At 38.2% G+C, this 144,179-nt stretch overlaps 1 protein-coding gene and 1 long non-coding RNA gene across 11 annotated transcripts; one reads left to right on the plus strand and one right to left on the minus strand.

Annotated features, from left to right (window-relative positions):
* Nucleotides 1-5,828: 5,828 nt before the first annotated feature.
* LOC127493127 (uncharacterized) lies at nt 5,829-20,922 on the minus strand. Its single transcript, XR_011388946.1, has 4 exons — nt 20,749-20,922; nt 19,435-19,592; nt 14,533-14,648; nt 5,829-6,025 (listed from the first exon to the last, which is right to left on the minus strand). It is a non-coding gene; the product is annotated as an uncharacterized lncRNA (long non-coding RNA).
* SHPRH (SNF2 histone linker PHD RING helicase) lies at nt 20,920-119,057 on the plus strand. 10 transcript variants are annotated; one of them, XR_007923169.2, is made up of 30 exons: nt 20,920-21,160; nt 31,221-31,883; nt 37,236-37,365; nt 39,399-39,621; nt 41,315-41,389; nt 42,054-42,204; nt 43,285-43,393; nt 44,290-44,546; nt 46,279-46,947; nt 48,175-48,426; nt 49,253-49,331; nt 55,372-55,535; nt 55,647-55,903; nt 57,020-57,141; nt 69,139-69,227; nt 72,503-72,595; nt 73,497-73,604; nt 74,103-74,245; nt 82,060-82,233; nt 82,886-82,948; nt 84,619-84,844; nt 88,484-88,627; nt 89,701-89,802; nt 90,620-90,691; nt 92,979-93,172; nt 106,504-106,596; nt 108,161-108,247; nt 108,965-109,143; nt 114,037-114,117; nt 115,254-119,057. XR_007923169.2 is itself a non-coding variant. In XM_051855282.2 (30 exons), the coding sequence occupies exons 2-30, from the start codon at nt 31,245-31,247 to the stop codon at nt 115,348-115,350; spliced, it is 5,067 nt and encodes a 1,688-aa protein (XP_051711242.1). In that variant the 5' UTR covers nt 20,920-21,160; nt 31,221-31,244; the 3' UTR covers nt 115,351-119,057. The 10 variants fall into 10 exon arrangements, 8 of the variants coding, with proteins under 8 accessions (XP_051711242.1, XP_069930711.1, XP_051711244.1 ...); XR_011388945.1 differs by having other exon boundaries at nt 39,399-39,617; nt 41,311-41,389; XM_051855282.2 differs by having other exon boundaries at nt 92,979-93,167.
* Nucleotides 119,058-144,179: the final 25,122 nt, after the last annotated feature.

Here is a 144,179-nt window from a genome sequence, read left to right on the forward strand (position 1 = left end):
ACATTAATTTTCCCTTACTAGAAAGTTATAAAACTGATAAAGATGCTACCAAAATCAGTTTTATACTCTCAGCAACTTGTAGTGCTTGATATACAATCTGAAAAAATTAACTGAGCAGAATTCATCCTATCACATGAAATACAGGATTTTTGAAATGCAAAGAAATTAATATCTAATGATATCCTTTCAGACACCAAGGCAACTATAAAAAATACTTTTGGAAAGGAAGAGAGGGTGAGGCTTCCCTGTATCCCTTCAACTATTCATTCCATCATTGATAGTGCTCCTACTATACTACCTATGGTGTTTCTGCCTTGCAGATTTAATAAAGAGACCTCAACTAGTGCAGAAATTGGTCATATATACTTTGACCTCTCCTGTACATTATTTAAAATTGTGTCGCTCCCCCTCTTCGTGGAGGAACGACACAGGACCCTGCGCTGTTCTTTTGTCTGCTCTGCCCTTCCTGGGTTTGCTGCTGGTTCTTCCCGGGTTGGCTACCGTCCCTTCCACCTCCGTGGAAGGGCGGTTCCCCCTGCCACATTCCCCACTTCCGCGGGGGAGCGGCACACCGCCGGCCGGCTCTCTCGGGGGCTGTCAGGTGTTCCTCAGGTGGATGTTCCCCTTAGATGTTCCTGGTGCATGTTGTCTCTCTCCTCCTTTATAGTCCTCTTCCACCAATCCCAACTCGGCTGCCCACACGCCGAGTACGCTGCTCTCCTCCAATCAGGAGCAGCTCCTGCAGCTTGTCAAGTTGGTGAGAGGCAGCTGGGTAGAAGCTGTTGCCTCCTCTCCCAGCGCCATATTGTGGGAGAGCAGATGCATAGAATAAGTCTTAATTCCAGTAACTTAGTCCAGTCCGAGTTGCTCCCCACAGAATTGTATACCAATTAGCAATTAACTAATATAACTTTCAGGTAATATCTCTACCAAGCCACATAATTTTTCTTCAAAACATGGATGATGACCATTTTCCTGAGATTTGATCCCATAATAACCAGATATCAATGTTTTCCCTAAGAAACTGAAGGATATTACATTGTAAGGATGGGCTCAGACTAAGGAAGGGAACTTGTCAAGATGGATATTTTCATACCTGTTATAAATAATTTTAATGCATCAAGTTTTTAAAAAATCACTATGAAATAACAAAAAGATCTATAAGACAGACATAATAATAATGAAACCATCTTTGTTGATTTCATGTACTTATCTCTAATTAGAAAATTGAGTGTATGTTACAAGGAATATGAAAGCAAGATTTGGGGCCAACCCTGCAGCGGGTTAAGCCTCCACCTATGGCACCAGCATCCTATATGGCCCCATATGGACACCACTTCCAGTCTCAGCTGCTCCTCTTCTGATCTAGCTCTTTGCTATGGCTTGGGAAAGCAGTAGAATATGACCCAAGTGCCTGGCCCATTCCCATGCGGAAAAAACTCCTGGTTCTTGGCTTCAGATCAGTCCAGGTCCAGCCATTGTGGCCATTTGGGGAGTGAACTAGCAGATGGATGACCTTTCTCTCTCTCCCTCTCTCTGTAACCCTACTTCTCAAATAAATATTTTTTTTAAAAAGCAAGATTTATTTTACCCTGCAAACATAAGGGTTTTTCCATCTTTCACTTCAAAATTTTAAATTTTCTAATGACTTTGCATACCTAGAAGTTAATATAAAAATACATCTCCTTTAATCTTGCACTATAAAAGGAATGAAGATGATGAGAAACTTCATAACTAAAATTGATCCTTCAGGACACAGAAACTTGAATTAATGAGAAGTGTTTCTAAATGTGTATCTGTATTCAAAATAACTCAAAACATACATTTATAAATATTCTATTCTACACACAAAAATGCTTCTTTTACAATCAATGTAATATTCACAATAATTTGGATATATTTTAAATAATTTACTAAATAGTTCATTTTTGTCAACATATCCATTATGAGTTACCCTCCTCAATGAAACAAATTTATGTTTTTCAGGTTGATTTTAATAGATCACATTCAACTGGAAAGAAATTGAATAATAATGCCACATAAGAGAAAGTTGGCATTAAAAAACAGGATTTACTCCTTCATTGTTTTTTTTTAAAGATTTATCTATTTATTTATTTGAAAGAGTTACACAGGTAAGGCCAAGAGAGAGAGAGAGAGAGAGAGAGGGGTCTTCCATCCACTGGTTCACTCCCCAAATTGGCCTCAACAGCCAGAGTTGTGCCTATCCGAAGCCAGAAGCCAAGAGTTTCTTCCAAGTCTCCCAACGGGTGCAGGGGCCCAAGGACTTGGGTGATCTTCTACTGCTTTCCCAGGCCATAGCAGAGAGCTAGATGGAAAGTGGAGCAGCCTGGACTCAAACTGGCACCCATATGGGATGCAGGCACTGCAGGTGGCGGCTTTACCCGCTACGGCACAGCGCTGGCTCCTCACTGGTTCCTAACAAGACAGGGGAAATATTAACCTTACCTCTCACCCCTTGGTAAGACAAAATATAGAACACCTGTATTTGTTCAGAATGTTTCAGGCAGGCAAGGCATACTGGCTTATTTGCAATTTGTTTAGCTAAGAAATCCTCCTATAGAGACAATTTCTTTCCTAAGTACCAAAATACAATGAAATGGGATGGGCATTTGGTCAAGTGATTAAGACACCAGTTGGGTTCACATCCATATTGGAGTACAAAGATTACAGTCCTGGCTCCACTTTAGATTCCAGCTTCCTGCTAATGCACACCTAGTAGGCAGCAAGATATGGGTCAGGTAGTTGGGTCCCTGCCACCCACATAGGAGACCTGGTTTAAGTTCCCAGCTCCTGGCTTCAGCCCAGCCCAGGCCAGGCCTCTCTACTGTGGGCACTGAGAGAGTAAATCAGCGGATGGGATTTCTTTCTCTTTCTTCCTCTTCCCTCTCATCTAAATAAATAAATAGTTACACTACAATGAAATATACACTATGATACCCATTTTACCGTAAATGAATAGTTTCTGATGAGAGCTATTCAAACTGTTATAATTCTTCACTTATCACTTTAAACTTCTGGGGTTTTAGCTGCTGGGAACCATGAGGAGTAAGATTGTCTGTGGTTTAGAAAAGAACTTCCTTCTAGTATACCTTCAGCAATCAGACAGTTCTCTGTCCTGGTGTCTGAAATCTCCAGAATCTCAGGCTTGATCCTGTATCCTGTTTGTTTCCTCATCCATGCTCTGTTGTTTGTGATTGCACCCATTACCCTATTAATGCAGTGATTCAGGGAAACAGTCACAGTATCACCTGAAAACCTGGCAGAAATTCACATTTTCTAGAGCTCCCACCACAGATCTTCTAAATTAGAAAGCTTTGGGGGCAAGGGGCTAGTGGTGGAGAACCAGTGATACACATTTTAACAAAACACAAGGTATGAACTTTATCCTCTAAATCTTTAGTTCAGCAAATAGAACCACCATTTGCTCAACTTGTTCAAGTTCAAAACTTCATTAATCCTTTACTTCCCCTTTTTCCTCATCTCCCACCATCTATTCCATTACAAAATCTTGTCAATCTTACCTTCAAACAAGTGCTATATCCACATAATTCTCTCTACCTTTCCTGCAAAGATGCCTTCTAACTGGCCTTTCTCTACCCTTTAAAATCCCTCTTGATTCATCATTCATGTGATAGCCAGAATGATTGTCAAATTCAAATCATATAATTCTCCCTACTTAAAAAGTGTTATTGTTTTTAAATTGTGCACAGAATAAATTTTAAATGAGGAGTAGGTGTTTGGTACAGCCACTAAGATATCACATGGGCTTCCCACATCCCATTTGGAAGTGCCTCAGTTTGAGTCCAAGCTTGACTTAAAATTCCGGCTTCCTGCTAATGAGTAACATGAGAGGCAGCAGGTGCTGGTTTAAGTACTTCCTGTTACCCAGGTAGGAGACCCAGATTGAGTTTCCCACTCCTCGCTTCAGACTTGCCCAACCTTGGCTGCTATGAGTGCTATAAGTGAACCAAAGAATGGAGTAGTTCTTTATGTCTCTCTGTTCTCCTTGTCATTCTGTGTGCACTTATTCCTCATGTAGGATCTTTGGCCTCAGTGTGCTGTACATTGAGATTTAATGCTATAACTAGTACTCAAACAGTATTTTTCACTTTATGTTTCTGTGTGGGAGCAAACTGTTGAAATCTTTACTTAATGTATGCTAAACTGATCTTCTGTATATAAAGAGAATCGAAAATGAATCTTGATGTGAATGGAAGGGGAGAGGGAGTGGGAAAGGGGAGGGTTGCGGGTGGTAGGGACGTTATGGGGGGGAAGCCATTGTAACCCATAAGCTGTACTTTGGAAATTTATATTCATTAAATAAAAGTTTAAAAAAAAAATAACAATTTTGATGTCCTAAATGAAATACAGAATATCAAAAAAAATTTGATATGCTTCACTGTGATCTGTAAATTCTTACATGATCTAGCTTCCTTCTGTTCCTTTCTAATTTCTTTTATTTTTTAAAGATTTATGTATTTATTTGAAAGTCAGTTACTGAGAGAGAGAGAGGGAGAGACATAGAGAGAGAGAAAGAGAGTGATCCTTTCTTATTTCACAAGACAATACCAAATGCCCACTATGAGATAAACATGTCTTCTTTCTGTACCTAGAACATATTCCACATGGAGCCCTTGATCTTTAATTTTTTTATTTTTATTTTTATTTTTTTTAACCTAAAATGCTCATTCCCAAAGTCCAAGGGTGGCTTCCTCATTCTCATCCTACCATATGCAGCTAAAATAATTCCTCACAAAAGCCTGTCTTAATCATCCTACTTGAGATAGGACCATTTCAATCTATTACATAGATTTTTTATGATTCCTAGGAGTAAATTTCATACTCTGTAATCATTTTCCTTCTGCATTTATTTGTTTATCATCTGTCTATGCCACTAAACTATAAGTTTTTTTATTTTTTTATTTTTTTTTTTTACTTTTTTTTTTTTTGACAATCAGAGTTAGTGAGAGACAGAGAGAAAGGTCTTCCTTCCATTGGTTCACCCACAAATGGCCACTACGGCCAGCGCGCTGCACCAATCCGAAGCCAGGAGCCAGGTGCTTCCTCCTGGTCTCCCTTGCAGGTGCAGGGGCCCAAGCACTTGGGCTGTCCTCCACTGCCTTCCCAGGCCACAGCAGAGAGCTGGACTGGAAGAGAAACAATCAGGACAGAATCTGGCGACCCGACCGGGACTAGAACCTGGGGTACTGGTTCCGCAGGCGGAGGATTAGCCTAGTGAACCATGGCGCCAGCATTAAACTATAAGTTTTACAAGGAAAAAAAATTGTCTATTTTACCACTTTAAACCTGGTTCCTAGCACAGTTCCCCACAATTAATACATGCTCAAAAGTAATTTTTAAATGAATGAGGCAGCACCGTTTCTTGCTGAGCTCCTCGTGTAGCACAAATAACAAGTTTCTTTGAAACTATAGGATTAAGAAGTCATGCTTCTTTTTTTTTTTTTTAAAGTATATTTATTTTGAAAGTCATTGTTACAGGGAGAAAGAGGGAGAGAGTGAGACAGAGAGAGAGAGAGTGAGAGAGAGATCTTCCATCTGTTGTTTCATCCCCAGATGGCCTCAATGTCCAGGGGTGGGCCAGACCAAATCCAGGAGCCAGGAGCTTCATCTGGGTCTCCCACATGGGTGGCAGGGGCCCAAATTCTTAGGCAATGTTCTGCTGCTTTTCCAAGGCCATTAACAGGGAACTGGATCAGAAATGGAGCAGCTAGGACAAGAACCGGCACCCACATGGGATGTTGGCATTGCAGGTCCCTTGGCGTGTCTCCTTTATTTTTTAAAATGTATTTATTTGAGAGGTAGAGTTACAGACAGAGAGAGGGAGAGACAGAGAGAAAGGTCTTCATCTGCTGGTTCATTCCCCAAATGGCTGCAACAGCTGGAACTAAGCCAATCCGAAGTCAGGAACTGAGCCAGGAGCTTCCTTCAGGTTTCTCACACGGATGCAGCGGCCCAGGCATGTGGTCCATCTTCCACTGCTTTCCTAGGCCATAAGCAGAGAGCTGTATCAGAAGAGGAGTAGCTGAGACTCGAATCCGTGCCCATATGAGATGTCAGCGAGGGATGGAAGCTTAGCCTACTATGCCATAAAACAGGCCTGGCATGACTTCTTAATCATAAATTTTGCCCAAAGACTGAGAGCTAAAATAATAACTTTTATTTGATAATCAAAAACATTTGATAGTCAAATAAATATTAAAAAAATGACTGATTTTGACATAATATCTATGTTTTTAAAGGAAAAAGTACATTTCATAAGTCGTGTTGGGCAGCTTCAAAGACTATACCTTCTGGACTTCATGGCATTCCCAATATTTCTGTGCCCTTAGGGGAAACTTTGTAGAAAAGCTTAAGAGTAACAAAAGAAACTTCTTAAAATCCAGGAGCTCGGCTGGCGCTGCGGCTCAATAGGCTAATCCTCCACCTGCGGCGCTGGCACCCCGGGTTCTAGTCCCAGTTGGGGCGCCGGATTCTGTCCCAGTTGGGGCGCCGGATTCTGTCCCAGCTGCTCCTCTTCCAGTCCAGCTCTCTGCTGTGGCCCGGGAAGGCAGTGGAGGATGGCCCAAGTGCTTGGGCCCTGTACCCACATGGGAGACCAGGAGAAGCACCTGGCTCCTGGCTTAGGATTAGCGCGGTGCGCTGGCCGCAGCAGCCATTGGGGAGTGAACCAATGAAAAAGGAAGAACCTTTCTCTCTGTCTCTCTCTCTCACTGTCCACTCTGCCTGTCAAAAAAAAAAAAAAAAGTAATTAAAGGATTCTGCCTTTAAAAAAAAAAGTTAAAAAAAATCCAGGAGCTCTAACTCTTCCTGTAATTCTGCCTTTCAAATAAACAAATAAATCATTCTTCTAAAAAATTCAGTTAGAACATATCCTCCCCTTCCTCCCCATTTTAGCTTCCACCTTCTGTGTTTCTACTGTGAGCCAGACACTATCATAGGTGCCTTTAATCCTGTCAAGAATCTTGAAAAATAATTATTAATGCCATGAAGGTGAAGTTCAGAAAAGTGAAGTAATTGACCAAGACCACACAGCAATCAAGTGAATGGCTCCAAAGACTGTTCTAATCAGTAGATCAATATTTCCCAAAATATATTCTGTAAACAAAATGTTACTAGAATTGTAGTAGAATTATAATATAGGAGAAAAACAATTTCCAAAGTCAAATAACTCTAGAATCTTTGATCTCAAATATCTGCAACTCAATGGGAACACAGGTACTTTCCCATACTAACAGTTGGAGAATAAATGGTATAGCAACTTTAGAAGACAATGATGAGAGCTACCTATTAAAATTCATAGTGTACAGTCTTTGAGAAATGCAATTTCAATTATTTGTGTCTACCCTAGAGAAACATTCATGTTTATAAAAGAGGCATACAGTAATGTCCATTGTAGCAGTGTTTATGAAAATGGAACTTAGAAGCAATTTAAATACCCATTAGAAGTAAAATTAATACATACCATGTGGTAAAGTCCATCATAGAAGTACTTTTAATAAAAACTAGAAGTAACTGCTGGTGCAGTGGTACAGGGGGTCAAAGCCCCGGCCAGCAGAGCTGGCATCCCAAATTGGGCCGGTTCAAGTCCCGGCTGCACCACTTCAAATCCAGCTCCTTGCTGATATGCCTGGGAAAGCAGCAGATGATGGCCCAAGTCCTTGGACCCTTGCACCCACATAGGAGACCTGGAAGAAACTCCTGGCTCCTGGCTTCAGATCGACTCAGCTCCAGCTGTTGCGGCCATTTGGGGAGTGAACCAGCGAATGGAAGGCTTCTCTTTTCCTACCTCACTCTGTAGAATTCTTTCAAATAAATAAAATAAATCTTAAAAATAAATAAGTAACCTAAATAGCCATTAAGAGTAAAATTACTCTTGGATAAATTATGGCATATGTGTACACAAAAGGTTATATAGTAATAAAACAAATGAAGTAAGAATTCTGGTTGCCATTCATTTCTTCTCCACCCCAGAGATATTCTATGCCTTTCTTTGCCCTTCACTGTTCCCTGAAGATTGAACCTTGTAAACTACCTCACCTGGCCCCCTTGGCAAACTGGCTTTCCCTGTTATTTAGCCAAGTGTAAGTGCAAGTAGAAGATAGGAGAGAGACTCTGTCTCAGGTAACACTACATCTTTCCCTCTTTCCTTCAAGCTAAGACTTTTAGCAGTCTCTCTTGTTGCCAGTCTCTAAATGGTTCACTCATCCATTTTAGCTCCCTCAAACCTGCCCATCCGTCTATGGAAGATCCTTCACTAAAGTCTTTGAATCATTTGAATTACATTGTATTTCCTGCCTAAACCCTGTGTGCATGTATGTGTATGTGTGTGTGTAATTAATATGAAATCCAAGATATATTGCTAAGTATAAAAAATTAGCAGCACAATTAGATATGAGCCAACAAAAAATTCTAATTGTATAAGTATTCCTAAGTGCATAAATGCATTTATAAGTGTATATTTGGAAAGATCTTTTCCAATACAGTAATAGGGTTTGGAATGATTCACATCTCTCAGCGCATAGGATAGGGTTGGCATTCGGGAGAGATTTTATCCTAAATTTTTTAAAGATTTATTTACTTATTTGAAAGGCAGAGTTACAGAGAGGCAGAGGCAGAGAGAGAGGGAGAGAGGTGTCTTCCATCTGCTGGTTCACTCCCCAAATGGTGGCAATGGCCAGAGCTGGGCCAATCCAAAGCCAGGAGCCAGGAGCTTCTTCCAGTTCTCCCACTTCAGTGTAGGGGCCTGAGCACTTAGGCCATCTTTCACTGATTTCCAAAGCCACAGAAGAGAGCTGGATGAGAAGTGGAGCAGCTGGGACTCAAACCGGCAGCGCCCTTTAAGGATGCTGGCACTGCAGGAGGCAGCTTTACCTGCTACACCACAGCACTGGCCCCACAATACCATAATTTTTAAAAAAATGAGCACATTCATGGCCTCAAGGAGGGAGAAGGAAATACGTTCAATCCTCCTGTGTTCCCACTGCACTTGTCTAAGGTTCCTCTGCCGGCCCCATCAGTGTCCCCTCCCTGGGGTGAGTCTGTTCTCCCAGGAACCCGCTGCACTTGCTTTATGTGTACTTTATTTAAACAAGAGATGGGAAGGAGGAAGGAACTGAAAGCTGGGGGAAATAGGGTTAGTTTGAACCAAGCTTCTCCTAGCTCTGCATGGAGGCTAGGTGGGCTCTGTCATGTCAAGGTTAAGTGGGGTGCACAGAGGAGGGAGAGGTAAGCCACTGGAAAGGGTGAGAGCTTGCTGCATCCCACCTCAGAGGAAGAAAATGAGGGGTGGAGGGTGTGTGGCAGTGGTGTCTGGAGAACACTAAGGATCTCTGGTGTCCCCTTGCCATCTGCATACCTGTTGCCTCCGCAGTCAATACACTAGTTGTTTAAAAAACAAAAACAAAAACAAAACAACATTCATGACCTATTTGTATAACTTTCAAAATGTATTTCTTTTTTCTAAGTATCATACATTATGCAGAAAGAAAAATCTGCTCCACTTGTTCAATTCATTATTTGTCAGATATATTTAACTACTTAATCATTCTCCCTGGAATCTCTGTTATCATCTCACACAGTCTAGAAAGCACTATGCCTGGCCATCTGGCCCTCAGATTTTCTGTGTGGATTTTGCTTCCTTAGATCTTCTACATCTGTCAGACCATTCATACATATATCTTCATTCTTATTATTGTTCTATATTGAGTCTTTCTGGTCATTAGTGGGCCCTTTTATGGAAAGAGACATTCTACCAGGGCATCACCAAGAATCCTAAAGGAAAATCCAATAAATATTGGCATTCCTATTTTAAGTAAGCATTGCCTACTCAAGCTCCTAAACCTACACTGTCCAATATGGTAGCTACTAACCCTCTGTGTCTCTTGAGATCTTGAAGTGTGACAAACTAAGGTGTACTCTAAGTACAAACAGATGTTATATTTCAAAGATCAAGTTATAAAAAACAAGAGTATATGGCATCAGTAATCACCCTAGGGTGATAAACAAGAGTGTCAATTTGTTAAGTCAACAACAGGAGTCACTGTGCACTTACTCCTCATGTAGGATCTCTGTTCTTAATGTGTTGTTCAATGTGAATTAATACTATAACTAGTACTCAAACAGTATTTTATACTTTATGTTCTGTGTGGGTGCAAACTGATGAAATCTATACTTAATATACACTAAATGGACCTTCTGTATATAAAGAGAATTGAAAATGAATCTTGATGTGAATGGAAGGGGAGAGGGAGTGGGAAAGGGGGAGGGTTGCGGGTGGGAGGGAAGTGGGGGGGAGCCATTGTAATCCATTTGCTGTACTTTGGAAATTTATATTCATTAAATGAAAGTTAAAAAAAAAAAAAAAAGAAGGAGGTACCTTTCTCTGAAGGGAGGAGAGAACTTCCACTTTGACTATGACCCTGTCGGAATAAGATCAAAGTCGGCGAACTCAAAAGGCTTTTTTTTTTTTTTTTTTTTTTGACGGGCAGAGTGGACAGTGAGAGAGAGAGACAGAGAGAAAGGTCTTCCTTTTTGCCATTGGTTCACCCTCCAATGGCCACCGCAGCCGGTGCGCTGCAGCCGGCGCACCATGCTGATCTAAAGGCAGGAACCAGGTGCTTCTCCTTGGTCTCCCATGGGGTGCAGGGCCCAAGCACTTGGGCCATCCTCCACTGAACTCCCTGGCCACAGCAGAGAGCTGGCCTGGAAGAGGGACAACCTGGACAGAATCCGGCGCCCCGACCAGGACTAGAACCCGGTGTGCTGGCGCCGCAAGGCGGAGGATTAGCCTAGTGAGCCGCGGCGCCGGCCTCAAAAGGCTTCCATAGCCTTGGCAACTCATGACTAGAGCCTAGGGAGATTACTGACACCATAAACAAGAGTGTCAAATTGTTAAGTCAACAACAGGAGTCACTGTGTACTTCCTTATCATGTGGGATCTGTCCTTAATGTGTTGTCCAATGTGAATTAATGCTATAACTAGTACTGAAACAGTATTTTACACTTTGTGTTTCTGTGTGGGTGCAAAGTGATGAAATCTTTACTTAATATATACTAAATAGATCTTCTGTATATAAAGATAATTAAAAATTAATCTTGATGTGAATGGAATGGGATAGGGAGCGGGTGATGGGAGGGGTTCAAGGAGGAGGGAAATTATGGGGAGGGGGAAGCCATTGTAATCCATAAACTGTACTTTGGAAATTTATATTTACTAAAGAAAAAGAAAAAGAAAAAAAAACAAGAGTATAAAATATTTCATTAAGTATTTTTATATTAGTTATATGTCACAATGACAAATTTTTAAAAATATTTATTTATTTGAAAGGCAGAGTTATAGAGAGAGGGAGAGACAGAGAGACAGGGAGATCTTCCATCTGCTGGTTACTCCTCGAGAGGCCCCAGTGGCCAGGGCTGAGCTAGGGCAAAGCCAGGGGCCAGGAGTTTCATCCGGGTCTCCCACATCGGTGGTTGGGGCCCAAGGACTTGGGCCGTCCTCTGCTGCTTTTCTCAGGCCATTAGCAGGGAGCTGGTTTGGAAGCCATGCAGCCAGTACATGAATCGGCACCCATATGGGATGCTGGTGCTGCAGGCTGCAGATTTTCCTGCCATGCCATAAGGCCAGCCCCACAATGAAAATATTCTGACTATAATGAGCTAGTTAAAGTGCATTAGAAAAATCAATTTCACCTGCATTTTTTTTACTCTTTAATGTGGTTATGAGAAATTCTAAATGACAAATGTAGGTCAGGTTATATTTCTATTGGATAGTGCTGTCTTTGAGAATGCTCATATTTCTACTTTGAGATGAATAATGTCTTTGCAGAGGGCAGTCAGCTAGACCTGTAGCATAATTTTGGCAGATCCACACAGCAAGCACCTCTAACAGGCAATTCTTATACACAAAGGTGAAATCACCCAATACAATAAGAATCATTTTTACCATCCTTGACATCAACCTCCGGAATCCAGAAAATCAAGTGGAACATCTTGAGCTAAGGATAAATATTTACTCTGATGCTAACCAAGAACAAAGAAAAAATAATTTGCTGACTGAGTTGGCTCTCTAGTAATCAGTGCTCAGTGAGAAATAAGAAATACTTCCGGCTCTCAGGAGCTCATAATCTAGTAAGGAAGAGATGTATAAGAAAATAGCCAATTATAGGATAGTGCCAAAAATGTCATTATAAGCACACAGATAGGAGACTGTGAGAAAGCAAAAGAGGACCAGAAAAGTCAAAGCAAGACAGACCAAAATAATAGCTAGTTGAGTTTGGAAGGACTGAACAGAAATGAGCTGGCCAGAATCAGGGTGGAATTCTACAAAGACGGAGAAGTATGTGCATGTACCTGGAGGGGAGAGACAATGGTGCTGGAATGATCTGTATGACTTCTGCTGGCAATTCAAGAATGTGGTGTGAGACAAGGAAGCTAGAGGCCAGACCAGGCAATGCATGACTGATTATGCTAGAATTTAGATTTTCTTTTGAAGGAAAATAAGGAACCACTGAATACTATTAAGCCAAAGAAATAATTTAAACAACTATGCTTTCAAAAGAGAACACTGATGTGGGAAGCAACTTGAGGCAGAGGGATCACTGAAGAACACGTAGTACTCTAGGGGGATATGAACGAAGATGATATGAACTAGGGTTACGGCAGTAAGGATGGAGGTCCAAAGGTCAAAATTTGGTGCCCAGTAGGACACTGGGAATGAGGGATCAATAACAGAGAGTAGAAGAGTACAAGAAACAAATATACTGTGCGCCCCTGCTTGCCAGGAACTCTATCTCCTCCTTTGAGAAACCCCCAAAGCAAACTATTCTAGAATCAAGTCAGAGACTGAAGCAAAATTTAAATTTTAGGAAAGATCATTTCTATAGCTTTTGACAATTCTACTAAATTTACTGTCACAGAAGTAAAAGTTCTGTTAGTAGTTATTGGTCAGTTATATTTTTCATAGCATTTGTTTGAATAAATTGTAACAATTTTTCAATGTATTTTTTCAAATTCAGGACAACATGGTATTTTATCATTTCCAATATATGCAAATCCTTCATATGGTTTCCCTAATTTTTAAATACTGAATCAATCATGTCTCTCCCAGCCAACATAAATTAATTCAATCAAAAGCATATAATGATTTAGGGCCATTTTTAAAACCTACCAGCTTCACAGAAACTTTACATTCAGTAATTAAAATAGCATATGAAAAGGAAATATATAAATAATGTCATGTCATAGAAATCCAACATACTGTACGGACTGGCATTGGTACTGGCTGATACAAAGAAAATTAATCATCCCAATATCTGTAATTCAATAAAGTCAGTAATATGAAACTTTAGGATACACACAACAAAAATACATAAAAAGAGTAAATAAACTCATTTCATTTTTCAAGTTAGTCACTTGGCTGGGGTCCATCTGTTTAGAAAAGGTAAGTGCAATTTAGACAAATTTTATTTAAATTAATAGTAAGCATTATGCCAAAGCATCTGAATGCAATATTCTACCCAAAGATGAAACTTTGAAAGTCCATGGCTTTCAATGGTATTGACTTGCCAACAAAACCCATTTGCAAATACTTACATTAACACAAACATTTATTAAACATCTACTGTCTTCAAGGTAAATGAGTAGACTCTGAGGGCACAGAGAGACAACATTAGTGTCCATTTCACTGATTCTGAACCAGAGGTGATTTTGTTCCTCCAAGAATATCCAGCAACGTCTGGGGGCATTTGGGTGCTGTGACTATGGCAGGGGATTGGTAGCAGAATTAATGAGGGGACATTAAGGATGTTCCTAAACATCCTACAGTGCACAAGCTGACTCCCAGTAACAAATTATCTGACCCTCAATATCATTAGTCCTAAGGATGAAAAATGCAGAACATGAAGTATGCCTTCTTTTTAAAATGCTTTGCCTTCAATTTTGTCCTCTGTAAATTGCAGAAAATAATTCCCACCTTATAAGAGAATGTATGTACAGTCCATAATGCCCTTAAAGAAGGTGTTTGTATTCCTGTTATACTTTTTAAGTTGATGCTCAAAAAAAATAAATAAATAAATAAATGAGTTGCCCAAGAATACACAACTGGAAGTGTTGGATCAATGATTTTAAACCTGTCTTAAAAGTCTTATTACTTCCACCAGAAAATTGAGAAACACACCCTTAGCTAGGAGTATTGTCATGTATCTATCTATCTATCTATCCATCTATCTATATAGATAGATAGATACACACTGTGATGAAATTTCTTGTCTTCGGCAAGATTCTCACTCTGCATTTTTTCTTCAGTTCTAAGAGAATGAAGAGCCCCAAGTGATGTTACTCCTAAAGAAGTTGCTTTAACCTTCACTTCTTCAGTTAACTCACCTTTACTTCAAATCACATCTGGTTGTTATAGTTGTAGTAGCCACAGGGAAGAAGAACAATTCAGGTACCAAAGCCTCTATATTATTATTTGGGAAAAATAGAAAGTGTTACCTTGCCTGTATCACCTGGAAATCTGGACCCCATCAGTAAAACATAATTTGTTAATAGCCTTCTCACTGGACTTTGTTTTATCATCTCTGATTTGTGTTCTTGATTATATTCTTCTCCTGTAGAGCAAGACAAAAATACCACTTCAAAAAATCAGTATTAAGGTCAGTGTTTTTGTGTGGCAGGATAAGCCACCACTCAAGATGCCAACATCCCATATGGGTGCTGGTTCCAATCCCAGCTGCTCTACTTCTGATCCAACTCCTTGTTAACTGAAAAAGCAGCAGAGGATCGTCCAAGTGCTTGGGCCCCTACCATCTATTTGGGAAACTGGGAGAATCTCCTGGTTCCTGGCTTTGGCATGGCCTGGTTCCAGGCCCTTGCAGCCATCTGGGGAGTGAACCAGCAAATGAAAGATCTCTCTCACTGTCTCCCCCTCTCTTCATAACTCTTTTAAATAAATAAATAAATCTAAAAAAGATCAGTATTGTTCCCATAAAATAGTCATCTTCTGAAAGTCAATGAAAATTAATAAGAATAATTCCTTTGTAATGTTAATTGGAGGAAGAGTGAGAAATTCTTTAATAATTCCATTTCCAAATCCAGAGACATTAAGAAGTAGCATGTTCCCAGTAGGATTCCACTATTACACATATATGTGGGTACATTAAAAATAACTTTGTATCCTGAGGTTATATCATGTCAATACAACCTGACTTCTCTAAGGTAGATGGAGAGGTTATTATTATTCTCATTATACAAATAAGAAAAGTGACTGTTGCAAGTAAAAAATTTGCCCAAAATTCTATTCCACACTTAGTAAAAGGGAAGAGCAAAGCCTTAAACAGATTTCTTCTTGGCATGGCTTTGAATGAAAGAAACTGAAGAAATGTTTGTGGTACCTATTTTTTCCCTTAATATTCTGTTGTGTAAGGTTTGCCTATATAGGACCCTCAAGTTGCATGGATATTGAAAAAGCCAATATAGTGATATAATTAATTTTATTCTATTATACCCTTCTTCATAATAAAGGAGAACCCCTTCCCCCTCGCTGAAGACATATTACAAATAAAATGCTGACTGATTTACAGTTATAATCAATGAGAATACTTAGAGGCATGGGCATCCAATGAAGTTTCAGCAAACTCAGCCTAGAACTGCATTTTTTAAAATATTTATTTAATTTGAGGGACAGAGAGATCTCCTATCTGCTGGTTCACTCCCCAAAGGGCTGCAATAGCAAGGGTTGGGCCGGGCCAAAGCCAGGAGCTGGGCACCCAAACCAGGTTCTCCATGTGGATTATAAGGACCAAATACTTGAATCATTTTATGTTGCTTCCCAGGGTGCACACTGACAAGAAGTTAAAATGGGAAAAAGAGCTAGGATGCAAACCCAGGCACTCTGATATGAGATGTCTTAAGTGGCATCTCAACCAAATGCTTGCCCCATAACTGCATTTAGATTAAGGAATCATTTGAATTTTATGACACGAAGAAACAGCCGCAAGATTTACCACTTGTTGCCTACAGAAATTTTAACAGTAACATTTCTTAGACAGATATCACTAAACGACTATAGAAAAATGAAGAATGTCTAAAAATACTCAGTTCTGAAGGACTTATCAAAAAGATTTTCAGTGAAAACTTCTTTAAACTCTTGAGGTATTTGAGACATTTTAGTCAACAATGAAAATGTTATCAAAATATCATTCACAATTTAACTAATTAAGAGTTTTATTATGCATTTGTATTTTATTTTCTATTTTCATGGTAATGTTTATATGTTAAAGTTATTAGGCTGGCGCCGCAGCTCAGTAGGCTAATCCTCCGCCTGTGGCGCCAGCACCCCGGGTTCTAGTCCCGGTTGGGGTGCCGGATTCTGTCCTGGTTGCTCCTCTTCCAGTCCAGCTCTCCACTGTGGCCTGGGAGTGCAGTGGAGGATGGCCCAAGTGCTTGGGCGCCGCACCCCATGGGAGACCAGGAGGAAGCACCTGGCTCCTGGCTTCGGATCAGCACAATGCGAAGGCCACAACGCGCAGGCCATAGCAGCTACTTGGGGGGTGAACCAATGGAAAAAGGAAGACCTTTCTCTCTGTCTCTCTCACTGTCTAACTCTGCCTATCAAAAAAAAAAAAAAGTTATGAAATGGACTTGGATTGGTGAAGTTCCCAGTTATAACCTTATATTTACTGGAAATGAGAATTTGATTTATGAGATAGCTTTTTAACTATCTAAGAATCAATTAGGGCATAAGTCAGAGGTCATCTTCTCTAGTGTCGCCAAACATCTGTCTTTGAGTTAGTCTCAACAGATTTCTTTGAGATATGAGATGGTTTGTTTTTACTTTTCTAAAACAAACTCCCAGGAGCTCATTGATAAGATAAGGGGCATTATGGAATATGGATATAACTGTTAATCAAAATATACTACTCTTGTGTAGTATTTAAGTTATTTATGAATTTAAGTTTATTTCAGGCTTCAGTGGAGAGTTCAGATATTTAAGAGGGTTTTAAAGGAGCTCAGATCTAACTTTGTCATTGTCTCAAGAACAAATCTAAGCAACACACTAATGCTTAAATGTGAGCATGGTGTTTCCCTGCCAGTGGATAGAAGGTTTGGAAAGTGCTTCCTTCTCCAGTAAGCATCATTTTATGCTAACAATGCCATTATAAAACTTCTTTGAGGCTTTAGCTTAATTCTGGAAGTGTCATGCAACTATTCTATATTAAAATGACACTGGATAGTTATTCCTTCAATATTCAAAGGCCATTTTACTTATAGGTCTCCAAACTGCATAATCAATATTATTGAGTCATGAGCATCAATGGATTCATCTACAATATTCTTATTCCTTAATGCCTGAGGCCACACTAATAAAATTGGAAAAAAATATGCCTTGTGGGGGGAGTGATGGTTACAGGAGTGGGAGTAAGGGGTAAGAGGGCAACATACAGACATTTATCTCCACTGATAAGCACTGAATATAATCTCACATCTTTTCTTATCCAGAAGACTCACCTTCAACCTTTCCCTTTTTTATTTAACTTAAAGATTAAGTATTAAACTTAAATTATTACTTTGTCCATGGTCAAAATTAACAATAAGAAATAATGAATCACTTTCCGCTTGTGTCATAAATCCAAGTCCAGTGTAACATTTTCTGTTCTGATTACAAATTTTGCAATAGAAAGTAGGAGAGGCAGAAGGGGCACAGCTTGAGATTTCAGTCTGCAGGTTGAGCTTCCAGCAGGGGAGATAGAACAAACTTTGGACTTTGAAATAAGTCCAACCTGTAAATCACCATGGAAAAATAAATTTGAAAGTTAACAATTAAAATGATTTAGGGCAAGCCTGAGGAAAAGCTGTGAAGTTACAAACGTGAAGATTTGTATTCAGTTCACATACCTCCTGCCTCCTGATGTATCGTGCTCATGCTCCTGCAAAGGATGTATATTTCCTGTCACCACTGGTTGTTTGTAGACCTTATACCACTCCTGCTAGCACCAATTTTCCTGAGCCACGTTTCCTCTCTATTTTCTGTTATTACAACACACATTTTAACAAAGGCTTTGAATACTGAAATTCAATCTGCAACAGTGACCTTGGTCCTATTATTTTCAATTTGTCAGAAAGAGGGAAAGAATCCCAAAAGTATAGGAAGTAGCAACAGAGAGTTGTCTTTGGCAATACTCTCCCAGACTAGGTGGCCACCTACTTAATTTCTTGAAAGCAGGAAAAAGTAGGTAGAATATGGAATAAATTCTCATACAATTTTTGTAATGATTTTTCTTAGTGGGAAAACAGTATTAACCCTGAATGATCTCTATTGCTGATATAAACTGTATCCTATAGGGTTAAGAAACAGAGAACTATCTTAAACTTGGAGCTTATCCTACAGAGCAGCAAATTGCCTTGTTGGGACTCTCAGATAAAACTGGCCAAAACCAGCCAGAACCATGGTATGGTAAATGGCACACAGGCCACTGAACACTGGATGAACTGCTGAAACTTGTGCTAAAATCCCTCCCCTATCACCTGCTGGATATGATAAAGCCATCATTTTTAACATGCAATGCATGAAGAGGCATGTAGCTAAACCACACTTGGCATAGAAGAACCAAGAACACATCTGTTTTAGTCAGTCAGTGAACTCCCATGTTCCATCTCCATCTCTTGCTTCCTTCCCAATAAATACCTTGCTCAAGCCACCCTGGGAGTCAGATTTGATCATTACTCCTGACTCCTTGCTTAGCCACCTTGTGACAAACTTTTTCTTCTCAAAGGACACTGATCCCAGTGTTTGGCTTTCTCATGTGTGGGCAAAAGGACTCATCATGGTTCTGTACTCATCATGGTTCTGTAACAGATACACAACAATCCTGTGTAATCAAACAAGTATAGCTGTCTGGATTTCATTTTGCCCATGCTAGCCTAGTGAGTTTCATGACTAACTTGTTCATTTTATTTGCTAGATTACATGATTTAGAAAAACAGGGCAACAGCTTTGACAGAGGGATTTTAGGTACTCCTGTTCTCTTGGAGCTCAACTGTTGCAAATCACTGAATATCTGAGAATCTCAGCTTGTTTTTCATAAAAAGGAAATGAAAAAAATCTCACTCCATTATTGTTCTAGAAATCAAATGAAAATCAAAAATGTAAGAGTTTTTTGCAAAACATGAAATTCTACATTGGTAAATCATGTTATCCTGTTTACGTCCCCAAAGCAGGTTAAATTTGCATTAATTCACCTACTTACTCTTAAGAACAACTTCATTTGTAAAATAAATGACCAGGCCCAAGATAAGGGCATGGCTAGAATAAAGATACTGTCTTCAAAAGGAAATAGACCTGGAGATCTTATAAGTGAGACCTTGTAAGGGATCAAGTGGTGTGACTGCCCTCACCTTTATACTTTCAAGAAGAAGCAGTCGACCTGTATGGACAGTGATCTACTTAGGTCCAATCAGTTGATCTCATTTGCAGAATGTCATCAGATTTCTAGTATCTAACAGGTGGATGAATTCAATGTTGCTGAGGTGAACAGGTGTTTCACAGTTGGGAGCTGCCATAGAGCCAAAATGCAAAAGTGAACCATGATTTCTGAAATGAGCTCTGGTAATTCTAAACCTGAAAAACATTCTTCCATAGGGAAATTTCTCAATGGATGTACAGGGTAGTTGGCAAATACCAGATTGAACATAAGGGAGAATTTTGTTTCATTGTAACCACTGGAAGGTAGAGCCTAGAATTCTATGTCTATAATGCAATCACATCACAGAATTTGCAATTTGATCTGCAGTTTAATATCCTGCACAGTGTTAACGAAATTATGTCTGTAAGTAACCCCAAGCCAGGTGAATAAAGATGCTGTGCTATTTTTTTTTAACTATTTCTGCCTGTCATCAGAAGCCAAATATTTCAGACAATCCATGAGCCCACTTCACTCCTCCAATGGTGAGAAGTGATAAAGCTATCAAGGATAACATTTTTTAGCATAATATTTGTTTAAATACCCAGTTCCTTATCACACCGTGGAACAAAGGTTTCATTGCATCATGTATTTGGGGAAATGATCAATTCCTTAATGAAGAAGAATCCTGCTTGTCCACTGTCACAGCGTTAGCAGTTTTCCAAACTTGTCTCATGAAACTTTGGATAGTGCAATTGATTTGTCTAGTTTGACAGGTTTTAGATTATGTAAATAGAGTCTTTCAGGCTGTTGGGGTCTGTGATAAGCAGGAAAAGGGCTCCTCTAGATTGTTTCCACAGCACAGGAGGTCGTGTTAGGCAAGCAGTTACTTTAGCTCTTCTGGAATCACACACATCTGAGACGCCCCGCGCCAAAGTATAAATGTTGAGTCCTTATTAGGTACACACTCACTGACTGACTGCCTAATATTTCCCGGAAGTTAATTTACAGGCTTTTGTAAAACCTTCCAGAGTTATACCAAAGTTAACTAAGCGAAAGTTTCCTTCTGTAAGAGGTGGGAGGAGAAAACAGAAACTTTAAAACTAAGATGATGGAAGGCTAGCTTCAGCAGAATTCTTATTTAAAAATATTTCCTCACATTTCCTTCGTAAATCTTAACAAATGTTTTTTAAGAGAGGCATGCTTCATTCGCACCTAATAAGTCACTTCTTTCTTGAAGTAATTAAGTAGATAAGTTCTGGAGAATTCTTTTCTGCTTTCTTACTAAATATACAAATGATTTAACTACCTCTTGCTTCCGGCGGCAAGCAGAACCCCGCCCCTGCGATGCTGCCTATATTTGCTTACTGTCCCGCCTCTTTCTTCTGGACGTCAGCCAATCCTGTCTTCATTAATGTGCGGCATAGCTATCGCGAGACTCCAACTGTACTTGCGCAAAAGAGGCTCTAGAAGCCGAGAAGGGAGGAAAGGGGCGGGGCGCCCGACGTGCGCGTTCACCTTGACCTCACGCTCCTGCGCGCGCCCGGCAGCTAAGCGCTGTGGCTTCTGGGCCCCCGGAGGCCACAACACAACACACAACGCGCGTGCCCACATAGGGCGGATGCTCCGTGCGTAGCGAATGAATGCCTGGACTCTGAGGGAGCATTAGCGGGTTCCGGACCCGGTGCACACCCACTCAAGTATTTGGAGAAGCAGCTTGGGTGAGCGCTTGGGTGATGGAGGGTCAGAGGTCAGAGGTCGGGGGAGGAAGACGTCTCCGGCCTCTCCGGGCCCCGGAGGGAGGACGGGGGCTGTCCTGGAGCCGGGGAAGCTTTTGGATGGAGAGGAAGCCGCTGCGCGAGTCTCCTGGCGTCCCCGTCCCCGGCTCGCGGGCCTCGGGCCTCCGCGGCTTTCCTAAAAGCGGGGGCGGTGGGGAGGGAGGTTCTGCTGCTCCGGATAGACTGGGGCCTGCGGTGTGTTGTGCGGGAGCCCCGCTGCAGTGTCCATGGTCGCGCCCCTCGGCCTCGCCGGGGTCTGCCCGGCCTGCTGGGAGCGGTCGGCCGCTGACAGCGCGGCTCCGACTCTCGCATCCGCTTTTGCATCTTAGGGGAGATAACCGAGCGGGTATCCCTGGAGTCGAGCAGATAAGCCTCTGAGGCAGAGCTGGGCAGCCGCCTAGCTTTTGGGTGCACCGGATTGCACATAGTGAAAGGCGAGGCTTGTAAGTTACTCCCACTGGAAAGTTCTCGTGGAAATCAGACGGGTGACACTGGCTTCCAGAACCACCCTGGGCATTGCACGTTTCGACGCCGTGAAAGATGTTGGGTTTATGAACGAAGACGGTTGTCACTGTCTGTCTTAAATGATGATCATTCAGCTTCTGTCTTTTCCCAGGAAGCTTAGTACAAGGTAGAAATCTTCGTTTGGCGTTTTCCTAGTTGTACTTAAATTGATTTGGGGCTGTAACGGAACAAAATGAAATAGTTTTAAAGTCGTTACTGCTATTTTAAACGATTCCAGTGGGCAGTAAGCAGGGACGGTGGAACTCCCCTGAATAGAAACAATACACAATATCTGTGCCATCACAGAAAGCGGTGCTTGGCTTGGGATCAGGGACCCTGCGGGAAGCTGAGCAGTATTGGGATAACCCGCACTTCCTAGAGGTTTCAAGGCCCGGTTAACAAAACAAGCCCGACATTGAGAGTCCAGTGGTTTGCTCTTGAAAGATACTCTTATCTTTTGCCCAGCTCAAAATGAGTGCACTTACACTACTATTAAACCAAATCTTTTATTAAGAGTTTCAGTTAGAATTTGGGGGAAGCAATCTGCTGGTGACAAAGCTTGTTAGTAAGACATTTTTCAAACTTATATCTAATATTAATTTAGAGTTCAGTAGATGAGAATACTCTCAATTAGCCCGAGTAATCAACACAGAAAAGAAACAGATTGTGATAATGCGAGGGCATTAAGAGCTTTTCAGGTTTCAGAAATAATTGGACTTCTCTTGCATAAAGTAATGCTGTGCACCTCAGTGTGGCAAATGTAGACTTCTTGGTGCCTTGATAGCCCAAACCCAGGTCTACCATGGATTTGTTATAATTCAGGATTTGTATGTGTCTTAATGAAGAGGTAATTTGGAGGGAAAGGAATCAAAATTTAAGTTTAATTGAGATTCACTTGTTGTCTTAGCAATGTAAACATTTGCGTTTATTTTTCTGGCACTCTGTTTTGCTGGAGATACTTCACTCAATATTCTCTGCCTCATTTTGGGCCATAAACAATAAAGCAAAGTATCATAATACTTGTGGTCTTCTAGAACGTGAATAAGAGATTTCGCCTGAAAACAATATAAGGACCTTTAGGTCCTTAAAATGGGGAAGATATTCAGGAAGTTAGAGATCTTTGTCTCGCCTTATATTTTGTATCATTTACATCCTGACTGACCAGGCATTGAAAGTACAACACTGAATAGGATACTGTTAGTGCCCAGATTTCAGGTAGTTCAAAAGGAACACTACAGCCTTTGGGATCAAGTAGCAGAGACCTTTAACACAACTTCTGTGGTAATAAAAGGCTCTCAGGGAAGACTGGGTCCATACCAGTAACTTTGCATAATTACATTTTACACAAACGCTGATATTTGCAGAAGAGGAAGAAGTAGAACCTTAAGATATGTGATCCTTGAGCTCTGAAGAAAACCTGAAGGATATGGGATATGGTTAAAATACAGAATCTCACCAGTACTTGACTTATTTTGCCAATTTTCATTTTGGGTATAAGTATCTTTGACTAAATAATATTTCCTTTGATTCAAGAAATTATCCCTGGATATTGATCAAAAACCAGATTGGGGAGTGAGGGCAAATATCACAGATATTTGTTGAGAACTGGACAAAGGGAGGGCTTTGCTGGAAACGCTGGTATTTACTTTTCCCAACTTAATATCAATGATAATTACCCTAAGGCTCTAATGATAGAAGAATCAGGTTGAAAGCAAACATTATTGCAAATAATAGCACTGTACATAATTTCAGTGATACTGGATGAGCCTTACCAGTGGACATAAAAAAAATGAAGGAGTATGTTCTGGTTCAATCATACCTGTTAAAAGATTGTTTTAAGAAATATGGCACATATTATTTCTACTCACATTCCTTTGGCTAGAACTCGTAATGGGACCATAACTAAGCCAGGCAGCCATTTTTTCTAATATTGTATCTTTTGGGAGGAAAAACAATGATTTTAGTAGGCATCTGGTTATCCATAACAAGGCTTCTCAAACTTGGCTGAGTGCTGGAAATGATGGGATTAGTTTCTGTGCCCTACTCCCAGATATTCTGACTTTGAGCACTACATGGACATTGAGATTTTAAAAATTCTTTAGGTGATTCTAACATTCAGCCAAATTTGAGAAGCAGTGATCCTGCCAAATACGTTTGGTTCTCATGAAATGCAGTTTAATGCATTCTCAGGATAGTCAATGAGAGCAGCAACCACTTAGTGAATACATGCTAAATTTCTAGTACTGTGCTGTTCTACCCAAGTTATTTTTTATGCTATTTTAAAAAAAATTATTTAAAGTATACAAATTTCATGTATTTCTACCCAAGCTATCTTGAACACAGTCTTACTATCACCCCCATTTTTAAGATCTAGAAACTGGCACAGAGAGGTAGATAATATTCTAGTGCTACACAGTTCGTAAAGGCTAAAGCTGGGATTGGCGGCTTAGACTTCAGAGCTTCTTTCTTTAAGACTCACTGCTTTGCAGATATGGGACTATAGCTGGTTGCTTTTTGGGCTTTCAGTTAATGAGTCCATAGCTACCATGTTATTAATATTATTATAATTGGTGTGATGCATTTTCTAAGTAGCCAGTTTACTTCCTACTCCCTCCAACACTCTATCCATGCTCTTTGGTATGTGCAGTTCCACCCAATAAAGAAGTAAACTGTTATTTCCCACCTCTTGACATTGGGTTCATTGATATGAGTTGCTATGGCTTTTGAAACCTGACTGGTTTTGATGTACCAAGCATTTTGAAATGTACTTGTGTAATTGGATTTGCACTCTTACACCTAAAACTGCATTTCCTTATGAACTCTCTTCCATTACTTTGCTAGTCTCAAAAAGAGAACACATCAAGCAAAGGCAAACTGCTCCTCTAGAAACTTGACCTAGATGAACTGACATGTAGTTCTGTGAGTCTCAAAGCAATGAGCTTTGGGGTGCTGTGTTATACTGTAGGTCTGTGGCAGTTAACTGGTAAACTTGTACAGACTAACTCAGAGTTTAAGCAAAGTGGCCCAACACAAGTATTCCAACCTGTGTTCTGAGAACTGTATAACAATAAACACTTAGGAAGTTAAAGGCTTTCTATATTATTCTTCCAAAATAAGAAAGAGGAAATTCTTAAAAAGTAGTTAACCGTAGCCAGAGATTGGTTATAAGCTGTTACCTGTACAATCATAAATCAAGTGCTGACATTGGAATTCCCATAGTTGACCTAGACTAGCGCTATTTGGTAAATTTTTGCTATTATGTGAATGTTCAGTATTTGTGCTGTCTAATATGGTAGCCCCTATTTGCAAATGATTATTGAGTGCTTGAAGTAGAACCACTGAGACTGAGGAACCAAGTCTATAAGACTTAGTTTTGTTTAAAGCTAAATAGTCGCAGGTAGCTTAGTGGATACCTAATTATACTTCAGCTAATAGTAGATAGAAGCTACTTCTTCGGGACTGCTGAGGAAACCATCCTCCTTTGAGTCACAGGCCTACCATATTCCTAAATAAAAGAAAGTTTCTGTCAGCAAGGAAGGGGTATAGATCTTGGATAAGTAATATTATGGCAATTTCTTTTGTGGTTGCAGGCTTATTCAGTGTTTCTATTTCTTGGGTTTTGGTCATTTATTTGTTGTTAGGAAATTACTCATTTTATCTAGGTTTGTCAGCTATTCTTAATATTCTTTGTTAAGGTATAATTTACATATAATGAAATTTGACAATAGTAAGTGTGCAATGGTGAGTTTTGGAGAAGTATGCAATCATATAGAACATTGCTTACACTTCAGAGCTTTCCCCTCTGGCTCCTTTGTGTCAGTCTCCTCTTCCCACTTCCTGACTTTGGTAACCATTAATTAACTTTCTAGGTTTTTTCCTTTTCCAGAATTTCATGTAAATGGGAACACACAGTAGTCTCTCATATCTACTTTCCTTTACGTACAATAATGCTTTGAAAATTTACCCACGTAGTTTTCTGTATCAGTACTTGTTTTTAAATGATAGGATAGTATTCAGTAGTGTGAATATGCCACAATTTGTTTATCCATGCATCAGCTGGTGAACATTTGTGATGTGTCCACTTTGGGGCTTTTATTAATAAAGCTGTTAATACTCAAGTTTAAATCTTTCTGTGGCTTTTTTGTGTTTTTATTTCTCTTGGATAAATATCTAGGAGTGGGATTACTAGGCAGTATAGTAGGTGCATATTTAATTTTTTTAGAATCTGACAGACTTCCAGAATTAGTATGTTACATTGACATGTTTGAGAGTTTATATCTGGCTGCACTATTCCCTCGGTTTTTACCATTCTCATTATGACTTGTGAGTCAGATTTGCCTTGTGTTACTGACTGATGATGGTAAGGATATTTTTCGTGTTCTTATTTGCCATGTGCAGCTCATCCTTGGTGAAGTGTCTTATCAAAACTTTTGTCCATTTTTCTTTTTTCTTTTTTGACAGGCAGAGTAGACAGTGAGAGAGAGAGAGAGACAAAGAGAAAGGTCTTCCTTTGCCATTGGTTCACCCTCCAATGGCCGCCGCAGCTGGCGCGCGCTGATCCGATGGCAGGAGCCAGGTACTTATCCTGGTCTCCCATGGGGTGCAGGGCCCAAGCACTTGGGCCATCCTCCACTGCACTCCTGGGCCACAGCAGAGAGCTGGCCTGGAAGAGGGGCAACCGGGACAGAATCCGGTGCCCCGACCGGGACTAGAATCCGGTATGCTGGCGCTGCAAGGCGGAGGATTAGCCTAGTGAGCCGCGGCGCCGGCTATAGGTTCATTTTTTTGCATATGGGTATACATTTATTGAAAGTGATACATTCATGTTTTCTCCTTTGGCTGCCTTTTTTCAAAAATAAATTGACCATGTATATGGGAATCTATTACAGAGCACTTTTGTTGTTGTTCTGTTGATGTCTATGTCTATAGCATTGTTACACTTTTGATTACTGTTGACCTAAGTCTTGGAGTCAGTGCTAGCCATTTGACTTTATACTTTTTTTTTCCAAAATTATTTTGAGTCTTCTAGGAAACATGTTAGGATTTTCAATGGGGTTACTTTGACTCTACTGGTTGGTATTGAGGAGTTGACATCTTGAGATTTTTAGTCTTCAGCTCATGAGCATAGTATATAGCATAGCTCTATGATTGTACGTTATATTGTTTTCTCTGTTTTTGAAAGTTTTCAGAGCAAAATGTGTTAAAATTTCAGAAAAGGTAGTCAGTTATCTTTTAAAGAAATTAAAAGCAAATATTATATTTACATGTGTATTTTTCATTTATGTTTTTTAGTCCTATGTTTAGAACCAGATTTCCATCTAATACAGTCCTTCTACCTGAGAATTTTTTCTTGATTTTCAGGTAACAGTTCTTGGCTTTTGTCTTCCTTTTTGAAAGATTAATAAATCTGTGGCCAGTGCTGTGGTGTAGCAGCTACAGATGCTGCCTGCAGTTCAGGTATCCCATATGGGCGCCAGTTCAAGTCGTGGCTACTCCACTTTCAATCCAGCTCCCTGGTAATGCTCCTGGGAAAGCAGCAGCAGATGGTCCAAGTCCTTAGGCCCCTGCACCTGCATGGGAAACCTGGAAGAAGCTCCTGGCTTTGGATCAGCCCAGCTCTAGCCACTAAGGCTATTTGGGGAGTGGGCCAACTGATGGAAGATTCTCTCTCTCTCTCTCTGTCTGGCTCTCTGCCTCTCTGTAACTCTGCCTTTCAAATAAATAAATAAATCTTAAAAAAAAAGTTAATAAATCTTTAACAGAAAAATAATTTTGGGTTGGTTGGGAGAAATATCTAAAACATAGAGATTAGGGCTAATCTGGAGAGATGTTCTCACTTTTCAGCAATTTAATTATGACCTGCCTTACTGATTGTCCTTGTAGTTGCCCTGATTAGGTTTCATTGCCTTCTTGGGTAATAGATTGATAGTTTTCATCAAGTTTGGAGAAGTATTCCTACATGATTTCTTTTCCAGATATTTCTTGTGTTCTTCTCTCCCTTTTCCTGTTGAGATTCTAATTCTGTGCATGTTAGATTGCTTAACATTGTCTAGTAGATCTCTAATGCTCCATTTATTGTTTTTGCTGTTTATCCCTCTACGTCATTTTTGGTAGTTTCTGTGGTTATGGCTAAACTTACTCTTTTTTTTCTTTGCCATGTATATATCTGCTGTTGATCTCATGCTTTCTTGTACCTTCTTGAACATATTGAGAATATTTACAATATTTACATATTTTAATATTTTAATTTTATTATTTAATTTAATTTTAATATTTAAATATTTACAATATTTGCATCTTCTAATGATATTTGTATTATTTCTGGATCTTTGATATTTTTTCTCTCTCTCATGAGCCTTTTCTGTTTCTTAACATGTTTAGTAATTTTTCATTTGATACTAGGCATTTAGGTTAATTTTGGGAGGGTTAGGCTTTGTTCAAAGGGGAAGTTATATTATTTGAGATTAATTTGACCCCTTGTTTTTAAGGTTTACTAGGATGGGTCCAGAACAAAGAAGTTTTTTGGTCTAAACTTTTAGTCTGTTAGCCTAAGACTAACTTGGGTCAAATAGAAAGACAGATCTCACTTCTGAGAACTCTACACGTTTCCTCCTGTATTAGGAGGTCTTTCTACAAACTATTTGCAGGCATATATGAACTCAGGAATTGTTCTACCCTTTTCTGTTTTTTTCCTCCAACTTTGAATATTTGCCACACACACAAATACAAAGCATTCTCTTCTTAGAGACCTGAGGAACTTCTCTGCACATGTCCAGAGTCCTCTCTTTATGTGTAGATCATTTCTCTCCGGTATTTTGCCTCACAAATTCTGAATTCTGTCTCTTTAACTCAAAAGAGGTGAATGGACTCTTGAGTTCCTCCCTCCCTCTGCTGTGTGGGGAACATTTTTTCCTAGGGATAAGCTGAGGCAAGGATTGTAGTATTTAAACGGTCTTTGCTTGGAACTGAGGAGTGTCTCAGAATTGGAACTTTCAGTGCTAGAACAGGGAAGGTCCCTGGCAAATGGGCAAGGATTGATTAATCCAGCTGGTGCTATATGAGACTGCATTTATTTGACTTCTTTCGGGGATCACTGTAACAGTTATAATGCAGTAATACCCATTCTGCTATTGAGTCACTGGCCAACTTTTTGTTGTTCAAATTTCAGTAATATAGTTTGTTTTTCTAAAATTGGTCAGCATTTTTTATAGCTGTCTTTTATGTATTGTCACTTCCTGCTTCTGTTTCATAAAGACAGTGTGCTATCTCCCTAAGGAAATGATGATGTTGAATATATATATATTGTAAAGTATTATTAACATGCACCATTTGTTTCTTGAATGAAAGTTTGTTGATTTTTTTCTCATTTTGGAGATACCTAAATGATTAGTTCTTGTGAGATCATCTTGGCAGTTCAGATTCCCTGCTTCACCTTTCCCTGTCTGCTTGTACAGCTTACTCAAATGGAAGATCAAGAACAGGTGCTAGAATTTGTTTTCTGCTGTGTTCAGTGGTGAGTCTCCTGCATTGGTAGAATCTTCTCTTTTTCTTTTGTGGTTAGTAACAAAGGACATCTCTCTAGTTTGGGCACATTGGAAAATAGATAATTCTATCACAGCTGCCTTGCCTTTAGGAGAGAGAGGGTGGGTAAGGGCCTGGAAAGTCACACTGCGCTACTGTACTCTCACCTCTGTTTGTGACCCCAGGCCCATTTGTGTTTCACCTCCAGCTCCACCACCGCTGAGAATGAAAGCCCTTCTTAGGATGCTCCTATCTTTTACACTAATACATTCCTGCTGTTACTTAGCTTTTCAGTCTGATTCTGTCTAAATTGTTCTTTAGAAATTCTTAAGTTTCTGGTCAATTGAGATCTTCCTAGTTTAAATGAACTGTGCATTCCTTAATTGTTTCTTTAAATAGAGGAACCATTTGGATATTTGTAACAACATTCATGAGCCATACAAAATTAGCAACTTAAAAATTAGCCTGCTGTAGATTTGATGAACTTGGAATCCCACCTGCAGTTGCCTTGGCAGGACCAGACCAGATGATTTCATTAGTCTTGTATGGCCCACAGTCCAGACGTTCATCCCACCTTGCTTTATAACACTATTTCTTGGGGCCGGCGCTGTTGCACAGTGGGTTAAAGCCTGGCCTGAAGTGCCATCATCCCATATTGGCACCGGTTCTAGTCCTGGCTGCTCCTCTTCCAATCCAGCTCTCTGCTGTGGCCTGGGAAAGCAGTAGAAGATGGCCCAAGTCCTTGGGCCCCTGCACCTGCATGGGAGACCCAGAGGAAGCTCCTGGCTCCTGGCTTCGGATCGGCGCAGCTCTGACCATTGTGGCTATCTGGGGAGTGAACCATTAGATGGAAGATCTCTCTCTCTGTCTCTACCTCTCTCTGTAACTCTGCCTTTCAAATAAATAAAATAAATCCTTAAAAAAAAAAAAAAAACACTATTTCTCATTCTCTTCTGGAGCAAAATAGTTAGAGTTGGGGAGTTAGTTGGGGTAAAGGGATGTAGAGTGGATATTCAATCTGTCAATGAAACAAAACACAATTTCTTGTCTGTACTGAATTAGAGTCAATGATTTCACTTACACTTCTTTTATATTTAGCACAGTATTTAGTTCTTAGTGGGGACTCAACACATACTTGGTAGGATTTGTTTTCAGAAATGGAATTATTGAAAAAATTCTTAAATTACATTTGAGCCAAGTTTATTTGTTTATACATTTTTATTCAGGCCAGAATAGACATCAACCATCATTCTGACAATTATTTAATCTCTATGAGTTATTGTATGCTTCATATAGAAATTAGCTGTTATTTGGGGAAAAGTATATTTTGGGTCTGCCTCATATAGGCCGCAGTCAGCTTGATTTCCTCTTTGGAGATCGTCAAGATTTTTATTTATTACTGTTTAATCAGCTGAATACCTTGACTTTTCTTCTGTCTACCTCAGCTTCCCTGGTGAAGCTACCACCTTGTTCTTTGCCCAGGTATCCCTCTCATTTCTGTTTTCAATTTTCCTCTTTGGAAAAGAAGGTATACTTTTAGAAATTCTCAAGTAAGGGTCCATGGAAGTTTTATTAAACATTTGAGATTATAAAACAAAATTGAAATTCTATATTGACATGAATTGAAATGTTACTAAAACAATTCAGATAATAAGAATTTTCAGGTTATTTGAAATATTTGCCTTCCTATTATGTTACTAAGATGTAATTTTAGAATGTTTTTTATGTAACACATTGTCTTTACTCAACTTACCCATTGACAATCAGTAAAACCATTAGAATTCATCTGCTACAGGAAATGATGATGTGTTCCTTAGCTGTATTTCACGTAATTAAAAAAAATCACCCATTGCCTTTTTTATAACTGAACATTTCATGTTCTTTGTATGGACTATGAGGTTTTGCTGAATTTCTCATCTGGAATTACTAATTAAAACCCTTTCTTAGTGTCCCTTCTGTTGCATTTGTCTAATTTTAGAGTTCCCACCTACCAAGCAAGAAAATGAGCAGCCGACGGAAACGTGCTCTCCCCGTAAAGGTAGACGAAGAACAGCAGCAGCGGCTCCGCTGGAACATGCATGAGGACAGAAGGAACGAAGCACTCACCTCAACTGATGATGAGTATCCATGCCCCGGTTCAGACTCCTCTCCTGCTCAGTTCATCATCCTGGGTACTAGTTTAAAGAAAGAAGTGGCACATAGTGATAAAGAGATGTGTTCAACATCAGAGAGCTTCTCAAAGTCAACTCTAAAGGAAGGGACTGTTGGCTTACATTCCTCTTTGTCTGTAAAGTTGAATATTGTGATCTCTCCCTATAATGTCGATAATTCTTGGAAAGCATTTCTGGGAGAATTAACTCTTCAGCTTCTTCCTGAACAGAGTTTAATTGAAAATTTTTCTGAAAGGAGTTTTACATTAACGAGTTCAGAGTCAAGCAATCAGTTCTGGATTTATGTTCATTCAGAATGTGAAAATATAGAGAAACAAGAAAAAAAACTCAAAGAACCAGTCAGTATTTGTGGCAAGGGTATTCTGGTGGAATCACCCCTCAGTTGTGAAATATTAGAAGATTTGGGTTGGCTGCAAAAGAAGAGAAGAATACAACTTTACCAAAGACCAGAAGGAAATCACATCATCAAGGTACTCAGTTTCTCTGATGTTTTTTAATGTTCTTCTGCACTTGTAGTCCATTTTGAAGTTAACTTAGAAGGAAGGCCTGAAAGCCAGTGAGAAGCTTCTTGTTATTAAGTTTCAAAGTATACTTTATTTGGTACTTTGAATAACTATTTTAAAAAATATAACCAGTAATTTCCAGAATGTACTTTTTTGAGGAAATCTTCCTGATTGCTCCATTCACTTCTTCTCAGAATGACTTGTTTTGGGCCTTATTATCTCATCCCATTTTGTAACAATCATTTAATCATTTTTCTCTTTCCTATCTTACCTTTACAAATCTTTATGTTGTTGAATAGTATAGTATTAATGTGATGGAATTCTATTATTTCCTACCTACAGAATTAAGTATAATCTTTCTAATCTAGCATATAGGTTCTGCATTTGATAGGCCATTGAGCCTCATTTATTTCTGCTTCTTATTTTGTCCTCCACACTCCCAATTGATTTGTTTCCTGCACACACCCTACTGTCTTTCTATATATTTGCATTTGCTCTCAATGTTCCCTCTGTCTGAATGGTTCCTTTCGCTTGGCTAGTAACTCCTGGTCATTCTTTTAATAGTCAGTTCAGATCTTTTCCTAAACTGCCTGGGCAGTGTTACGTGGTCTTTCCCGACAGTATCTAATGCATATTATATTTTTGTCTCGGCCACTTAGAGTATACATGCATTTTAGATTTTTCCTCCTTATTAAACTATGAACACTCTTAGCATAGCTTAGTAAAGGGTTTGATATCTAAGAAATGGTAAATTAATGAGGTTTTTTTTTTAAAAAAAGATTTATTTATTTATTTGAAGGAGAGATAATGAATGAGTTTGTAATTTATTTCAGGCTCTACCATTGACTTGCCATGTATTTTGATATGAATCATTTAAATGCTCTAATTTCAGCTTCTTTCCATATGAAATATAAATAATACCTGTAAGGACAGGATGCAGAACACAAACTCACAGCCAGACCAGGTTTATGCAGAGAATAAGCCTGGGAGGGACCCATTCCCAGGAATGAATGGCAGAGTAGCACAGCAGATACCTAGCAGGGAGAGCATCTTCCCTTACAAACTATTGGCTTATATAGGACAAAGCAGTTGGGAAGGGCTTGGTGGTATGGGCTAACGCTGAACTCCAGTGAGAGCTGGGAGAGCTTGGAGTAGAGTGGCTTGGGAGGGTAGGAGAACTTAGACTGATGGCTGAACTCAAGATAGTAGTGTGTCCAGTGGTTGAGGCAGGGCAGCGCTGGTCAAGATAGGGTGGGACTAAGCTAACAGGACAAGGCTGGGCCAGCTGAATAATGCATGGAAATGGAGGCCTGCTTGCTGTCCTGCAGGTGAGAGGCCAAAATGGATCTAGGGCGTTTGTCCTTGCTTCATCCTCCTGACTCTAAGTGTGGGTAGGGAGCAGGGGCACTGATTTCTTTCTGGCTACTTCCTACCGATGGCAGGCATTGTTGTAGAATAGGATGTCTGTACTCTGGATTGGGTTGATTAGAGAAGAGCAGTCCTGTGTTCCTTTGTGTTGGCTCAGGATGCAGCAGTTACCTGTTTCTGTAGAAACTTTCAAAATGGTAATTAAGCATGGTAGGAATAGAAGCACTGTGACTGTGAGGAGGAATGGGGAGAGTTGAGACATCAACCATGGTTGGAAAGATGGCCAGGGGCCAGTGCTGTGGTGCAGCGGGTCTGCCTGAACACCAGCATCCCATATGGGCGCTGGGTTCTAGTCCCAGCTTCTCCTCTTCTGATCCAGCTCTCTGCTATGGCCTGGGAAAGCAGTGGAAGATGGCCCAAGTCCTTGAGCCCCTGTACCCATGTGGGAGACCTGGAAGAAGCTCCTGGCTCCTGGCTGCGGATTGGCACAGCTCCGGCCGTAACGGCCAGTTGGGGATGAGCCATCTGTCGGGTGGAAGGACTCTCTCTCTCTCTGCCTCTCCTCTCTCTGTGTAACTCTGACTTTCAAATAAATAAATAAATCTTAAAAAAAAAAAAAAAAAAAAAGATGTGTACAGCCAAAATGATGAGCAGGAACTATTTTGAGAACAGATTTCAGTAGCCCACTTTTTTGTGCCTTTGATTCCCTCTCTTACCACCCTGACTTGTTGCTGTAAAAGCAGCATTCTTCACCTAGAAGGAGACAAAGCCCTCCTTTTTCAGAGTTAAGAGGTTGAATCCTCGGCGGTTTAAGCACTACTGCTGCCAAGGAGTCTGCCTGGTCTTGGAGGGGAGATAATCGTTGTGTTGGGTCATCTAGGTTTTCCTTGAGTGAGCGAGATACGTCTTTAATTGTGTTTGTCTTGTCTGCTGAGATTGCTCATCCAGCCACTCCTGTCCCAACTCCTGCCAGTATACCCAATGTAATTAACAAGGGGGTAAGTCCAAAATCCTTTGTCACACTGCTGGTTAGAGGGACAGGGAATAGTTGGTCTAGAGTATAGGACAAAAGGGTAAATAAGAATGAGAGTACGAGTCCCTGTCTAGTTAGCGGGAAGGCAGATCTATTCCTGATTGCTTCAGAGAAAGAACACTTCTGCTTTGTTTAGTGTGTACGTGCTGGCAAAGAGCTGTGGGATGGAGTGAATCTGGCCTGCTTCTAGTCCTGGTTCCCACATTCCTTCCCTCTGCTTATGGAAGCTCTGGCTGCTGACAGAGGTTGTAGCGACCACTGCTCTGGCTTCTTTAAGCTGAGTAGGGGTTAAGTAGGGACCCATGGTCAAAACAGGGTTCCAGCAGAAGGTGGCCTCTTGGGGGGCTGCAGTGCCAACTCCCAGAAATCGTCTCTGAGGTTTCACATGCTTGGTCGTAAGTCTGGGGGAGACAACTCTAAAAGCAGATTAAGTAGAGTCCAAAACAAAGGATAGAATCATTACTAGAGGACCTAGAAAAGACCACTGTCTAAATCAGGAGAAAGTTTTCCCTTTGAGGCAAATAGAAACTGACAGGAGGGGCTTGATAATAATCAGATGGGTGTTAAGACCTGGCCAGTTTTATGTGAGTCCTAGACCTATCTCTTCTCATGGAGTACTGGAAGAGACATTACAAGGGAGGTATGGATCTCTTTAGGGAAGACGTCCCATTGACTCCCATTACCTGGCTGACCTGAGAAGAGAGCTGGCCCGAAATGGGGTTATGGAATATGTGACATCTCTAAAAAGAAATTGACAGTTCTGCCTGCAGCGTTACTCGCCCTAGACCATCCTCTCCATTGCAGTGGTTACTTTGGAAGCTGGGAAGGGTGAAGGGCTTTTTCAGCTTAGGGAGGGCCAACAGTCTGCAGCTGTGACCTGGGAGTCCTTCAATCCCAGGGCAGTTCCGTTTCCAGGGGTCCACTTTGTAGCAGAGCTGATAGGGCTCTTCTGTCATGCCTGCTGTTTGCCCAACGCCTTGGCCTTCCACATCAAAAACTGGTACCCTTTGGGGGTGGACTGGCCTTGTTGTGGCAAGCTGTTATTAATTGGCCTGCCACCTGTCTTTACACTGTTCCTGTTGCCTAGCTTGCTCATTTTCTTCCTGGTCTCTGGAAAAGCAGACCGAAGAGGCAGCCTTTAGGATGTCAGTCAAGGGGGTGCTCAGTCCCATCCCTAATTTTGAAGGTTTCTTTTTATACCACGGTGAACTAAAAAGCCATGTTCATGGGCAAATTCTGACACTTTGTATTTCCCTGTGAGTTAAGATAGTGCCCATGAGGAGAACTTTGTCTTTTCAGGTAAGATCAAATGTAATGGTCTATCTCTGTATTATGAGGTCATCAGTAAAACTTTTTATCTCTTCCTTAGTTTCCTTTGGAAAAAGTTGGTGGTGGAGGGGGAGGGGGGACCAGTATACTGAGCTCATGGCAAAATAAACTAGCTGTGAAATTGTAATTGTGATTTAAGTTATATTTTTTGGCTATGGTATGTGGTGTTTTATATGTGTCCAGGCATCATTACAGAAAAAGGTTAACCACACCTTTTATAAGATCTTGGAATCAAACTATACATCCTAATAGAGAGTCCTTCAAAATAGAGTTGTTTTCCCACCTTGAAGAGAATAGACGAAAAATGAGGCAGTAAGTCAGGCCTCCCAGGCCTCCCAATTCTCAGTAACTTAATATCAAGTGAAAACTTAGCAAGTAATTTTTGATCTGTCAGATATCAACAAGTTATAAAAACATTTGCCAAAAGGCCCAACACCTTCTATAAACTTTAAGGCAAGACTATATGTTTTTGGAAACATTTATCTTTTACTAACTTATTTTTTTAAGCAATTATACTTAAATTATCTAAGACCTAGATTCAGTGATTGAGTTCTTGGGTTTAGGCTTTGGCCTTACCTAGCCTTGGTCCTCATAGACCAGCAGATAAGAACTCTAGCTATGTTCAGTCTCTCTCTCTCTCTTTCTCTCTCTCTCAAAAAGTAAAAATAAAAGTCAAGTGAGATATGTAAGTGTACTTTGTATACCATAAAGTAGGTTACTATACCTTCATGATAACTCAAAAAAGAAGTTGTAAAATGTTGATTTCATCTTTGTTTAACTGAATATTATATCATATTTCTCATCAAAGGAAGAAAGGAAAGGAAAGGAGGGAGGAAGGGAAAGAGGGAAGGAAGCAGAGAATATCACTATATTCTTAGAATTTTATCTATAAACTACATTGAATCTGTTCTCATGTTAATATCACATTGACATGAAAAAATAAAGTAAAAATATTCACAAAAACAATTGCAACTACTTTGAATCTTTTCTCATGTTAATATCATATTAACATAAAAAAAGGCAAAAAAAAAGCTTTTGTGAGGCAGGTGTTTAGCCTAATGGTTAAGACCCCCTCATTGCACATCAGAGTACCTGAGTTCCATACCCAGTTCTGACTCTTGGCTCCAGCTTCCTATTAATGCAGACCCTGGAAGGCAGCAGCAGTGATGACTCAAGTAATTGGATCCCCCCTGACATGGGAGACCCTCTGAGTTCTCAGAGCTGGGCTTCAGTCTGACTCAGCCCTGTCTGTTGTGACCTTTCAGAGAGTGAGCCAGTGGATTGGAGCTCTTTCTTTCTGTAATATAAAAAAGAAAGCATATTCATCAATAGCCTGATAATTTCAAAATTGACATAGGAAAAGAATATTTTGAGGCATTACATTGCAGTGAATTCTTCCCTGGGACATGAAATTATGTATTATTGAAAGTAAAAATAAGTAGAGATGTGATAGGTACAGATTTGGTGTTTGTGGGGCAGATAATTTGAATACTTTTAGAACTGTGATTCTAAAAGATGTTTTTTCTTATGTCTTTCTAAAGAATAGTATAATCTAATGAAATTGTTTTGTGTTGATTGATTATTTATAGGTTGGAGTTTATCTTTTGGAAGCTGGCCTAGCAAAACTGGACTTTTTCAGTGATGCAAATTCAAGAATGAAAAAATTCAATCAGCTCATGAAAAGAGTTATAGAAAAGTTAAACGATGTTATGGTTCCAGGTAACTATTAAAGTCAATTCTAAAATTGCTATTACATAAGAGTTATGGATTCCCCTTCCCCCAGTTCCTAGATACAGCAACCAGAAAAATGGGTAATAAAACTGTGATAAAATTAAACAACCTCTGTAAAATCACTGTTTGGCAAAATTATACTTATCTGAAATTGCCTCCATAATGTAATTTAATTCTTTACTATTTTTGCTTAACACTATGCTTAGCTTATAGTAAATATTTAAGAAATGTTTGTAGGATAAGTATGCAAGTCGAAAAAGCTGAGCTGGTTGGAATTTTTGGATTATTCCTACGCAAAATTCTGTCACAGAGCTTCTTGGCTGGCCTTTTTCCACCTCTCCTTTGCAGTCTGACAGATAATCAAGAGTGTGGTTCCCTTAAAGTCTGAGTGACTTTGCTGTGTTTCTTGGCAAGACATTGAATCCTTGGTCATGACTGCAGTTTCAGAGTTGTCTGCCAAGTCACCAAGGCGTAGTGTGGATGGCTTGGTACAATCCAACAATACTTGAAAAGCAGCTAAATTATCTCCAAGTCTTCCTGTTAGTGGGCCAATATTATTTAAAGTGTGAATTACAAAACATTTGGAATATTTAGAAAATCAGTTTCTGAGCTTGGTTTTTGATATGTTTCTTTAGTACATTCTTAAGCTTCTAGCACTAATAATACTAAATCATTTTGTAAACTAGAGACATGAGGGAAAAAATCTCTGGTTTCAGGTTAGAAGAAATGCTTTTTAATTACATCTAGAGTTTTTAAAGTTATAATAAGAATTCCAGAATTCTGCCTTTCAAAAATAATATAATTTAAAATTTTAAAACATGATTTCTAAGGGAAACTACGAATTTAATTATAGTAACAGTTTGAAGTAGCCAAGCATACACTCATGCCCTAATTGTGAAGTTTCGAAAGTTCTACATGGTATGACTTTTTGTTGAATAAAAGTCATTTTTTGGTACAATTTTAGTTATAGACTATATGAGTTATTTCCTGTAAAAAAGTATGTAGGCCTCTTTGAAAAAAAATTCCGGAATAAATGGTTCATATCTTCACCTTGAAAGAATTAATGTTTTTAGTAAGGAATCAGCTGAAAGGGATTTGTAAATTTATTCGAAGATTTTTTTTTTCATGTTATAATAAGCCCAAGTGTTCTTTTATAGAGCAGTTGTGCTCACCAAATGAATCTGATATTCTTACAATTTTGTGTTATAGCTTAAGCACTTATTTCCTAATTGGCTGCTACTGCTGCCAAATGCTATCCTTTTTTAGCATAAGAAATAGAATAGGAATTTTGGCCCCTTTTTTTAATTATTAAAATTTATTGACTTATTTGAAAGGCACAGAGTAGAGATCTTCCATTTACTGGTTCAGTCAGCAAATGATCACAATAGCCAGACTGGGCCAGACTGAAGCCAGGAGCCAGGTACTCCATCCTAGTCTCTCACATGGATGGCAGGGACCTAAACACTTCAGCTGTCTTCTTTGTCCAAGGCACAGTAGCAGGAAGTTGGATCAGAAGCTGAGTAGCCAGGAGTCACTCATATATGGAATGTTGACATCTGAAGTTGTGTCTTAACCTGCTGTACCACATCAACCCCAGTCTTTGTCTTTTTAATCATAGAAAGTTAATGTGTAAATGTGAATGTTTTAATGTTAACATGTAAAAGTTAAATAAGTGCGTCAGCTTCTCTGAGGGTCTATAGAAACAAGACAACCTTGCTCTCAATGGGGAGGGACAGATACACCTGAATAATGGTAGTACCAGATAGATTGCAATATACTGTTGTATCCAGAGTATTAAAGATTTTGCAGACAAAATTATTTCCAGCCAAAAAAAAAAAAAAAACTGTGGAAAAGTAGTAGCTGGATTATCTTAATAAGTGAATAATAATAGGGCCTTCCAATCACAAAACACACTGAGCAAGGCCTTCAAGTTGAGTGAATGTTATTTTCTTATTATAAGAATTACTTGTAGTTACAAAAGGTGGATTAGGTTTTGAAGACGTTTATTGTTGGATGTACAGATGTGTTAGAAGAGGATGAGGACAGTTCAGAGAGTGAGCCAGAGGGACAAGACATTGATGAACTCTATCACTTTGTGAAGCAAGCACATCAACAAGAAACACAGTCTGTCCAAGTGGATGTCCAGCATCCTGCATTGATCCCTGTGTTGAGACCCTACCAAAGAGAGGCCGTCAACTGGATGCTACAACAAGAACGTTTCAGAAACACTCCTGCTTGTGGCAAGTATAAAATGCTTAATGAAAGGCAGATTGATGAGGAGATTACATGAAAGAGATTGAAGATGGGGAAATTGACCATTAAAGTATATTGAAAATATGACATAGAATGGGTGTTACTGTGAATAAATTATTTGCTAAGAAATCCTCCAAAAGTAAAATCAAGAAAAATTCATTTGTGAATATCCTGATTCATAAATGTTTGACCATTTTTTTCCTGATAAAGGCTACCTTCATTGGACTTTTTATTTATTTATTTATTTATTTATTTTAAGATTTATTTATTTATTTGAAAGTCAGAGTTACACAGAGAGAGGAGAGGCAGAGAGAGAGAGAGAGAGAGAGAGAGAGAGAGGTCTTCCATCCGCTGGTTCACTCCCCAATTGGCCGCCATGGCTGGAGCTGCGCCGTTCCAAAGCCAGGAGCTTCCCTCCAGGTCTCCCAGGACTTGGGCCATCCTCCACTGCCTTCCCAGGCCATAGCAGAGAGCTGGATCGGAAGTGGAGCAGTTGGGCCTTGAACTGGCGCCCATTTGGGATTCCGGCGCTTCAGGCCAGGCCATTTTAATCCACTGTGCCACAGCGCTGGCCCCATGGACTTTTGAAAAACCAAGAAATTTATTTACATGTTTTTCCAGCTAAGAATTCCCTTTAGGATCTGGTCAGACAGCAATCTTACTAGTAAATTTGTAAGAAACTTTTCACAATTTGATGAAGAATGTTAGCAACACATAGCAGTTTATAGAAGTGGGAGACATACACCACTTACCCAATTTTCCTAGATTTTCATTTTTTTCTTTGGGCTTCAAAATAAATAAGAATAAAATGTCTTCTGTTGGGTGTTTTCATGAAAGTATATTTTGGGGAGGTATTTACTTCTTTTTCACTATCTTTTAAGGAATAGGCACAAAATGAGATATTTTTACATAATTCTTGGGAGTGATTATTGATTTCAAATATTTTCCGTTCTACCTATATAGATTTATTTTAGCTAATTATGAATAACTGTTATTTCTCCTATGTGTTCTACTTTATACTTTCTTATCCATTGACCTCCTTTTTTAACTTTTTGTTTTGGATAATAAATATTAATACATAGACAATATTATTTCATCCCATTCTTCCTGCTACCACATTTTAACTTACTTTGAAGTAAGTCCCATATACCTTTTCATTAGTTATGTTTCTGTTTATTTCATTGAAAGATAAGGATTCTCTGAATGTTTAAAAAAAATCTATAGTAGTAGATTTTAAAACCATTAACAACCAATCACTGTCTCACTGCTTTCCCTACCCAGAAAGTTCCCTCATAGCCTAGTCAATATTACTTCAATCCCTTTAGGAGGTAACTACCAAAACATAAATTAGTTTTGCCTATTTTTGAAATAACAAGGGAATTATATTATATGTGTACTTTGGGTGGGTGGGTGAGAGTTATACCTCTTTCTGTATAATGTTTTAAAAACATAGCCATGCTGCATGTATAAGTGATTCATTCTTTTTAATCCACAGACCAAATTTTTTTCATTAAATCCTCATCTGTCATTTAGCATTTCTACAGTTCCCATAGATTGGAACTTTTTCTATTTTAATATTTTCATTTCATAAGTGGTATGTATCTGTATTTCTGTATCATCTAGTAATCTTATAAAGGAAAACAAAGATAACCTTGCTTCAATGGCTATATTTTTCTTTAGAAAGTACCCTGCACTTCTTATGGCGAGAGATTGTTACATCAGAGGGCTTGAAACTCTACTATAATCCATACACAGGCTGGTAGGACAAAATTTTATTTATTTACTTAATTTAAAAAAATGAGAACTATATGAGTCATTTATGGTAATATGTGTTTTAGCTTAGCAGTACCTCAAAAAAGATTTTAAAATCTTTATTAAGCATTTTTATAGTTAGGATAAACTTAGAATTAATATCACGTCATTTTTCAGTAAATAAATGAAGAATAGCAGTTGTAAGATGCTTAGTTATCAGGATTTAAAGAGAGACTATTCTCATTAAAAATGTTACCTTGTTTACTATGAGCCATTTTTGACATTTTTCATTAAATTTGTCCATTTATATTATAAATAGTTTTGGGAATAATTAAACATAATTACTGGATCAGTAGTTATTGCCTTTCACTTTTTTTATTTTTAGTTTCATAAAATTCATAGAAATGGGGGGGGCAGACATGTTTCCTTATAATTATAGAAGAGAAAAAATGATGGAGGTTTACGAATACTGCTTTTGTTTCAGCAGACTTAGGCTATATTTTGATTATCACATTTCTTATATTCATGATCAAGGGATTTGAAGTATTTCATTCTAAAATATAGTTTCAATAAACTTGGGCTTTTATGCATTTCTTACAGTGTTCTTGCAAAGTAGCAAGATAATTTTTATTTATATTCCTGTGATGTGTTTTTCTTGTTTTTTCTTTTAGTATCATCCGTGAATACCCAAATTCTGGGCCACAGTTGCTTGGTGGAATCCTAGCAGATGAGATGGGTCTCGGAAAGACAGTAGAGGTTTTGGCTCTGATTCTGACACATACTCGACAAGATATTAAACAAGATCCTCTCACTCTTCCTGAGGTAGGAGGAATACTGTAGGGCGTGGGAAAGCAGGGGACATATGTTCTCAGAAAGCATCATATGTTGAACATTTGCTTGGCACTTTAGTCAACACTTTCTGTTCACTCTGCAGTTAATGATTTATATCATCTTCAAGTGGTCACAGAATGGGCTGTTTGTGACCCAGCAGGGATTGTTAGTGATACTGGCCAACTATGAAGGAGCTATGTAGTCACTACTTAGGCTTCCTAGTTGTTGGTAGAGAAATTCCTCTACAAAAATACTATTGACTCCTCCAGTGCTCGGTCATTACAAAAAAATTCTGATTTTTTTAATAATCTTTTAAAAATATTAAATCTGTGATATGTAAATCTTAGAATCTAATAATTAAAACATTGTTAAAGCATAGGTAGCTTAGTATAAATAGATTGTTTTTTGAAACAAATTCATAAGTCCCTTTCCCAAAATATATAATTGTGTTTAAAAATATAAAATATAAGGTTTACAAAAAATAAAAAATTTACTAAGGCTTATTCATAGCATATATTTTCCAATGTTGAACTCTGAAGTCAGCACATTAGATCATACTAAAGTAAAGCTGTTGTGTTAAGAATATAACTGTAATTAGGTTCCCCTAGTGCCCACGAGGCTCCCAGCATTTAGGATTTTGTGAATTTGTGATAGAATCAAGTTTGTAAAGTTAGCTTTTCTGGTTTGAGTAGAAAAGTAACTGGGAGAGTGTAATTTTAACTTCTTTCTAGGATTTCCTCCTCTGCATATTTTAACATCAAGTTGTTTGCAGTATTAGTGTAAATTCAATGGGTTCAGCTTTTTTTTTTTAGTATCCTTTAGAAATTTACTTACAGCAAATCTGCACTTGACATTTAGGTAATTTAAGATAACCTTGCACAATTTTAAGAAGTGATATCACAAGCTTTGAAGTGAAAAATAAGATTTGTATATATGTATAAAATATTTAGGTTTTTTTTTTTAATTTTTTACAACTGTTTTATATTTCCTTAATTGAAAGAGGGTTGATTTTAATACTTCAGAATACTAAAAGTAAAACACTATATGACTACTGATTGTTGTTTATATCAGGGAAAAGTAGTGAATTATTTTGTTCCATCCCATTGTTTTGGAGGAAAAGTAAAAGACACAGAAACCCAAAACGTGGAATTTGAACCAAAAGAAAAAATTCATTGTCCTCGTAAGTATGATATCTCTTAAAGAAATCACCTTCTTACATTTGTCTTTGTTATAATTCTTGCAATCATTAATGATATAATTTTGGTGAATGATTGCTTTTATAATTATTTGTATACATGGGTCCAATTAATATTAATGAAAGTAAAAATTTATTTATTTTTTTAAAAGGTTTATTCGCTTATTTGAAAGGCAGAGTTACAGAGAGGCAGAGGCAGGGAGAGAGAGAGAGAAGTCTTCTATCCGCTGGTTCACTCCCCAGATGGCCACCACGGCCAGAACTGCGCCAGTTCTAAGCTAAGAGCTAGGAGATTCTTCCTGGTCTCCCACATAGGTACAGGTGCCCAAGGACTTGGGCTATCCTCCACTGCTTCCCAGCCCACAGCAGAGGGCCGGATTGGAAGTGGAGCAGCCTGGACTCGAACTGACGCCCACATGGGATGCCAACACTGCAGGCGGTGGCTCCACCCACTACGTCACAATGGGACCCAGATTTATTCTTTCCTTTGACTTGATTTCCTCAGTCTGTAATATTTAAATTTCTTTAGCTTAAAATTTTAACTGAGTTTATTCTCAAGAATAGCTACTTCAGATTCTGCTACCAAATGAGTCCTTATTAATGGTAGCATATACAAAATGATTTTGAGTTTTCTCTTATCATTTTAAATGATTGTTGTTTTATGATTAACAAATTCAAGTGAATAATTCTTCCCTACTTCCATTAATGTATTTCTTAATGTGATGAGATAAATTTCTATTACATAGTCTTCAGAGTGGCATTATACTGCATTAAATTCCTGATTTATTTTTTAACTTGATCCTCAGTACAGTTTAAAATGAGTTTTGCTTTCTTTATGTTTTAATTATTTTGACTGAGTTAATGTATCCTTTTGTACTTAGCTACACGTGTGATGATTCTGAAAGCTGTGAAAGAAATGAATGGGAAAAAAGGAGTTTCCATCCTTTCTATCTATAAGTATGTCAGTTCTATATACAGATACGACGTTCAGCGGAATAGGAGTCTCCTGAAACGAATGCTGAAATGTTTAATTTTCGAAGGTCTTGTGAAACAGATCAAAGGTCATGGTTTTTCTGGAACTTTTACATTGGGGAAGAATTACAAGGAAGAAGATATATGTGATAAAACCAAAAAGCAGGTAACAGATCTTTTAAGTAAATATTTGTGATGCAGGATAAGTTGACAGATCCCATCTTGACACAGAAGCTCTTAAATATCTAAAGCAAAACAAAAAACTAGTTAGGAAAGGCACTTTATGGCTATTACTTGGGTTTCCTGCTTTTTGCATTTCAATTCCAGGGGAGCAGAAACTTTATTTTGGTTATCATTAAACTCAAAAAAGAGTGCTAGCCATATAACAAGTATGCAGTAAATGTTTATTGGGGGAATTCTACAATGAGTTGGTTAAGCATATTATAGAGTTTAAGATAACTCTTCTGTTCTCATTATAATACTTTTAGCACTTTGAAAGTTTGTTCCATACTTTAAAAATATTAATAATACTTTGAATTTTTATATGTAATTTAAGTCATTTATATAAATTCTCATTTTCTTTGTCATCATCTTATATAATTTTTACATTTTATTATAAAATTGCTTCTATAAACCAGTAATTTTTAGGAAGAAAGGTATAATATTTGTAGAAATAAAGAGAAAAGTAATTAAATCAACCCAAGATGAAGAGTACTAGTTTGGCTACTGTGAAACAAATAGCAGACCAATAAAAGTTCATTTTCTGGAGTTGAGAGTGTCCTCAGCAATGTGCTTCTGTGGTTTTATTAATCCTGCTGCCACCGAAAGAAGACAGTGTCTAATTAATGCCATTGATTCTGCATTAAGTGTTCTGACTTCTTTGACCTCAGTCCTAACATCACTCAGAGGAATCTGTTTCTAATCTACTTGCCCATCAAACCCCTACTATGTTATGTACTCCTGTTAGGAATTCCTAGAGCATCATTTGGCTTTGTTATTGTTAACTAGGGCCTAAATAATGCTCATATTTGTATTTCCATCATCTAAAATATCACCTAATGTAGAATTGGCATTCAGTAAACAAGTGCAAGGGACACAAGCAGAAAGAGAAAGAAAGAAGGAATTGATTACTAGTTACAGTAGCTAGTAGATTATTCTTTCTCTGTTTTCAGTGCTGTATCTTAGTACTTGGTATTTGTAGTTGCCAGAGTTTGTACATTTCTGTACTTTGTTTTTTGATTCAAGCAGAAGCTACCAAAATCTGTTACTCCATTTTTGTTTCTAGACTTTTATTGTTTTTGTTTTTAAGATTTATTTATTTTTTATGTATTTATTAGAAAGTAAGAGCTACAGAGAGAGAGGGAGACACACAGAGAGAGATTAGTCTTCTAACTGCTGTTTCATTCCCCAAATGGCTGCAACAGCCAGGGTTGGGTCAGTCCGGAGCCAGGAGCCAGGAGCTTAATCTGGGACTCCCATGTGAGTGCAGGGGCCCAAGCACTTGGGCATCTTCTGATGCTTTTCCAGGCACTTTAGCAGGAAACTGGATCTGAAGTGGAGCAGCTAGAACTTGAACTAGTGCCTACATGGGATGCCTGTGCTACAGATGTCAGCTTAACCTGCTTGCCACAACGCCAGCCCCATTTCTAGTCTTTATTCTCTCCAAATCATTCTTGTTCGGTAGTAAAGCTTTCCTTTTGTTTTAGGCCTATAGACTATGGGGGGAGTTACTACAAAGGGCAGATTGGAATCCACACAATCAGGAATCAGTCTCCTTAGGGAAAAAGGTAGCAAAAACTGGGTACTGGATTTTTTTTTTATAAAGCATCTATATTGTCAGTTTAATTTCATAAGTGTAATTATATTGAAATAATTAATTAAATGGTGCTCTCTCATAGGTAATAGGAAGTCCAAGAAAAATTCAGAAAGAAACCAGAAAATCAGGGAACAAGGACACAGATTCTGAATATTTGCCATCAGACACCTCTGATGATGATGATGATGATGATGATGATCCTTATTACTATTATTATAAGACCAAGAAAAATCGTAGTAAATTGAGGAAAAAGCTTGTTCTCTGCACACAAAAAAGAAAAAGTCAGCCTAACATCAATCTCAATTCACAAGATAACTGTCCAGCAACTAGTGAATCTGGGATAACTGATGTTACCATGTCTGAAAGTACTCATGAAGTCCAACAAGAATGTGAAGCAAAGAAACAAACTGAATCTCTAACCCCTGCTGGTGGTGATGGGCCACATTCTAATACTACTCAGATTCCCCATAATACCTCTGACTATCGTTTTGAGTGCATATGTGGTGAACTGAACCAAACAGACCAAAAGGCTCGTGTTCAGTGCCTGAGATGCCACCTGTGGCAACATGCAAAATGTGTGAATTATGAAGAGAAGAATCTGAAGATTAAGCCTTTTTACTGCCCCCATTGCCTTGTTGCAATGGAACCGGTATCAACAAGAGCAACTCTGATTATCTCGCCAAGCTCTATTTGTCACCAGTGGGTGGAGGAAATCAATAGGCACGTGAGATCATCATCTCTTCGAGTCTTGGTAAGGCAGTTAGGGCTAATGAAGGATGGGGAAGTGTAAATTTTTACTTCTTCATGGTAGACTTTATAATCTCTGTTGCTATGTTGTTTACCCCAGAAATTAACTTAATGATGTAATAACAACATTAAATCAGAGCTTGAGGAGGAAATGAGAGTAAGAAAGAAGATAGCAGACTGTTTATTCTGTTATTTTTCTGACATCAAAATTTCAGGAGTTCAAGTACTTTGAGTATGGATATAGGAAAGCATTGGAAAAAAATTCTTGATGACATAAGTGAAATTTTTAGTATGAGTTTTATATTCTGAGATAAATACAATCCTGAGGCAGTATTGTGTATTTTAGCTACTTGTCTGATTTGCCCTGAGCTACAGTCATCCTGTCAAACCTCAATTGCTTTATCTATTAAATAGGAACTTATTCAACAAATATTTATTGAGTATCTACTTTATGTTAGGAACTGTGCTGAGTTCTAAAAATAGAATTTTATTACATACTTGTATAGATTAAATGAGTTCATAAAGTACTGGCACATTATTTCATTATTAATGTTTGTACTCTTCACTATCTTTGCTCTTCCTTTCTACACAAGTATTATCAAAAATTTTCTTTGTTTTAACCACTCTCATTGGCATAGAGAATACAGTAAAAAGTAAAAAACAATTTTTTCAATTGAGGAGCTCTGTTTTGTGTGGTAGACAAACCTTGGTTTGAGTCTTAGCTCTATCAATTTGACTAAACTGCTTGACATTTCCTAATAACATGTAAATAGTATTGTTGAAATGTGGAAATAATAGTTAATTAATCTAGTATCTAAAACATAAGAGCATTTCATAAATAATGGCTCTTGTTTTTTTCTTTCATATTGTGTTTTTGCACATGCTATTGATTCTGTCTACCTACTTATTCCTTTCCTTTTCTTCTACCTGTGAAAATGCCTAACTGCTATTCATAGCATACCTCAAATAATCTTTTCTTGAAATTCACCTTCCCAGACATAAAGTTGGTCTTTCTACTGTGATTCTGTCACATTTATTTGTTACAAATTTTTTTACAGTGCTTAACTAGTCTTCCACACTAGACCATATCTTTTGCTAGAAAGATTTAGTATCTATCACACAGTATGTGTGGTCCTAAGGTAGTAGAAAGGGCTTAGTAACGGTATAAATAGATATTTCATTTGTCTTTGAGTCTTTTTGCAATAACTATATCTGGCTGTTTATTTCCTAGGTATATCAAGGAGTGAAGAAAGATGGCTTTTTACAGCCTCATTTTTTGGCAGAACAGGATATAGTTATCATTACCTATGACGTCCTTCGTTCAGAATTAAACTACGTCGATATCCCGCATAGCAACAGTGAGGATGGACGTCGCCTCCGCAACCAGAAGCGCTATATGGCTATTCCCAGCCCCCTTGTAGCTGTGGAGTGGTGGAGGATCTGCCTTGATGAAGCTCAGATGGTTGAATGTCCTACAGTGAAAGTGAGAGTTTTTGCAAAATCTTTTTGAAGGCTGTGGAAAAAAACAGAATGGGATTAGGGTGACAGGAGTACTTTAATAGTTTAAATATAATTAACCTACGGTATTGATATTTCTCAAAAGTTTGCTGTTATACACTGCATTTGCTTTTCTCTTGTATGATGAACTATATAACACTTTGGAATTTTTTTGATACTCTGTGTAAATCATGGCTGTATGATCAGTGCAATGTATGTTTGGATGACATGTCAGTTTTTGTGTGATACAGATCAAAGTAAACTGGATTTAGGGACTTCTATAAGCATTTCTACAAACTGGAAAGCTAATCATGTAGGCTTTCATAGCTTTGAACCAAAGTCAACTTTGGCTTTTTTTGTTTGTTTTAATGAGAAAGACCAATTGGTAACAGAAAATGCTATTTTGAAGGCTAAAATTTTCATTCAGCTTTATCATATTCTGTATCTTCTTTGATTCCTCTATTACTTGAACCGAGTTTATAAATCATGTCTCAACACAGTGGTTTACATCTGGAGAATGGATTGGTTTTGGGGCTGTACCAAGTCATTTAGGGCGCCTCATCATTCTGTGTATGCTTGTACTACCCCTGAATCTCAGGATGGCCACACTGCAGCTCCCACTAATGAGAACCGCTGTATTGGGAAACATTCCACTGAATGTTACATTCCACACTAAGTGTAATAACTACAGATTAGAAATAGATGCGTCTCACCTGAAGTGCAGCTCTTTGTAGACTTTTTTTGAATAAGTATGGGTCTGACTTCTGCATTCTCCCTGTTTTCTGATTCTATTTTGTACTTCTCTCTCACAGGCTGCTGAAATGGCTCGGCGTTTAACTGGGATCAACCGGTGGTGTATCAGTGGCACTCCAGTACAGAGAGGATTGGAGGGTAATGTGTGATTTCCTTGCATTTTTCCTATATTTCAAAAGGTGGATTATTTTGAGGAAAAATGCTGTTGTGCTTTACCTTTGAATTTGTAGTTGACTCCTAATAGTTTCAAGCATTTGTCTTTTAAATGAAACTTATTATTTTTTTGTTTGCATATATGAGGATAGATGTATAGTGTTTTTTAAGTTGAACAATTTTCATACTTGCTTAAATTTTGTACATACAGATTCAGAGGTTGGCGCTGTGATGTGGCAGGTAAAAATGCTGCCTGCATTTCCGGCATCCCCTATGGGCACAGGTTCGAGTCCTGGCTGCACCACTTCTGATCCAGCTCTCTGCTATGGCCTGGGAAAGCTGTAGAAGATGACCCAAGTGCTTGGGCCTCTGCATCCGTGAGGGAGACCTAGAGGAAGCTCCTGGCTACTGGCTTCTGATTGAGTGGCCCAGCTCTGGCCATTGCAAACATTTGGGGAGTGAACCAGAGGATGGAAGACCTCTCTTTATCTGCCTCTTCTTCTTTGTAACTCTGCCATTCAAATAAATAAATCTATCAAAAAATACACATTCAAATTGAATGCAGTTTCAAAATAGTAGGTACAAAACAGAATAATTATGGGTCTGACTTCTGCATTCTCCCTGTTTTCTGATTCTATTTTGTACTTCAAATTTCATTTGACTCTATAAAAATCGGGATCATAATTTTCATTTTCTAAATCCATAAGTTTTGGAACCATAATTTTATTAATTATAAAATTAATTAAAATAATTTAAAAATTAATTTAAAATGTTAATTATGCCATTATTATATCATATTTCCTTCAACTAGTCTTCTTGGACATTTAGTTTGTGTGTACTCTTCTCCTACATACAGGTTTTAAAGAGATTATATCACTTTCTCTATTAGAAAAATTTATTTTAAGCACCTTAATTCAAAGTGTAAGATATGCAGGTGTTTTGAGTTCTTGTCACCATTTAGCAGATTCTTAAGCAATTTTTTAAAAAAGATTTATTTATTTACTTGAGAGGCAACATACAGACAAAGAGAGGGAAAGACAAAGAGAGAGGACTTCCATCTGCTGATTGATCTGCAAATGGCTGCAGTAGCCAGAGCTGGGCCAATCTGAAGCCAGGGGCCCAGAAGCTTCTTCCACATGTCCCAGGTGGGTGCAGGAGCCCAAGGACTTGGTCCATTTTCTGCTGCTTTCCCAGGCACATTAGTAGGGGGCTGGATAGGAAGTGGAGCAGCTGGAACTCAAACTGGCACCCATATGGGATGCCAGCACTGCAGGCAGCAGCTTTACCCACAGTACCACAGTGCCAGCCCTTGAAGCCAGGAGCCAGGAGCTTCTTCCTGGTTTCTCATGTGGGTGGAAGGGCCCAAGCAGTGGGGCCATCCTCTACTGTTTTCTCAAGCCATCACCAGGGAGCTGGACTGTCAGCTCGAACCAGCACTCTTATAGGATGCCAGCACCATAGGCAGATGCTTAGCCACTGTGCCATAGCACCAGTCCCCAAGTAACTTTTTTAAGAAATAGCTTTATTAAGCAACTTGGGATTGATATATCAGTGACACATATTAAAACTAAGTATGTAAGTGTGAAATTTGAAAAGTTTATATATATGTATTTATAGCTATGATTCTATTTCCACAGTAAGATTATCAGTCCCAAAAGTTTCCTCATGCTCAAAGAGACTTTTCCAAACTTTCTGAAATTTCACTTGTTTTTCTTCTTTACTTCAGTAACTGTCTTATATCTTTAAAACTTTTTTTCTTTTAAAGTGCATGTTTTTTTATAGTTCTTGTATTGGGGATGTTAACCTGTGATTTACTACTCTGTTGTATTTGGGAGTAGAATTCTCAATGGTTGTTTAATTTTCATTATGGATGAGGGATTCTTTTTTTTTTTTTTTTTTTTTTTTTTAATTTATTTGACAGAGTTAGACAGTGAGAGAGAGAGACAGAGAAAGGTCTTCCTTCCATTGGTTCATCCCCCAAATGGCCGCTGCGGCCGGAGCTACACTGATCCGAAGCCAGGAGCCAGGTGCTTCCTCCTGGTCTCCCATGAGGGTGCAGGTGCCCAAGCACTTGGGCCATCCTCCACTGCCCTCCCAGGCCACAGCAGAGAGCTGGACTGAAAGAGGAGCAACCGGGACTAGAACCCAGCGCCCATATGGGATGCCGGTGCCACACAGAGGATTAACCAAGTGAGCCACAGCTCTGGTCCCTGGATGAGGGATTCTAAACCTTGACTGTATCAACATTTTATTCCAGATAATTTTTTGTTGAGGACTGTTGCACCTTTTAAGATGTTTAGCTTTTACTTGCTAGATGCTGCTAGCACTTCTGCAATTCTGACACCCACAAATGTCTCTGGACATGGTTATGGGGGGCAAAATTGCAGCCTTCCACTTCAGTTAAGAATGATGATTTATTAATTAATAGTAACTCAGAGATCTTGTCAGTCCCAACTGTCCACATACAGAATGAAGAAATGAGGGTAGGGTATTTTCATTTTGTTTCTTTTTTTTTTTTTTTTTTCTTTTTTTTAATTTACTTGACAGATAGAGTTAGACAGTGAATGAGAGAGAAAGACAGAAAGAAAGGTCTTCCTTCCGTTGGTTCACCCTCCAAATGACCACCACGGCCGGAGCTACACTGATCCTAAGCCAGGAGCCAGGTACTTCCTCCTGGTCTCCCATGTGGGTGCAGGGGCCCAGGCACTTGGGCCATTCTCCACTGCCTTCCTGGGCCACAGCAGAGAGCTGGACTGGAAGAAGAGCAACCGGGACTAGAACCCTGCACCCATATGGGATGCTGGTGCCACAGGCAGAGGATTTACCAAATGAGCCATGGTGCCAGACCTTGTTACATCTTTTGTATGTTCCTGCAAACAGGCTAAAATCTTACTAGTTTACCTGAAAAGTCAAACAAATAAGAATATTGCCCACTCCACCCACCACTGCATTCCATGTCGGTAGAATATACTCTCGTATATTATGTATAAAGTTTTGACTTTGGTGGATGTATGAGTATAAATCTGGGTTCACATCCTGCCTTATTGTTGGATGTCAATAAATTTACTTAAACATTCAAATCCTTATTTTCTTAATTTTTGAAATAAAGTATTCTAAAGATTAATTATACTAAAATACATAAATCATTTAGCATATAGTACTTGGCAGATATTAAATAATCAATGAACAGAAGCTACTTCTACTTCTAGTTTTGTTTTTTCTTTTATGTAATCATTTACTTATTTTAGTTTCTTTGAAAGTGTTGATTTTAAATAGCAAGTGCTTTGCAGTACATTTGTTATTCTAATTATTCTTTGTGGGTTGTGATCAGCAAAAATAGACAAAGTCCCTAACCTTATTTTTCTTACAGCTTAGAAAATGTATTAGTTAGGCATATCTTACATTGTTATCAAGATAACTCACAAATTCCAAAAATGTAAAATTCTAACTATATCAAATTTCATAAGCAAGATATCTTATTTTATAACCTCTTGTACTAGGGATACAGAAGAAAGTGAGCTGAACTGAGAGACTTAAACATTAACATGAGCTAAGAGGCAAAGAAAGAATTCTGTGTTGTAGAGGGAACAGAAAATATAACGAACATATGGCAACAAGAGACTGAAAGAGAGTTAGTATGAATAGAGTACAAAGAACTAAGAAAAAGATTGTGTGTTGAGAAACTGAATAGTGGAAATTAAAGGGACGATAGAGGAACCTGTAAGTCATGACATAATTTTATTCATTTTCTTAAAAATAACAGGAGTTAATGAAAGGGTTTAATCACAGTGGTTGTGGATTACTTTATGGTTGGATTTGTATTTTAAGAGATCACTTTAGCTGCAGTGTGGAGAATGGTTTAGAAGATCACCAGAGTGAACATAGGGATATCAGTAGATTGGCTGTAAGTCATCTAGGCATGTGGTGCCAGCACTTTGGATTTGACCTAGCTTTGTCCTGAGTAAATAGAAAAGTGGGTGAGGGAAAATTAACAAAACTTGGTGATGAATTAGGAGATGCTAAGGTTTCTGACTTGCATAAGTCTGTTGATACAGACAATATTCACCAATGGAGAAGACCTAGAAGAGAAGTATGTTCAGGCAGAATGATTCTCGATTTGATTTTGACATGTTGAGATTGAGGATCTTTGGAGCTTCAAAGAAGAGGTAACCAGTAGGCAATTGGATTGATATGAGCTGAAAATGTAGGCTTGTGGATCTCTACCTATAAGCAGTAATGTTTTGGTTCTTTTAGATGTTACTAACTCCCAGGAACCATCAGAGCAACTTAAGGGAATCTAAGTATTTGTTGGTCATTTTCAGAACAGATCTTGAAGGAAAGGTTATAGTTTTTTTTTTAATTAATTTCTTATGACTTCTAAGGAGAATATATGTACATTAAGAAAAATTTTAACAATACAAAAAAGGGGCCGGCGCCGCGGCTCACTAGGCTAATCCTCCGCCTTGCGGCGCCGGCACACCGGGTTCTAGTCCCGGTTGGGGCACCGGATTCTGTCCCGGTCGCCCGTCTTCCAGGCCAGCTCTCTGCCATGGCCAGGGAGTGCAGTGGAGGATGGCCCAAGTACTTGGGCCCTGCACCCCATGGGAGACCAGGATAAGTACCTGGCTCCTGCCATTGGATCAGCGCAGTGCGCTGGCCACAGCGCGCCGACAGTGGCCATTGGAGGGTGAACCAATGGCAAAGGAAGACCTTTCTCTCTGTCTCTCTCTCTCTCACTGTCCACTCTGCCTGTCAAAAAAAAAAAAAAAATTAAAAAAATAAAAATTAATAAAAAAAAAAAATACAAAAAAAAAGAAAATTAGATCTACCCTTAACCTTCATTTGACAAAAAAACCACATTCAGTCTTCTCTATGTAAATCGTTATATATTTGAATTCATACTGCATACATAATTTTGTTCCTTTTTTTTTTCATTTAACATTACATCCCAAGCAATTTTCCACATGTTAAAAAATCATCCTAAATAGATAGAAAGTTGCTTAATATACATTAAGTGGGGAAAAAATAACATATGTGCCCAGTCAAGTGATCTATAAGAAATGCCATGCTCTAAAGCTAATAGAAGGCCTGCTGGATCAGGAAAGAAAAATAGTTCTGTTTTATGTGGACACGATAATTTATTTGCTTGAATTAATGTTTATTTTGTTGCTATGAACATGACTCTGTGAGTAAATCTTTTCTATACTTTTTATGATTATCTTAGGCTCATTTCCTGAAAGTGGAATTATTGGATCAGAGTGAGGAATATTGGGTCAGAGAATATTCTCCATGTTAGATTAGAATTTTTTTTTCTGATCCAGAAAATCTTGCATCTGTTGGTTTCAGACCATGATATATATTAATGTATCTCTTACAAAGCATGCTTAATAAAGCAGTTTTATGTCTTACCTCTGTGGTAGTTTTGAACTGAGTACAAGCTTTGTGTAATGATTTCATAAACTTTACATTTTAACATCTGGAACAAAACCTAGAGCACAGTAGATTATCTGGACATGTAAACTGGATTAATGTTGAATTTCAACTTTGAGAGCTATAAATCTGTATTTTAATTCATGGAATGTACTCTGTAATGTTTGTGAAAGTGCTTATTCAAAATAGTAATGAAGGGATAGACATTTGTTTGGCCAAGCAGTTAAGACATTCACATCCCATATTGGAGTGACTGGGTTTAATTCCTGGAACTGGCTCCCAGTTCCATCTTCCCACCATTGTAGACCTTGAGAAACAGTAGTGATGGCTCATGTAATTGGATCTCTGCCACCTACATGGGAGGTTTGATTTGAGCTCCTAACACCTGGCTCCTAACTGACCCTGGCCCAGCCCCGCCCTGGCTATTGCAGGCATCCGGGGAATGAACAAGCAGATGGAGTGAGCTCTGTCTGCTATCTGTCCGTCCGTCTTTCTTTCTCTCTGTATTTCTCTCTCTCTGGAATAAATAAAATAAAATAAAAATAATAATGAAGAAATGCCAAAACAGTATTCTCAATGTACTTTTGTTTTTCAGATCTCTTTGGGTTAGTGGTCTTCCTGGGCATTGAACCTTACTGTATCAAACACTGGTGGGTTCGACTTCTGTATCGGCCTTACTGCAAGAACAATCCGCAACCCCTCTACAACTTTATTGCCAAGATACTCTGGAGGTCTGCAAAGAAAGATGTGATTGACCAAGTCAGTGCATTAAGTTTTTATTGATTACGAATATCTAATAGAAAGAAAAAAGGAAATGGAGTGGAAAGTTAAATTTTCAGGTTGAGATCTTGTTTTGCCTTCCTCTTGCAGATCCAAATACCACCTCAAACTGAAGAAATACACTGGCTCCACTTTTCTCCAGTGGAAAGACATTTCTATCATCGTCAGCATGAAGTGTGCTGCCAGGATGCAGTGGTAAAACTTAGGAAGATTTCCGACTGGACTCTGAAACTCAGCAGCCTGGACAGAAGGACCGTCACCTCCATCCTGTACCCATTACTTAGGCTCAGGCAGGCCTGCTGCCACCCACAGGCTGTTCGTGGGGAGTTCTTGCCACTCCAAAAAAGGTTTGATTACCCATTTTCTTACACTGATTGATAATATTATAATAATAAACTGTTTATGTAATCAACTTTCCAGTCTAGAATTTCATTGACAAACTTTTAAATGAGTTTTCAATTTTTTGTTGCTGTTTTATTGGTGTGGTAATTTTTCTTTGGTACAGAACCTCATTTGTGAAAGAGAATTGCAGTAAAATTATTTGCATGGTTTTGAATATTTCTTTTAAAAGTAGATTGTTTTGCAGTAGTTTTATTTGTTTTTTTGTTTGTTTTTGTAATTTTTTTGACTGCCCTCCAACTATGAAAGGCTTTTGTTTTTATTAGATTTCTTGATTTCCACATCAGGGAATCAGCTTACATTAAATATTTTCCTTACAAATGTGTTATTATCTCTAATTATTCTTGTGAAAACTTTAAGGAGTTTATGTCGATGATACTCCATTGTCCCAGAAATTCTTTTGTGCATCAGACTGCACATTAGGAACTGACCTCATTTTAACACTGAGTATTAGAAAGAAACCCTTTCACGTCCTATAAGAAATATATAAATTTGACTTTTTCCTTGCGCTTAATCAGACTATAGACAAATAAAGGAAATGACAAGATGATAGATTTCTATAACATAAGGCAAACGTGGTAAGTCTCCTAAGGTGTATGTACAAATTGCTATGGACATTAATGGAAACAATTTCTATTTATTTGACTTTGGTTAGATACCCTTCTGATGGAGTTGATATTTGACCTGGTCCTTGGAGAATCTTCCTTTTTACACAATGAAAGGAAAAATTCAGGTTTAAAGAAGTTAATTAATTAAGTTGCAGTGAAGGGTTTTAGACTCATTCTCACATTCTGTCACCCATTCTGATATGTCGTGTTGTATCTAACTTCATTCTCCCTTGAGTGTTATGGGAGAAACTGTGATGGTATCAGAGAGAGGGAAGGGTGCTTGTTGGAATAAAGATAATTAAATTTAAAGCAGTAATGATCAAAATGAATGTATGCAACATTTTTATTATTGATCTTGTGTGAAAAAAGATTCCGTTGAAATAACACCTGGGATTTTCTTTCTAGTTTTGAACAATCTGCCCCTCCCCCTTCATTTTTCCTTTTATTTTTTTAAAGCACCATGACAATGGAAGAGCTGCTGACATCTCTGCAGAAGAAATGTGGGACTGAATGTGAAGAAGCACATCGGCAGCTAGTCTGTGCTCTCAATGGCTTAGCAGGCATCCATATCATTAAAGGTAGAAGGTGATTGCTTTGTTATCTCTGGTTCTTCCAATTACTTTCTTCATATATCAAGAGAGAAAAATCTTCCATCCACTGGTTCATTCCCCAACTGGCTGCCACAGCCAGAGCTGGGCCAGACCAAAGCCAGGAGCCAAGAAGTCCAGCCAGGTCTCCCACAAGGGTGGCAGGTGCCGAAACACTTGAACTATCTTTTGCTGCCTTCCCAGGGGCATTATTAAGAAGCTGGATCGAAAGGGGAACAGCCAATGCTCAAACCAGCACTCCAGTATGAGATGCAGATATTACAAACAGTAGCTTAACCCACCAAGGCATTATTTTCTGATTACTTTCTGAACAGGATTCATTATAGGAGAAATGAAAATCCTCCCTCCTCTCTGCCTCTCAGATTACTGATTGTAATTAAAATAGGTTGAGCTGAATATTGAGAGCAGTTAATGCAGAACAGTTGAAAAACCTTAAAAATCCACATGTGCATTGGCCAGATGCTTCTACTTATAGAAGTTCCTTGATTTCTGTTTTTATGAGTTTTTTAGAGAAATTAGGATGTGAAACAATACTTGGCTATAAATTGATAAACTTAGTCTTTAACAGTGAACTGAAAACTATCAAAATGTCTAGAAATAGAAATTATAAAACATTTAAGGAAATATTTACTAATTTAAAAATAACATTGCTTGTAAATTTATTTTCTCAACAAACATCTGTGTGTCAGGTATGTTCTAGATAAAGATGATGATTTCCAATATAAATATAAGAACCATAGGAATTGTATTCTGTAGGTTGTAGAGGAATGATTAAATATGTTGACAGACTGATAACATAAAATCAGACTTCTAGACAAGAAAAATTTCAATGTCTGATGTAGGAAATATACTTAATAAATAGAAGACTATGGGGCCGGCATTGTGGCATAGTGGGTGACGCTGGCACCTCATTGGGGTGGCAGTTCGTGTCCCGGCTGCTCCACCGAATCCCATGTGAGTGCCAGTTTGTGTCCCGGATGCTCCACTTTCAATTCAACTCCCGACTAATGGCCTAAGAAAAGCAGCAGAGGATAGCCCAAGTGTTTGGGCTCTTGCTACCCATGTGAGAAACTTATGAACTTCCTGGCTCCATGCTTCCGTGCGGCCCATTCCTGGCTGTTGTGGCCATCTGGGGAGTCAACAAGCAGGTGGAAGGTCTTTCTTTGTCTCTCCTCTCTCTGAAACCCTTTCAAATAAATAAATAAATTTTCAAATAAATAACTAAAAAAAAATGAATAGAAGGTTAGACACTGGAGAAGAAATGGTCAGTGAAGTTTAAGTATAAATTAGCAATACATACAATGTAACATGAAGAACAAAGAGAATAAAGATTGAAAATTTGAAGAGAACATAACTGAGATTTTTGACAATTTCAAATGGCTTAATATTCATGTATTGGAATCCCTGAAGAAGAAAATATATATTGTGGATTTTTTTCTTAGTTTTATTCAAGGTATACAAATTTCATGCATTTCATATATACAGACAGATTTAGGAACATAATGATTATTTCATATTGTGGGTTTTATAACAGTGTAAAATATATAGTAATAGCACAATGTCTGGGAGTGAAGAAATGGGTATGTAATTAATGGTTTTTATACTATTTTTGAAGCGATATAGTAATAGATAAAGGAGACTTTGACAAGTCAAAGATATGTATTTTATACCCTACAGCAATTGTGAAAAGACACACTATTGTGGGAAATTGCAATCCAAAAAGAAGAAATTTTAAATGAATAGTTAAAAATCATCAGACTAAAGGAGATAAAAGGAAGCAAAAAAGGAAAAGGCAAATAAAGAACAGATGAGACAGTTTGGAAACAATAATAATATGTCAGATTTACACCCAGGTATATCAATGGTTATATTAAATGTGATGTCTTAGATACCTCAGTTGAAAGTCAGAGATTATCAGACTACATTAAAAAAACAAAAGCAATATCCCACAATATATTATCTATGAAAATCCCATTTATATTTAAAAGTGCAAATATAAAGATTAAAACGGTATACCTTGTAAATACTTGCAAAATAAAGCCAGAGTGGTTTATTACTATCAGACAAAATAGATTTCAGAGTAAAGAATATTACAAGGATGAAGAATGTTATTTCATTTCTGGCGGGGAAAATACCTAGATGTTTTGGGCACCAAAACCAGTACTCAAAATAAATAAAATAAAAATTGATAAAACTGATGAGAATTAAGAAATTCATAATTGTAGTAAAAAATGTTAACAACCTTCTCAATTACTTACAGAACAAGTTAACAAGAAATAAATAAGGACATAACAACATAAGACCATCAACACGAGACCTAACAGCATTATTGGATATTTTATCCAACTATAGAAGAAACACATTATTTTTAAGTACACATGGAACATTTACCAAGATAGGTGATATTCTGGGCTATAAAACAAATCAATAAATTAAAAAGGATTCAAATCTAATGACATGTTTTTGGTATGACAGCAGTAGAATTCAATGAGATCTCAATAGAACAAAGATAAATGGAAAGGTCCTAAATACTTGGAAATTTAATAATACACTTTTATATAACCCCAGAGTTAAAAAATAAGTTGAAAGGGAAACTAGGAAGTATACTGAAGTGAATAAAATAAAATACCAAATTTGTAGAAGGTAGCAAATCAGTAAAGGGAAATTTATAGCACTAAACACATTCTTGGAAAAGGAAAAGTTTCAGACAACTGACACCTTAAGAAACTTCTTTTAACGGAAAGCAAATGAAGTAAAAAGTGCACAATAGACAGGAAATAATGAAGATCAGTGCAGGAATCAACTAAAAGGAAAACTGAATAGAGAAAAACCATGAAATCAAAACCTGGTTCTTTGAGATCATTAAAGATTCCATAAATATTTAAAAGTATTATGAAAGAATATTATCACCAACTTTATGCCAAAAACTTTTAACAACTTAGATTAAATAGATAAAGCCCACAAGAGGAAATAGATGATTTTTATAGTTAAAATAAATTTCCAGCAAAGAACATTCTAGGCTCACATCACTTGATTAGTAAATTTTACTGAACATTTACGGAATAAATAATACAATGTCTGTTTAAACCAGCCAGAAAAATTGAGAAGGGGGATACTACTTTCCATCTTATTTTATGAGGAGTCATTATCTTGATTATAGAACCAAAGACATTAACGGATATGATTGCTGGCTGATACCACTTATGGACATAGATTCATATTAATTTTTAAAAACTGTTGTAATGATTGCAATATATAGAAAGATTAATATGTGTATTATGACTAAATGGAGTTTATCCGGGAATGCAAGGTTGGTTTAGTTTTTGAAAAGTAGCTTCTACAGTTCACCGTGTAACAACTAAATAAGGAAAATAATTTCAATTATTATAAGAAAAATATGTGACAAAATTCAACATCCATTCATGATAAAAACTGATAGCAATATAAGTATCAAAGGTTTTCTCAACTTGATAAAAGTCATCTATAGAAACTTATAGCTAATGTCCTAGCTAATGATTAGAAATGGGATCTTTTGCCTGTGAGATCGTGAAGACATCAGTGATGTTCCCTCTCACCACTTCTGTGAACATTGAGCCTGAGGTTCTTTTCAGTGCACAAAAAGGTAGAGAAAAAAAAATTATCAACTTGGGTAATAAATAAATAAATTAAACTGCCTTTATTTACACTAACACTATTTATATAGAAAAAACAGAACTGGGGCCGGTGCTGTGGCGCAGTGGGTTAACGCCCTGGTCTGAAGCGCCGGCATCCCCTATGGGTGCTGGTTCTAGTCCCAGCTGCTCCTCTTCCAATCCAGCTCTCTGCTCTGGCCTGGGAAAGCAGTAGAGGATGGCCCAAGTCCTTGGGTCCCTGCACCTGCGTGGGAGACCGGGAAGAAGCTCCTGGCTCCTGGTTTCGGATCGGTGCAGCTCTGGCCATTGCAGCCATCTGGGGAGTGAACCAGCGGATGGAAGACCTCTCTCTCTGTCTCTACTTCTGTATGTAATTCTGTCAAATAAATAAAATAAATCCTTTAAAAATAAATAGAGCTAACAAGTGAAATTTACAAAGTGAATATACCAAACTGAGTTTTATTCTTACACATCAGGAATGAACAATTAGAAATTGTAGTAACAGTATAATTCACAGTAATAAAAAATAGGAAGTCAGTTTCAAGAAGACCCATATAAAAAGAGTACAAAAACACTGGAATTGCTGATAAAAAATTAAATAATACCTTGTGAAACTATGTTCATGGATCAAAAGTTTCATTATTATTAAAAAGCTGATTCATCTCAAGTTGATCTATAGAGCCAACACAGTTAAAATTTCTCCAAAAAAACTTCAGCAGGCTGTTTCATAGAGATTGAGAGTGTATTCTAAAATTTGTATGGAAGTACAGTAGTCAAGAAAACCTTGAAAAAGAATGAAACAGAAGATTGATACTACCTTATTTTGGAGACTAAGTCTGGCAATCAAGACTGGCATTTTCTTATAGTTAGCGGAGTTGTCCAATGAGATAGCATGGTGTCTAGAAATAGTCCTACTTATTTCTGATCTAATAAGAAAACAGCCAAATGAAAATAGGCAAAATGTATGAGCACACATTTCAGAGAATGAATAGAGATGGCAAGAAGCACATTAAAACATATTCAACATCATTAATTATTAAATCTGGAAATTGAAAGTATAAGAATACTGTACCCTTAGAATGGCTCAAATTAAACAGATTAGATATTAGCAAGGATGTGGAACAATTCTGTGAATTCCCATTCTCATTCATATGCTGCTGGTGAGAGTAAAACTGTACAATGAGTTTTCCGTTATTTCATTTACTCTTAATTCTGTTCATTTCCTTGACCTCCACTTAAATGGTGAACTTGGATTTCAACTCTGTACCTCCACCTTTTGTTAGAATCGTTTATTTCTGTAGAAATTTTCCATTTTCTTCATGATAACTTTTTTATCTGAACTAAGATGTTTTTTGCAACTGTAATGAATCATTAAGTGCTCTAACAACTACTTAAAATCTGTTACTACATTTATGATATGATATTATGTAGATTTTTAGCTTTTGTATCATGATGACTCGCCATAGTAATGGGGAGATTGATTACTGATGTAATTTCTGCATGGTAGTGCAGCACGTTAAGGCTATGCAGAGGGACACCAGTCTCCCTTTTGAAGGCCAGCAGGAGTTCTGGATGCTCCATTTTCCATCCAGCTCCCTATTAAAGTGCTTAGGAAAGCAGCAACTGGGCCAAGCACCCTACCACCCATACAGGAGACCTGGATGAAGCTCCTGGCTTCAGCTTTGCCCAGCCCTAGCCGTTGAAGCCATTTAAGAAGTGAACCAGTAGATGGAAGATCTTTCTGTCTCCCTTTCCTTCCCTCTGTAGCTTTCAAATAAATAAATAAATCTTTAAAAAGAAAAAAAATTCTAAATCCTATTATAATAGATTTGGTTCAGATCATTTGATTTTAGTCTCTCTCAAGCTAAATAGAATATGGTCCTTGAAATCATGTGAATAAATATTTCATAATGGTGAAGTGATGTACAGGCTCAGGCACTGATAGCTTAGTGTATGTAACCTGCTTAATGTTTCTTCATTCTGTGTCAAAATGTGCAGAATTACCGTTGTGTTAGAGCTACAAAGGCATTTCTTGATAAATGGTAGTTCCCTCAGACCTTCTACAAGGGTTACTACTAAATTAGTCAACTTGCTTACAGTCAGAGAGAGAAGATGCCGCTATTTTCAATTACCCAGTAAGACTTAAAAAAAAAATCACTTGCCCAGAATTTTTTTCTCTTTTTATTTATTTGAAAGAGAGGTCTCATGGGGCTGGCACTGTGGTGTAGCTGGTGGAGCCGTCACCTGCAGTGCTGCTCCACTTCCAATCCAGCTCTCTGCTGTGCCCTGGGAAATCAGTAGAGGAAGGATCAAGTCCTTGGGTCCCTGCACCCGCATGGGAAGACCTGGAGGAAGCTCCTGGCTCCTGGCTTAGGATCAGCGCAGCTCCAGCCCTTGCGGCAAGTTGGGATGTGAACCAGTGGATGGAAGACCTCTCTCTCTCTCTCTCTCTCTCTCTCTCTCTCTGCCTCTCCTTCTCTCTCTGTGCAACTCTGACTTTCAAATAAATAAATAAATAAAATCTTTCAAAAAAAAAAAAAAGTAACATCGCTTTTTCTTCTGCTAGTTCACTCCCCAAGTACTTGCAATCTCTAGGAGTCCAAACTCAATCCAGGTTTCCCATATGGAAGGCAGGGACCCAAGTGATCCACAATATATACAAGCATGAAGCCGTGCTTTCTGTTGAGTATAAGGAAATAGTCAAAGCTTCTTTCTCTGAGTATCCTGTCTTTAGTTATTTGCTCTTCTGCGTAACAGAATCATAACTAGAAAATTAATTGTTACTGTCCTGGATATTTGGGTTGTGTCATATTGGTTTGTGTTAGAGCCGTCAGCAGCTGAGCTATTTCTGTAGCTCTAGGTTAGAATTGAAAATATGGCTTCTCATCTGTTCTGCTGCTGTTGTAATTCTGAATGAGTGTATTATTCTTCAGTTGCCCTGTCAATAAATAGAGATAATACTGTATGCTTTACCTTCCTCAGTATCTGAATATGAAGTGTGGAAACTCGTAGAAAATTTTTTATAAAAACTTAGAACATGATGTTACTGATTATAGTAATATGACGTGACCTAAGATCCTTACCATTTTGAACTTGCTCACAATGCAAAGTATTATCACTAATAGGAGAAAAGGACATATTATCCATAATGATAAATGGTTCAATTATAGCACAAGCAACTTGTAAACAAATTTTCCATCTAGGATGTTACCTGAAAAGTCTTCAATTTAGCTGCCAATGTTTGCAGCTTTGTTTTTCTCTTAACAATTCTTGGTTATAGTCAATCATCACCATCATCATTTTTATCTCAATGTTAAGCATGTTCCCAGCATCAGTATAAAAGTATGTGTGCTTTACAGTCAGTAGAGAAAAAGACTAAACAAGGCAAATAATTAATAGAGAATTTTTTTAAAAAATTAAACTTTGGGGACAATATCAAATATAAAATGTCTAAAACCAGCTTTTCTCAGTGCCAGGTTAATTGAATGAAATAATTGTGATTAAAATCTGTAGACTACTTGATTATCACAGATTAGAAATATGTATGCTCTGTCAACGCTGTGGCTCACTAGGCTAATCCTCCACCTGCGGTGCCGGCACTCCAGGTTCTGTCCCGGTTGCCCCTCTTCCAGTCCAGCTCTCTGCTGTGACCCGGGAAGGCAGTGGAGGATGGCCCAAGTGCTTGGGCCCTACACCTGCATGGGAGACCAGGAGGAAGTACCTGGCTCCTGGCTTCAGATCGGCGCAGCGCACCGGCCGTAGCAGCCATTTAGGGGGTGAACCAACGGAAGGAAGACCTTTCTCTCTGTCTCTCTCACTGTCTAACTCTGCCTATCAAAAAAAAAAAAAAAGGAAATACATATGCCTGTCTTAGAAATTACATGAATGATGAATGTACTATTTATATTCAGATCATTAAAACCTTGCGTTATATCTGAGAATTTTTTTCTATAAGCATTTTGCATTATATTTAACACTTTCATGCAAATATACTATTTTATCCTCATAATTGCTTGATTTAGATGTTATATCCATTTTCCCTAAGGAAACTGTGTTTAGAAAGGCTTTCCCAAAATTATGTCTAGTAAGTGACTGAATATGCCCTGGATCTTTTGATTTCAAATTAAACATATAGTACTTTTTATTATGCTGTATCTGCTTCTTCACCAAATTGCCATCTATATTTATAAACCTCAATATTACAATATCAATAGTAGGCCCATACAGTTAAAAATGTGTAAAATGGAGTAGTACAGTATTTGTAGATTACCACTGTAATAAAAATAAATTTCAGCTTTCCTATCTAGGTTTTACAATTGCCTTCTTCATTTTATTCTGCTCTTATGACGCAAAGGCTTACACAGTGAATGGATTTCTCCCCCTGGCCTTTCAGATTTCTTTTTGCCTTTCCCTGTATGAAGCTATCTATGTTATGAGGATTGGAAAAAAGTGTTGCTCATCTGATCATTTCCAAACACCGTTGCACTGCAGCCAGATCACTGCTCTTGCTTGGCAAAATAGCATATTGTTGTGTAACAGAAGCTATCTCACTGGTCTTTTCAGATGGTTTCCCCTGCATTTATACTGTAGTGCCTTGTCTTTCTGTGAGTAGAACTATAGCAAACTATTGCTGATTATTAAGAGAAATTCATACCAGACTATCTTTTATAAATGATATGTCTATTCTGTATTTATAATTATAAACTTAATTATAGGTTTGCTACTTTTAGTTTCCACTGATTCTATGGTAGGTGAAACATCATCCATTTTTAAAAGTAACATGAAGTATTTAACTTGCATAGGGTGAGGAATATCTGGCCCACAGGCCATATAAGGCCTACGAAATCATTTGGTTTGGCCCTGCCAAAACAACCTCAGGTGAGACTCAAAATGCAGTAAATTTATAGCAGGCTAGTTTTTTAAGTTCATAATTTTGTATGGCAAACAAACGATGTTATTAATATCAAATGGCTCTTGGCATAAAAATTTTCCCCACTCCTGAGAGATTCCTTTTATGTAGAGCTGATGGAGAGCTCAACCAGTGAAGGTCTGACTTATTTTTTTTTTTTCTTGACAGGCAGAGTGGACAGTGAGAGAGAGAGACAGAGAGAAAGGTCTTCCTTTGCTGTTGGTCCACCCTCCAATGGCCGCCGCAGCTGGCGCGCTGCGGCCAGCGCACCGCGCTGATCCGATGGCAGGAGCCAGGTACTTATCCTGGTCTCCCATGGGGTGGAGGACCCAAGTACTTGGGCCATCCTCCACTGCACTCCCTGGCCGCAGCAGAGAGCTGTCCTGGAAGAGGGGCAACCGGGACAGAAACCGGCGCCCCGACCGGGACTAGAACCTGGTGTGCCGGCACTGCAAGGTCTGACTTTTAAAAGGAACCTAATTTCATCCTCTATAGGGATTCGCTTATTTGAGGGTTCTTGGAAAATGGAATTAAAAGATAAGCTTATTTTGGTACAAAAAATTTTTGGAAGTCCATGCAATATGAAAAAAAGTCCTTGAAAAATACATATTATGAAATATTCTTAATGGGTTTCAAAAAATATTTGTATCAAAATAAGCTTATCTTTTAATTCTGTTTTTTCATGGACTTTATGATGTGACCTCATAGTATATATAAATGTATATATTTAATATATAATGCATATGTTAACATCCTCACTGACTATGCTATTAAACATATAGTATTATTCCAGATCTGAACTGTTTTTTTTTTTTATATTTATGCTCTGGAAAAAAATGAGGTTGACAATATCAAATCTAATAAATTATGTTTATTTGGAAATGTTAGTGCCATCAAGTGGCCAAGAAAGGGAATTTCAAAATTTGGCTTAAACTTATTAAATCTATTGAATATGTGTACTTTTGTGTCTTCTAAGAAAGCATGTCATTTTAATAAATGTAAAAACAAATACTAAGGTGAAGCAAGTACAGCTGCTTCTGTTACAGGCTAGACACTATACCTCCATTAAAAGGTGTAATTTTGAAGGGAGAATTGTTAAAAGAATTATTTTCTAAAAGTGACAGTCATTACTAATGGAATCTGTGTGTCTTTTGAAAAGGTTTAAGAATCTTAAAACTAAAAAAAAAACTTCAGTGTATAACTATAATTAAGTACTATTCCTACGTTAGTATGACATTTTATTATTGTGAAAATAATCTCCCTCATCAGAGTGAGTGGAGTGAGTGGAGTTGTTTGATTTCTGAAGTATTGTGAAGGTATATATTTTAGAAAGCTTTGCATTAAATAACTGGTAGAACTGAATATTTTTAAAAATATAAAAAGCATTTTGAATAACGGTGAACTGTAAAATGCCACTGAACTAGACATTTAAAAATGTTTGAAGTGATGAAATTTGTTAACTATATTTTCATGCAGCTTTTTATATGTATATATTTAACAAAAAAAGAGAGAGGGCTTCTACAAAATTTACAAAGAGATGTATATCTCTGTGTATATGTCATTAAATATATATCAGTGAAATTAGTTTGAAGTTTTTAAAAAGGCAAATGAATGTGACGATTGTGAAAAAAAAATTCTCAGCAGTAGAAACTTGAATGTATCTACAATTTTTCTCCTATTTTATTATTTGCCAGTGAGATTTTTATTTTAATTGTATGGGTGAATTTTTAATTTCCTACAAGCAGTTAATAAGATTGATTCCATAATTCTAACCAATAAAAATATTTCATCTCCTTTCATTTAGGTATCATCACTCTGTTTCCTCTCAAGAACCAGAGAGGAAATATATTAGGTATTGTGAGTTATAGGGTCTCAGCAAGGCTACTTCTTCTGCTATTGTAGTGTAAAAGCAGCACAGATACTACCTAAACAAATGAACCTCACTGAGTTCCAATGAAACGTTATTCATGGGTCCTGAAATTTAATTTCACTTGTCACAAAACAGATATGACTCATAGGCCGTATTTTACAAACTTATGCTTTAATTGATAATGAACTTCTAGTTATGAACTGTAAATAACAGGATGCATCTCCGGTGGACTCTGATTTGTTTGGCCTGAAATGGAAAGAAGATCCCCAAGTTTTTGAAATAGAGTGTTTAATTATACATTATTTTTATCTAATTGCAAGAACAAAATAATATATTATTTTTATAAGAATTGTGTATAGGCTAATCACAGAGTTTTGAATATTTATAAATGCTTATAATTAACCTAAAGTTACCGTTAACAGCAAACATCATGACTACTAATTAGCACCCTTTAAATTCAATAAGCAGAAAAGTATTTGTTTAAATTACAAGTTAATCCAGAATTTTTCAGTGTCATTTTAAAACATTATAAATATATTTGATTGTAAATAGATTTCAAAATATATTTCAGTATAATTTTAAGACCTCCAGAGGAGTTTTTGTTTAATCACAAATTTACTTTTAACGTTTTATTTCAGGATAGTTGTAAGTTTACAAAATAAAAATTGTGAGGTAGTAATCCAAAGAATCACCATATATCCCTTACCATATTTCCTCTATTTATATCTTATATTAGTTAGTATCTGTGTCATAATTAATATTAAGTATAATTTTAAGATGTAAATATATTACAAAGACATCACATGCTGTAGAATTTAAAAAGCAACTATAATACAAAGGGGGCTAGGACTGTGGCAAAGCTGGTTAAGCTGCTGCTTCGGCATCCATATCAGAGTGCGAGTTAGAGTCTTGACTGTTCTGCTTCTGCTTCTAATCTAACTTCCTGCTAAAGTTCATGAGAAGGCAATGGATGATGGACCAAGTGCTTGGGCCCCTGCCACCTATGTAGGGGACTGGGATGAAGCTCCTGGCTCCTGGCTTCTGTATGAACCAGTCCTGGCTGTTATGGCCATTTGGATAGAGCACCAGTAGATGGAAGATATCCCTCTCTCTGTCATTCCCTCTCTATTGCTCTGCCTTTCAAATAAAAATAAGTCTTTTTAAAAATATTAGTACTGAAGTCAAATCCCTTTAAAAAATAATAGTTATGGGGCTGGTGTTGTAGTGTAGTGGGTAAAGCTGCTGCCTGTGACACTGGCATTCCAAATGATTACTGGTTTGTGTCCTGGCTGCTCCACTTTTGATTAAGCTTCCTGCTAATGCTGTGGGAAAGCGGCAGCAGATGTCCCACGTGTTTGGGCCCCTTTACCCACATTAGAGACCCTGATGAAGCTCCTGGTTGTTGTGGCTCTAGGGAATGAAGCAGCAGATGGAAGATATCTCTCTCTCACTCTCTTTCTCTATTAGTTGTATTAGATGTGTAAAGGCAGTAAATATGTGACACTGGGGGCAAAATTCATGACTTTTTATGCTTTAATTACCTTTGAATTTCCTAGGTGAATATGCCTTGGCAGCAGAACTGTACAGAGAAGTGTTGCGCTCATCTGAGGAGCACAAAGGAAGACTCAAAACTGATTCCCTTCAAGTGAGTAAAAGCTAAACACTTTCAAGTATATACAAATATTCATTTGTATTTTTTTTACAAAATAATTTTGCTAAATATTTTAGGTGACAAAAGGTAACAGACTGGGGTCATAATCACTGGGAAGGAAGCTTAGGATTCAGTCTTATAATAAGCACTCAAGGTGAGCTGTACACATACACTCTAAAGCGTGAGAATCACTCTCTAGTATTGCGTCTACTCAGGCCAGTTTTGGCCACAAGTCTGACAAGAATAATCTGTAATCTGTGTTTGAAAAATAGTTCAAATTATTTGTATTTCAAAGAGTAGATAAGTTTTTAACACTTTTGCATGTGAACATTGGCCTATTTGTTCACAAGATTTTCACCAAAAAGAAAGAAAAATAGTTAAATTCAGCCATGGAACTAAATTATAATAAAGCCTATACAGTGGTCTTCTAATTTAATTTTTAGGGGTCTGTTCAGGGAAACTTGGATATTTGAATTATAACACTTGTTTCTCCTTTCCTTTATGGTTCTTTCCAGATGTTTCCATAGACACGACTCTCCAGCTAAATAGGAAGTAAAGATCATTTTGAATACCCTTGACATAGGCTTGAGTCTCAGGTGATATCACTTGTTTACTGCTCAGAATATAGACCTTGAGAATTATACACTCACATGTGCCAGAGTGGGATATTAGGAGGAATGGATGAGGGAGTAGCAGGAGCAGAAAATTAAGTACAAGACTACTTACATTCTTAGGAATAAGAGTGAAGACAGTCCCTGAACCATCCTTCAAAAAAAGATTTGTTTATTTGAAAGAGTTACAGAGAGAGCAGAAGAGAGGGAGAGGGAGAGGGTTCTTGCTTTTTAGTCACAGTAATGCCACTCACTAAAAGAGCTTGGCTTCTTGAATGTCTTACTCCGTCCAGTTAGATTAGCCATTCTATTTCTTTGGGATAAAATGTGTGAAGTGGTAGAAATAGAATGTTAAGTATTCCCGCTTCACCACCAATAGCAGAAGTCCTCTTGCACAAGCACAGACAGAAAAGATAGGACAACTTCCTGCCATTTCAAGTTTCTCTAATATTGTGTACTTTTCTTTTTGCCATTAAATCCGATAATGTCACTGGTTTTATTATCTATGAATCCATGTTGAAAACACCTACCACATTTGAAGTAAATTTTTTTAAAGATTTATTTATTATTTATTTGAAAGTCAGAATTACATAGAGAGAGGAAAGGCAGAGAGAGAGAGAAGTCTTCCATCTTCTGGTTCACTCCCTAGTTGGCCACAATGGCCAGAGCTGCGCCGATCTGAAGTCAAGAGCTGGGAGCCTCCTCTAGGTCTCCCACGCAGGTGCAGGGGCCCAAGGACTTGGGCCATCTTCTACTGCTTTTCTGGGCATAGCAGAGAGCTGGATCGGGTGGAGCAGCTGGGACTCGAACCTGTACCCATATGGGATGCTGGCACTTCTGACCAGGGCGTTAACCTGCTGCACTACAGTGCTGGCCCCTGAAGTAACTCTTCCAAGATTGACTGTACCGTGATATTTAGTATGGTCTGTAGTCTGTAGTCAAGCAGAATGAACCTTTAAAGTCTTAAATCACTGGCACCAAGCTAGATCCTACCAGAAGGATGCTTCCAATCATCTTTTAGCTGTTATCTATCTTCCCAAGTAAAATGTTAACAGATAGAAACTACTTTGACTTGATTCTCATAGTTGTTGACTCCAGAGGGATCCTGTAATGAGCTGCAGATTCACTAACAGAGTGAGAAGTGTATTATATCTAATAGAGAGATATAAAGTATAATTTTCTTCCTTCTACCCATTTCTCCTATAGTTCCTCTCCTATTTAGCAGTTAAGTTCAACATATCTATGTCACAACCCTGTTTTCTTTTAAACGAAAAAAGATTTATTTTATTTATTTGAAAGGCAGAGTTACAGAGAGAGGTAGAGACAGAGAGAGAGGTCTTCCATCTGCTGGTTCACTCCCCAGATTGCCGCAATGGCCGGAGTTGTGCCGAACCAAAGCCAGGATCCAGCAGCTTCTTCCAGGTTTCCCATGCAGGTGCAGGGGCTCAAGGACTTGAGCCATCTTCTGCTGCTATCCCAGGCCATAGCAGAGAGCTGGATTGGAAGAGGAGCAGCCAGAACTAGAACCGATGCCTGTATGAGATGCCAGCACTTCAGGCCGGCGCTTTAACCCGCTGCGCCACAGTGCTGGCCCTGTTCTTTCTTATTTCATTGTTCTTACTTTTATCATAATGTAATTGTAAGGCTCATTCTCAGTAGAAAAGGAATCAAGTTCAGTGCAGTCAGCCTTTATTTTATTTATTTGGCTTTCTCAAACATAGACAAAAGTACATATAGTAGAAGAAATATGTCTATTTTACATATTCTGCTAAATGTTAACCATACTTCATAAGATTTCATTTGTGGGGGGCCGGCGTCGTGGCTCATTGGTTAATCCTCTGCCTGTGGCGCTGGCATCCCATATGGGCGCCAGGTTCTAGTCCCAGTTGCTCCTCTTCCAGTCCAGCTCTCTGCTGTGACCCGGGAAGACAGTGGAGGATGGCCCAAGTGCTTGGTCCCTGCATCCACATGGGAGACCAGGAGGAAGCACCTGGCTCCTGGCTTCAGATTGGCCCAGCGCGCCGGCCGTAGCGGCCATTTGGGGGGTGAATCAACAGAAAGAAGACCTTTCTCTCTGTCTGTCTCTCTCACTGTCTAACTCTGCCTGTCAAATTAAAAAAAAAAAGGACTTCATTTGTTTATATGTATTTATTTATTATTTGAAAGGCAGAGTTACAGAGACAAAGAGCTTCCATCCTCTGATTCACTCCCCAGATAGCCGCAACAGGGCAGACTGAAGCCATGAGCCAGGAGCTTCTTCCAGGTCTCCCATATGGGTGCAGGAGCCCAAGCAGTTGGGCCATCTTCTGCTGCTTTCTCAGGGCATTAGCAGGGAGCTGAATTGGAAGGGAGCAGTCAGGATTCGAACTGGCACCCACATGGGATGCAGGCACTGCAGACTGCAGCTTAACACAGCTGCCACAGTGCCAGACCCAGACTTCATATTTTTAATTGTAGAAAATTCATATCATTTTGCTTTAAGTTCTTTGCTATAATTAACATCATTTTTTCTGAAAGTGTTGATAAATTATTTTAAAGCAAAAGTATTTGGTGATGATCTTTATGTAGTATTAGTCCTGATTGCCATATTATAAAAGTAGATTTTATTTAAAGCTCACTTTATTGACTGTCAAATTATTGCCTTTTATGTGTTTGTAGAGACTTCATGCTACCCATAACTTGATGGAATTGTTGATAGCCAAGCACCCAGGGATACCTCCTACCTTGCGAGATGGCAGACTTGAGGAAGAGGTAATAGGTTTTCACTCTCACGTGAAAGAAAATGTGTTTCTTCAAATTTTATGATCCATTTAGTTGATTTTTCTTAGCCATTCAACACTTAAGTAAATGTGAACATCTTTTCCTGTTGCTTTGACATACCAAATTTTGCTTGAGATGCTTTTGGATATAGAGAATGGCAATACTACATATTTGCTTTTCTGGTGACCTGCTTGCAATTATATGATAATGTTGGCAAATAAGCAAACAGATTTTTTTCTTTACCTTGCTGTGTCTTATGTAAAGCAAAACATAAACTCAAAGAAGTTCTCTGTTCAATAAATCTTGCCTCTCATTGAGAAGACTGATAAAAAGTTACTTACTTGTTAATAGCTTATTATGCTATTCTGCAGAAAATTTTACCTTTCAAAGATCAAAGAAAAAGAGCAAAGCTAAAAAAGAGTGTTGAATATATTGAATTTATAATTGGAGTCTTTATTTATATCAACTAGGTAAAGTACATTTATAAAGTTGTTTAAGTACATATGGTTCTTTGATTACAGTGGTTATTACTTTTTTTGTAAACCATTTAGTCTGCAAATAAAAATTGCATATATTTACAGTATACATGATGTTTTGATATACATTGAAATTGTGGAATTGTGAAGCTAATTAACATGTTTTACATCACAAACTTGAAATGTTTTATGGTCAGATCATTGCAAATATACTCTTAACAATTTTCAACTGTACAATATATTGTTATAAGCAATAATCATCATGTTGTAAATAGATCTCTGGCATTTATTCCTCCTATCTAACTGAAATGATTGTATCTTTGACTGACATCTCCCCAGTTTTGTTCTTGAAACATAGTACTAAATTATTTTCTAGATTTAGAGTAAAATTACACTGGTTTTCTGTTTTAACACAGGCCAAACAGCTGCGAGAACACTATATGAGTAAATGCAACACAGAAGTCGCCGAAGCCCAGCAAGCTTTACAACCTGTGCAACAGACCATACGTGAGCTCCAAAGAAAGGTTCGTACCCAAAATGCAGTGTTTCTTACTTGTGTTTGTATCCAGATAACACCTTTTTGTTTGTTTGTTTGTTTGTGGAGAAGCTTTAAATTTCTCATTCATCTTGGAATACTTAGTACCTAATACAGTGTCACAGTACAAGTTTATTTATTACCAGCAATATTTATTAGTGGAATGGACAAATGCAAAGATACATGAACTATTTTGAGGTTCTCTTTTATTTCATTTAAACTATGAGGAGTTTCTTACTTTGGCTGTGTAACAAGTTGCCTTTTGAAGAACATAAAGACTTCGGTTACCTGCTTTTGATTTTCCAAAATACTTTGTTTTACCATATTAGAATATTAGAACCATAAATATTTTTCTTATGGAGTACGTGCCATTTTTCATTTAACAAAATTTCTTTTTTATGAAATCAGTAGCAAAGATTCCTAAAATGATGGAAACATAATGAGTACTAAAACAAATATTAATTGATCAACTGTTGCCTTTTTACAGATTCGTTCTAATTCTCCTTGGTGGCTGAATGTGATACATAGAGCACTAGAATTTGCCATTGGTGAGGAACTTGTTCAGAGAGTAAGAAATGAAATAACCAGCAACTACAAGCAACAAACTGACAAGCTTTCCATGTCAGAGAAGTAAGAAAATAGTACGAAGTACAATAGCTATGAATAATCACCCGAAGTATTCAGATCATTGCTTATTTAGAAGAGCAATTACATATCAGAATACATTGTGGTTATCAACATCCGGGTTTTATATTTTGCCAGAAGTACATTTCAAAGAAAAATAAGAAGTATAAAACAGACTCTTTCCCATACAGTAACAACTGTTAACATATTCTCTCTTTATTGCTTATTTTAAAATGTGCTTAAAATTTTATCTCTTTCTTTTCCTTTTTTTTTTTTTTTTTTTGTTGTTGTTGTTGACTATACCCAAAGGCAGTTTTAAACACAATTTTAAAATAGGCTTTGTTTAGGACAATTGCATTCCTGACATAAGGCATTCTTGCTGTGTGAATCGTTCCCAAAGAATTAAATGTCATTAAATATCTGTGGTCCAGTTTTTGTACTGTAGAGTTACTTGCTGTCTCTTCCCTGTCTTTCTTCTCATCAATGGTCACCATTCTTTAACATTTTTAGAAATAAATTGACCTATTTATCTTATATATAAATAGTAAATAATTCATTCCAAGTACAATCTTATTTATCAAAAGTGCCCTGAGTGATTAAGAATGTCTATATGATTTGGGAATTCGTGTCATGTCGGAACTGTAGATTCTAGGTTAGGGAGACAGAGAAAATATCTTTGATTATCTCTGAAATCACATCCCTATGTGAGAGGTCGGTCTTAGCATTAGTTGTACTTTTCAGTGAGAAATTCAGCCTAAGAATATTTGTGCAAGGTTTTAAAATGTTTTCACTTACTATTCCAAATTGCTGTTCTAAAGGTCTGTCAAAGGAATTCTGCCCCATTTCTCATGGGTTTTATTATAATCACCAACTTTCTCTCTCTTTTTTTTTTTTTGTGGGGGGGGTGGGGCGGGAATGACAGAGTCAGACAGGCAAGAGAGACCCCCTAACCACTGATCGATACTTCTAATGCTAGGCCAGGACTGGGCTGGGCACAACCTGGGAGCTGGGAGCTTATCCAGGTTTCCCATTGGGTGGAAGTGACTTAGTCACTTTGAGCTATCACCACTATTGTCCAAGGTCTGCATTGACAGGAAGCTAGAATCAAGAGCTGGAGCTGGGAGTCAAGCCACAGATTCTGATAGAGGCTGCAGGTGTCTTAATTATTATCTTAACTCCTAGTCTTAACGTCCATTGCCAGTGATCATCTTTTTTTGACCATTCAGAGCCTAGTGAGCTGCTTGTTTCTGAGGTACATGGAGAATATATGTGCTTCTAAACAGACCCCCTTTTTCTCTATTAAGCCCTCTCTTCTAAGATAAGTTGCCATTTAAGTTACAGTTCATTTTATTTAGTTTAAAAGCTAATCCATATGTATTTTGCTAGCCTTGTGAAATTAGGTAAGAAAATATTAAAAATGTTTGAAGTTGTTTTTCTTATATCACACAGAAACTACTAAAAAGTTGTAAATTCTTATTTAGAACACATTTTTAATGAACATTTTGAGACCTCAAAAAGGAAATATGAAATATAGGAAATATGAAATATATCATTAATTACATTGTTTTTAAAAACATTAGGTATAAATAGAAAATATTTCTAAATGTATAACTGGATATATAAAATACCTGTAGGCTTATTAGTTAATTTATTTTTTTTAATTTAAGATAAACTTCATGTAATTCATATATACAGATTCAGGGACATAGTGATACCACTTACGTAACCTCTCTTCCGCCCATGAACCCACCCTTCTTCCTCCTTCCTCTCTTATTCCCTGTCTTAATTTTTATAATGATCAACTTTCAGTTTACTTTATACTCATGGGATTAACCTTACACTAAGTAAGGAGTTCAACAAATAGAAGTCAAAAGAAAAAAGCAGCTTTCCTCAACAGTAGACACAAGGGCTGTAAACAATCATCAAATCTCAAAATGTCATCTTCACTCCTATACATGACATTTTTTGTACTCTGCTAGTTACCACAGATCAAGGAAAATATATGGTATTTGTCTTTTGGGGATTGGATTATTTCACTAAGTATTATGGTTTCCAATTGTAACTATTTTTGTACAAAAGACAGGATTTCATTGTTTTGTACTGCTGAGTAGTATTCCATACTATCTAGTAAATCTCACAATTTCTTTAGCCACTTATCAGTTGATGGACATCTGGGTTGATTCCATATCTTCGCTATTGTGAATTGAGCTGCACTAAACATGGGGGTACATATCACTCTTTCATGTGCTTATTTCATTTTCCTTGGGTAAAATCCCAGGAGTGGGATTGCTGGGTTATGTGATATATCTATTTTAAGCTTTCTGAGGTACCTCCAGTGCTGTCTTCCACAACGTCTGTACTAGTTTACATTCTTACCAACAGTGAACTAGGGTACTTTTTTCCCCACATGCTCGCCAGCATTCATTGCTTGTTGATTTGTTTATGAGAGCCATTCTAACTGGGTTGAAGTAAAATCTCATTGTAGTTTTGATTTTCATTTCTCTAATGGCTATTGATCCTGAGCTTTTTTTCATGTATCTGATTGATGGCCATTTGCATTTCTTCTTGTGAAAATTGCCTTTTTAAGTCCTTTGTGTATTTCTTAACTGGATTGTTTACTTTGTTGTTGAGTTTCATGAGCTCTTTATAGATTCTGGATATTAATCATTTATTGGTTGCATAGTTTGCAAATATTTTCTCCCATTCTGTTGGTTGCCTCTTCACTTTTGCTGAATGTTTCTATTGCAGTGCAGAAGCTTCTCAGCTTAGTGTAATCCCATTTGTCAATTTTTACTTTGATTGCCTTTACTTCTGGGTTCCCTTCAAGAAGTATTCGCCTATGGCAATGCCTTGCAGAGTTTTTCCATTGTTCTTCTCTAGTAATTTGATGGTATCAGGTCATAGATTCAGATCCTTGATTCATTTTGAGTTGATTTTTTTATTATATGGTATATGGTAGGGGTCTTTTTCCTATTTCTGCACAAGGAGATCCAATTTTCCTAACACCATTTGTCTTTACTTCAGGAACTGATTTTAGTTCTTTTGTCAAAGATTAGTTAGTTGTAGATGCATGGATTAATTTCTGGAGTTTCTATTCTGTTCCATTGGTCTCCATGTCTATTTTTGTGTTAGTACCAGGCTATTTGGATTGAAACTGTAATATAATATATCTTGAAGTTGAGTATTTTGAATTTGTAAGTTGCTTTCAGTAGAATGTATATTTTGATGATATTAATTCTTCCAATCCATGAACTTGGAAGATACTTCCTTTTTTTTTTTCTTTGTATCTTCTATTTCTTTCTTTAGTCTTTTATAATTTTCATTGTAGAGATCTATCCCCTCTTTGGTTAAATTTATTCCAAGGTATTTAAATTTTTTTTAGCTGTTCTAAATGGGATTGATCTTAGAAGTTCTTTCTCAATCATAGTATTGACTGTGTATACAAAAGCTATTGATTTTTGTGTGTTTATTTTATATCCTGCAATTTTAGCAAACTCTTGTGAGTTCTAAAAGTCTCATAGTGGAATCTTTTGGTTCCCATAAATATAGAATCATAACATCTGCAGATGATAATTTGACTTCCTCCTTTCTAATTTCTATCCCTTTGATTTCTTTTTCTTGCCTAATGACTCTGGCTAAACTTCTAGAACTGTCTTGGATAACAGCGGTAATAGTGGGCATCCTTGTCTGGTTCTGGATCTTACTGGGAATACTTCAACTTTTCCCCATTCAATAAGATGCTGGCTGTGGGTTTTTCATAATTGCCTTGATTGTGTTGACGATGTTCCTTCTATACCTACTTGCTTAAGGCTTAAGGATGTTGAATTTTATCAAATGCTTTTTGTGCATCTATTGAAATAATCATATGGTTTTTATTCTTCAATTTGTTAATGTGATGTATTGCATTTATTGTTTTGCATATTTTGAAGCATCCCTGCATACCAGGGATAAATCCTACTTGGTCTGGTGCTTGATCTTTCTGAGTGTTGTTGAATTCGATTAGCTGGCCGGCGCCATGGCTCAATAGGCTAATCCTCTGCCTGCAGCGCCGGCACACCAGGTTCTAGTCCCGGTCGGGCCGCCAGATTCTGTCCCGGTTGTTCCTCTTCCAGTCCGGCTCTCTGCAGTGGCCCGGGAGTGCAGTGGAGGGTGGCCCAAGTGCTTGGGCCCTGCACCCGCATAGGAGACCAGGAGAAGCACCTGGCTCCTGGCTTCAGATCAGCGTGGTGCGCCGGCTGCAGCGGCCATTGGTGGGTGAACCAACAGAAAAAGGAAGACCTTTCTCTCTGTCTCTTTCTCTCACTGTCCATGCTGCCTGTCAAAAAAAAAATTAAATATGAATTCGATTAGCTAGTATTTTGTTGAAAAATTTTGCATCTGTGTTCTTCAGGGAAATTGGTCTATAGTTCTCTTTCTCTTTTGTAGCTTTTCTTGATTTTAGAATTAGTGTGATGCTGGCCTCATTGAAAGAGTTTGGGAGGGTCCCTTTCATTTCAATTGTGTTAAAATAGCTTGAGAAGAATTGGAATTATTTCTTGTTTAAAAGTTTCATAGATTCAGCAGTGCAGACATCCGATCTTGGGCTTTTCTTTGTTTGGAGGGTCCTCATTACTGATACAGTGTCTGTCTTGGTATTGGTCTGTTTGTCTTCATGACTCAATTTTAGTAGATTGTATGTGTCCAGGAATCTATCCATTTCTTCTAGTTTTTCTGATTTGTTGGCCTTTAACTGTAGTAATTGCTGATGATTCTTTTTATTTCTGTGATTTCTGTTGTTACATTTTTTTTCATCTCTGATTCTGTTAATTTCTGTCTTCTCCCTATTTTTGTTTTTTTTTTTTTTTTTTTTTTTGGTTAGTTGAGAATCTGGGAACATGACACAGTCCTACATGGGTGCGTAGCCCCCTGTCAGCCCTCTCAGACAAAGTCAGTGGGGAAAGCAGATTTTCCCCTGTGATAGAATCCACTGATCACATGCCTGCACAAGAGCCACTGCAGTCTCTAGTCATGTCAAAATGTTGCCTTCTTCCCGCTGGTTGCTGAACACCCCCCTTGCTGGGGTATGGGGAGAAACATGCTGTTTTTCATTGGGTTAGGTCGATACCCTGCCCCCTGCTAGTGCTCCAGGCCAAACTCAAAGACAGTTTAATCTGCAAGGCTTTCCCTCTAGCAATTTCACCTGTGGCATCGGCTGCTGCAGGCTTCTGTCACCCTGCTCTCCAAAGCTGGCGTATCCTTCAGCCCTCAGCTGCAGGGATCATGTGTTGTGTCTGCGCTTGTTGCTGTGCGTCCACACCTTCCACGCTTATCCATGGCACCCCTCTTCCTCTGTAGAATTTAGATTTCTCTTCAGCTTTCCCCTTAATTTAATTCCTCTACTTTTTTTCCCACCATTTTCCCCTCATCTAAAGCATTATGTCTTTTCCCTATTCATCCATCTTGGAATATTCTTAATTAATTTTAAAAAGATTAAATCTGCCTTCAGAAATCATTTTAAAACTTTTTTATGTGTTTTTATGCCAGATTGATATCTCAAAAGCCAAATTATGTCTAACTGTTAATGATTATTGGAAAAGGCTGTGTAGGTTAGTGATTAAGAGCAGAGGTGAGTTCTCTAGTGAGATTGCTGGGTTTATATCCTATTCCACCACATTACAGATCTGTATCCTTGGAACAGTTGTGTGAGTTCTCTAAACCTTAGCTTCTTCATCAATAAAACCACACAGCATTATCATAATAATTAAATAAACTATATTTTAAAGCACTTACATAGATAATGCCCAACATGTAATGTGGTGGATAAGAGTTGCCAGCCATTTTATTTTCTCTATTTCATTTGAGGGGGCCTGGAAGATTGAACATTGCTAAGACTGCTTAAATGGTGATCTGTGGTATTTTCAGTCTTTTGACTTGGCCCAGATAAGACAAAGTGGAGAGAAATTTTCAAACCTACTTGTCTTTGCTTTAAAAATTAATTTTTGAAGAACAACTTAAATTTCTAATAAATTAGAAAATGAAACTTTGTTTTCTGTTTGTGAATAATATTGATACCTAATCCAATTTTATTCAAGTATCTATGCAAATGTTTTGAAAATTTGAGCAGCTATTCTGTGCCTGTTAATTTTTTTTAAAAGATTTATTTATTTGAGAGAGAGAGTTACAGGCACTGAGAGGGAGAGACCAAGAGAAAGGTCTTCCATCTGCTGGTTTACTTCCCAAATGGCCACAAGGGCCAGAGCTAGGCTGATCCAAAGCCAGGAGCCGGAGCTTCTTCCAGGTCTCCTGGTGGATGCAGGGACCCAAGCACTTGGACCATCTTCTACCATTTTCTTGTAGCAGAGAGCTGGATCAGAAGAGACCAGCTGGGTTATGAACTGGCACCATATGGGATGCCAGTGCCACAGGTAGAGGACATAGTGCTGGCTCCTGTTAATTTTTTTTTTAAACAAGAAGGATATGATAACAGTCCTTATTGTTTAAAAGTTATTTCAAGAGACTTGCATAGTGGTGCAGTGGGTTTAACTTACAATGCCAACATGCCTTGTAGTTGCCTGTACGCATGCTATCCAGCTGCTTTACTTCCTGTTCAGCTCCCTGCTAATGAACTTTTGAAAGCAGAAGAAGAAATACTTGGGCCCCTGCCATCCAGTGGGAGACCTGGATGGAGTTCCAGGCTCCTGGCTTTGGTCTGGCGCAGCCCCAGCTATTGTAGCGATCTGAGGAGTGAAATAATGAATGGAAGACTTCTCCATGTGCGTATGTGTGTTTGTGTGTGCACATTTAGGCATGTGTCTCCTTTTCTGTAACTCTCCTTTTCAAATAAATACACAAATAAATCTTTAAAAACAAAAGTTCAATGAGAAGAAGAGACCTATGAACAATTTGAGAAACAATTTATATAAAAGCTGAGCCGAAAATAACCAAGTAGTAAAATTAGTATTTTCACTAAACTCCATGGTCAGAAAGAATTATCAATTAGTATTGGAAAGTATTGGGAAAGTTTTCAGGAAGGAAATGAGCCTCTTTTGAACAATTTGGAGAGGAAAGCATATAGTGTTTCATGAAGGAGAAATGTATTCCTATAATAAATTCTCCTTTTAATCGCTGAATTCTTATTATTCTAGGCTTTTTCCTTTGATAAAGCCATACAAACATATCCATATGTCTTTATCTCAGCCTTTTTTTTTTTTTTACAGTATATCAAAATGATTTACTTCTCTTTGGCCATATACTAACTTTGTAATTTAGATGCCTTAATCTGTTACCCTTTATCCATATTGTGATTATAGTAGTATTTATTAAAATTATGCTGGAGAAGTTCTTAGCAAAACATCTGACATGTAATAAATGCTTAATGAAGATATAATTGATTCTGTTTTTTCTTTGTAAAAAGAAATATAACTCTTGGCCATTGTTCTTCTTTATTCGCAGTTTTCTATCTTTTCTCCATATAAGCAGTCGTATCAGTAGGGTCATCTTTAGTCAGACCACCTTAAAATGGAAGAATGTGGTGATCTTAACCTTTCAAAGATAGCTGAGACAGAAATAGATTGTACATATTCCTTCTGCTTTCCTGCATATAGGACCCTGAAACCTTCTTCATGTCTTTTGTAGTAGATATCCTAGTAGATACTGGTTGACTACTAGTAGACGCTGGTTGAATAGACTCCTAAGGAAAACTCACTCCAGTGTGGTGGGGTAAATTTAGCACACAGTTTTGTTTTGTTTTGATTTAAATACTTTGCATAGAAACTATTTTCTGAATTTGTTGAAATTAATCTTTTCCTTGTGTTGTGTGCGGTAATGGTGATGGAAATCAGGTTCCGAGACTGTAGAGGACTTCAGTTCTTACTTACCACACAAATGGAAGAGCTAAATAAATTCCAGAAGCTAGTAAGAGAAGCTGTAAAACACCTAGAAGGACCTCCGTCTCGCGATGTTATTGAGTCTGCAACAATTTGCCACCTCCGACCCGCCAGACTTCCCCTCAACTGGTAGGTCATCTGTGAAATCAGTCATTAATGAAATGGTAGCATTCCATTAAGGTAGATTTCTTCTGAGAGAAGAAAGAATGGATCTTTTTAAAGATTTCTTTATTTATTTGAAAATCAGAGTTACACAGAGAGAGGAGAGGCAAAGAGAGAGAGGTCTTCCATCTTCTGGTTCACTCCCCAGTTGGCCACAACGGCCAGAGCTGTGCCGATCTGAAGTCAAGAGCTGGGAGCCTCCTCTAGGTCTCCCACGCAGGTGCAGGGGCCCAAGGACTTGGGCCGTCTTCTGCTTTTCCAGGCATAGCAGAGAGCTGGATCACGTGGAGCAGCTGGGACTTGAACCTGTGCCCATATGGGATGCCAGCACTGCAGGTGGCAGCTTTACCCACCACGCCACAGTGCCGGCCCCAAAAATCATTCTTACAATAAAGTTTACTTCATTTTAACTCAAGACATAGAAACATAGATATTATTAATATATCTTTAATAAAGAAACTCTCTTAAAGACCAGGTACTAAAAACCATGTAGTATTTTTATCTAAAATAACGTAACTCTTGTAAAGAAAAAGCACAAAATACTTTTTCAAAAGAAGCCTCTTGTAGAAGCTGTGTGACTGTTATGTTTGTATTTCTCTGATAATGTTTTCTTTTTCAGCTGTGTCTTTTGCAAAGCTGATGAATTGTTTACAGAGTATGAATCAAAGCTGTTTTCTAATACGTAAGTTCTCTGATTATTATCCATCAGGAAAATGAACATTTTACGAGATTTACTTTTTAGTCTGTAAGGCTTTATTTTCCTTACTGTGGCCTTTCTTATATCTTTTCATTTAATAAAAAAGTTTAGTAAAGTTTTGGTATCTGGTATTTGATATGCTCAATTTTTTTAAAATATTTATTTGAAAATCATAGTTACACAGAGAGAGAAGGAGAGGCAGAGAGAGAGAGAGAGAGAGAGAGAGGCTTCCATCTGCTGGTTCACTCCCCAGTTGGCGGCAACGGTCGGAGCTGTGCCAATCTGAAGCCAGGAGCCAGGAGCTTCTTCCAGGTCTCCCACTTGGGTGCAGGGGCCCAAAGACTTGGGCCATCTTCTACTGCTTTCCCAGGCCACAGCAGAGAGATGGATTGGAAGTGGAGCAGCCGGGACTCGAACTGGCACCCACATGGGATGCTGGCACTGCAGGCAGCAGCTTTACCCGCTACGCCACAGCGCTGGCCCAGATATGCTCAATTTTACCTACGTGGAAATTACCTTCTAAATGTTCTTGTCATGTAGTAATGTGTACTTAATTGGGGGGCAATTTACAGGATGGTAACATCCCAGACTATGAAATCTGATTTGTACTAAAATCCCTCCCTACTATCATAAAAAAATTATTTTATAATTCTTTGTGTCCTGTTTGAATAAATCAAGGTAATAACAACTCCTAATTCACTGAGTTTTTATGACTATTAAATAAGAAAATAACATGAATTGTTTAGCATAATGCTTGAAATACAGTAAGTATATTATAAAATGTTAGCTGTCATTAATACTCTTCTTCCAATACAAACTGTTCATTGTTGCTTTGAAGATTAAGGTATATAAAGCAATACATATATTCATGGCATTGGCAAAATTATCCCTATTTTACATACATGGAAATAGAAAGTGCTACATGCTGATGGCCTCAGAAAGAAGGGATTAAGAGTACTTTCAGATTACCATAGTGGGTTTTTTTGTTTTGTTTGTTTTGTATGGCTCTTGGTGGTGGTGTTTTATGTTTTTATTTTCAGAGTGAGAATTATAGCCTGGTATTTTTTTTTAAAGATTTATGTATTTATTTGAAAGAGTTACACAGAGAGAGAAGGAGAAACAGAGAGAGACAGATCTTCCATCCACTGGTTCGCTCCCCAATTGGCCACAATGGCCGGAGCTGTGCCAATCTGAAGCCAAGAGCCAGGAGTGTCTTACAGGTCTCCCACGCAGGTGCAGGGGCCCAAGGACTTGAGCCATCTTCTACTGCTTTCCCAGGCCATAGTAAAGAGCTGGATCGGAAGTGGAGCAGCTGGGACTTGAACCAGTGCCCATATGGGATGCCGGCACTGCAGGCAGTGGCTTTACCCACTATGCCACAGCGTTGGCTCCAGCCTGGTATTTATAAATGTTTTTCATTATGCCAGATTGCTCTCAAGAATCACTGGATAAATTTATGATGCTGATATGATCTTTAGAGTTGCTGTGGTTTTTCCAAAGATTTGCAAAGATGGTCTTATAGACATGCCACTGAAAGTTGTTCAAAAGTTATTGAACTTACTTCCCTATCTTCTGTCAGTGTCACTTATTACAGTGTTTCTTACCTAGTGCCAGTAGTTAACTGTTGTTATTTTGATATTTGTTGATTTTCTCAGAGTCAAAGGCCAGACTGCAATATTTGAGGAGATGATAGAAGATGAAGAAGGACTGGTAGATGATCGAGTCCCTACCACCACCCGGGGTCTGTGGGCAATAAGTGAAACAGAACGATCTATGAAAGCAATACTATCATTTGCAAAATCCCATAGATTTGATATTGAATTCATTGATGAAGGGAGTGCTTCAATGGAACTGTTTGAAGCATGGAAGAAGGAGTATAAGGTATCATGTTTTATTTCTAATACTGAAATTCTTTTTCTTTTGTTTTTCCATTATGAAAATATTTATTCATTCTATTTATATGAAAGAAAGAGTGAGATACAAGCAGAAATAGATCTTCTGTCCACTGGTTCACTTCCCAAATGACTGCAGCAGCCAGTGCTGGGCCAGGCTAAAGCCAGGAGCCAGGAACTGTCTTGTTGGTGACAATGAACCAACTCTTCGAGTCATTACCGGATGCCTTCTAAGGTGCACATTATCAGGAATCTGAATTGCAAAGCAGAGCCAAGACTTGAACCCAGATACTGTGATATGCTTTGTGGGCATCCCAATCAGCAACTTAACTGCTGCATCAAGTGCCAACTACTCTGTTCCTTTACATTTATTCTATTTTATTTTATTTCATTTTATTTTAATTTTATTTCCTATTTATTTTTGTTTATTTTTTATTTAATGCATTTTTAAAAATTTTTTTTTAATTTACTAGACAGGTAGAGTTACGGACAGTGAGAGAGAGAGACAGAGAGAAAGGTCTTCCTTCCATTGGTTCACTCCCCAATGGCGCTGTGCCAATCCGAAGCCAGGAGCCAGGTGCTTCCTCCTGGTCTCCCATTTGGGTGCAGGGGCCCAAATGCATGGGCCATCCTGCACTGCCCTCCCTGGTCACAGCAGAAAACTAGACTGGAAGAGGAGCAACCGGGACTGGAACCCAGTGCCCATATGGGATGCTGGCGCTGCAGGTGGAGGATTAGCCATGTGAGCCACAGTGCCGGCACCAGTGAATGCATTTTTACATAGATACAACTTTAGGAATATAATGGTTCTTTTCCCCATACCCCCCACCCTGCTCCCATCCCACCTGCCATTCCCTCTCCCATCTCCTTCTTCATTATGGATCATTTTTAGTATGACTTTATATACATCTATGCTAATCATAGATTTCAACAATTTGCCCCCATGCCCACACACAACATATAGAGTACAGTTTGAGGAGAGAATTTACAGTTGATTCTTCTATTATAATTCAGTAGGGACAGAGGTCCTACCTGGGGAGCAAATGCACAGTGACTACTGTTGTTCCTTTAACAATTAACACTTTTTTTTATGATGTCAGTGATCATCTGAGGCTTTTGTCATGGGCTGCCAAGGCTATGGAAGCCTTTTGTGACCATAGACTCCTTTGGTATTTGAACATGCCATAAACAAAGAGGATGTTCTCCTCTCCCTTCAGAGAAGAGTGTCTCCTTCTTTGATGACTCTTTCTTTCCTCTGAGGTCTCACAGAGATCCGCCGTGTAGGTTATTTTTTTGTCACAGAGTCTTGTCTTTCCATGCCTGAGATGCTCTTGTAGGCCTTTCAGCCCGAACAGGAAGCCTTATGGGTTGATTCTGAGGTCAGGATGTTATTTACTGGGAAAGTCATTCTAGGAGTCTGCTGTGTGGACTGATTGCCATGTTGGTTCTTCCTTCCTTTTTAAGTCTATTATTTTTACTGGCTGCAACATATGGTGCTGCACCGATACAAAGCCAGGAACCTGCAGCTTCTAGGTCTCCCACATGGGTGCAGTGGCCCAAGGACTTGGACCATCTTCCACTGCTTTCCCAGGCACATTAGCAGGGAGCTGGATCAGAAGTGGAGTAGCTGATACTCAAACCAGTGCTCATATGGGATGCTGGCACTGCAGGTGATGGCTTTACCCACTGTGCCACAGTGCCGGCCCCACCCTTTTTTTCTTTAAATCTGCTTTAAAGACTGGAGATTCATAATTTCTCCTCCCCTAAAATGTTACTATTATAATAAAGAATAATTAAACCTTTTCTTGGGCTTTGAAAATGTTCATTCTATTCTTAGCTTTATTTCACTATACTATTCTATGAAATTTATTGGGTTTTGTTTTGCTTTTGCTTTGTGAATAGCAATCAAATGTCAGTAAACTTAAAAATTGGGGATATAGGAAATACTTCTCAGCCTACTGACTAAGACTTGAAAGCATTCCAAAAAATAATGCTCAGAATATCCTTTCATGCTATATTTTAATTATTCTGTGGGATTATAACACTGTACTTGATATTCTGGAATTCATTAATTTAAAAATTTTTTTTTAAAGTTTTATTTATTTGTTTGAAAATCAGCATTGCAGCAAGAGAGGGAGAGACCGACAAAGATCTTCCATTTGCTGGTTCATTTCCCAAATGGCTGCAATGGCTAGGGATTTGCCAGGCTGAAGCCAGGAGCCAAGAACTTCTTCTAGGTCTCCCACATGGGTAGCAGGGACCCAAACACTTGAGCCATCTTATGCTACTTTTCCCTGGCCGTTAGTAGGGAGCTGGATCGGAAGTGGAGCAGCCGAAACACAAACCAGCACCCATATGGAATGCCAGCATTACAGGCAGCAGCTTTACCTGCTATACCACAATGGGAACCCATAAAATTATTCTACATATACATTTGAATTTGTTTTTTCTTATCCCACTTAATGGGTGAGATGGGTAGCGGAAGAAGAGCGTTCCATTTACATATAATGCCATAATGCCAAGTAATACCTGTTCTTAATCTGAAGTTCTTGCTTTTTAAAGCAGGATAAAAAATTTTATGCAGAACATCATGCATCTTCTGCAGTATCAGTTCATGTATTTGTTAATTTGTGGAATAACACTTTTATAAGGTAAAAATTATGGATTAATCTAAAAAGTAAAAATTATTGATTATTAATATTTTCCTCCTACATTATTATTGTAAATATAAAGGATGATAACAATTCATTACAGCAAGCCATCGAAGAAGGCATTGAATACAGAAACCAGTTGCCTCTGTGATCTTCCTTTGGGCTCAGTTTGGCTGTGTGTTGTGTCTGTAGGTATGCTTATCATACCGTTCTCCTAGATCTTTGAGAGTTTCTTCTCTATAACTTTGCAGACTAAACCATTTTATAGAAAAGCAAATGAGTGAGCTACTGCTATACATATCAACCAGATTCAGCCTCAAAATTCAGTGTTAATGAAGAAAACATGTCCAAAATTTATACTGATGAATATCATTTTGATAATTTTCAGAAACCTAACCAAACTACTAAGAATACATACATGTAGTACCTGTCAAAGAAAAGTCTGTAACAATAAGTACAGTTCAGAATGGTCGTTATCTCACTGTGGTATGTTGAAGGAGGAATGTGTGAGGGAAATGAGAAAGAACCCAGAGGCTTCCCAGGAAATTTGTATTACTCTGTTTCTTAAACTTGGATGAGGGAGAAGAGTACCAACTTTTGTGTTTTAGTATTCCTATTACATATGCACATAAGTTTTTTGAATTTCTAAAATATGTTTTAATAAAAAAATTTAATAAAGCATATATTCTATCACCCCAATATTTATGTATAAAGACCTTTGGTTCTACCAGGAAATCTTTTGAGTATTCTGTTTCTAAGACTCTTAAGAGGTAGGCAGTGCTCTATGGAGAATGATTCTGTCTCATGCTTCCTCATAAAACTGTCATAAGTAATTGTTTGTATCTTAGTCACTCAATGAAAAAATGTCTATGTCTTAAGACCTCACTGAAGACTTTTGCTCAAAGCACATCTTGCTTGTTTTTAACCAATTTTAATTATGTGCTTTATTACACTCTGTATCTTTTTCCTCCCTTCAGTTGCTTCATGAATATTGGATGGCTCTTAGAAATCGTGTATCTGCTGTTGATGAACTTGCCATGGCTACAGAAAGACTCCGAGTGCGTCATCCTAAGGAGCCAAAGCCCAATCCTCCTGTTCATCATATCATTGAACCACAAGAGGTAATGTGCAAGTAAATCATAGAAAAGGGTATTGCGAAATTGATATCACAAAAATGCAAGACCATTGGAGAGATGGAGTTTGGGTAGTGATTAAACTTCTTTAAGGATATATTTAAATCTCTAAACAAAGTTTGAGCCATGGAAAAGTGTTATTTTAAGTCAGAATTTATCAAAGATGAGCAGTTTCATATCTACTACATGTTTAGAATCTACTATTTTGGTGTATTTTTATGCATTTATCTAAATTTCATGTTTATCTTTATTTGAACACTTTCTATGTGCAAAAACCTGTGGGGCTCCTTGATCACTTTTTAGACATATTTTCTATTATCTCAGCTTTATCAGATCTAGAAAAATCTTCCTTAGGAACAACTGAGAACTTCTTTGGCAATGTTTTCTTTTGCAAATGATAGAAATCAACAGTGTATCTTCTAATAAATCTCTTTGAATACCAGGATTAAAACATTGTTAATCTTTTCTATTCAATATGAAATTACTGTTTTCTTTGTAATTTATCTTTATCTTCCATGTTTTTAATGTTTTAAATTTATTTCTTGCTATGACACTTTGAAATAGTAACTTACAAATACTTAGAAATATTCATTGTTTACTCTCTAACTTAAATATTTATTCTCAGTAAACTTTTCTGTGAAACCAATCTTATTTCGATTCTCCTTCTGTGTTTGCTATATTGTATGGGCGGGGGTGGCAAGAAGAAGAGAAAGGTTCCTCCCTGAATTTCATAAAATCACTCTTGCCCAAGCAGAAAATCATTTAATTTTTCATCATGCTATGGATCTCTTCCTGAAAACTGATAACTAAATAGAATTTGGGTTGCTTCTTTTCTGACCTCAGGTACACTTCCTAATTAAGATAACTATATCTTGAATTTGGTGTTCTAAAAAGCAAAAACAAAAACAAAAAGTCCTCAAAATCTAGTAACCACTTTGAAATTTGTATTTTAATAATAGAATGGGTTTTCTTAAAACAGGACACATTTATATATTTTATATAGTTTAGCCATCTTTTTTCTGAGAAATAATAAGAAGTTTTTTTGTTGTTGTTGTTTTTAGGTAGAACAAAATCGTATTAAACTACTAAATGATAAAGCCGTTGCTACATCACAGCTTCAGAAAAAACTTGGGCAGCTTCTTTATCTAACCAACTTAGAGAAGGTACTGCTTACAAAAATACTGTATTTTCCCATGCTGTATTATTATAATCACTTAAGGACTCTTTCCACTTAATCTATTAGTGTCATAATTCACGTTTTTTTAATTAATCCTTTTTTTATAATTTTTATTTATTTGAAAGGCCGAAAAAGGCAGAGATCTTCCATCTGCTGGTTTACTCCTCAAATACCCAAAACGACTAGTTCCAGGGCCAAGTTGAAGCTAGGAGCCCAGAACTCACTCTGGGATCTCCCCCATAGGTAGCCAGTACCCAGATGTTTTAGCCATTACCTGCTGCCTCCCAGTACACATTAACAGGAAGCTGAAATCAGAAGCAGAACCAGGACTCAAATGCAAGCATTCCAGTTCAGGATGTGGTATATCAAACACTGTCTTCGCTATCATGCCGACTACCTGCCCCTAAATTAATCTTTCATCTGCTTTTTTTATGGGTCAGAACACTAGCTATGTCTACAATTGCTACATAGGCACAAAAATTATATCTATAGAACTTAATAAATTATACAGCTAGCATAAAAGGTATTTACTACACAGCAAAGAACAATTATAACAGACTAGTTCAAAGTCTTGAATAAAAACATTACAGACAACATAACTCTGGGTGACCTGGAATAAACTCCTGGCTCCTGGCTTTGGGTTAGTCAAGCTCCAGCTGTTGTAGCCATTTGAGGGGTGAACCAGTGGATGGAAGGCCTTTCTCTCTGTCTCTCCCTCTCTCTGTCTGTAATTATACCTCAAATATATTTTTAAAAATGTAAAATGTATCTAATTTATTTTTGGATTCTTATTTTTTGACTAGTCTCAAGACAAAACATCGGGAGGCATTAATCCAGAACCCTGTCCAATCTGTGCACGACAGCTAGGGAAACAGGTGAGATTATGATAAATATGTATAAAACACCTTACAGTTTTCAGACTTCCATACACAGTCTTTTTCTTTGACTCTGTTTCTCTGTTTTTCTCATGACAACCTTGTGTGTAGGCAAGTATTACCTCCATCTTAAAGATAAGGCCAGAGGTTAGGTGACATGTTTAGGGCTTTAAGTGTATTTCTTTTTGATTATTAGTATACAGATGTCTAAAAACATGATAGTATCATATTGGTTCTTCTCTTAAGAGATTCATATTTTTATCCTACCAGCTGGGACATATTTCTGCTTTGTATGATAAATCAGTATATGCAATGTCAGAATATTCATTGCATTTCAAAATTTAAAGCTAAGGCTATCACTGTTAAATGAGTGCAGTATTCTTGGCCATATTTTTCTATGGACGTAAAACTAGAAGGTTAAATGTATGTGTGCTATACTCTAGGCAGCAGTAATCAGAAATAAAGTATCTTAATTTTTTAGAAAGCTTTTGTTTAATAAATATAAATTTCATAGTATAGCTTTAGGAATCTTAATTTTTAACATACAAGGGGAAGGGGAAATGTCAAAGGATACTGTGTGTGGCTGTAACTCTTAGTTATGAGTTATTACATATGGATGTTACATTGGAAACTGAGCAGAAGAAAGTGCGTTACAGATACTAGTGACTTGTGACCTCAGTGATAAAAATGCTGTGATAAAAGCTGTAATAAAAATAGAAATATGACTTAGGGTGGTATCTTTTTTTGCTTTTTTTGGACAAAATTTATGCAACTGAATTGTCCTAGAAATTATGTCATTTGTGTCCTAAACCTGTATAGTTTTCAAAGTTCTTTCACATATATTATCTTACTTAATTTTAGTATCACCTGGTCTCCTTAGAACATATTGGTTTACCAGCCAGTGCCACGGTTCACTAGGCTAATCCTCCACTTGCAGAGCCGGCACCCTGGGTTCTAGTCCCAGTTGGGTGCCAGATTCTGTCCTGGTTGCTCCTCTTCCAGTCCAGCTCTCTGCTTTGGCCCGGGAAGGCAGTGGAGGATGGCCCAAGTGCTTGGGCCCTGTACCCACATGGGAGACCAGGAGGAAGCACCTGGCTCCTGGCTTTGGATCGGCACAGCACACCGGCTGTAGCAGCCATTTAGGGGGTGAACCAATGGAATGAAGACCTTTCTCTCTGTCTCTCTCTCTCACTGTCTAACTCTGCCTGTCAAAAAAAAAAAAAAAAAACTTATTGGTTTACAATAATCGTTAAAAAACTGCTCTTTTTTTAACAGATTTATTTATTTATTTGAAAGACAGTTACAGAGACAGACAAGAGAGAAAAATTGATCTTTCATATGCTAGTTCTTTCCCTAAATGGCCACAACCACTGGGGCTGAGCCAGGCCAAAGCTAGGAGCCAGACATTCCATCCAGGTCTCCCATGTGGGTAGCAAGGGCCCAAGTACTTGTGCCATGTTCTGATGCCTTCCCAGGCACATTAGCAGGAAGCTGGATTGGAATTGAAGCAGCTGGAACTGGAATCAATTTTCCCAGGGGGGATGCCAGCACTGCAGGAAACTTCTTAACCCACTTTGCCTTAATACTGGCCCCAAAACTATACTACTCAGACTCTGTTCATACCCACAACCACAATCTGTGGGAATTGTTTTGTTTCCTTTTGGTTTCTGATTCCTCTCTCCTCCTATTTAGATCTATTAAAGTAGAATCTATCAGAAATAAGTCCTGCGTGCTGACAGATGCCCTGGAGGCATTGCCATTTGTCTGTTCTCGGGCATCGTCAGTGAATATCTGTTTTGAGTTACTTTTTTTAATGCATTCCAATATCCAGAACCACTTGTAAAATGCACCTGAGATACTAGTCTATCTCATTTTCTATATATCAAATATTTTTATATGTAAAAATATAAATATTTAACAAACTAGGTAGAATAGTTTGAGTAAGTATTATCTCCTTATCAATGTTACTCTCAGTTCTTCTATTGCATCTGCTATAGTGGTAAAGGAGTAATTTGCATTTTTCCTGAATCTGAAAGGATAACCCCAATTTCTTACAAAATAATACTGATAACTCACTAGGGTGAGCCTAATAAAGACTGAAAGCTTACTTCTGGACTAAAAATAATTAGTTTGAAGGCCAGTTGGCTTTAATGATAGAAAAAAATATTAATGCCAAAAAATAGTAGATAAAATTCTGAGTCCATTCTACTGCTTTTAATAAATTTACTGATTGGAAGACCTTTTGATAGCATCTCCCTGAAACTTGTTCTGTGTGTCTCTTTTCCAGTGGGCAGTACTGACCTGTGGACACTGTTTCTGTAATGAGTGCATTTCTATTATTATCGAACAATACAGCGTGGGGTCCCACAGAAGCGCCATTAGATGCGCCATCTGCCGCCAGACCACATCGCACAAGGAGATCTCATATGTCTTCACCTCAGAGAAAGCAAGTCAAGAAGAGGACATCCCTGTGAAGGTAAAGTAAGTGAAGAACTTGTGGAAACGTAGTCAGTTAAGACAACATAATAGGAACCAATATCTGGAAAGGAAAAGACTAAAATCAGAACAGGGTGGCTACAGTGACTCTGAAGAAATCACTGTTACTGTAGACATAGACAACATAAATGCCTGAAAGGCACAGCTGTACTGCCTACTTTTGCAGTGTGGAAGGACACAGGAACACTTATATAAATAAGGCTAGCAATATTCATGTCCACTGTGGCAAGAAAATAATGCAGAATTCCAGTTCCCTATCATCTTCTAGATTATTTTTGTTCACTACATATAGATAGAAATCTGCTTATATTAGAAATTCATTTAGGCTGGCGCCACGGCTCACTAGGCTAATCCTCCACCTAGCGGCGCTGGCACACCGGGTTCTAGTCCCGGTTGGGGCGCTGGATTCTGTCCCGGTTGCCCCTCTTCCAGGCCAGCTCTCTGCTGTGGCCAGGGAGTGCAGTGGAGGATGGCCCAAGTGCTTGGGCCCTGCACCCCATGGGAGACCAGGAGAAGTACCTGGCTCCTGCCTTCAGATCAGCGCGGTGCGGCAGCCATTGGAGGGTGAACCAATGGAAAAGGAAGACCTTTCTCTCTGTCTCTCTCTCACTGTCCACACTGCTTGTAAAAAAAAAAAAAAAAAAAAAAAGAAAGAAATTCATTTAAAGAAATTTTTTTCCATATCCTTTTACTCAACCCTTTAATCAGAGGAAAAGGAAATATCCAACCAAATTGAAAGGAATAATATGTTGGTTACTGAAGCTAATGGAGACTTCAAGAAAAAAGAAGTAGCATACTTTAAACACCAGGGATTGATGTTTAAGGCATAGCCAAAATTTGCATTTATTTTTCTAGGTGTTTTTCTTGCTTCTTTCCACATTTTAAGAAAGTGACTATAATTTGAAATCCGAACAGGATCCATAATTGGACTTTCTCCTTCAATGGGTATTTATTTAACGAAAAGCCTTTACTAGATATTTTTGTTCCTTATTACCTTAAATATACTTTTTAAGTGTTTTAAAATAAAGCACGGGCAAAGCTGAAATCAATTTATAAATGTAGTAGGAAATAAAGGCCTCACCAGGTAGTTTAGAGTGTGATGGGAGACTGATTGTCAAGAAGAAGTAGAATCTTCATTAATTCTTTCTCCTGTGTACTGTGTACTATCTTCTCATTCATTCCTAAGAAATATGTTTTGTGAGTAAATCAATGACAAGGTGAAATTTAAGGCCAGGATTAGGTACTTGTTATGGTGTCCCCCCTCAATAAAACTACAGTTGAATTAAAGAACTTTTGATTGCTGGATTTTTTTCCCCAAGTGATTTTAGTAAAATCTGAAACTATCAGTCATATTATATTGTTCTCTAATCTTTTGGTATAAATGAAATCTCAAAGTAATAATGAACTTTCATTTATTTATTCATTCATTGAGTCAGTCCGTCATTCATTCCGCATGTACTTCTGGGACAAATCCTGTGTGGCAGGCAGTGTGCTGGGCCTCAGATGCAGCACGCACTCCTGAATAAAGCAGAATGGGCACTACCTTAACTTTCCAATTTGGTGGTGTGGGGAAGTGGTGTGAGTTAGGACATAAAGCACAGACCTCAAACAAATATATGTTACAGTTGTAGTAAACATTCCAAAGAAAATCAGACCTGGCTTCCCTACGGGAATGACTGTTAAACAGTCATTTAAGGATGAGTGGAGTAGCAGCCTAAGGAGAGGAGGAAGGTTCTAGAGTAGAGGTTCCTAGACAGAAAAGAAAAGGAAGAGAAACACAGTACCTGGAAAAGCCCAGTCAGGAAGGACTCAAGTGGAAGTATGTTGCTGCAGTGTAGAAAGCCAGAATGAAAATGGGATAGAATGAATCTGGAGACCCAAGAGGGGCCTGATATTAAAGCTGCATCTGAAAATTTGAAGATTTTATTTTCACATAAGCTAAGAGCCATTAAATTTTTAAGCAAGGCAGCATCTTAATTAGATGTGGCTGTTTAAAAGATCTCTCTTCCTACAGTATGAGAAAGAAAAAAATAGAGTAGAAAAAAATGTAGAGACCAGTTTAGCAAGCAGCCCCAGCTGTATTGGTGGCTTTGATTGCTTTGATGGTAGTGGAGATGGAGTGGACATATTCAATATGTAGAGTATAGTCGATTCATAAGGTAAAACGTTGGAGGCCTTAGTGAAGGAGATTTCATAGATGACTCTGGTATGGGAAAATCAAGCAGATCTGATATACGGTGTTTGGAAGAGAATCCACTTAAGGCGTTATATTTCAAGTGCTGAAAGACATTCAGAAAAGTATTAATATGTGAAACCAGAGATATAAAATTGAAAGTTACAAGCATAAGTGAAAAAAAAAAACATGGGAGTGAATGAGAATACCTGAGGAAAGACATGGAGAGATTATTGCTTCAGGTGAAGTCCAGTAATTCATAACTTTATAAAAAGTAAAGAGGAAGAGCGGCTGGAAATGGAGCCTGAACAGAGAAATGAGAGACAAGAGGCATCCAGGAGAGTGTTACCAACAGAGGCCACAGAAAAGCTGCTTCAGTAGGGAGGTGATTATCAGTTGTACTCATTGATGTTGAAAATGGATCAACTGGGGCTGGCGCTGTGGCATAGCAGGTAAATCTGCTGCCTGCAACGCCAGCATCCATGTAGGCTCCAGTTCAAGTCCTGCTGCTCACTTACAATCCAACTCTCTGCCATGGCCTGGGTAAAGAGTAGAAAATGGCCCAAGTGCTTGGCCCCCTGCACCCACATGGGAGACCCGGAAGAAGCTCCTGGCTCCTGGCTTCAGATTGGTCCAGCTCCAGCCATTGCAGCCATTTGGGGAGTGAACCAGTGAATGAAGGACCTCTCCCTGTTTGCCTCTACCTCTCTGTAACTCTGCCTTTCTAATAAATAAGTCTTTTAAAAAAAAAAAAGAAAGAAAGAAAAGAAAAGGAAATGGATCAACTACACTATGAACTAATAGAACAAATAGAAGTCATTGATGGCTAAGGAACTCTTTCAATGAAATGTAGAGGCAAAAAAGCAGAGTGGGAGCAATTGAGGAGTGAATAGGAAATAAGTTAAATGGAAAGAGAAAATGCCCAACTGCTTCATAAATTTAGCTGTGAAGTTAAAAACAGAGTTGTAACTTGAAGATTAAAGTATAGAATGATTGAAACAAAAACAAGACTGAAGATTTGTTGAAAAGACAGAGATATGTTAGAGGGAAAATAGAAGTCTCAGTGTAGTCAGATAATAGCCATAGACTGGGCTACTGAGCAAGAAACTATAAGGATAGGTGTCCTTAATTGAGAAAGGGAGATCTTAATACTTACAGAGAAAAACAATATTTTTTAAGATTTATTTTATTTATTTTAAAGAGTTACAGAGAGAGGTAGAGACAGAGGTCTTCCATCTACTGTTTCACTCCCCAGATGGCTGCAATAGCCGGAGCTGTGCCAATCTGAAGCCAGGAGCCAGGAGCTTCTTCTGGGTCTCCCAGGCAGGTGTAGGGGCCCAAGGACTTGGGCCTTCTTCTACTGCTTTCCCAGGCCAGAGCAAAGAGCTGGATCGGAAAAGGAGCAGCCAGGTCTAGAACCAGCACCCATATGGGATGCCAGTGCTTCAGGCAGGGCATTAACCCGCTGTGCCACAGCACCAGCCCTGAGAGCAGAATAATATTAAGTATTATGTATGTAACTATAAAAGTGACCCAAGTGAGAAAAAGGAGAAAAGGTTCTAGAAGATGAAGCAGTGAAAGTGAACCTTGGATGGGTTGTCCACGTAAACAGTAGTCTAGGTGTACAGTTGAAGATTCTAAAGAATGTTAGGCACCAAAATTCTTCAGTGAAACAAGGATAGTATTCTGTAAGTGATAGCAAAGGGTAGAATTAGGGGATAACCGGGCTTTATGAGGCTCAAAACAAAGAAAATTTTTACAGATTGAGAAGTAATGCTCTGAAACCTGCACTGGGGACTAAAGAAAACAGTACCAGACCCAGATGGAAGGAGTATGCAACAATGATCTTTGTCCACTCAAAAGGGCTGCTGAGAAAGCAATAACCTCAAAGGACAGCCAGGGTCTAACTAAAGCAAGAAATTAGGAGCAGTGTTTCTACAGGAGGTAAAAAATATGCAGGAGATTGTTCATCATAGAGGACAAGCTTCGTGTAGCACCAGTGAAAGGCTCAGGGGTAGAATGAGAACATTGGGAGGGTGAATAAGCAGGAGGGAAGTGCAGAGCAAAATGGGAATACCAGAATGGGAAAGAGTAAGTGAGGAGAAAGGATCATGACCTGAGCATTATTAGTCTGGTCCCTATCTGTACTGCATGAATGGATGAGTATTTTTAAAGCAGACGCTAGAGAGTTGCTGAGTGAAGAGGTGTGTGACCTCTGGTGCAATCTGCTGATCAGCCCTGAAGGTCTTTGATGGTTCTTTCTTCTGCTCAAAACACAAAGAACTGCTGTCCTCCCCAGTCGCCCTTTCTCCCACTTTATTCCTACTCCAGTAGTTTCTCTTCTTCCTTTCCCCTAAAGATGGTCTGTCTTAGGCCTCTCTTTCTCTTTTGTCTCTTCCTCTGGCCACAGGCATCCCAAGGGCCACAGATGGCATTCGTGGCTAAGAAGAGGCAGTCCATCTTTAGAGGAAAACATTCATCACAGTAGAAGGAACCAGCGTAAGAAAGAACTGCTGTGTCAGGCTTCAGGCAGTGAGGTTGAGGAGGTGATTGCTGTAGCTACCAGTAAACAGCACAGCCTCTAAAAACTGAGTCATTGAGCCGTCAGACCCCGACACCTGTTCATCCATGGCAGCTTTCCTAGACTCAGGAGAGCTCAGGACAGTTACATCTACTGTCCTCTAAGGACGAGGCTGGCAGTATAGACATACTGTTCATTGTGCTTTCACTTCTTCCTGTCCTTCACGAGTATCAGTGAACATGTGAATTCACTAAAGCATCTTATAAAAATTATAAGGTTATAGAATACAATGTCAATTCTTATACTTAATGTATAAGCTATAATTATTTATATTCTAAAATTAGTATAATCTGTATGTTTATATATATTGCATATATGATTGTACAAGTATTTCCCTCTTATTAAACACCTGACTGAATGCTGTACCTACTCTGCACACAACTTTTATACCTCCTCTACATTCTCACATTGCTTCTTGCCATGTTTATGTTTTCTTTCTCTGCCTTTTCTGTCACCAGTTGTATCTACCACTTCTGCCTTCTACCTGTCACCTTTTCTGACTTCTTCGACATTTCTCCCCTTCTGGCTGTCACTTTCTCCTTGAAACTATCTGCTTATTATATTCTCAACTTCGCGTTACTCTTCTGACTCTGAAAGTTCCCCATTATATGGTCATATTACCTGTACTGGAGTTAAGGAAGTGATAATGCATAAAATAAAAGTGCAGCCATGTCAATAATTAGGACATTATTTTCAAATTTTTGAGCTAATTCTTCAAATTATTCCTAAGCCTGTGGTATTTTTCTTACATACTACTGTTGATTAATAAATAATATCAGGACGTAATTTTTAATCTTAAGTTTTTTATATCATTTAAAATGTTTATTACACTGTAAGTATTCTCGTCAAGATCTGGAACATAGAAAACCAATATAATATCATACATTAGTGCTTAGTCATAACTGAACTACAGATAAAATAGATTTGAAGATCATAAAGTAGTCATATGAGACTTTTTTACCTAGTGCCATTTTATGAAAATAAGGCTTTTTCACAATGTAAAGGACCCTGTTGATTAACCATAGAAATAAAAATGAATATTGGAATCACTGCTTTCTCATTTGGTGGATACATGTCAGTTAGATACTGTGTCACAACAGTGTGACAGTATTCCTAAATGACCTTTGGAACCTACTGAGCATTTCATAAAGTAAACAAAATTCCCCTTGCAAGTTCTGACAACTGCCAGGCATTTTGGATGGTGAAGTAGGCCTCCTGGCAGAACATATACCGCACGTGGCATGTTCCCTGTGTCCTGTGTTTGGCTAGATTTCATAGAAAACATTTTTGCTAGTGGAAGCCCTGACCCTATAATAGACAACATTATTATTGTCATAAGAAGTTTCTGTCCAGGAGAAAATACATTACCTAGAAACAGCCACAGCAAAACATCCTCCCCACTATTGCATCACATTCTCAAACTTTTGAGTGACTAACAATTAACTGGCACACTTATGAAGTAAAAATTTTTTGCAGGCTCTGCCTCCATGAATTCTGGCTCAATAGATACGGGAATCTGCATTTTTAACAAACAAATCTGATCATAGAAATATACAACCTTTTTGTAGAGAAGAAAATATTTATGTTCAGACTAAGAAAGCTAGCAATACCTTATGTAGAATTTTTTTAGAAAGTTTTTTTTTAGTAAAAGATTCATTCATTTATTTATTTGAAAGGCAGAGGGGCAGAGGCTGACAGAGAGGTCTTCCATCCTCTGGCTCACTCCCCAAGTGGCTGCAATGGCCAGAGCTGGCCCAATTCAAAGCCAAGAGCCAGGAGCTTCTTCCAGGTCTCCCACATGGTGTAGGGGCCCAAGCACTTGGGGCATCTTCTACTGCTTTCCTAGGCCATAGCAGAGAGCTGGATGGGAAGTAGAGCAGCCAGGCCTTGAACAGGTGCCCATATGAGATGCCGACACATCAGGCAGCGGCTTTACCACCATGCCACAACGCCAGCCCCTTATGTAGGAGATACTGTGTGTAGAATCCTGTTTTTTTCTCTGTCCTGATTTCTGATGTCTTTTACTTTCAAAGTATAATTAAATATCCAGCTGGGCAAAAGCTAGTTATGAAATTCTAAGTTTGAAGTTAGTATAAAATAATCTGGTAAATACAGTTCACAAGTGGTTGTATTTAAATATATTTATCTAAATATTCTCTGGTAATGGGCAGGTATTTTCACAAAGCATATTAAGCCATTGCTTGGGTCACCTGCTTTCCATATCAGAGGGTTGGTTCGGTCCCAGCTACTCCACTTCCAATCCACCTTCCTGCAAATGCATATTGGGAGGCAGCAGATGATTCAAGTACTTGGGACCCTGTCACCCATTTGTGAGACCCAGGTGGAATTCTGTGCTCCTGGCTTTGGTCTGGCCCAGGCCTGGCTGTTGCAGGAATTTGGGAAGTGAACTAATGAATGGAAGACTCTTTCTCTCTCTCTCTCTCTCCCTCTCTCTCTCTCTCTCTCTCTCCCCCTCTCCCCCCCTCTCTTTCTCTCTCACTGTGCCTTTCAGTTGTATGAACATAAACATCTTGGGGCCATCATTGTGGCCTAATAGATAAGGCCGCCACCTGCAATGCCAGCATCCCGTATGGGTGCCAGTTTGAGTACTGGGAGCTCCATGTCCAATCTAGCTTGCTGCTAATGGCACCTGAGAAAGCAGAGGAAGATGGCCCAAATTACTGGGCTCCTGCATACACATGGAAGACCTAGAAGAAGCTCTTGGCTCCAGGCTTCAGTCTGGCCCAGTACTGGCTGTTGTGGCAATTTGGAGAGTGAATCAGCAGATGGAAGCTCGATCTCTCTCTCTCTCTCTCTCCCTGTAACTTTGCTTTTCAAATAAATAAAATAAATCTTTAAAAAATAAAAAGAAAACATCTTTAAAAATAAATATTCTCATATACGATAAAATATGGTTTATGAAATGATGTACATGAAAATTAACTGGTGAAACTTAGTATGCAATTGTGTGCTTGTTACACTCTGTCATGACTAAATATAATTGTGAAAAAACAACTACCTTTCACTGGCCAATTTCTATCTACTTGCAATTCTATACTGTTAATGAGCCTCATGTTGAAGCTAGCCATAGCTTACAATAAACTGAACAAACAGTAGAAACTTTTAAGACCAATATATATTTTCTTTATGAAATTATGAGAAACTTCCTTTGAGGAGCATTAGCTCCATTAAAATGTGGAGAGGAAGACTTTGTTTCATTTACTGCTATATCCCAGCTTCTAGAACAGTGCCTGGTACTAGAACAGTGCCTGGTAATATTGCAGGCATTTAATATGCACTCACATTGGGTGGATGACTGGATGAATGGGTAGATTGGCAATTGAACAGTATTTGCACATGCATATAATTAATGTCTGTAAGAGACTTTGTATCCAAATGAAACGAACTTTTCTGCAATTGCAGTCTTATCTATGAACAGTTCTGCAGTGGAGTTAAAAGAACAGGATATTATTTCTGTGGCCTGGTGCACTTGTAAGACGTCCTGTAATCTAGGTGGAGTTTACATTGAACTCTATTCAACTAATATGTGAATGCTTGTAGAACCCATCTTGCCCAAGGCATATGCTTGAAAAGTATCCCTACTTAATGAGACCAGTCTTGGAAGCTTCATAACTGCATTTACCAGCATGGGTTTTTAGCATGGTGAACAGGTGCAGCCAGAAATAAAACAATGTTAACTGATCTTCCTCAGCTTGAAACTATTATGAACAACACATGCTAATAAAAGGAGTTAGCTTAATTTCAAAAAGAAAAGTCCATAATAAAAAGAAAGGCAGAAAATACCAAAAATAGGAAATGACTTTCTCTTTACTAAGCAATAGTAAGAATATTCAAGTTATTTGCGAATTAAAATCACTAAGGAAGCCTAAAGAAGAATCTGTTACTTACCACTAAACACAATCCTAATTCTTCATATTACTGTTTAGAGAACATAGATCTCTTTAATGCAGATTGGGGGAAAGCTAAGTTATATAAATTTGTTCTCTTTAATATTTCTCAATGAAGATTAAATCATAAAAGAAGATCTAGTCTTAAGAACTTTGTTTCTTGTAGGTACGTTAAAAAGGTTGCAAAAATAACCCAGGTTATAATTAGAAGATTAAAATACTGCATGTGCTCTATTTCAAATGTGATTATCCCACCTCTGACAAAGCTGAATCTCATAGTCTGTGCAGATGGCACAGATCAGGCTTCCGTTTGACCCTAGGGCAGTATGAGGTACTGCAGGTATAATTGTGTGTGGTGTAACAGTAATGACAATTCAGGGAACACTTGTAATAAACAAAATCCCCAGTGCATCACAGAAGTCCCCAAATTACAGACCGCCAACTCATTCCTTTAAAATCCTTGTTGTCCTGAAATAAGGGTAAACAAAGTTTTTTTTTAAATAAAAATAATTACACACACAAAAATAAATTACTCAAGAGTAAAATCAAATGTCACAAAATGGAAGGTGTAGCACTCTCTGCCATTCCCTTTCTTTGTCTTGCCACTGAGAGCAATTTCTGTTTTTACTTACCAGGGTCATTTATATAACTTGCAATAATATAAATGTTGTCTTTTGAAATATTAGCTTTAGGCACAGTCTGCTGGCTTCTCACTATGATGAAATTAATGTATCTCCTCTTTCTTCGGTCTCTACTACCTCCTAATTTTATATATAATATTTTTATATATTATATTTATACTATATATATTATGATGTACATAATATTCAGGTTTGTTATCTAGTTGTGGAACTGTCTTCCATATCTAGAAAAGAATCAATAAATAGTGTATATAAGATTATAATTTGCTGTTCACTACAGAACCAAGTATAATGATTGAAGGCATGCAAAAAGGATTGTAATCTAATCCTGTGTCACTTAAACTACTTTTCTTGGGACAGGCATTTGAGATGGCAGTTAAGATACTTTGTTATTGACCCAGATCCCATGTTAGAGTCCCTAGGTTTGAGTCCTGGCTTTGCTTCTAGCCAGCTTCCTGTTGATACATACCCTGGCAGACAGTACTTGCCTCCCTGCCACCAACATAGGTGGATTGAGCTCCTGGCTTCAGCCTTGTCCAGCTTAGGCTGTTGGTAGGCATTTGGGGAGTCACCAGCAGAGGGATGATTTCTCTCGGTCTCTATCTGCCTTTCAAATAAAAAGTAAATAAATAAGATTTGCTTTTCTTTTTTAAATTTTTTCCCAGAAACCTTTTATTTAAGGTCTATAAACTTCATGCATTTCATTTTTAGAACATTAGGAGTATAGTGAGTGTTCCCATCCTACCTGTACTCCCAACCCTTCTTGCACCTCCTTCTCCTATTCCCATTCTTATTTTTCACTAATATCTATTTTCAGTTAATTTTACACATATAAGATTATACTAAGAGTTCAACAAATAGTATGAAAAATAAAAACTGTTCCTTAACAGTGGAGATAATTTTGACAGATTTCCCAACAAACTAACCTCTACAAATTCTACAATTTTTAAACTATCAGTGGTTAAATTTGCTTGTTTTTTTTTCATACCTGCTTAAGAGTTTAAAATTTTTGCCAATCTGATAGGTCAAATGAGGAATCAAATTTTCATTTATTCTACATTTCCCTAAGAGTGAGTTGAGTTGCATTATCATTTGTTGGTCACTTAGAATTTCTTCTCTGTGAACTCACTATTCATATCCTCTGCCAATGTTTAAAAACTGGGTTATCATTTCTTATTGATTTGTTGGATTTCTTCAAATATGTAAACATTTACCTATTTCTCTGTCCATAGTTTCATAGTTTCACCTCACCCTGGTTAGAATGGCTTACATACACAAATCAACTAACAACAGATGCTGGCGAGGATGTGGGGGAAAGGGCTCACTAATCTACTGCTGGTGGTAAAGCCACTATGGAAGACAGTTTGGAGATTCCTCAGAAACCTGAATATAGTCCTACCACATGACCCAGCCAACCCCCACCTTGGAATTTACCCAAAGGAAATTAAATTGGCAAATAAAAGAGCTGTTTACAGCTCAGTTCACAATAGCTAAGACCTGGAATCATCCTAAATGCCCATCAACAGAATTCTGGATAAAGCAAGCTAATTTTTAAGCTGATGATTGTGTATGTTCTACAGATGATATTATAAACATCCAAAAGACTCTACACAGAAAAAAGGTTCCCCTAGCACTGAGCTAGAAAAAAAGGGTGTTTACCTTAATCTGATTCCCCGTGGGTCTTCAAGAAATTTATGGGAAATGTGCATTTTAATTTCATTTTTCCACAAACTTTAGAAAGTTCCCTCATAGTGCTATACCAAACAAAGCCTTTAATTTCTGGTTTCCTTCTTGGTCTTTCATTAGGAGGAGTTAACCAGATTCTGATCAAATGGTTCAGAACTATAGCATTTGTAAGGGATCATTGAGGTGTGTCATTGCACTGGCCAAATTTTGATAAAATACTGTGGTCTTTTAATACAGAATAAGCAGTTTAGTTTGCAGTGTTGCTTACAAAAAATTGTGTCATAAACTCGAGATAATTTTTAAAGAGACACCTTGCAAGAAACATGGATGTGACTCTCTGTAAATTCCTAAATGATCTGCTTTATGCTAATATCCTGTTTTCTCTTGGCTCTCATTTGAGATGATTATTAGACTGAAATAGATCCCTTTAATACTTTTCTTTTACATTGGAGGAATAATTGCAAGTCTGTATATCCAGAGAAATAAATGGAGTTTCAGGATTTTACCTTGAGAATTTTAAATCTCTTTCTATGGCTCTATCTTGCCAACTTTTTGAAATTAGTATAGCTTTCTTCTTTATTTTCACCTTTGAGTGCGTCTTTGTGTAAAAATGTATGGGAAATATTGAGGAGTGAGCTTGGGTTGCTTTGGAAGCACTGTTGCTTCCTTTTGATCGGATTTGCTCCCATTTGTGGTATGATCTAGGTCATTTAATAGTGTTCATATTTGCCTCAGAAAGATAATGTTATTGTTTTCTCCTTGCCAAATTTTGGGCTAAACACTTTGTGAGCATTTTCTCATGGAGTTCTCACAACCCCCTTTGCCAGTAGGTACATTTATCCTGTGTGATAGATGAGGAAACAAAGGCTTCCGAAGGTTAGAGCTCACATATCGAGTAAGTTATAGAGCTGGGAGTTGACTAGATTTCTCTCTTTCAAAATCCCGTGCTTTCCAGCTACGTGCCACACTGTCTCCCAGAGTACTCCAGAAGAATAAGGGCTACAAAAATGCATGCTATATTTCCCTCATTACTTATCTGTTTTTTTATAATTTTCTCATTTTTTACACTCTTCTGATAAAGATGGTTATGGGAGATGCAAAGAAACACTCCTTTAAGTATTAGCTTTGTATGAATGTGCTTCATTCTAAATATACAACATTTGTAGCTCTGTCAATGTCCTTGGTAATGCCATTGCAACAAAGTATTCTTTATTCATTGGATCCTTCAATATTTACTTACATTGCAGGTTTTATTCATTGTAATCTCTTTTTTTTTTAAGATTTATTTATTTATTTGAAAGTCAGAGTTACACAGAGAGAGGAGAGGCAGAGAGAGAGAGAGAGAGAGAGAGAGGTCGTCCATCCAATAGTTCACTCCCCAGTTGGCCGCAATGCCTGGAGCTGTACCAATCTGAAGCCAGGAGCCAGGAGCTTCTTCTGGGTCTCACACGTGGGTGCAGGGGCCCATCTTCTACTGCTTTCCCAGGCCATAGCAGAGAATTGGATCAGTAGTGGAGCAGCCGGGTCTCGAACCGGCGCCCATATTGGACGCCAGCATTTCAGGCCAGGGCACTGCACCACAGTGCTGGCCCCTATTCATTGTAATCTTAACATTGCTAATCTCATAGTGTCTGAAATATGTGAGATTAGGTGAAGAGGAATTTTGAGTATAAATTCTTTTTCACTAATGTAAACTAACTGTAGTTAAGTATCTTTAAAACCTAGCTACATAATTGAAAAAATCTTACCTTTAAGGTCTTACCTCTGTATGATTTTCTGGTGTGTACCTGTTTTCGCTGAGTGTAAATTCGATAACTTCTGCAATTTGAGAGTAAAAAAAATTTGCAGGGAACACAAAATAGGGGCTGGGGTTGTGGCACAACAGGTTAAAGTGCTGCTTCTGATGCTGGCATCCCATATCAGAGTACTGGTTTAAATCCCGGCTGCTCTGCTTCTGATCCAACTTCCTGTAATGCACCTGTTCAATGAAAGATGCCCAAGTTCTTGGGCCCTTGCCACACATGTGGGAGATCCAGATGGAGTTCCCAGCTCCTGGCTGTTGCAGCCATTTGGGAAGTGAAACAGGCAATGGAACATTCTTGTATCTTTCCCTCTCTTTGTCACTCTGCCTTTCAAATAAATAAATCTTTTTTTAAAAAGCACACACACACACACAGAGAGTGAAAAAGAGTAAGCACATATCCATCTGATGATCAATTTGAATGTACATAGTTTTGATAATAAAAAGTTTTATATTACTGCTTTTTCTTTCCAGTTTTAGCTGAATTTTATTTGCTAGTGATGTGTTCTCTTCTTTGTGTTCAAAGGGTAGCCATTCTACAAAAGTGGAAGCCGTGGTAAGAACTCTGATGAAAATACAGCTTAGAGATCCAGGGGCTAAAGCACTGGTGTTCTCAACGGTACAGTCAGCATTTTAATCTTCAATATTTACTCAGACCAGTTATCTCTCATGAATTTATATCTGAGAAGTAATATTTAATGTTTACCATAGTAGAATTACTATTAGATTTTTCTATATTAATTTTTGCATAACCATAAAATAGAATTTTTAATAGAAAACTTTTATTTAATAAATATAAATTTAAAAAGTACAACTTTTGGGTTATAGCAGTTCTTCCCCCCATAACCACCCTCCCACCCACAAACTTTCCCATTTCCTGCTCCCTCTCCCATCCCATTCTTCTTTGATGACCTGTTCTTTCCTCTGGGATCTCACCCACAGAGATCTTTCATTTAGGTCATTTTTTGCCACAGTGTCTTGGCTTTCCACGCCTCAGAAACTCTCATGGGCTTTTTAGCCAGATCCAAATGCCTTAAGGGCTGATTCTGAGGCCAGAGTGCTGTTTAGGCATTTGTCATTCTGTGAGTCCGCTGTGTATCGTGCTTCCCATGTTGGATCATTCTCTCCTTTTTAATTCTATCAATTATTATTAGCAGACACTGGTCTTATTTATGTGATCCTTTTGACACTTAATCCTTTATGATCAGTTATGAACTTAAACTGATCACTTTAACTAGTAAGACGGCATTGGTACCTGCCAACTTAATGGGATTTGGAGTCCCATGGCAAGTTTTTAGCTTTACCATTAGGGGTAAAAGAAATTTAATGAGACTTTCTAATTCCTATATTTTATGATTTTACATTCATTTACTTGTTTCCTGATTTAATACATTTGTTTTCTGATTTAATACATTAAGATTTGAATCCATAACCTTCAAGAATCATTTCTCAAATTAATTTGATAACTTAAGAAGAAAAATCTGGGGGCCAGTACCATGGTGCAGTAGGTTAATCCTCCGCCTGTGGCGCCGGCATCCCATGTGGGCACTGGGTCTAGTCCCTGCTGCTGCACTTCCAGTCCAGCTCTCTGCTATGGCCTGGGAAAGCAGTAGAAGATGGCCCAAGTCCTTGGGCCCGTGCACCCACATAGGAGACTTGGAAGAAGCTCCTGGCTCCTGGCTTCGGATCTGCACAGCTCCGGCCATTGCGGCCACTTGGGGAGTGAACCAATGGAACGAAGACCTTTCTCTGTCTTTCCTTCTCACTGTCTATAACTTGAACTCTCAAATAAGATAAATAAAATCTTTAAAAAAAAAAAAAAAAGAAAAATCTGCATCAAGTACTACTTGAGTAAAAACCCTAGTTTTCATTTTTTACAGACAAGTAGACACATCTATTAAGTGCACAATCATTTTTTTCTGTTATTTGTTTATCATAACTCAGTTTTCAGAGATGCTTATTTTTTAACCCTTTCAGCAAGCATTTAGTACCAGAAAAAAAAGTAAACCTAATATTGTTTCAAGATGAAGCTAAATAATGTTGAAATAATGTTGATGGTTGATGGTGCTATATTTAAGGGTTTTGTTTTGCTTTTATTTACTTAACATTGAGGTATAAAAGTTACTTTCAAATCTTATGTAGACAAAAATTGTGTAAATATCTTTTTGTTTTATGTGTTTTAGTGGCAAGATGTATTAGATATTATTTCAAAAGCTCTCACTGACAATAACATGGAATTTGCACAGATTAGTCGTGTTAAGACATTTCAGGTATGTCAAGATTTTACTCCTGTTTTTCATTGTTTTCTGTCATATAATCTACATAAGCAGAGTTTGTCTTGATTAATTATGAAATTATCATTTAAAAACCCAGTAAGGAGACAGATATTTTTCATCTTTTTAGTTATGCCCATAGCAAGATCATTCTTTTTTTCTTTGAAGACTTAACTTAAAGCCCTTTAATCGGAAAAGATTGCCTATGATTTGTCTTTTGATTGGGGAGCAGCCTCACGTCCCTCAGGTTAGGTTCTAAAGACACTGTGTCAGTCAAAACTGCACACAATCAAAATTGTCCTTATATCACACATAGTACAGTAACAGATGCACACCTTAAGAAATACACTCACAGAAAGATCAACTGAAAATGTAGCAGAGTCATGTCTCTTACCTCACATTCACTTTAGTATATTTATTCTTTCTCACTCTTTCCTCTGAGCTCATATGATTCAGCTTGAATATATCACATACATATTATCATTCCTTTATGTGTTATAAAGAACAAGAGCATTTAGGTGATACTTTTATTCATTGAAAGTTAAGGTGAAACAACTAATTTGCATTTCCTAAAATTGGTAATTTTAGATTTAATTTTCATAGTTATGTTTTGTACTTAATGGATACCATTAGACATCTTTAACATGAGCTATAACAATACTGCTCTTACTTGAACTGATCCAGCTAAAATTAAAATGTACCTTTCTTTTTTAGGAGAACCTTTCAGCATTTAAACATGATCCCCAAATCAATATTTTGCTGCTGCCCCTGCACACAGGTTCTAATGGACTGACTATCATTGAAGCAACTCATGTTCTCTTGGTGGAGCCCATATTGAACCCTGCCCATGAGCTTCAGGCCATAGGGCGGGTGCACCGAATTGGACAAACAAAGTAAGAATTAAATGAACATTACTCACTTTGCCTCAGGTTTTAGATACCAAGGCAGCATTTAAACTCTTCATTTATATTCATCATAGCCTATTTGTTTTTAGTTACAGGTTGAGTATTCCTCCTCTGAAATGCTTGGACCAAGAAGCATTTTGGATTTCAGGTTTTTTGGACTTTAGAATATTTGCATATACATAATGGGATATCTAGGGTTGGTACCCAAGTCTAGACACAGAATCACAAAATTCACTTGTGCTTCATGAACACCTTATACGTGTAGCCTCAAGATAATTTTTTACAACATCTTCAGTGTGTCTGTGTTTTGACCACAGACTATCACATGAAGTCAGGAGTGGAATTTTCCACTTGCAGTGTCCTGTCCATACTCAAAAAGTTTCAGATTTTGAGCACTTTTTAATTTGGATTTTCAGATTAGGGATGCTCAACCTGTACTTCCTTATTTACTAAATGTTTAAGCATTGAACATGACTATATGACCAAAAGGCATGAGAGTTCCAGCCTGCCCAGCAGAAAATCTAATCTCTCCAAACCCAGTCCATCCTCCAAGCAGTAAATTCCTAAATTCTGATTTTTGTCTTCTTTCCTACAAAAATCTGATTGCCTTATGTTAAAAGCTTTATGTTAAAAGCCTTTATGTTAAAAGTTAGAAACACTTACGGTAATTTCAGAATAGAAGGCAACCATCAATACTTTGTGAAGAATTGATTTTTGATTGTCTGAAGTAGCCCGTGTTAAAAACTTATACCTCAGGCACAACTGGAAACAAATGGCTTATTTTTAAGTCCTTTACCCTGGGAAAAGACATCTCCCTGGGTTAGGTCAAATAGGTAGTTAGATTAGTTTAGTAAGCAACCAAGCCTAATAGTGAATTTCATGTGGTATATGCTATCTTTAATCAAATCTTAAAATGTACAGTTATCTTTGATAAGGCCTCCCAAATGTATTACATCCAAATGTTAGATGCCTTGAATATTTAAAAAAGGAAGAAAAAAAGAAATCTATACTAAGTACTCATTGAATAAATATTTATTGAGCACCTGGCATATGTCAAGCATTATGCAAAATACTGAAGATTGAAATTGACTTAGATATAATCTATTTCTCCAAGGTCATGATATAATAGGAAACAGATAATTTAAAAATACTGTAGTAGAATGTGACAAAATATAATCATAGAGATACTTTGTTAACAAAAGTAATTATTTGTGCCCTAGAGAACTAGAATGACTTCATTAGATTGAATCTTGAAGTAATACGTATTTCACAGTTGGACTAGAAAAGAATATTCACATAGCCAAGGAGAGTTGCACATGCAAAATCACAGAAGTCGTAAGCAACATGACGTTTTAGGGACTGTTAGAAGTTTGGAAAATGACTGCAGTATAAAGTATGAGAAAAAGAGTGATGAGTCTGCTCTGTCATACTCAGAAATGGAACTTCTCTGTAAACAAAAGGAAGCATGATCCTCAAACAAACCTTTAGAAAAGTATGGCAAAGTAACAAAACTAATATATACAAGCTTGTTCTAAAGTACCTCCAAGTGTCATTTAAAATACAGTTATGTCCATTTGTTTTTCTGTTGATTATGTTCTGTTTTAAACATTGATTTCTTGTCTCCAGCTTTTTTTTTTTCTGAAAGTATAGACTGTACTCATCTCAGATTTAAAACTATAAGTCCAAAGAGGCCCATTTAACAAACCCAACAATCTTACTGTGCTTCCTAGTAAGTTGATTTTTTTCCACTTTCTGAGAAGACCGTATTAAGGCTTCTGAATTGTTCTCCTCCTCTTTGATGATGATCTTAGGTCCTTATACAAGGAAAACATAAGACGCCTAGATTGAGTAGCCTTTTTGTCATCAAATTGAATAGTCTGCCTGCATCAGTACCCACATAACCTCCTTCTCAGTACTCGACATTGTTCTAGGCATGTGGGATACCCACATAGAACTTATATTCTGGTTTATAAGGGGATTGGTGGACAAATGATAACCATTAAATATAATAAGCAAAATATATACTATATATTAGGCACTAGGAAAGTAGAACAGGATACGGAAAATTAAAAGAGTGCAGGTGACTGGAAGGGAAGGCACAGAAGGCCTTATTGAGAAGGTAACATCTGAGGAAAGACTCTAAAGAAATGAGAAAGTTAGTCATGAGATTCCCAAGTTACAGCAGTAAAAGTAGCCAAGGGCAGAGAAGAGATGAAGTCCATAGGCTTTGGGAGGGAGAGAGATTATATTGGGTCCAATAGGCAATAACTTACTCTGAGATTATTCCCTCGTTGGAAGGCTTTGAACAGAGGAGTGATAGGATCTAAGTTTTGAGAGAATTCTTCTGAGTGCTGTGTTCAGGCCAAAGAAGAAGGGGAATAAAGGAGAGCAAAAGCTTGAAGTAGTGGAACCCATTACAGTCATCCTGGTGATAGCTGCAGGGGGTAGCTTTGCACATGGTGAGAAATGCTCAAGTTCTGGATAGATTTTGAAGCGAGAACTGAAAATATCTGAGACAGACTAGAAGTGTAGGGTGTGAAAGGTTCGTGGATAATACCATGGTCTTTGGCCTACAATCTGAAAAATAAAGCAGCTGTCAGCCAAGCTGGGGAAGACTGCAGGTTAGAGCAGGTTAGGTGAGAAAAGAATTAAGTTTACTTTAGATATAAGTTTGAGATGTTTAATTAGAAATTGAAATAAGTCTTATTCTGTAATTGAATGTACAGGTCCAGAGTTGGGGAGAGGTCTAGCCTAGAGCTACATATTGGGAAGTCAGCAACATATAATATTTTATTTTGTTTTGTTTTGTTAATCATGAGACTGAATGAGATTTATCTAGGGAGTGAATGAGTATAGATGGAGAGGAGGACCAAGCACTAAACTCCAAGACAACAAAGTTAAAAAGCTCTGGCAGAAGCAAAGGAACAGGCCAAGGCAAGAAAGATCAAACAGTGATTTAGGAAGAAAACCAGAAGTCAAGAGTGTCCTGGGAGCCAAGTAAGGAAACTCAAGTACGAGGTGTGATCAACAGTATCATGTACTGTCGAAATGTCAAGTAAGATAAGAAATGAGAACTGGAGTGGTGAAGATTACAGCCCAATTGGAGCAAAATAGAGGACCGCATTTTATCTGTTTCTTAATAAACACATAACAAAGAGAGGTTAGGTAACTTTTCCATGGTCACACAGCTAGGAAAGTAGTAGCAGGTTTCAGGCACAGCCTGACTCCTCCAGTCTGTGCTTAACCTCAACTCACTGCCACTCGTGTAGCTGATAGACCAATATTTGAGGAGCTTTGATGTAGAGAAAAGGAAGAGAATGAGATCAGGAGTTCAGTGTTTTGTTTCTTTTCAAATCAGAAATAATAAGAGAATGATAATTGGTTGGATACAAAAAGTCTAATGAAGCAAGAGACTACAGAGAATATTAGAACAGTATTCTAGAGTAGGCAACAGGATATGAGACCTAGCATTGAAGTGTAAGAATTAGTTTTAGTTAGGAACGTGCATGTATTGTCTGTAAGAATAGGTTTTCTTTCCAAAGCCAGCCATTTCTTTGTGCCAGATCCCACTGCTTCTCATATTCTTAAGGACTCTTCTCTTGTAATAACACCACAAAATAAATATATCAATATTATCCATATTTAAAAATAAGAAAGGTACTCCCTATGTTCTATCACCACCCCCATATCAGCTATTCTCTCTCAACTTTTTTGATTGGGTTGTTGTCCTCACCATACCACTGAAATGAGGCTCATAAGGTTGTTACTGACCTACTTCTTATCAGTAGTCTGAGGATTCTCTTTCTCTATGTCTACTCCCTAAATGGGTTCATCTAATCTTAGGGCTTGAAGGAACATTTGTACATGAGTAACTCTCAGATGGATAGCTCCAGCCCAACCATGCTCCAGTAGCTATTAACCCAGCTTCATATATCCCCTTTTATCCTTGTATGTGACTCCGTGGGCTCCATACCTCCTCTTAGATTCCCTATCTACTGGGTCATGTTTCAAATTAGCATTCATAAAGCTGTTTTCATACTGTATCTGCACCGGCCCTAAGCTTTCCCCATCTTACTGAGTAGCAGTGTCCTCTGTAGCATATTAGATCACAAATGCAAAGTTCTTCCATGTTTGTGTTTTTACATTTGACATTCCTTCATCTGAAGTCTTGTCAGTTGCACCTCCAAAAGATATTCCAAATCTGCTGACTTTCCATGGATCCAACCGTAGTACAATGCACCCTCCCTTACTGGGTGATAAAAAAATTTCTTAATTCTTACTGCAGGATAGCCCATCCTCTCACACCCAGCAAAGGCATTTCTAAAGTAGAGTCAAATATAAATCAAATTATGCAGAAAACCTCCTGAGGAATTCCCATTATAACCACAATAATGTCCAAACTCCTGGTTCTGTCCTGTAAGACCCTATAGGATCTGCTCCTTGAAACCTCTCCAACCTCACTTGGATCCCTCTCCCTCCTCTACAATATGCTGTGAACATTTTCAGTGTCTTCTCCTCCTGGGGACTGTGTATGTATGGGCTGTCTCCTCTGGATGCTCTTCCTGTTCCTTCACTGCTTACTGGCTGCATTCCCGTCACTCAGTTGGAAATTACATGTCAGCCTCCTCATGCATTATCTGTACTTTAAGCCTTCTTACTTCCTTGTATTTTGTTGTCTGTCTCCCTTCGTTAGCATGTCAGGTCATAAAAACTAAGTAGTTAATTTTATTTACTGCCTACCAACCCCTGCCTCCCAGCACCTTGACATCTGCCACAAGTGAGCACCAACTGATTGGTCAATGTAGATGTAGCATGTGAAGTCGTTATGTACTAATCTGTTTGAGGATGTTTTTAAACTTATAATTGTTATATACCTTCTAGACCTACTATTGTACACAGATTCTTAATTAAATCAACAATAGAAGAAAGAATGCAGGCGATGCTGAAAACTGCTGAGAGGAGGTAGGTAATAGTTTACTATGAGTAAAGGGGGGAGGTTTTCTTGGTTAAATTTCTGTGTGCATTGGAACTTCTTCACATAGATGACGACAAAATATTTCAACACAAATGCTTTTGAAAAGCAAGTTGTGACATTTTACCTATTCAATGTTTCCCAATTAATGCTCTGAATATTTTTGTTAACTTATTAATAGATTGTAATATAAAAAATTTCATCTATCTAAAATTCCTTTTCTGCATTGCATTACTTTTTAAATGAAATCCACCTTGCTAGCCAACCTAAAATCCTCAGTCTGGTGTGTGTAAAACTGAACTTGTGTCATAGCTTTATGCATCACAAGTGTTAGTCACTTGCAAATAGGAAAACCTGAACTTAAAAACTTGGCTGGTAATGTGTGGTGTCAGTTCAGAGGCAGAACAAAAGCAAAGGGACTAGAACAGTCTTAATTTTTAAAACTTACCTTTGGAACCATAAAATTTCCTAGTATTAATGCAAAATTTTTTTATCACTTTGAAAATACAGTGTCTTTTGTACATCCTTATGAGATAGGTAAAATTGCAGGATACCCAAGGAAGAGATTGTTTTAGAAGGGATTATTTCAAATTACTCTGAATAGCTTCTCTGCTATTGAAACCAGAAATTGTTTTCCATGGGTGGTTTGTGAAAAGGAAGGAGGCAACCACAAGAGCTTTTCATCCAAATTGTGAAAACTTTTTATTCTTATTTCTATGTGTAACAGACTTGAGTGATCTTTATTTAAACTGCTTGAATAACATGGCATTTAGGAGAGCTATAGAAATTCTTATGAAATAAATTAAATCTAGATGTTAAAAATATAATAATGTGAGAAACTCAGTAGCAGTTATTGATTTTAGTTCTTTGCCTTTTTTGTTTTGTTTTGACTAATTTGTGGGGGAAAAACATGTTATGTCAAAAGCTTGTAAATTTTATATGCAAGTCTTCACTAATTTTGACAAGGTATAAAAATGACCTGATTGCCTATTTTCTTGGAGAAGTTTCTTATGACTTAGTCACAAAAACCTAGGAACAAATGTATGTCTGGTCTTTGTTAATATAAATCTAATCACTGGTTCCTTGGGGTTTCTTTCTGATGCTGCTCCTCCTCGGAAAACTGCAGTCACACAAACTCATCAGGGAAACATTCTGAGGCCTCCGTCTTGACCGTTGCTGACCTAGCAGACCTGTTTACCAAAGAAACTGAGGAGCTTGAATGAACTACATTTGATTGGATCATCAGAGTTTAGTGTGGTGATGAATTTTCATGACTGTAGAGCAAATCATTAAGTGGGGGAAAAAATCCAGTAGATGTCAGTAAATGCTGTTCACAGTTGAATGAATTTTTTTCTTTTTGCTTGGCTGAACACTGGTCTGGCACTTTTGAGTCCTTTTCAATATACTGTTTCAAGGATCTGTAAAGATTTAGATTTATTTTACATTCCTAATAAAATTTTTATTTTTGTCCCAAAGAGCATCTATATCTGATAAAGCTAGGAAATTAAAAGAGGTAATGTGTATGTTCCTTTTGATAATATTAGTGGTAAAAAAAAGTTGGAATATGAGGAAAAGGAAACTAAGTCTAGTTTTATATGACATGTTATATTCCACCAACATTTTTGCAAGAGCCTTCAGTATCTCTACCACATGATTCACTAATATCTTGTTAGTGACATTTTAAGGAAATGATGGATTATAACAACTCCTAGTTATTTTGAGTAGGTTTAGACTATTACTCCATGCCTAGCAACTTTACAGTAATATAACTCCTATCAATAAATTAACAGTAGAAAATTATTCATTTTCCTTGCATCTTACTACCAAAAATCAAATACTGAAAGTCTTTCATATTTCTATTATATGTTAAGTGATGTGAGTATAGACAGTTAACTCTTAACATTTTTAAATGTATTAATATTTACCTTGAAATTACCTAACAGCTTTCTGTACTCTTAATTTTTCTTACATTTTTATATGTCTTAAGATTGATATATATATAAATATGGTCATTTTGTGGTTTTCATTTGTATTATAACATGAAAATGTTGCAAGATTTTTTTCTATCATTATTCTACTAAGGTGTTGGATTTTTTTTCCTTTACCATGTTCTTCTGTAACTAGATGTTTTAGCCACTGATATCTGCACTTATGGTAAAGTTTGTTATTTTGTTTGTCATTCTTCCTTTCCAGACTAGTATTTGGTTGAATGCTTTTGAATAAGAGAATGCCTTGTTCATGTCAGCAAATAATTCCAAGTGGTAAAAATCAGGTGTTTCTTCTGTGAAGAATTAATGGACTTTGAAATCACTAAATAATGGTTAGCTTGTTGTGTCATAGCCATGTGATGTACTGTAAATGTTCCTATTTTATTTTGTTTTCATTGAGCCTTCAGAATTTTAAATGACCCTCAGGACTCATTAGCCAGCTCCTACTTGCTGCCCAGAAACTGTAATAGAATTATCCCCTGGATCTCATTCTTCCAAGAGGCTTTTTTGGTGCTTAGATAAGGTGCATTTCCTTACCCTAGGTTTATAGGGTGACATAATTCTACTGAAGAAAACACACACACTTTTTTGGTGCTTATTCTTCAGTTGAAGGGAGATACGTATTGATTCTTTTATATGAAATTAAACAAAGTTATTACTTTTGTAGCTCTTTACATATTCTAAAGAGCTTTACTATACATTTGTGTGTTTAATTTGCCTGGCAGTCCAATGAAAGTGATATATCATTCCTGTTTTAAACATAGACAGCTGAGGTTCAGAAGTATTAACTTGCCATGACTAGCAAGTAAGCAGTAGAGCCCAGGCTTCCTGACTCCAGATCTCCTGTTCTTCCATAAATCACATCATGCTGAGATTCAGAAGGCCCATGATTTTAATTTAATAATGAGACTAAGTATTTCTTTTTGTTTGTCTCCTAGTATTCCTTTTTGTGTATGTTTTAGGGAAAACAATTTGGTTTGCTTCAGGTTTGTAAAGTATATATACACATATATATATTATATAATATATGTATGTATACATATATACATACATATGCATATGTGTATGTATATATGTGTATACACATATGTATATATACATATGTCTACTTATCTGTAAAAAAGGAAAACTGCTCTTATTTATTTCTATAAGTTATCTTTATAAATATTTTAGTGGAAATTGAAATCATGGGATTATTTAATTTCTGAGCCATAGAACATACAAACTTTTCATTTGTTTTTCAACAAAAGACGTCAAAGTTGCTAATACTACAGAATCTTATATTTTATGTATATCTATTATTCAACAAATTATGACAGTTCTTCCAGTTGTTCAAAACAAATAGAGACTGAATCCCCACATCTTCCTGTCTGTAAATAAAAGAACTTTTATATTTCTTTGCTCTATCGTTTTATATTCTCTGAAATTTCACTCTGCTTATAAATAGTTGTTCTTAATGAATATACTAATGAATCAGTGAGAAAAAAATGAGAGCCTCTATCCTTAGAATAGCCCTAATCTTTGGAACTTCAATGTGTTTAGACTTGGGAAATCATTGTCTGTTAAATTACTCCAGATGAGTTTACCAAAACTGAATGATTTATTTTTATTATAAGTATACTACAATGTACACTATATAAACCCAGTTATATAGCCTTTTACTGCAAATGCAGAAAATTTACTATGTTTATTGTAGTTTGGACTTCTCTTATCATGTATGATCTCAGCAGAATGAACCATGTACTTAGTTTTAGAAACTAATCCCTATCAAAACACTTGAATATCTATAAATTACAAATCTTAAAATAATTACTGATACTTTACAAATAACAGTAGTTGGTTACAGGGACAGACATTCAGCCTAGCAGTTAAGGTGCTGGTTGAGACGCCCCTGTCCGATATTGGAGTGCTTTGTTCCATGCTCTGGCTGATTCCAGTTTCCTGCTAATAGCGACCCTGGGAGGCAGCAGTGATGGCCCCTGTGATTGTGTCCCTGCCACCCATGTAGGAGACCTGGATTGAGATCTCTGCTCCAGCTTTGGGCCCAGCCACAGCTATTGGAGGTATCTGAGTAGCAAACTAGCAGGTGAGAGTGTTTCTCTTTCTGTCTCTGTCTCTGTCTCTGTCTCTCTCTCTCTCTCTCTCTCTCTCATACTTCGTCTCTTAAATAGATTAAAATTTAAAAAGAAACTGTAGTTGTTTCCAAAAACAAATGCTTATTGACATTGAGTTTAGCAGTACAAGATTAACAAGCTAACCTTTCAAGAGGAGCAGGAAGAATAACTCTGATTAAGTATCCCTTCCAAGATTTAATGTGCTCAAATTCCATAAGTTTATTTAACTTCAGGATATGAGCCACTTGCAAGCCTGATATTAGCAGGGGTGGGGAACGTCCAGCCCACAGATTGTACAGGGCCCTCGAAATCATTTGGTCTGGCTCTGCCAAGGCAACTGTGGGCAGGTCTTGAAATTCATTAAATCTATAGCAGGCTGATTTTTAAGTTGGTAACTGTGTGGCTCACAAATGATACACTGGCCCACAAATAACCAAATGGTCATTGCCCCCCTCCCTGCATTAGAGGAACACTATGTGAATGTGATAACCCTAGAGGGAACTGAAGTCTCACAATAGGTATGTGGTATTGCCTCTGAGATATAGAAGGGATAGTGTCACATACAGAAAATAGCACAAGAACTTGGCAATAACCAAACTTGCCAACTCCAGTCTCTACTGCCTTCAGATAGCCTGTCAGGAGGACGTCTTAACTCATCTGTGGATAACAAGGGCCCCACATCATCATTCAGACCCTATTACATTGTGTAATATAGTGACCCTCAAGATTGATTCTGTTTGTTGAAACTGACATTGTCATATTAAAAGCAAATTCTTTGTGTTGCAGCTTATGCTTTTCCTGCTGAATAAAATCAGATAGCCTCTCTTACCTTTTATTGATCCTTTGTGCACATGACTACTCTTAGTTATTATACTCAGTAACTGTCTCTGCCTCGGGCTTTTCTTAATGGTCTTCCTCTCCATCCCCTTTGTTCCTACCTGCTTGTTTTTCAACTTTTATTTAATAAATATAAATTTCCAAAGTACAACTTTTGAATTATAGCAGCTTTTCCCCATAACCTCCCTCCCACCCACAACCATCCCATCTCCCATCCCTCTCCCATCCCATTCTTCATCAATATTCATTTTCAATTATCTTTATATACAGAAGATAAACTTAGTATATACTAAGTAAAGATTTCAACAGACTGCACCCATAAAGACACACAAAGTATAGAGTACTGTTTGAGTAGTAGTTTTACCATTAATTCACATAGTACAACACCTTAATGACAGAGATCCTACATGGGGAGTAGGTGCACAGTGACTCCCATTGTTGATTTAACAATTGACACTCTTATTTATGACATCAGTAATCGCCAGAGGCTCTTGTCATGAGCTGCCAAGGCTATGGTACCTCTTGAGTTCACAAACACCGAGCTTATTTAGACAAGGCCATATTCAAAGTGGAAATTCTTTCTTCCCTTCAGAGAAAGGTACTGCCTTCTTTGATGGCCTGTTCTTTCCACTGGAATCTAACTCACAGAGATCTTTCATTTAGGGTTTTGTTTTTTGTTTTTTTGTTCTGTTTTGTTTTGTTTTTGCCACAGTGTCTTGGTTTTCCATGCCTAAAATACTCTCTTGGGCTCTTCAGCCAGATCTGAATGCCTTAAGGGCTGATTCTGAGGCCAGAGTGCTGTTTAGGACATCTTCCATTCTATGAGTCTGCTGTGTATCCTGCTTCCCATGTTGGATCGTTCTCTCCTTCTTAATTCTATCAGTTAGTATTTGCAGACACTAGTCTTGTTTATGTGACCCTTTGACACTTAATCCTATCATTATGATCAATTATGAACTGAAACTGATCACTTTGACTAGTGAGATGGCATTGGTACATGCCACCTTGATGGGATTGAATTGGAATCTCTACCATTGGGGTAAGTCCAAGTGATCATGTGAAGTGCTCAGTTAGTTGTCACCGATCTGGGAGAACATATGGTATTTGTCCCTTTGGGACTGGCTTATTTCACTCAGCATGATGTTTTCCAGATTCCTCAATTTTGTTGCAAATGACCGGATTTCATTTTTTTTTTACTGCTTTCATTTTTTTTAAGATATATTGATTTATTTGAAAGAGTTAGAGTGCTATCTTCCATCTGCTGGTTCACTCTACAAATGGCCACAAAGGTCAAGACTGGACCAAGGGCCAGCGCCACAGTTCAATAGTCTAATCCTCCACATCAGATTCTAGTTCCAGTAGGGGCGCCAGATTCTGTCCTGGTTGCTCCTCTCCAGTCCGGCTCTCTGCTGTGGCCCGGGAAGGCAGTGGAGGATGGCCCAAGTGCTTGGGCCCTGTACCCACATATGAGACCAGGAGAAGCACCTGGCTCCTGGCTTCAGATCAGCGCCATGTGCCGGCTGCAGCAGCCATTTCTCTCTGTCTCTCTCTCACACTGTCCACTCTGCCTGTCGGGAAAAAAAAAAAAAAAGACCAGACCAAGCTGAAGCCAGGAGCGAGGAGTTCTGTCTGGGTCCCCCACATGGGTATAGAACCCCAAGCACCTGGACCATATTCTGCTGCTCTCCCAGGCTTCCAGCAGGGAACTGGATGGGAAGTGGAGCAGCCAGGACCCAAACCAGTGGTAGTGGCCTAACCTGCTAAACCACAATGCCAGCCCTTCTATCTATTATTTTTTTTAAGATTTATTTTATTTATTTATTTAAAAAAGAGTTACACAAAGAGAGGAGAGGAAGAGAGAGGTCCTCCTTCTGCTGGCTTACTCCCCAGATGGCCGCAACGGCCGGAGCAGCGCCAGTCCAAAGCCAGGAGCCAGGAGCTTCTTCAGGGTTTCCCATATGGGGGCAGGGGACCAAGGACCTGGGCCATCTTCCACCACTATCCCAGGCCATAGCAGAGAGCTGGATCAGAAGAGGAGCAGCCAGGACTAGAACTGGCACCCATATGGTATGCCAGCACTTCAGGCCAGGGCTTTAACCCATTGTGCCACAGCACCCCTCTATCTCTTCTTAATGCTCCATACCTTTTACAAAGCACATTCAAGGAGCAGTGCTAAGGATAGAATTTTGAAATGAGGGATCTTTCCAGATCTGTATGCCAGCACAATCCTAATCATTGAACCTTCTCGTTCCTCAAGGAACAAATAATTGCACCCAAATCTCTTAGAAACCTAGTTTCTCTTCAGTGTATTATGTATTTGAAATTACCTCTGTTCATTTTCTTTCAAAACCATTGACTTTACATTTAGCACATCATATCCTTTATTATGTTATTAGAACTGTAAAACTCTTCTGTTCTAATAGCTAGATACAGTTATTTTCCCAGACCTCACTAAAGTTTCCATTGAGTAAGAAAGAACATCATTGCTTGTTGATAATGTTGAATGTATTTTCCTTTTGACCAGCAGAGTCTAGTTTTTATTAATATTATTTGAGAAGCTGAGAGAGGGTGTTCCCATATGATTCTCAGAAGGATTCAAGGCCTAAAAAGGATCCCATTCCCATAGAACAGCAGTTTCTAAGTGTGGGATTCAGGATCCCTGGGAGTTCTCAAGACCCCAGGGATTCTGAAAGACCCTAAATTAGTTTTCATATATGTCAATGAAAACAGTTTGTGCAACACATTTATCATAGAAGCAGGCATATGAGAGTCTGGTTGCCTCTGTTAGGGAACATCAAAAAGATTTGCAAAATCAGAAAATAATGCAATTGTTTTTACTTTTTTTGCTTTATTTTGGAAAAGTTATTTTTAGGGGGGGTGCTGTGGCATAGTGAGTAAAACCGCCGCCTGCAGTGCCGGCATCCCATATGGGCGCCAGTTTGAGACCCGGCTGCTCAACTTCTGATCCAGCTCTCTGTATGGCCTGGGAAAGCAGTAGGAGATGGCCCAAGTCCTTAGCCCCACCATGTGGGAGACCCAGAAGAAGCTCCTGGCTCCTAGCTTCAGATTGGCGCAGCTCTGGCCGTTGTGGCCAATTGGGTAGTGAACCAGTGGTTGGAAGACTCTCTCCCTCTCTCTCTCTCTCTATCTGTCTCTCTGCCTCTCCTTCTCTGAATAACTTTGACTTTCAAATAAATAAATCATTTTTTAAGTTATTTTTAACTAAAATGTATATGTTAATAAGTATTAGGGCCGGCGCTGCGGCTCACCAGGCTAATCCTCCGCCTGCAGCGCCGGTACCCCGGGTTCTAGTCCTGGTTTGGGCGCCGGATTCTATCCCAGTTGCTCCTCTTTCAGTCCAGCTCTCTGCTGTGGCCCAGGAAGGCAGTGGAGGATGGCCCAAGTGCTTGGGCCCTGCACCCGCATGGGAGACCAGGAAGAAGCACCTGGCTCCTGGCTTCAGATCAGCGCAGCGCCAGCCACGGCGGCCATTGGAGAGTGAACCAACAGAAAAAGGAAGACATTTCTGTCTCTCACTGTCTAACTCTGCCTGTCAAAAATAAAATAAGTATTAGGTTTATTATTTTAATGTTTTTATTTTTGTGTTGGTCAGTTTTAACTTCTAATATGGTAAATAGTTGTGGGTATAAACCATTCAAATAAAAGCTCTTCTTAAGGGTCATCAGTGATTTTGAGACATTTAAAGAATTCCTGAGCCTCAAAAGTTTGAGAACCATGGTGAGTATGTGCTCTAAATTACCTTCAATGTTTCCTCACCAATGGCAAGGCAAGGAATCCTCATAATTTTTCCTAGCTGAGCTTGTATCAAGTTGCTGTATTCACATTTGTATTGATCATAGTCAAAGCTCTATTGTAAAAAAGCACACACAAGAGCAACATTCCTAGCAAGTTTGGTGACCTTTTTAAAGATGTGTTTATTTATTTGCAAGGCAGAGCAACAGAGAGAGAAGGTGAAACAGAGAGAACTTCCATCCTCTGCTTCATCCCCCAGGTGGACTGAACAGCGAGCATTGGGCCTGGCCTGAACCAGAAGCCAGAAACTCCATCCTGGTATCCCACAGGGGTGGGAAGGGTCCAAGCACTTGGGTCATCTGCTGCCTTCCCAGGTGCATTAGCTGGAGTGGGAAGTGGAGAAGCCAGGACTTGGACTTGTGCCCAATATGGGATGCCAACATCTTAAGCAGCAGCTTAACTCTGTGCCACAATGCCAGGTCCTGGTGAACTTTGTATAACAAGGAATTTCATTTCACTTTTGCACATGACGCTTTGTTTGAAAAATACAAGGTTGCCTATAACAACTTTTTAAACTAAACTCTGTCTCTATGTGAATATAAAATAAACACAATGATGTACTCTGTGTGCTCTGTGACCACAGATAATTACCATTTGTAATGGTCAGTTTTATGCATCAACTGGACTATGTTGTAGTCTCTAGGCACTAATCACTGTGTTGCTGAGAAATGTTTTGTAGATGTGATTACTTTTGTGTGCTCGAATCAGTCATTTAAGGGCCTTAAGAGGCCAGCGCCGTGGCTCAATAGGCTAATCCTCCACCTAGCGGCACCGGCACACCGGGTTCTCGTCCCAGTCAGGGCGCCAGATTCTTTCCCGGTTGCCCCTCTTCAGGCCAGCTCTCTGCTGTGGCCCAGGAAGGCAGTGGAGGATGGCCCAAGTGCTTGGGCCCTGCACCCCATGGGAGACCAGGAGAAGTACCTGGCTCCTGCCATCGGATCAGCGCGGTGTGCCGGCCGCAGCGCGCCAGCCGTGGCAGCCATTGGAGGGTGAACCAACGGCCAAAAGGAAGATCTTTCTCTCTGTCTCTCTCTCTCACTATCCACTCTGCCTGTCAAAAAAAAGGGGGGGGGCCTTAAGAGTGGAAGTGGAACTTCCCAGAAGTAATTCTACCCTTAGACAGTAGCCTCCATTCATGTCTCTGAGTTCCAGCCAGCCCTGCCTGATTGTATCACCTCCACATTTCAGACCTGCCTAGCCAGCCCCATAGCTGAATCTTTGCAGTAAATCCTTTAATGTTTATCTTCTACTGGTTTTGTTTGGTTGAACCTTGACAAGTATACCACTCTGGAGGCAAATGCCCAAATGCACAAGACCAGTTGCCCAAACTGCAAGAGTTTTAATTAACAAATGAGTGATACTGCCCATGCTGTCACTTGTAAATACTATTATGTTTCTTAGGAAACATACCCCACATGTTTAGACATGACCTCAACATGTAAAGAATAAAGGTTGTGCAGAATGTAAGATAGCTCTCAATAGGAGTATCACTGGTGGCTAGTTTCCTCCAGCATGACATGCACATTCCAAGAGGCAAGGGTGTGTGGGTGTTTGGCCAAGCAGTTAAACCACTGGTTAAGGAAGCCTGTGTGTCCCGCATCAGAGGGGCAATGCTTGATGCCCAACTCCAGTGCCCAGTTCACTCTTCCTGCTGATGCAGACCCTGAGGCAGTGGTGATGGCTCAATTAGTTGGATCCTTGTCACCCAGGAGGGAAACCTAGATTCAGATCCCAGTTTTTGGCCCAGCCCAGTTTGGACTATTGCAAGCGTTTGATGAGTAAAACAGAAAATGAGATTTATTCATTCTCTCTCTCTCTCACCCCCCCCCCCCACATTTTAAAAAAAAGGCAAAACAAGGACTATGGGAGGAGATCCACTGAAGCATAAAAAGAAAAAATAGAAAATGTTTGAACTTACATTAGATGGAGAATTATTTAACAGAGAAATTAAGCTATCCCTTAATGGGCAGGACAACACAAACACCCTTATTCTGATCTACTTTTCAGATAGTCCCACATTCCCTGAGTTGATGGAGGTGGGCACTACTTGCCAGAAAAGTGTGGGTCATGGTGGTTTTATTTATTGAATGCACATTGCAGATTATACTATCTAGCTTCAAGTCAACTCACTCCCTCAGTGTGAACAAGTGGTACAGAACAGTTCCTATAGAGAATCCTTGAATTAAAGGGAACGGGAATAATGTAAGTACCAGGAAACAAGAAGGAAAAAAAGCACAGCTGATACTGCTGTGAGCTCTTTCAGCCACATTACTTGAGGAAACCAGTGAAACCAGTGAAGACCAGATCTCTCACGGTCAGCCAATGGAAATTCTGTATTATCATGAGGATCTGGAATACAGATTATCACCAAAAAACTATACCCACATCATGCTTCCATCAGGTATATCTTTCCACTATGATGTACTGAAAAGGGAATTGTAAAATGAACTGAACTTATACTCAAGTCTTCATATTGTCATTTGATGAAGTACTGATCCTTAAAAAAAAATCATGGAATATAATCAATAACCTAATGGTTTAAAGACTGAAAAATCTGAATATTTTAATAACAGTAAAAAGATGTTTTGTCCCTTTAGTAAGTAAAACCATTCATGTTGTTTTATTCTCACTTTATCTATGCTTTAAGATATATGTTTTAAGTTATTTAAATTTATGCATCTGATATACATTAGTACAAACATTTTTACTGATGAACTATGTAACGAAGTAAGTTTAGTGATCATTGGAAGGTAAGTAATTGCTGCACTTGCAAATGTGAAATGCTATCATTCCAGTTATGCTTTCATCACTCAAAACATCAGTTAGACTCTTGAAATTGCTTTCAAACGAGTTAGAAATCATGCAACTTCATAGCCTCTCATTTTTTTTTAGTCAAAAAGTATATTTTCTATTTTGGTTACAACACTGCTTATCAGGATTTACTCTGTATTGTGTATTTCCTGAAATATTTTATATTTTTAATTAATCTTATAGTTTGCAGTTATGTGTCAAGAAATTTGTAGGGGCAATACAGTCATAAGTTATATTAAATATTTTTTCTTTGTCTCAAATTTCTTTTCAGCCAAAGTAGGAGAACCTAATTTATGCTTAATAATAGATGGGTTTATTCTCTCATCTAGTTTCTAATACACTTTTGGGGGTAAACCCATTAACCCGAGGAAAAAAGCCAACAATAAATATCCAATTTTCAGAAATTTTATTCCCTAATAAAATTAATATTGTCAACAAATGTCTGGACTCAGTCTTGTACCTTTGAATATTGTCATTTTTTTCACTCCTTACTATAAGGGTACTTCAAAGAGTTAGTAAAAACTTGGTATTAAAGGACAAATTTACTTTCATTCAATATATTTTTGAAATTAATGTAATTTTTTCTAATATGCATATCCACAAACTGTATTTTTATTTAATTTTAATTTTATTTTAAAGACAGATCTTCCATCCTTTGGTTCACTCCTCAAATGCCTACAGCAGCCAGAGCTGGGTCAGGCCAAAGGAACTTAATCCATGTCTCCCACATGGGTGGCAGGGACCCAAGTATTTGAGCCATCATCTGCTGCCACCTGGGGTGTACATTAGCCTAAACTGATTCAGAAGCAGAAGAACTGAGATTCCAGCTGGGTGCTCAGACGTGAGATGTGGGAGCCTCAAGCAGAAAATTTGCTGTGCTACATACCCACCCCATACACTTTTTGAGGTACACTCAAGTCTGTCTAAAAGAATGTGGTAAAGACTTACATCATTGTATGGAGATGTTAGTGGTAAGGAATTCCTCACTTTTTCTGATGAACACAGGAGAAGGAGGTGCTTTTACTTCAGACACAATTTTGGTTATCCACAAAAAAAATTTTTTTTTGAATACAGAGTGAATTATCAACAGAAATAGTGACTGGCAATCCCATATCAGAGGACTATTCCAAGTCTCAGCTACTCCACCTCCAATTCAGTTTCCTGCTAATATGCCTGGAAGGCAGTGGAGTATGGCCCAGGGGCTTCAGCCTCTGCCACTAAGGTGGGAGATCCAAATGGAGTTCTTTGCTCCTGGTTTCAGCCTAGCTCTGACTTGGCTGTAGTTGCCATTTAGGAAGTGAACCAGCTGTCTGTTGCTCTGCCTTTAAAATAAATAAAATAAATTTTTAAAAAAAACGAATAGTGAAATTTTTGAAAGACTTTAAGAAAGGCTAAGAGTGGGGCTGGTGTTTTGGCATAGAGGGATAAGCTGCCACCTGCATGCAACACCAGCATCCATGGACATGGGCACCAGTGTCTGTCCCAGCTGATCCATTTCTAATCCAGCTCCCTGCTAATGGCATGGGGAAAGCAACAGATGACTGAAGTATTTGGCCCCTCACCACCAACATGGAAGACCTGGCTAAAGCACCTGAATCCTGACTTTGGCCTGGATAACCCTAGCAGTTGTGGCCATCTGGGGAGTGTGTGTGTGTGTCTCCCTCTCTTTCTGTAGCTCATTCAAATAAATAATTTTTTGTAAAAAAAATATTCTTAAGTATAGGTAAACTTCAAGATGCTCTTATATAGAGACACAGAGAATACCTGGGAACTATGGACTCCTGGGAAGGCCTCAGAATTTTTGTCAAGCATTATTCATTAGAGTTTATGTTCAGAATTGATGTTTAAGCCAGTGCCGCAGCTCACTAGGCTAATCCTCCGCCTTGTAGCGCTGGCACAACGGGTTCTAGTCCCGGTCGGGGCGCCGGATTTTGTCCTGGTTGCCCCTCTTCCAGGCCAGCTCTTTGCTGTGGCAAGGGAGTGCAGTGGAGGATGGCCCAAGTACTTGGGCCCTGCACCCCATGGGAGACCAGGAGAAGCACCTGGCTCCTGCCATCGGATCAGCGTGGTGCACCAGCCACAGTGCACCGGCCGCGGCAGCCATTGGAGGGTGAACCAACAGCAAAAGGAAGACCCTTTCTCTCTGTCTCTCTCTCTCACTGTCCACTCTGCCTGTAAAAAAAAAAAAAAAAAGAATTGATAATAGATGTTTAAAGACTCCAACATCAGGAAAAGTCCAAAATACAGACTTGGTATTTTTGGTAAAATATGATATGAAAGGTTTGGAAAGTAGTTTATGCAATACAAAAAGAGTAGTAAGGGAAGATAAACTGGGAGGAGGATTAAGAAGACAGAGTAGTGCTCTAGTCTAGGAGAAGATAGTCTTTAAAATGTGGCAAGAGTACAGTCACAGGGAAGAATTAGGGAGAGAAAAGCACAGGAAACTACCGAAATTGGAGGGACACAGTGGACCCAAGTGGAGGGCGAAGACATACACAACTCAGAGCCCCAGCAGCTGAGAACTCCACACCAGCATTGGAGAGTGAGGAGAGAACAGACTGCAGCAGCCTAGGCCACTGGCAAAAAAGCTGCAGGAAGAGCCTAGAGTGAATCTGGCATGGAGCACCGCGGGGGACAGTGTACTTGCCAAACCAGAAGAGAAAAAAAACAAGGGGGGGGGGGGGCAAACCCTGCAGCTGTGTCCTGTAACAAGCTGATACAGAACAGGAGCCATTTTGGACATACATAACAGCTGTGCCACCTCATGTCCATGCCCAGCAACCAGCCAAGTGGAAATTCCTGAGTCAGGGGAGAGCAGACAGGGGACTGGGTGCTCATGACTATGGGAGGGTTGTGTGCCAGGACTGTGAACACACTGAGGCTGTGTGGGAGGACTCAGGGTGTGGCTGGGACTTTGAGGAGTCACTGTGGGAGGCTCCATACATTCAGGGTTCCCTGGTTCCCTGGTGAGGGGCCTTCTAGCCAATCGAACCCAACAACGTATCAGAAAGATCATTCACCCTGACCAAGGGGGATTTATCCCTGGTATGTTGGGATGGTTCAACATTCACAAATCAGTGTGCTGCATCACATTAACAAACTGAACAAAAAATATATGATTATCTCAATAGATACAGAGAAAACATTTGATAAAATACAACACCTTTTCATGATGAAAAATCTAAGGAAATTGGATATAGAAGGAACATTCCTCAACACAATCAAAGGCAATTTATGACAAACCCACAGCCAGCATCCTACTGAATGGAGAAAAGTTGGAAGCATTCCCACTGAGATCCAGAACCAGACAAGAATGCCCACTCTTACCATTGCTACTCAATATAGTCCTGGGATTTTTAGCCAGACCCATTAGGCAAGAAAAAAAAATCAAAGGGATACAGATTGGAAAGCAGGAAATCAAACTACCCCTATTTGCAGATGCCATGATTCTATATATACATAGGCACCAAAAGACTCCACTGAGAGACTTTTAGAACTCATAGAAGAGTTTAATAAAGTGGCAGGATACAAATTAATTCACAAAAATCAATAGCCTTTGTATACACAGACAATGACAGAGATTGTGGGTTCAAAAGGTTTTCATAGCCTTGGCAGCTCATGTCAAGAACCTCAGGTGGCCGGCGCCAGCACACCGGGTTCTAGTCCCGGTCGGGGCGCCGGATTCTGTCCCGGTTGCCCCTCTTCCAGGCCAGCTCTCTGCTGTGGCCCGGGAGTGCAGTGGAGGATGGCCCAAGTGCTTGGGCCCTGCAGCCGCATGGGAGACCAGGAGGAAATACCTGGCTCCTAGCTTCAGATCAGCGCAGTGCACCAGCCGCAGCATGCCAGCCATAGCAGGCATTTGGGGGGTGAACCAACGGAAGGAAGACTTTCTTTCTCTCTCTCTCACTGTCTAACTCTGTCTGTCCCTCCCCCCCCCAAAAAAAGGCTCTTATAAGCCTATAGATGAATAACTATGATATTTCTCATTTTAGATCTGTTCTTTGTCTCAAAATGCATGCTAAATTTAACTGAAAAGTGATCTCTGTTAAATATAAGAGGGAGGAAATGTACAATTTGGGACATGCTCAATCTGACTTGCCCCAAATGGTAGAGTTAGAAACATGCCAGGGAATTCCAATTCAATCCCCTCAAGGTGGCATGTACCAATGCCATCTCACTAGTCAAAGTGATCAATTTCAGTTCATAACTGATCATAATGATAGGACTAAGAGTCAAAGGGGTCACATAAACAAGACTAGTGTCTGCAAATACTAACTGATAGAATTAAAAAGGAGAGAACAATCCAACATGGGAAGCAGGATACACAGCAGACTCATAGAATGGCAGATGTCCCAAACAGCACTCTGGTCTCAGAATCAGCCCTTAAGGCATTCAGATCTGGCTGAAGAGCCCATGAGAGTATTTTAGGCATGGAAAGCCAAGACACTGTGATAAAAAAAAAAAAAAAAAAAAAAAAAAAAAAAAAAAAAAACAACTAAATGAAAGATCTCTGTGAGTGAGATCCCAGTTGAAAGAATGGGCCATCAGAAAGAATGGGCCATCCGCCGGATTCTGTCCCGGTTGCCCCTCTTCCAGGCCAGCCCTCTGCTGTGGCCAGGGAGTGCAGTGGAGGATGGCCCAGGTGCTTGGGCCCTGCACCCCATGGGAGACCAGGAAAAGCACCTGGCTCCTGGCTCCTGCCATCGGATCAGTGCGGTGCGCCGGCCACAGCGCGCCAGCTGTGGCGGCCATTGGAGGGTGAACCAACAGCAAAGGAAGACCTTTCTCTCTGTCTCTCTCTCTCACTGTCCACTCTGCCTGTCAAAAATAAAAATAAATAAATAAATAAATAAAATAAAAAATAAAAAAAAAAAGAAAGAATGGGCCATCAAAGGAGGTACCTTTCTCTGAAGGGGGAAGAGAACTTCCACTTTGACTATGACCTTGTCTTTGGCGAACTCAAAAGGCTTCCATAGCTTTGGTAACTCATGACAAGAGCCTAGGGTGATTACTGATGCCAAAAACAAGAGTGTCAATTTGTTAAGTCAACAACAGGAGTCACTGTGCACTTAATCCTCATGTAGGATCTCTGTCCTTAATGTGTTGTACAATGTGAATTAATGCTATACCTAGTATTCAAACAGTACTTTACACTTTGTGTTTCATGTGGGTGCGAACTGTTGAAATCTTTACTTAGTACATACTAAATTGATCTTCTGTATATAAAGATAATTAAAAATGAATCGATGTGAATGGAATGGGAGAGGGAGCAGGAGGTGGGAGGGTTGTGGGTGGGAGGGAAGTTATAGGGGGGAAAATGCCACTGTAATCCATAAGCTGTACTTTGGAAATTTATATTCATTAAATAGGAGTTAAACAAATGCATACTAATAATAATAAATACAGAAAGGAGGAGCTGCTTTTTCCTAATTGTTAGTAAAAAGAAAAAGCAGTTATTTATTTTAATAAAAGTAAAGAAGCCAATGAATTCAGAATAAAAGACAGTGCCTTTCTTATGTTGGGTGTTCAGTAAATAGTTGTTAAGTTGGACTGGTTTCAATAACTAATAAATATGGTTGACAACAAACAGAAGCCATATGAGTTACTAAAATATTTATAGAAATCTTGTCCATCAAAGGGACCCAGCATAAACACTAAGAAATCGTTAAACATTTCACCTGTAACTAGTATTCCCATGTGTTTTGTATTTAACCCTACAGGAAGTTTTAATAATATCAAATTGATATTAATCTTTTGAAGTCTATTAACTGTAATAAGTATTGTTTGTTCTTATTCCTTGACTTTCATATCAGTTACTCATTATTATATACTGATCAACTTTTATCTCCGATTTTTATTTAACATTGCCTATAGCTGGTTTTTTTTTTTGGGGGGGGGGGATGTCTCTGACTCTGGTTACCAGCGAAAATGATAGCTGTTCTCTGAATCCACCAAGCAGATCCATTAGCAGTGAATTCCAAATAGAAATGGACAGTGAATTGGTTCAGGAAGCCAACCTGCAGAATAAAAATAAGTAAATGAAATAAAACACAATGTCTCTCATACTAAACAAAGTCAGGGGTTATTTACTCTTCAGTAAGAGGCAAATTCAACCTTGAAAATTGTTGATACTCGACAATAAAAAGACAGGCAACCCAGATACAAATGAACAAATGATTTGAATAATCATTTCTTCAACGAAGATATACATGCGGACAATAAGCCCTTGAAAATAGGATCAGTAGCATTAGTCCCTGGATAAATACCAGTGCAACTGCAATGTGAAAGGTTAGTGAGGAGAGAAGATGAAAAGATAGAGCACAAAGGATTTTTAGGGCAGTGAAACTACTGTGTGTGATAATAGCAGCAGTGGATATGAACCACACATTTGTCAGACCTATAGTAGGCATGACACCAAGGGATGGGATATGTGAGAACTCTACTTTCTACTCAAATTTGCAGTAAATCCAAAAGTGCTCTATAAGATGAGGCTTATTTATTTTGTTTACATAAGATACCACTTATGTTTGTGTAAGGATATGGACAATGGGAACCCTCATATATTGCTGGAGAATATAAATGGTATGGCCACTTTGGAAGACCCTTTATCCATTTCTTAGAAAGTTAAGCATACACCTACCAGGTAGGCCATATCTATGTACACTTATTATTCTGTTAGGGCTGCATAACAAAATCGCCCAGACTGGATGACTTAAATAAGAGAAATTTATCTTTTGCAGTTTTGGATGCTAGCAGTTGAAGATAAAGATACTGGCAGGTCTTATTTCTTCTGAGTCCTCTTCCCCTCCTTGTAGAAGGCTGTTTTCTCACCATATCCTCACATGTTCTCTCTGTGACATGCACCCCTAGTGTCTCTAAATTCATCAGTCTTATTAGATTATGACACCACCCTAACAGCCTCATTTTAATATGATCGACTTTTGAAGACCTTGTCTCTGAATATATTTACATTCTGAGATACCAGGGACTAGCATTCCATCCCATGAATTTTGAAGAACCACAGTTCAGCCCTCAACAATAGCCAAGACAAATGAAAACATATGTCCAAATATAAATATATGCACAAATGTTCATAGCATCATTTATAGCAGACAAAAGTGGAAACAACCCAAATGTTCATCAAATGACAAATGGATAAACAAAATGTGGTATACTGATAAAAAGAAATAAAGTACGATACAGGATATAGTATGGATAAATTTTTGAAACAGTATATGCTAAGTGAAAGAAACCATTAGAAATATTAGAAGCTTTCTTCATATGAAATGTCCACAGAAGGCAAATCTTTAGATACAGAAAGTACATTAGTGGTTGCTTACATCTAGGGCAGGTGCTAAGAGGATGGGCTTTCTTTATGGGGTGGTTAAAATTGTAGAGATATTTGCACAACTCTGTAAATATACTAAAAAACATTGCCTTGAGCACTTTAAATGGCTAGACTTTATTGTGTGTAAATTATATCTCAACATATTTTAAAATATTTTTAATATAACACAAAAGTTCTTTTTAAAAATCACTTGGCATGCAGAAGATTTAGAAAACCATATTATAGATTAAAATGAGACAGATGGTCTTCAAAATGTGAGGCACACATTGTAGAGAATATTGTACTCAGGGCCTGTGAATCTCATTGATGCTGGCAGCTTCAGTTAAAATAGTGTAGCATCTGGAATTACTGGCTGTAACAGACACTCTAGTGAATAGCTTACCACTGAACTAGAATGACCAATATTTTTTAGACATGAAACAAAGCTGTTATCTTTAAAATCTCTCATTAGATAGAGCCTGAATATCTGAATATGGCACACTTGTTCTAATAAAGAATCAAATGATCTCACAACTGAAGCAGATTAAACATGAAACATGAAACCTCAAAGCAGTGTGTTCTCCCTGTCAGGGGAAATACAACCCTCTAGTGCCTGTACACTCTCACATTGAGTTGAACAGTTGAAATGTAAGTTTCAGTTAAATGAATGGAACTTGATGTGACTGTGAAATGAATTGAGACCTATGGCATACATCAAGGATCTCAACCTCATCACTACCGGTATTTTGGTTAGATAGTTGTTTCTTCTAAGGAGTGTCCTGTGCATTATACGATATTGAGTAGCACACCTAGCCTCTACCTACTAGACACGAGTAGCACATCCCACCCCCAGGGTAGACAATCAAAAACATTTCCAGACATTCCCAGATATTTTGTGGAGGACAAAACTGATGATCATTAGCATAAATTGAGGAAGAATGAAACATTTTCTCTAATGATAATAGACTGTATACCAAGAGGAAAAATATATTTTTAATTTCTACTTAACTTATTTAAGCTCTGTTGATTTGAAACATTCAGAATATTATGTAAAAAGCAGCTTCATTGATCATCACAAATTTAATTATTTGCAACATTTCCATATTTTGCTCTACAGTTGGAGCACAATGTGAAAGACGGAGTTGTCTGTATTACATTAAAAAAACTGTTCTTGAACAGTTACAAAAGAAAAAAATTCAAAGGGATAAATGTGATATTATAATGAATTTTGCCCCATAGTTAAAGATTTGCTAAAATGGTAAATATGAAGTGATGGATGTGCTAATTAGTTTAATTGTGGTAATCATTTCAGAAAGTATACATACATCAAAGCATCACATTGTACATCTTATATACACAATTTTATATGTCAATTATGCCTCAGTACAGATTGGAGGAAAAATATTTTATTAACAGAGAGTTTGTGTATACCTTTGATGTCTTTATTATTAAAGATACCTCAGTGTGACCAATTCACCTTATTCTTCCAGCCTACCAAGTGAAGGATGAAGAAACATGTGATCCAGTATGCTTCAAGGATTTTAAATGTGAATTTAACTATGATGTTGACGATATTTGCCCACATGTGTTGCTATCTCTTAATATAATATCACCTTGTGACATTAATTCTCCCACTGAAAAGCCCTCAACCTGCCATAAGGAGATCATAAGTAAACCATGTGGTCTCATAGCGGTAGGAACAGGAAGCTTTCCCAAAAATGATCCACAGTGTTTGTACCCATGATATTGGTTAAAGATTCCATGAGAGGAATATAAGATCATAAGCAATAAAATCTCCTAGCAATTTCATAATATAGAATGAATTTGTTAACTAGAATTTTTGTTCATTAATGGTGTGAGAATAAACTTACTGTTTTCTCTTAGAAAATAGCATACCATCTTTCTCTTGTTTGAGTCATAAACTCTGGAATCATCCTAATGCTTTTTTCTTCTCTCATCCTTCACATCAGATCCATCAGCCAGTCAAGCCAAACTTCAAAAGAAATCTGGACTTGAACCACTTTTCATCTTCTTCATAACCACCACTTAGTCCCTGATATAATCACTCTTAACTGAATTGTTGTGATAGCCTTTTATATTTTTTCCCAAAGCCATCAGAATTATCCTTTTAAGATCTATGGCAGATAATGTCACGCCTCTGGGCAAAATTCTGCCATGATTATTCAGCTCACTCAGGAGAAACCTAAGTCTTCAGAAGGCCAAAGACCCTGCTTGATCCAGACCTCCACGTCTTCTCTGTACTCATCTTCTCCCACACTCCTGCTGTCTTTCCATCCATCCCATGTTCTATCTTCACAGTGCTTCTTGCTGCACCCAAATTTATCAAACATTGTCTCTCAGGGTCTTTGAAATGGACCCTTTGCCTGTAGCTTTTTTACTCTAGAAACAGTTACCTTGTTGCCTTCCTTCCTTTTGATCTGTGCTCCAGTGTAGCTTGTCAGAAGGAAATCTTCTCAAACATCCTACACAAAATTGTAACTTCCCTTTCCCTAGGGTATCACCCTTAATGGTTTTCTTTTCTCTAAGTCCCTATCACCATCTAACATGTGTTGATGTTGCAATTTTTTTGTTTTTCCTCAGTATAAAATAGACTCCATGACAGTTATAACTTTGTTAACTGCTGTAGGCCAGCACTGGTACAGAGTAGGAACTCAGTAAATATTTTTGAAAGAACAGTATTTACATGTAGTAAGGATTAGTGCTATTCTAAAGATTTTTGCAGAAATTATTAGTGATTAAAAAACATAATGTTAAATTTTTACAATTTCTATGATCTTTCAAAAAGTGGAATGTCAGGGACATTTCAGATTTCTACAAATTCCAGTTATTGGGCTAGTTGCTGCTAATCTAAGCTTTGCTGTATAACCATGATTTTAGCTTTTACTACTTACAAATGACCCTCTAATTTTAATATCTATCTCTTAATCTCTTTCCAACCACAGATCTTTGTTTCTAACTCTCTCTTCACTGTATGCAGTAGCAACTATGTTTGGATAAGTCTATCTGAGCTCTTGGCTTGGTCAGACCTTATCATTAACAAGCAGGGCCTCCCTGAACAAACCATTTATTCTTTCCGCTTCCTCATGTGTAAAATAGAGAGTTGGGTCACATCAGCAGCTCTCTACAACCTATTGATGTATTTTGATCACTTGAGAAAAAGGTTTCAAATGGAATGGGAATTAGGTCTAAAGAAAGCCTGCATTTTCTATATTCTAGCCAGACTGTCCAAAGCTACATGTAAGTGAAAACATTTGTCACAAGTGGAAAAAAACGTCAATGGAGTATATTAGGTCATCTGTAACCATTCTAGCTCTACAATCCCATGACTCCTCTGTTCTGAACAGTCTTCATTTTTATTCTGCTTGCCTTCACCATTTCTTTTCTTTTCTCACTCTCCATCCAAGCTCCAAGATCTTTATAAATCTCTTTATTCCTCATTCACTTCATAAATGCTCTTAATGTTTTATGTAAACTGTTTCTTGAGCAATCATAATTATTCAAATTCACAGCTTAACTCCCTCTCATCTCAATTTCTTCCTAAAACAGATTCCTTATAAAATATAGCTCCAAGCATGCTCAGTGGTTTCTCTTTGCCTGTCAAGTATCAAGTTCAAGGTTTTCAGCCTAGAGTTGAAATTCCTTGATGATAAAGTCCCAAACTACTGTTTCAACAAATTACCTTATATATTCACTATTTTCCATCTGCCTCTCCAACTCCATTTTCACAGATACATTCTCTGATCCTCTGGCATCCTTGGACTTGGCCCATTGGGGACTCTGAGCAGAAGGCCTGAAAGTTACAAGAAAGGGGTGAGGGCATTTCTTCATCCATCTCCCTCCATAGAAGGTTCACAAAGACCAGATGGTCTTCTGCCAAAGATCACACATAGCCCTGATTCTGCAGCCCTTTCACGTTTCCTGTAGCTGCTCCTTCTTCTCTCTCTCCCCTTCAAGCCTTGGTAAATTCGTCCTAGCTCTTACTAGACTCAGAGTTCTCATTATCCCTTGAGGTTTCTGACCACTATGCCAAATCCTCTTTTAATAGCGTATTTATTAAGGGCCGGTGCTATGGCGCAGCAGGTTAAAGCCCCAGCCTAAGGTGCCGACATCCTGTAGTCCCAGGTGCTCTGCTTCTGATCCAGCTCCCGACTAATGTGCTTGAGAAAGCAGCAGAGGATGGTCGAAGCCCTTCAGCCCCTGCACCCACGTGGGAGACTCCGAGGAAGCTCCTGTCTCCTGACTTTGGATCAGCGCAGCTCTGGCCATTGTGGCAATTTGGGGAGTGAACCAGAATATGGAGGACCTTTCTCTATGTCTCTACCTCTTTCTGTGACTCTGTCTTTCAAATAAATAAAATAAATCTTTTTTTTTTTTTAAAAAAAAAGGTAGTGTATTTATTAAGCCTCTCTCATATTACCCAGTCCAAATTTTCTACAAATACCTTCAGATATGTCAACTTATCCATTCTCTTCCAGCTTATTATGTTTTTAACTATATTTGTAATTTAGCAGCTTTATTGGTCATTCTTAAAGGGCAAACTCTCAGTGGCATACTCTGCCTTTTGCTTTTATATTTGTTAATTTCTTAAAATGGAATTAAAATATCATTACACCCATGACAAAATGATATTTTCCCCAGTTATGCAAGTCCAATTCAATATTAAAAATTAATATAATTGATCACATCAACAGGCTAACGAAATGAAGTCACACAATAATAACGAAATGAAGTCATGCCAATAATTGCAGACAAGCATTTAACAAAATCAAACTTCCTCAATTTGAAAAAGGATGTCTACAAAAAATACAATTATTATAATAAATATGAGAAAGTCAAAATACTCCCACTAAAATCAGGAAGCAAGGACATCCTCTCTCACTACTCCTTTTCAACATCATTCTTGAAGTTGTAGCTAATGTAACAAGAAATGGAAATAAAATATACAGGTTATAAAGGAAGATCATATATGCAGAAAATCTGAGACAATCAACAACAAGAATAAATCCGAGAATTAATAAGTGATTATTGCAGGGGTACAGGATACAAGGCTAATATATAAAATTCAATTACTTTCCTCTATACTATCAATGAACAACTAGAGTACAAAACTGAAAATGCAATACAAATTACATGTCCCCCAAAAGGAATATTTGTACCTACAAATGTCACAAGATATGTACAAGATCTATATGAGGAAGGCTACAAAACTCTGATGAAAGAAATCAAAGAACTACATAAAATCAAAGAACTACATATTTTATGTTTATGCATTCTATTTTGTGAAGATGTCAGTTCATTCCAACATGATTTACAATCTCAGTACAATCCTAATTAAAATCCCTGAAAATTAATTTGTGGATATCAACAAACTGATTTAAAACTTTATATAGAGAGCAGAAGACTCAAAATAGCCAACACAATACTAAATAGCTACTATCTATCTTTAAGGTTTACTCTAAAATTGCAGGAATCAAGACAGTTTGGTTTTGGTAAAAGAAAGGACAAGATCAATGAAATGGGATAGAGAGCCAAAAAATAGACAACATAAATATAATTAATGGGTCTTTGGCAAAAGAGCAAAGATGGTCTTTTCAAAGAATGGGGCTGGAACAACTGGACATCCACGTGCAAAAAAAAAAAAAAAATTATGCCCTTCATAGAAATTAGTTCAGAAAGTTTCACAGTCTTAAATGTAAAATGCAGAATTATAAATCTTCTAGGAGACAGCATGGGAAAAATTTTTGTGGCCTTAGGTTTGGCAATAGTTTTTAGATAAAATACCAAAGGCACAATCCATGAAAGAAAAAACTTATAAGATACACTAAATTAAACGTCAAGTTTTTGCTCTGCAAGACATTCTTAGAAGAATGAAAAGACAAGACATAGAATGGGAGAAAATAGTTGCCAAGGACATATCTGAAAAAGGATTATTATCCAAAATACATAAAAACCAGTTAAAACTCAATAATAAAAAAAAACAACTCGATGTTTAAATTGGCTCAAGACCTTAAAAAATATCTGACCAAATGAAATATGAGTATACAGATGGCAAATAAGCACATCAAATAAGCATGTTCCTTATCATAGTCATTTGGAAAATTAAAATTAAAATAACAAAATACCACTGTACATTTTTTAAAACGGCCCAAATTCAAAACACTGACAACACCAAATGGTGGTAAGGATGTGCAGCAACGTGACCTTCCAGTCACTGCTGGTGGGAATACAAAATGGTAAAGCTAGTTTTGAAGACAGTTTGATAGTTTCTTATGGAAGTAAATACACTCATATCATATTATTCAGCAATAATGCTCCTTGACATTGACAAGGAGTTGAAAATTTATATCCACATGTAAACCTTCATATGGATGTTGACAGCAGCTTTCTTCACACTTGCCAAAACTTGTAAGGTAACTAAGATGCCCTTTAGTAAGTGAATGTATGGGTAATCTGTGGTACATCCAGACAACAGAATATAATATTGTACTAAAAAGAAAAAAAACTATCAAGCCATGAATAAACATGGAATTTATAAGCATGAAATTACATATTACTAAATCAAAAAGGGTAATATGAGAAAATTATATATTACATGATTTCAGCTATATGATATTCTGAAAAAAGCAAAATTATGGTGATGATAAAATTACTCAATGTTTTACCAGGTGTTTCAGGGGAAGTAGCTATATACAGATGGAGCAAAGAAGATCTGAGGGCAGGGGAACCACTCTTTATGATACTATAATGATGGACACATGCCATTATACATTTGTCAAAACCCATAGAATGTACAACACCAAGGATGAGTTGTAACATATACTATGGGCTTTAAGTGATAATAATTTGTTAATATAGGTTCACTGGTTATAACAAATGTTCAATCCAGTGTGGAAAGTTGATAATCAGGAGAAATTTCAGGAGAAACAGGGAGTGTACAGGAACTCTCCATACTTTCAATTTACTTTTGCAGTGTACCTAGAACTGCTCAAAACATAACTTATATTAAAAGTATGTATAATATATATTTACATACTTCAGAACCAAGCTCAAATACCTTTTCACTGTCTATAGCATTCTTAAATTCACTCCTGCCCCACCCTAGGCAAAATTTTTAAAAAAGCACCCCTTGTGCTTTTCCATGAAATTTGATTTTTGCCTTTGAGGTTCTATACAGTGCTGTGTGTTAATATTGTTGAGCTACATAGCTTCTTCCAGGAGATCATTATTTTTTAAGATTTATTTATCTATTTGAAAGTCAGAGTACACAGAGAGAGGAGAGTCAGAGAGAGAGACAGGTCTTCCAACCGCTGGCTCACTCCCCAGTTGGCCACAATGGCCGGAGCTGTGCCGATCCAAAGCCAGGGGCCAGGAGGCAGCAGATGAAGGCTCAAGTGCTTGGTTTCCTGCCACTCATATGAGAGGACTTGATTTAGTTCCAGGCTCCTGGCTATGGCCTGGCCTAGCCATGGCTGTTGCTAGCATTTGGGAGGGTGAACCAGCAGATGGAAGATCTCTGTGGGCTTCTCTGTCTCTCTGTTTACCTTTCAAATAAAAATAAATAGAAAATTTAAAAGAATGACATGATACACAAATAACTGCACTCAAAGTACTGCCTTGAGGAAAATCTCTATTGTCTAGTTGTATCACAACATTAAACATAAAATAATCATGCAACCAATTGAAACACAAAAGTACTACTGGTAAGTACCAAGTATTAAGAATATATCTGATTATTTATAATACATATATTATAAACAACATACTATTACATAACACTGAACTAATCACCACATAACTCACTGATTTAAAAATAATAATGTAACATATCTCTGATGACTTTTGTGGTTCAACAATTTGGCAATGACTCTCATAAAAGGTTGTCTTATGCTAGCTGTGGGTATACACACATTAAGCCTCAATAGGTCCACTCTCTGTATTTAATGTTTGAAAAGGAATTGTTATTCTTCATGAATCCAAACAGGGATTTTTCTTTGTAACTTGGAGCTTTTCTATTCTATTTTAGTCCCAACATTTAGAACAATTCTTGGCAAAGAGTAGGTTTCAACCCATTTGTGCTGAATGACTGACAGTATATTTGTACAACATTTTATAACTTGGTCAAATTTTTATTAATAAAAAGGAGCATGTCTCATGAAATAAATATAGGAGGGATTATCATTTCAGAAGAATAAAGCAAACTATTACAGTTTGGGACTTCTAACTTTATCCTAAAACTGACTAATAATTCATTGTGGATATTTCTGCTTGTCTCCAAAATGATATTTCAAGGATTGAGCTCTGCCGGCACCGTGGCTCACTAGGCTAATCCTCTGCCTTGCGGCACCGGCACACCGGGTTCTAGTCCCGGTCAGGGCGCCGGATTCTGTCCCGGTTGCCCCTCTTCCAGGCCAGCTCTCTGCTGTGGCCAGGGAGTACAGTGGAGGATGGCCCAAGTCCTTGGGCCCTGCACCCCATGGGAGACCAGGATAAGTACCTGGCTCCTGCCATCGGATCAGCGCGGTGTGCCGGCCACAGCGCGCCTGCCGTGACGGCCATTGGAGGGTGAACCAACGGCAAAGGAAGACCTTTCTCTCTGTCTCTCTCTCTCACTGTCCACTCTGCCTGTCAAAAAAATAAAAAATTTAAAAAAATTAAAAAAAAGAATTGAGCTAATGCGTGTCTTAGAGCATATTTCTTTTTCATGTTGTAATGACTGATTGCAGAGGATGCATTTCCTTCTCCAGTTTCAGATCAATCTGGTAAGAAATGAGAGGAGTGAGACTCCTCTGATCTATAAGTATTAGGAATTCATATTATGTTAGTCACCTTTAATTTCATAATGCATACCAAGTTTTCTTACTTCCACTGACCATCTTCCTGTGTCCTACTTTAACTCTAATAACCTTATCTTGACCTAAATGAAAACTGGTGATCTTGTCAAAACTCCCTAGTAAGAAATCAAATTCAGTAAAATTCAATTCAACTCTAAAACACAGTGTTTGCATTTTTTTTTTTTTTTGTATTTAGAACCTAGGGATGGGGCTAGAGCAATTTGTATTGCACCTTGGGTTCAAATCTAATCTGCCTGTTATCAGTTGTGTGAACTTAAGCAAAATTATGGGCTTGATCTTCACTGTTGTAAAAATGGAAATGACAATGCTACTAAGTTTTATGGGATGAACTCTGTACCCACAGAATTCATGCTGAAGTTCTAACTTCCAGTGCCTTAATCTGTATTTGCAGATAAGGCCTTTGAAGATGTAATTAAGGTGTCATCAAGCATATGAGTGGTCTTAATCCAATAGGAGACTTGAACAGAGACAAGTGTAGAGGGAAGAAGCAGGTAGAAGGCAGGATCTGTATGCCAGGGAGACGAGCCTCAGAAGAAACCAACCGTTCTGACACCTTGAGTTCACATTGTAGCCTACAGGATTATGTTTCTGTTATTTAAGCCACCCAGTTTGTGATACTTTGACTTGAATGGCAGCTCCAGCAACTTAGTTACTTGCCAGTGTTTTTTGTCTTACTCTGTTTATGGAGTTGATGAGAGAATGTCCCGGCAAGCATCTGTATTTGATGAGTATAGCAAAAAACCATGACTTGGTGGCTTAAAAACAATAGTAGCAGGGATCCAAGATGACTGAAGAGTGAGATGCTTCAATGATCTCAGCCACAGAAAGATAAGAGAAAAATAAAAGGCCATGTTTCTAGGGAACTGTCTGACGGAAATTTTCAGTGGAGAAGTGACATAATAGAACAGTGAGGAAAGAGCACAGACATGCTGGTGTAGCCAGCCATGTGAGGCAACCAGCTACCAGTTGGGAAACACCATCTTTCCAAGTCAAGGTAGGAAGAAGTGGCCGTGCCCCCTACCACTGGAAGCTTTAACTGTGGGAAAATTCCACAAATCCCCCATTGACTAACTCCAGCCCACGGAGCTGATTAGGGTCTAAGTGACTACTTGGCTTTGAAAAGGGAAGTCACATGCCTCCCACCCCTCCACACTGCCACAAAATGCCAGACTCAATTGGCTGTGTATAGTCACCCAGATGATTTTTGTTCCACTGCCACCAGAATCAACAAGAAACAGAGTAAGGGCAACTTGCAGGGCAGAGAGCAGACCCTGTATATCCTGCAACTGTGGGAGTTTCGGGTATGAGCCCTGTTGCTGCACTCTCTCATTTTACATGACCCAGGAGTATTTCCCTTAGATTCTTGGGACTAGCACAAGCAACAGCCTCTAAAATGTCCACACATGGCCTGAGGAAGTTGCCTCCACACTCATTAGCTCACAGTGTTGGCAGCCAGAGGCATAGACCCCAGCAACACCCTTGCATGTCTTATGAGAACTGGGGGCACTTTCATCTGTGCTTTGTGGAACCAGGACTGTTGATGTCGGTAGTATAATCTTTGGAGTAATTCACACTCACAGCATCTGGAGTGCTCTATTTGTATCACTCTGCTTTAGGCAGGTGGCTACTACTATCCCCAACACCTGACTCCCACCCTGAGAGATCTGGGTAATGACTCCATTGTATCCTGCAAAATCAAGAGTGTAACAATCATTACTAATTTCCTCAAACCCACTGAAATGTACCTTGCAGGACCTAGGAAAGAACCTGCCTATATGCCACCTCTCTGATCCCATACCTATCAGTGTAAATCTCCTGTACACCTTGTAGTCACCCAGTAGGACTGGAGCAGGGTTCAGTTCATATCGCCCAATCCTGGTCTTGGGACTAGGGCTATTGGTGTTATAAGTCCCAACACAAATTGCTGTCTCCTAACAGTACCTGAGGAAAGGCCCATCCACATCCCACAGTACTAGAGCCACAGCTATCGGGGCCACAATCGTAGCATCACTTAGGCTTGCCAGTAAGATAAGGGGATGGCAAATTTTGTGTCCCTCAATGCCAAGAAAAAGGCCCTGGCTATTACAATCTGTAGTATAACTGATACCAGACTCCAGGGGAATAAAGATAATACAGTTTAGGAAGTCCACATTCACCTGAAAGTCAGAACACTGTGTCATAGACACTGCAACATTGATTAAAGCAAGAGACGTCACACAAGAATTACAATTCTGGGCTCAGCTAGAACCAGACAATGCAACAAGATAAGTGATATCCTGCTTTCCATCT

This window comes from Oryctolagus cuniculus, chromosome 5 (genome assembly GCF_964237555.1).
Source record: "Oryctolagus cuniculus chromosome 5, mOryCun1.1, whole genome shotgun sequence".
NCBI lineage: Eukaryota > Metazoa > Chordata > Mammalia > Lagomorpha > Leporidae > Oryctolagus > Oryctolagus cuniculus.

Excerpts from the sequence above, each read along its gene's own strand:
- SHPRH (XM_051855282.2), top strand. The coding sequence starts at position 31,245 with ATGAGCAGCCGACGGAAACGTGCTCTCCCCGTAAAGGTAGACGAAGAA. Across the intron at positions 31,884-37,235 it reads AAGGAAATCACATCATCAAG|GTTGGAGTTTATCTTTTGGA; the intron begins GTACTCAGTTTC and ends GATTATTTATAG. Across the intron at positions 74,246-82,059 it reads AAGCTTTCCATGTCAGAGAA|GTTCCGAGACTGTAGAGGAC; the intron begins GTAAGAAAATAG and ends GATGGAAATCAG.